The following is a 141999-nucleotide window of genomic DNA, read 5'->3' on the forward strand; positions in this document are numbered from 1 at the left end:
AAGCTGCACAGCAGTGCTAGTGGAAGCTGTTTCTACACCGAAGAGTGTAGCATTCAGGCTGCCACACTTTATACCATGAACAAAGGTCAAAACCAAATCACTTTAGAGAATAGTTTTTTTCAGGTTACCTTCCCAACTTTACATCCACTGACACACACAGCAAGAGGGTTTGAACAGCAAACCTGTTCTTCTCAGTCCTTGTTGTGCCTTGTTACTTTGGGTGCTTCAATCCAGCCATGGCAGCCAGGGCCACAAACAACAATGCCAATGTCTTTCTTTAATTGTTTCATGTGCCAGCATTCTCACCAAGATGACAACACCAAACAATATTCTCTCTGTCTGTCACCACAAAACCAGATCAAGCCAAGTTCCCAATTCTCTCAGCTTAGTTGACAACGCTATTTAGCGTCATCCAAGTTGTCATCCACAAGACTGCACTGTTACTTGGTTACAGTGTTACACCTAAACTTCAAAGTCTAACAGAACCAAGTGATGGGCACAGTGTGAAACCCAACTACTGGTTCTTTTAAAGACTTGGAAGAAAAAGTAAGGCAATACTGAATATCTTCTGCACTTGAACGTAGGGTTCCTCATCTTTATTAACTTTGAGTAAGCTGAATTACTGTACTAAAGCCCCACCTCATTCAGCAAGTTAAAATTAGTAGTTTAGACTGAGCTCCAAAGTATTAATTTTAGACTGTTTAGTTAATAGTCATAAACGGTGCCAGCCAAGATACAATTTGGTCAAAGATTGTTTTGTACTTTTGTCTATGCCTTTACATATTATTCTGTCTTGCAAATGATGAACGATTTGTAGTGCCAAGGTGTTAACATTCTGTGTCGTGTGAACAGTACATCCTCTAGCCAAAATAATGATGCCTGCTGTTGGAATAAAACATGGAAGAAGTCGATGATGACAAAAATGCGCAAAAATCTGTTGTGTGTGATAAAACAGGCCCAATCACTGATTCACTTTTGAATAACTTCATTTCCTGATTTTCCTACCACCTCCCCGCATGCCTTTAGAACTCATTGTGAGGTGACCCTTAACATTTAGCATGTAAGTGCTCTTGACCGCACAACAAACCCTCTGATTTTTGCATTAATGTGTAGCAGCAGGTCACTGTAGTGTTTATCTTGGTTTAAGTCTGTACCTTTGTGTCATGAACCTGTTTGACCTTTGGAGCAGTATGTTTAGATGATAAAACGGTGCATTTTCTTCCTTTACTGTTGTTCCTTCTTTGATTTTTGTTATTAACCTGGTGCTGAATAAACAAGTTTAAAAGGTGCTACCTCTGTGGACGGCAGAGTCCACTTTTTGGCTTTCTGAGAGCATGGCCTACGGGGTTGACTGAGAGAGCCTGCACCCCATAAACTCGCAATCTCAAAATGCTCGAGAGCTAGCACCTCAAACCACACAGTTTACAGCAGAACTCAACTCTCTATGGTGCCATTTTGATTTTCCGACCTGCACAAAAAGCAACAGTTGCTCTTCTGTTCACAAGTTTATTATAGTTGTTTTAACATACAGTATGTTTTTGGTTTACTACGATTCTTTCTGCACTAGGACTTACTTTAATTTCTTAGAGAGAATGAAACTGGCAGATGAAAAAATGCATCTTTTTTAGCAAACGCACAGGAGGACAAATGTACTTCTGCTACTGGAATTTGGGTAAAATGATATATAGAACGTGATTGCTGTATTGTAAATTCCTGTCATCTATATGTCCTTAATCTGTGTGTATCTATTTTGTTGTTATTGTAGAATTGGCTGTAATCTTTTGTTCAAAATGGATTTCATATTCCAATGAAGCGATTATGGTTGTCATATTAATTGCCGCTGATTTTTGAAATTGTTATCAAAGGTGTTGGGAAATATTGCTTTGTTTATATACAATCAATTTCTAGATTTTGTTAGCCTGTTGGTGTATTCACAAATCTATCAGGATACTCCCTAGGTTATATGATTTATCCCGGATATACAGAAAGTTGGCACAATGTCAGTGAGCAAATCCGCTACAGTGTGTAGCATCTTTACGAAAGTGTACTCATACAACCTATGTTGCGACTGAGAACATATAAGGAATGATTTCTTTGGTGTTGTTAAATATAAAATGTAGTTAATTGTTTCATGGAATCCCCGTTCTTTAAAAAAGCTAAACTGATGTCCAGTATTGTACCTACACCCTATTTTTGGGAACAATATGAATATTATTAATAACATATGGTGCTAAAGTTCTTTTTGTATGTTTTGGTTTTTAGATGAAAAGAGAAATATTATGCTGAAAATGTAATGTTAAGCCTTACTGTAGATTCATATATCAGACTGTTCATCCCAGAAGAGAAAAATAAATATAGTATTTGAAAGTGCAATATATCAGTACTCTATTCACATGCACTTCTCACATCTATTTTGCGGAGTTGTGTTAGAAATTATTGTATATGCTCACCACACTGGTATACTAATAAGGCAGATGTAATGTTTCTCTAAGTTAAAACAACAAAAAGGAAAATCAAGAGAGACATCTATTAAGTTATTAGATATTTCAATTGTAAATACCCATGTAGTTGGGTACCACTAATTATTAAAGGATTGCTTTTTCATTATACAAAATAAATATATTTTAAATTTTAATGTTGCCACATGGCATAGTGTACACTTTGATTAGCTTGCAGCCATTCCATGGTCAGTAAGTATCTGGAGGATGTGTGTGAGGTTATCCTTTAATGGACAGATTATACAAGTACATTATGTTTCACTTAAAAATATACTTTACATAATGGGGTTACATCTCCTAAGAACTACATAATTACTTTACAGTACTTAAAGCCAAATAAAGTCCACAGACCTCGCCACAAGATGAACAAACATTCAAATTCTAATTTGAACTCAACGTTAAATTGAGTGCTAAACTACATGACATTAAATTTAGCAGGCATGAAGAAATCACAGGTGACATAAAGTATTACCTCAAACAACTAGCAAAAACAGTACAATTACCTTTATATGCAGATTTAGGAAAATATTAAAAGTAAATACCAGTTTTTCTTTGTTGGCACTTGTAGCCAACCTTGTGAGTGACTGGTCTCTTTTCTACTCTCATATCTTTTCGCTGTTTCTGTCTCTCACCACTTGTCTCATCTGCCTCTCTCTGTGCTGTTTGGATGGTCTGTTTGTGTTCTTGTCATGGCGATGTGAAACAAGGATAGTAAAACAGTAACTGTAGACAGTAAGCGGTGATGTTGGTGTTATGGACGCACACTCCACGAAAAAATGGGAAACATGTGCATTTTAAAGGCATCATTGTTCACTAGTATTCTCAAACTATAAGTCAAACATATTTTAGGGAAATAATTAAATATTGCTAATACATGAATTATAACTCTGCCCCATCCTCTTTAGTGAAGCCCCATATCTCACTTTTTGTTCATCATTTACTGTTTTTGTTTTAGAAAAAGCAAAGCAAAGCACAAGTGCACTGGAAAAGCGCAAACATAATTAGTATATGTTTGAGGCTCACAGTCACCTATGCAGACGCAATTATTGTCTTTATTTATTGTATTATTATGAGGTCTAAAATAATGTTCTATAAATTGTATTATAGAATAATCTATTCTATTTTATAATCTAGTAAACAACATGAATAGCTGTCGAAATTACACTACTTCAGGCTGCCTTCCCCACTCATGTGGCAGTAGCACTATTTTATTACACTGTAGCAGCTGTTTTGGTTTGAGCAAAGCAAAGCATGCTGGACCACAGTTCAACGCCCAAAATGGCGGCACGGTTGAAAAGTTTTGCCTGTTATCTCCGACTTTGTCTTCTTTACAGAGTGTTACTTTGGTTGTTTTAGCTGCACTGAAGCACACTATTTTTACACTGGTCACACGCCGCCTTTTTCCTAAATGTTGCGGGGTAAAGCAAACATCAGCATGGCGTTTACCTATCAGTTAAAAACCGGGCATCACTTTACCAATGCTTGGCTATGCTAAGCTAGGCTAGCAAGCTTATTACTGTTAGATGTGTTCTAATTAGTTAAAAGCGCCGGTAGGTTAGCTATACCTTGTCTCACTTGGATCTCCATGCCAAACTGAATATGAAGAAGTGGACCTATACATAGACATGGAGGATGATGTGAAAAAAGTGAAAAAGGTAAGTTGGGCAATTAACACTTAACGCTAGCTACTTCAAGTTGAAATTGCTAGCAAGCTGTTGCGCTAGCTTAGTCAGACTGAGCTAGCCCAGATGTTAGCTTAGTTTAGCTAAACGAAAAGTAGCATTACCATTTGGAGTCAGTTAAGATTACCCGACCGGGGGTCATGATCAAAACACTCACAACATACATACTGACATATGTGAAAACCAGCGTTAAGCAATATTGCTATTTTCCGCAATTTACTGACAAATGAACATAAACTAAAGTTATGTATCACGCAACAGATTGACCAAGTGTGAGATGTCTTTAGTTAGCATCAAATTTAAAGCGACGATTAAGCAAGTTGGCTAACTGTCTAGGTAGTGACTCAGTTCAGGATTACCATGTTCTTCCGGATGTCTATTTTTATGGATTTATGATGTTGACGCTACAGTTGTGGTAACGTTATGGTAAAGTGCATTATCGGGGATGTGTTATCCCTTTGCTTTTTTTGTACCAGTGACGCTATTCTTGTAGAGGTAATAAAAGTACAACCAGGTTTCCTAGCTTTGTTGTGTGCGGGTGATGGTCATGGGAGACCGGCTGTCAAAGGCAGATGTTATCAGCCTTAATCATGCTAAAGAAATTCAGCATTTCTAGGTTGAGTCAACCATCCACCCCCTCTCACACATACAATACATACACATACTGCTTAATGATCCCATTAGATATAAAGACAGGGTTTTATATTCCAACACGTAGCTGACATTGGAGACACGACTTTTCTTTCTACTTAGAACAGTGGGAGATTTCCCCTCTTTTTGTCTTCTTGGCACGGGAGGAAACTGAAAGACAGGACCCACCACATCAAGGCAGGACATGACAGGCTCACAGTCAGTACAGCATAACGAGGGAATCTGAGGGAAGGGAATTTTGTAAGGAAATGGAAAAGCTTAGTGTTATGGCAAGGAAATGTTTTTTTCCAGCAAATGTTTATCCAAATTGTGCACTTAGCTTGATAAGACCTGCTGTATCGGAGTATTTTATCCCTAATCATAGGTTGCTTAGTTGTAGCAGAGAATAAAATATATACTGTTAAGGTGAAATTTTAGGTCAAAAGTCTATTTAATTGTAACGTTAAATAATATCAATTCACAGCTTTAAAAAACTGATGGCCTATTTTTACTTGTTAGAATCATAAGTAAAAGGACTTGTTTACTTAAGCTTAAGGAACTGTGTCACCCAACCATACAGTTCTTGTCTGCGCCACTTGATGGGGATAGTGCACAGCATTTGGCCAGGTTGTAAATTAACACCAGTCAGCAATAGGGTTTAACATAGGGACTCTGCGGCATGTCAGCCCCATACACAGCCACCTTTGATGCACTGTGTGCTATGACATCTGTGGATCATGGCCAGGATCAGATTATTTCTCATGCTCACTACTAACTGATCAGTCTCGCTTTACCCTGCAGAACATCAAAATAACACACAGGTTCATAATGTTCAGCTCCCTGTATTTGGGCATCATAATAGTGGTACTTTGCTAAATAACTAATATGAATTTATTTACTCTTCTACTTGTCAGGGGTACTTTAGAGTGACCTGAAATTTAGACAAAGACGAAGAAATTACGGAATTTTCCAAGCAAATTATCAAGTAACATAGCACAGTGAAGGCTCTCTTCAGTGTGGACTACATTGTATTGGCTTGCTTTCAGCCTAAATGAAGTAGTAATTTCTTACAAACAATTAAGAATGAGGAGCAACTGCATGTAATTGAAGTGCTGAAGCTTACAGAGCTCTGAAAAGGAAGCAGAATTAATAGCATTTCACTTTAGGAGATTCTTTACCAAAAAAATGTCTATTTAAAGCTTAGGGGGACAATTGTGCTTCACGAAAATTCATTGCCTACAAACTTAATTGTAGCTCATCAATGAACATTATTTGAATATGAATTATTTGCTGGAATGCCTTGCTTGTAGTATACCAGTCAGAATATGGTTAGACCATGACAGTATGTGTGAAAAGAGAGACAGTGTGCATTTTCCTTGCCTAAACATGTTGGGACTTCTTTTGCCCTGGCCATCAAAACACCAATAATCTAATATACACAATGAAATTTGTCTGTAAACAGACTTTCTTTTAAAAAAAGGTACCCACTTAGACCATTCACTGGCTCAGCTGTAATACTTATCTCACATTTCACAAAAACAACACATAAAATGTTAATGCCTTTAAGAGCTACATAGTGTTAAATAATTCAGTAATAACACAGTGTTTGTTTCAAATTGTGAGTGCGGTGTAAGGGTCACACATTAACAGAATACATTGAATAAGGAAATATACTTATCAGCCACAGTATTAACACAGATGGTCTTAACAATGTCATGAAATGCAAGGGTGAGGGTGGTCACTCTTGGCAGTATGTGGCTACACAGCTCCCTATGCAGTAAAATGTGATATACTGTTTGCAGATGTGGTAAAACTACATAAACTCAGTACTCAAGTATTGGCCCCAAACCTCTCCACTACAAGAACTACTTCAAATCTTTTACTCAAGCATAAGCGTTAATCACTTTATCTACATTTTACTTGGAGCACAAAAGTAAAAGTACTCCAATAAGAAAACGATATATACTGATTATGGTATTTTTTTAAATTATGGTGGTTAACCCATAATGATACACCAGAATTTCTTATATCATAATATTTCTATTTAAAAAAAAAAACGTATATTTTATATTAAAACCGCTAGTTGTTAATGGTTTGGCTGATTGGTTTAAGTCCTCAAGAGCTGCACCAGATTGTTTGCACTGTTCTGCCAAGATGACACCTGTGGTTAGCGTGATGGATACATGGCCTGTATATATGCAGATTAGCAGTATAACGTTATGTGAGCAATGGAAGGAAGCAATATAAAAATAAAACAAACTCAATAAAAAATTAAAGGTAAATGTGATTATAACACACTGTTCAGTGTGCATTTAACTGACAAGCAGCTTTTAGAACAACATGAGAAATCTTTTGCCAGTTTGCTAGTTTCAGTATTCAAAGCATGTATACATGTGTCATCACAGGAAGTTGTGGTTGATTCTCTTCCTGTTCTTGTGCTTGAGTAGAGAGACTGAGATACTTCCCTTCCTTTGCTGGGGGTCACACCCCTCATAAACACACGCAGGTTGTGTTTGATCCTGTGTGTCTCTCACCAGTTGGCAGCTGTCACTGTGTGCAGTGTAAGTGATAGTTGGCTAGATTGGACAAGGCGTTTACTCTTGAATCGGCAACTCTTGTAGGTTTGGGTTCATGGAGAACGAGGTAGGCTTGTTAAATTGTTAGAATTTGTTTGTAGTCTATTTATTGTCTATTGACTTGGATAGTTTATCAAAATCTTTGTAAAGTGCACTGACATTTTTTACTTTTATTTTATGATCAATATCCAAGCAAAAAGTAAATATCTTTGAAAGTAAAAATGAATTGTTGACATTTATGACATGAGTTGCATCTGCTCTATGATGTTTTCATGATAATGTTGATAATTTCTATGTTAGGTGATTTCCCCAAGTTTTATGCTGAGTTGTACCTGCAAACCCCTCTATTGTTGCAAAATGCAGAGTTTCATTTGAACATACTGGTATTGACATTTGAGCAGTTTGTATTGGGTAACGCAGCTTTACATTTACGTAGTCAAAAGTTTTTTCACTGTCTTTTAGAAAGCGGCATAACGAAAAATAGCAGATTGATTCTGTTAGATTAATATACAGACAAAAATCATCAAACTTCTCCATGCTCTCTTTGTCTTTATTCACTAGCCTGGCATTGTTTCTCCGTTCAAGCGAGTCTTCCTTAAAGGAGAGAAGGGGAGGGACAAGAAGGCCCAGGAGAAGGCCACGGAGCGCAGAGCGCTGCACACCTTCTCACTCTCTCAGCCTGACCACCGCATTGACCCTGACATCCTGCTTAATGATTACATTGAGAAGGAAGTCAAAGTAAGTCTGACTAGCAGAAATCTAAAGTCCATCCTCTATCATTAAAATGTTGAAACAGGGCACGGAAATGTGATTATTTTAGGCACACTTGCAACCATTATTAAAAACAGTCCAACTTGCAAATATGTCCCCTATTTAATTTTGTTTAAATCATCGTATTTCACATAAAACACTAGGAGGGAGGGAGAACGGGATGAAGGGAGCATGTCCAGTGAGTTACCAGTTAGATTGACAGATGTGAAGATTTTTCTGGTGCAACCTCTGCATTTACTCCTGGGTATGAACAAGGGTGGGGCTCAGATACTTCTTGCACATGGTGGACAGGAAGTAGAGAGGTGGAAGAGGGGTCAGGTAAAGTGAAATATTTTACTCAACAGAGGTTCGAGCCTCGCTGTTCCTGACCACATGTCAAAGCGTCTCGCAAAACACTGAACCCCCAACAGCTCATTCCCATCCCCAGTTATGCAGTGCTGGTCCCAAGCCTGGTAGAAATTGGGGAGGGTTGCATCAGGAAGGTTAACCTGGCATAAAAACTGGGCCTAGTCAACACATGAACAAATGATTCGCTGTGGCGACCCCGAACTCTCAGAAGTTAAGAAAGACAACTTCTGTGCATTTTATTGTACGCTTGATAAAAGTAAAGAGTAAAAAGCCAATAGGAGTAAGTTCTGATGACACTTGTTAAACTATCATAAATTTGCAGAAAGCAATATTTTCAACTCTTATCGAATAGTATGTGTTAACCATAGAAAGCTAGTCAGCTTATCACAAATAGTTGCAATGAACAATATGATGTACAAATTGTTTATGTAACTGTATAATTATTTTGAGGCTGTTGTGAGTAGCCAATTATTCAAATAAAAAGAATAAAGGGATCTTTTGTTCTCTAAAATATTACATTACCCTGTATTTTTTATTTGTTTTTAATTGTTTGTTTGTTTTGCCTAAATAACAATTTTTGTGAATCTCTTAGATAAAATATATGCATTTTCTTTCCTGTCTAGTATTTGGGGCAGCTGACATCAGTTCCTGGATACTTGAATCCATCTAGCAGGACAGAGGTCTTACAACTCATTGACAGTGCAAGGGTAAGTGTCTGAGTTAGAGGATTTTGTTATTTTATTTAATTAGATGATTTGTATATTTAATATACCTGACATTTATGTAAATGGAGACCTAATCCTTATGTGTTTTTATTGCCAGCAATAACTATTTTTATTTATGCATTTGTGTTTCTCAGAAGTCCCATCAGTTGGCAGGCCAGCTGACATCAGAACAGGATGCAGTAGTAAGCTTGTCGGCATACAACATAAAGCTTGTGTGGCGTGATGGGGAAGACATTATCCTCAGAGTTCCCATCCATGATATTGCTGCTGTGTCATACATCAGGGATGACTCGTTACACCTCGTGGTGATTAAAACAGGTAAATCAAAATAACGGAGTTTCGTGCAACAGTTATAAGATTACAGAAACATAATACATGCCGGTGCTGCATACAGTGAGTTATCTCTGTTTTGACCAAATTATTCATTGGGGTATAAGGTTAAATTCAGTCAACTCAAATGGTGAATACATTCACATTCACATTCCCAGTTTTGGGAAGTCTGAATTAACTATGTAATTCTTGTGTTTCCAGCCCAGGACTCAGGAGGGTCTCCCTGTCCCAGCTCATGTCCTGATCTCAACAAATCTCAGACACTCAGCTCTTTATCAGAGAGCGGAGCTGTGCTTGTAGAAGTCTGCTGTCTGCTTGTGCTGGCTGTTGATAATAAGGTATCGTTGTGTATTTCAGCATGTTTACAACATGCATGTTTGGACCAGCTCCATGAAATTCAGAGTTACTGCTGTTTGTTAAACTATATATTGAGATGAATGATTAGAAAGCCTAGTTTAAATAAACATATGGCAAATACAATATGGTTGATGTTATTCACTTTTTAAATTTATTGTTATCAACAAAGACTAGAAAATTATAATTAGACCCAAAATAAAAAAAAAATCTGACAGATTGAATCGAATTCTGGCAATATAAACTTATAATAATATAAACAGTAAAAATATGTAAAATGTCTTTTTTGCTTAAGTACACTGCTAATTGCTTTTTTGTTTCTTTTAGGCAGCAGCAGAGGAGCTGTGTCTTTTGCTCAGCCAGGTCTTTCAGATCGTTTACACAGAATCAACAATTGATTTCTTGGACAGAGCCATTTTTGATGGGGCAACTACACCTACAAGACACCTTTCTTTGTGTAGTGGTAAGGAAGAAACCTTAAACTTTTATCAAGTTTAAAGATTGGCAAAACAGTTTTGAGCAAGAATTTGATGAAATATATTAATTTAACAAAGTTTAAATAAGTATGAAGTTTTAAATATGTCATTTGTAAATTTTGCAGATGACTCTTCAAGCAAAGTGGATGTCAAGGAGGCCTTTGATGTGGAAGCCACCACATTGTAAGCATGCAGCTTTCAATTCCTTCCTTCACGACGGGTTCCCATTTTGTGGGAAGTTATTGAAGAAGATTTTGACACATTTAAAAAAGCTATTTACATTTGCTTGTTTTTACAAGGAATGCATTCTTTCCTCAGTCCTTTCCAGGCGGCAGAAGAAAACTCTCCAACAGCTTCCACCCCAGCATCACCTCAGATGACCAGTGCAAGTGAAGGAGAGCTCAGCACCACTGCTGCAGAGCTGCTGCAGGACTACATGACCACAGTATATGTCCCCTTCTCTTTCTTTACACTTTATTTTCGAGCTGTAATGATTCTTGTTTTGATTAAGCTTTTCTCTCCTTCTTCCTCCTTTTAATTCAGCTGCGGACTAAACTGTCATCACAGGAGATCCAGCAGTTTGCTACCCTGCTGCATGAATACCGCAATGGTGCCTCTATCCATGAGTTCTGCATAAACTTGCGACAGCTCTATGGGGACAGCAGGAAGTTCCTCCTTCTGGGTACAACTTCACTCCTTTCCACCCAAGTTGCTGATCTTGTTTAGCTCAATCTCCATCTCATCAAGGTCATTTGGGCGTAATGAAATTTTAGAAAAAGGAAAAAAAAATCTAATCGCTAATTGTGACACACTTGCGATTCATTTAACCTCACACTCACATGGAGAGTACTGCTCGTCAAACAAGCACTGCTGTATGGAATTTGATAAATTTGATAATACGTCAGCTAGGCTACTTGTTAAGTAGCTTACAAAATATGCATATGCAGCATGTCAATATTATAGACTGGTTTGGTCGTTGAATCATGCAGTGTAATATTACTTTTGTGTGATTCTTTCCCTCCTTCAGCTATCCCTTAAACTCCCCCTTTTTATGTGGTGCCGATTCAGAACAAAAATGATCTCATAGCGTTTTAAATAGGAAAACACTTGACAGATTTACAGAGAAAACCCAACATATTTCTCTTTTTTAAAAAAACACCAAGGTGAGATTGGAGAGGAAAAAGAAACGATAGTTTTGACAGATCCAGGTACAGGAACTATGGTGAACTCTGGGTGCTAATAAGACAAGTAACGACAGCACTTTTTCCTTGCCCCTGCAGGCCTACGTCCTTTCATACCAGAGAAGGACAGTCAGCACTTTGAGAACTTTCTTGAGACCATTGGTGTCAAGGATGGCCGAGGAATCATAACAGACAGCTTCGGCCGCTATCGGCGTACGGCCAGCTCTGCCTCCGATTCCACCACCAATGGCAATGGAGCAGCAGGAGGGAGTGGTGACAGCGTGGCCTCAGATGAGGGCCAGGAGGCCTCTGAGGGAGATGAATGGGACCGTATGATCACTGATATAAGTAATGACATTGAAGCACTTGGCTGCAGTATGGACCAAGAGGGTGTGACACCCTGACATGAAGAATAAAGGAAGGTATTTTTGCAGGAGCTGAGGACATGAACTGACAGCCATCCTTTCAAAAGAACAGTAGGCATGAACTGAATGGATCAGATGAAGGAGGTTCTTAGCACTGACCTAGGATTTGGTTAATTGTATTTTCCTCTAATTTTCAAGAGGATGTCCCATAGTCCCTGCACCCCCAAGAAAAACCTCAGTTTATTTTCACAAAAACATGAAGTCAACATATGCACTTATTGGTTGGCTATTTTTGCATTTCAGTGGTAATCATAGCTTCTGATATATTTTTAATGGTTTTGATTTTTATACTCATTTATTGGCAGTATCTGCCACCGCTGTCGGCAATGTAGCAAAAATTCCCCGTCATTGAGAAAATGCCAATGCCCTCAATGACACTGGAGCATCCATCAGATGACTGTATATATTTTAGAAGGTTAAGTCTGAGGTTGTACTTGTTTGCGTGTCTTTACTACTATAGGTCAGTCGGCTTCATCAGCCAGCAGGTTTCCCTCATTTATTTCACACTTATGTGTTTGCTGTGAGAATGTAACATTTTTCTAGTAATATTTGTGTACCACTTTGTTTTAAGACTATCATTTGTTATCAGTGTTTACTCATTTATATATTTTTGTGTTATTCATACTGACCAAGAAATGCTGTAAAAACAAAAGTTCTCATCTCAGTTGGAGAAACTGAGTGGGGGGGACTGTATTTGACAAAGCCAGTTACTTGATGGCTGATGTAAAATTATGGTATTTGTTCTACTCATGCAGGTCATTATGTTACATGACATTACATTTATCTGTCACTGTGCCTTCACACTGCAGTACTGCTGTCAACTGTTTGTCAGCACGGACAAGAAATGATGTAACTACAGTTGTTGAGCAAATAATGGTTATTAAATAACAGCTTCTTTACATCGTTTGATTTTGTGTTGTAAAATTACAAGCTTGCAATTTCTAATGAAAATTCATTATTATATGTTAATCCTGTCTGCTGCATTGTCAGCCATTTGATGTAACACAAGCCTCATTTATCTGATTTTCATATTTTTTTCATATAATTTTAGTTTCATCAAAGCACTTATGCTGGATGTTGTGGAATAGCTTCAAAGTTAGGGATTAATTATGTAAATCTGAAGGATGGGAAATTTGCAGGATAACTGGAGCTGAGCATATTCCTGTCTGCGAATCCACTCACCGGGCTTTTGAAGTATTTCTTCACATATATACTTAAATTAATGCATTTCAAAGTACTGAACAAGTAAAGTTTGTCTATTGTCTGGATTTTCTTATGTTTGTTGCAGGGTTAGAGCAGAGCTATAGTAGTGCATGTCCAGACTGGAACACTACACCTGGGCTCAGAAAGCCATGTTGGCTTGAGACATTGTCTGGCTCATACAAAAGAATGAGGTAATCAAGACGCCTGTGATCTCACTGAGCAAAGCTTCTTTCTCATCACACTATTCACTCTTGCACTTGTTGCTTCATTGTTTTGCCACAAAAGGAGGCTGAATGATTGTTTCTGACATGTTCTCTGTGCAATTCAACTGTGTAATCTTACCTTAGTGGGAGATGAGTCGTAATTGGCCACCTTTAAATTCTCATCCTAATCCAGTGTTAGAACAGAATGACTCACAAAGATCTGTTAAATCATTATGTTCCGCATCAAAGAGCATAATTATTAAAAAAGCTTAGTGGGTTTAATTAGGTCATTAAAATATTCCATGCTGTTTTATAACAAGTTTGCTAATTATCTTTAAAACGATGACTGGAGCCCCTGCAGTGTCTGTAGGGAATACAAGTTATTAAGAAGAATGAAGTAGGTGGGTTTTTTTACTTTGATTGAAAAGATTGTACATGTTACATTGTACATTGTACATGTTAACTTTAAAGCAAACAAATGCTTTGGTGTTATGACCTGTAATTTCAGTGTCATGGTTCATACCACTTCCATGAAGAATTCCTTGCCAGAGCAAGCAGCTGATTTAAGCAAAAAAAGTTGTAAAACACAGCTCTAGGCTTTCTAACAAACACAAAGACTGTAACTAGTTTGGTACGTAACTAGACATATGTAGCAGTTAAAGTACGATATATTTCCTTCAGGCGGTAGTGCTGACTAAAATACAATTAAAGAATAGTGAGTATTGGAAATAAAATTGTCAATTGGCCAGAAACATGATTTTAAAATCAATAATGGACCTGGGGTGGGATTTCTGTATCGGCCCTGGTATTTCCAAGTCCCAATATGCCAATGTTTGCTAAGAGTTTTTCCATATTGATTTTAAATGTGAACGTGTCAGTTGCGTTTACCTCTTGGATCTGTTTCCAGTTCAACACAAATTGAAATAACATATGGCTTAGAATATGGAAAAACAAGTAGTGTTAAGCTGTGATTTGCCACATTTTACACACAGCACACAGCTCTTTCCAAAATGAAAGCAAATCTTCAAGCAACAATCTTTTGCTAAATTAATATCCCAGATTAAAAGCAATGGTTTTGAACCAACATTATAAATCTATTTTTTGAGAATCAACACAGTGAAAATCAATATTTTAGCACTCTTGGGGTTTAATTGTGTGGTCACGATTAAAGCTTATGTTCCTGTAATGTACTACGCTTCTCCAACAAAAGCAGTGTGATTCCGCTTTTATTCCCACTCCATTAAAACTAAGAGTATAATTGCTTGTTAAGAGTTTTCCAGTAAATAAACTGGTCATACAAAGTTTCAGCTTTGCAAAGGGTCACAAATACAGGAATAGGAAATTATTCCCTGTAGGTCAGCTTACAAAAAAGGGGTAAAATGGCAAATAGCTTATTAATGTAGTACAGAAACTTAAATCAGTGCATTGTGTTCTTCTCTAAGATGTGGTGTTCTGCTCTTTAACTGTCTCGTCTTACACTAAATCTGCTGAGATTGGATGTACTCTCACACTCCTACACAAAGTCTGGGATTCTCACCAGCCTCACCTGAAGGGTTCACTTTGGTGAGGTTTGTGTCAATCATCTATGCGTATTTTCTCAGCTCAGTCATGGTGAGAAATGTCTCTCTGTGCTGTCACATCTGCTCTAATCCTGGAAGAGAGGAGCAGCTGTCCAGAAAAATCGCTCTTAGTAAAGAAAAGGCAGTTAGCTGAATCTCCCTATAAGATACAGAAAAATCTATCCAGAGGCAAGTTCTCACACAACCATAATTTTCCTTAAACATGTGTAGACATGTCCAAATCAGCCTTTTAAAATTCTGAACTAATTCTGATCTAATTTTAGCATCAGACTGTTGGCACTGATTCAGTATCTGGTCTTCATGCCTCTGCAGCAGAGATGGTGCCTGATTTTATGCCTGTCAACTTATTTGTTATGCAAATTAGATGATTTAGCCATGGAAATAATATAATGGCCATCTCCAGGGACAGCTGTTGAGTAGAACTGGAATTTAACCCTTAAGAGATCCTAGGGACATTTTTGTGCCATTCAGTTATTTATTTGTTTGGTTTTTTTTTTCAAGCCATTGTGGCCATGTTAAGTGACTAAGGCTCAAATTTGCCAGACGATGTTCTTTTTCTTTTAAAGTTCAGAATTGTCACGTCAGTTCCTTAAGATAGCCTAAAATGCTTTCCCATTGGAAATGCCATACCATGTCCCATAGTTATCTTAACTTAAACTAGTGCACTCCTTTATGTTAAAATGTCATTTAAGGCAACTGGCCTTCCATTAAAACTTCTTATTTTTGTCCACCAGATGTCGCTACTTTTACCTATTCAAAGCTTCAAGACAAATGCCCTATGTGTGTGCCCAAATTCACAAGTAATTTCTCTTAGTACGACACACTTCGTTTTGATTTTTTTTTTTTTTATTGGGGTGTTATCCAAACATAATGGCTTTAAACTGTTAAAAACCCCAAAATGTAATTAATATTTGATATGTATATATCAGGCTGAAGTGGTTGTAAAAGATTGAGTCGTTTTACAGTTTTACAGCAGTTTTTGGAAAAATGAAATTTTTTGTCATTAGGATCAGATGTTTGAGTTTTTAAAGGACCTCTTGAAGGTTAAACAACCACAAAGCAGTATCTTTTTTTCCTCTTTAATACAGTTGTTTAAAAAGTGGCTTCAGCTGCTTCAATTGTACAAAGTATTTACCTTATTATAACATTTTAAATATCATCTAAAACATCATAGAAAAGAGCGCAAAGAAACCACCTTGATCTCCAGCAGTGTGTTGGAAAATGCCCCCTGTTCAATCAACAGGACTTGTGGCTTTCAGAGAAGATGCCTGTATAAAGCTGCAGCTCATGCATGAAGATTCTCAAGCTCAGTAAAGTCTTTCATGACATGTAAGTTCGGGTTCTCCAGATGGTCCAGTATGGAGACATGTTTATGTCTCCACACTGGACCAGACTGTTCTTGTGCAGTGTGCACAGATAAGCTATTTGTAGAACAAAAGCATTGGAGCAAAAGTTTGAAGGAATGGGACATGGAAAGACTGAATGTCATTTTCCAAAGCTTAAAGGAAAATGTAAACCTTTTTGAAAATATGCTTATTGTTTGAGAGTACTTTATTGACAAGATTGATGTGATTCTTGTGTTTCTCCTTAAAGTTAAATATGAAGCTACAGCCAATTGGATTATGCCAATTAAGCAACCTTTGGGTTTAGAGATGAAGCATCTTTGAGAACTACAGACAAGTTCAGTTTCCAGTTAGCAACCACAGGTGGTTATGTTCCATTTGATGTTAATAGAACACATCTCGCACAAACAATGAACAAGGCAATATTGGAGGCGTTCTATTCAAAGATTTTCTTAAAAGCACTTGAAAGATTGTATGTAAGTCCCCTAGCATTGCTAGGTCAGTGTACCCTATCTAAGCTTTTTCATGTGCTTCTCTTCGCAGATGCTTCAGTGAACTGCTTAATACACAGTGGATGATAAAACTCCCTACTTACCCTGTGACTGACTGACAGGTCTTTGGAAAAATGAGAGGCCACTGAGATTTTGTTGAAATAACTAAGACGTGAGAAAAAAACACAACTAAACTGTTCATTGAGTTTTTATTTCCAGTACGTGTTATGAAAACAAACTTGTGAACGAACCAGTTTTAGGGTATGTGCCATACAATTATGGGCTTAGTAACATAAGATCAAGTAGACATAGTTGTTTTCTTGCCAGGTGGCATTGTGCCTCACTGCTCAGGGGACAGAGCAAACTAGGGGGGAAAGTATTGTGTTAGAGCAAACAGTGGTTTCCTTTGCATTAAAGCAGTACTGTAGTTCACTCAAATTTCAAATATGATTTCTTAAAAGTATATCCAGTTACAACTGCCAAGACAACAAAAAGGGTCACTACGAGTCACATAACATCAGTGAGTACACAGAGATCTAAATTAAGTGAGTTATAATTCAGTGTTTATAACTGAAACATAACAGTGTTTTTGTTTCAAACAGGCAGTGTCATCTCAAATGACTTTAGCTCAACTATTTAAAAAAAAAAAAAAGAAGGAAAACTTTGCCATACAACCTTATTAAGGTGCCAATTCCGCAGTGAACCGCTAAATTTATACTTAATCAAATGTGCATTGTACAATTTGTAGGAGTCACAAAAAAATTTAGCCTATCATTCAGGACATAAACAAATTACTGTACGTAGTATTAAAATTCTTAGATGCTCATCTGCTTAACCTATAGATAGAAACCACAAGTCAAATAGAAATGTGGACAGGACAGTTTTTTAACAAGGAGGTTGTTGTATTTAGCTGCCATGTATAGTTTAAGGGCATAAATGCTGTATAGAGTTTGCAAAAAATGAATTGAATTGAAGATGAATTAATGTTGTTTTCATAATTTTTTGTTCATCATCATATTTAATGCATGTCCAGTTAATGTTCATAAATGTTCCTACATTGTCAGAAATAACAAATGGTGAAGGAAGGTAGACGTAGAAAGTTATACTGTATTAAAATAATAGAAATCATATCAGTGCAAAAGTTTGCATCCCCCCTTACAAAACATTTTCTGCAGTCTGGTTAGTACAAGCTGAATGTGCAATAAATATTATGTTGATAAAAAAAACATTAGTTTTACTCTTTAAGTATGGGGATGCAAAGTGTCCTAAAAGTGCCCTTACTGAATAATATTACCCAAATGTCTTTTTAATTTTAGGGTGTGTGAGAAATTGAATCAAATAAAAGGAAACACTAATTGATTTATGTGTGCAAACCCTCTTTTTTGTGGTTTTGATTGCAGGGATTGTACTATCCCAGCTATCTCAACTATGTGGCCAAGCACTAAATGCACAAAGGATTTTACCACTATCTAAACCATAGCCATGGATGGCATGTTGCACTGAAGCAAAGATAATATTAGACAAGCTGCTTTGTTGTCAGGCCTCCCTGCCTTAAGTAAAGCTGCAGCAACTAGCAGAGTGAGAAACGTCGGGAGTTAATGTTCATCTTTGTGACGCCGATAAGTCTCAGTGGGGCAGAGAGGCCGAGGCCCGGGGTCACTGGGCATTCACACAGGAGGTCAGACAGTTCGTCTCGCTCTTCGAGGCCAAAAGTAGCGTCATTAAGCATCCTGCGATGCAGGTGGCAAGTCTGTTCGATCTTCAGTTTATTGATGTCGCTCCGGAGCCGCATGAGCTGCCTCGCCAGCTGCTGGTCCTGCAAGCGCATGTCTGTCTGTGAAAGAGCAAAGAAAGATACAACAACTCTAAGCACTCCCACAAAAAAATTCTGCTATTCTTTTGGTTACTTAAATTTATCTTCATGTCATACGCTTCCCTGAGACGGTTTAGTAGTCAGTCAAACATAAATCTGGATGTTTGATATACGCCACATTCGTGCAAATGTCTATATAAAGATCAGCATCATCTCTCTTTTTCACTGTACTTGTGCAAAATGTTTGTGACCACACACCATGTGAGTCTGCCTCTGTCTGTGCCTCTCTGTGTGCTTAGCCCCAGCTTCTGAACTGTGGGTGAATGTGGAGAGTAATGAAACAGACAATGATTCCACATGCAGAAACTGTGTAAGATAAGTTTGATGCTTCTGCCTGAGACCCAATCAGTCTCACTTACTAATTTGAATACGCTTCTGCTGGATAGTAATTGGAAATTGTGTGTTTTGTTAAACTGTAATTAGTGAAGAGGCAGGCAGTTATCGCACTTTTCCCTCTGTCCTTTAACTGCAAAATAATTAAGGTCTTCCCTGTAGTCTACTTCTTCATATTAACAAATATTATTTGAATCTCAAGTTTCCAACAATATTTTGTGCAATAGATAACAAACCTAATTGGTGGGAAATTTGTGAAAAAGCGAGTTTCTCACCAGTTCTCTCCTGAGCCAACTAAGAGCTTCATCGATGTTCCCAAACTCTTTCAGTTCACCTGATGGCAACTTGCACTGAATAGCATCAACATCCACCACAGTGTCTTTGGGTGTGACTTGTTTCCCTTCTGCGTCTGCTTGGATTGGGCTGTTTCTGCTTCCTGGGTCTCTAGAGGGTTCCACCTCCAACCTGGCTTTCCATTCCAGGTAAGAGGGTCTCCTAGTCTCCAGTCTTAATTTCTCTGCCAAGGCTTTCAAGTTCATGAGGTGATCATCTGTGGGCAAATCCACACTTTCCCCACATTTTACTTCCTCTGGGACAGCAATTCTTTCCAAATGGATTTTGGGATGTGATGATTTATCCATCATAAATCTGCTAAATGCAAAGGGCTCTGCTAAGTTATTGAAAAGTAAATCTTCTCTTCATTGGTGGTCTCTTTTTATTTTTTACAAGTGACCATAGGAGTCACTTTCTGTTCTTCCTGAATCCACCTGCTTTAACATTTGTCAGTCTTCTTCATTGGAGCCCTGGTGGCAGAACTGCAGAGAGGAGAAGAAGCCAGTTATGAAAAACTCAATATTTGCTGACATCGCCACTGAGAACTATGCCCAGATGACAAGACAAAGTTGATGTGACAACTGACAGAAAGGCTACACCTCAAAGCGTGGCTTGATGAGCTCTGTTGTATAACAGGATAGATTATATTGAGTGCAGTGCAATGAAAGAATGACCTCATTGTGTGATTTCATGTATGATTTAGACATTTGGAGCATTCACATAAAGGCTCTGCACACCGAGGGAACAGACCTCCAGGATTTCACATTTAACAGGAACAAATTGTTTCCATAGCAACAGCACAGGCACTATAAATGACTCTGCAACTTCTGCACCTCCTATCCTCAGGACATATTGCCAGAAACAACCTGGCTTGGAACACAAAGCTACACCTGTAGCTGATGGTACAGTAAGGTCTTTCTGAAGGTGGGCCAGGGTCATAGTCATAAACCAAATAATTTTATTTTATTTTGACCTGATGATGATGCAAAATGACCAACAGTTTGTCCTCCTTAACAAGGATATTAATGTCTACACAAGAATCTGTCCATTGCTAAAATTGCTAAATACCACAAATGTCAACTTAAGGGTGCTTAAGGATGCTAACATGGCAATGAGGTTTTATAAGACTATAGTTTGTCTAAGATAATGCTATACTCATGTAGCTGCCATTTAATTTACACCACCGACTACTTAAATATGTGTAATATGTTATTCTTCTGACCATTTTTAAAACACCGGAGTGAGTCTGGAGGCCCTCAGAAAAGTAAAATCCAGGAAATAAAAGTTTAAATCTTCGATGCAGCCAACAGTGGCAGTAAAAGCAGACTCTGCAGTGTCCTCTTACAAAGACTTCAAGCACTCAATAAGTGGTTAGTGCTCAGTTATTCCATAATGGGCACAGCAGACCAGCAGTGAAGTCACTGCCCTTGTATCTAATGATAGGCCTGGCTTTTTTTCCAAGGTAAAATAGACCTCTGACTGTGCAGAGTAGCTGACTTATGAATGCTTGGGAATGGATCCCCTCTTTATTCTCCATGGGAATCAGTGTGTCTCTAGATACCACACTGTTGCAGAAGACCAATCAAGGCAAAAAATATATGTAATATACGTATTTAAAAGTTTGTAACGACAACGTACAGTATGTATAGTGGAAAGAGGTTTAGAAGGAAAATGTGTGTAAGTAAATATTATAGAACCAGCTTTAGTTACAATGTACAAGAAAATACAATTATTAAAATTATAACAGCAAAAACCCCAAACCCGCTTCTTGTTAGTTGCTTGATAATTAAAGAGGCAGTTTTGGTGAATCCAGGCGCCTTCGAATAGACTAGCAAGAAATCTTTCTGCAAGTGAAGCCACAATTTACTTTCTGAATATCAAATGTAGGGGGCCAAATATAACACTTAAACTTGTGGGGGGAAACAGAGTTTATCCACATTATTCAAATGTCCTAACTAGCGTCCAAAATCACAAAGCATAACCCAATTATCAATTATCTGGTTTCAAGCCTGCAGAATTTGACTGTTCAGCACAGTGTCGATGTTGCCACACCAATAAAATTTCTTTGGTGGTGCGAGACCTTGACATGCCAAAACCTCATCTGGTTAAGGAGCTTGGGAAGACTGGCTCTACTATTTGGAAAATGCAAGCATGTCTACATAACAAACATGACCGCAGCAGAGTATCTAATCAGGCTTTTAGTCTATATCTCTGCAATCTTTAACATAACTTGCCTCTGAATCATCCCTATTCATGTGTTGAAGTTTATGTAAGTATATATTTATTTTTACAACAAGAGCACTGTCCATAGAAACCATTAGGAGAATCAAAAGCTAGCCATAGGTCAAGATACACAAGAAGTTGCGATGACAACAAAAGCTAATAAAACCTGGGTAAAAATGTCACACAACCAGCCTAGACTGACCACAAATTGGACATCGGTAGCAACAGGCATTTTCTGAGGGGTTTCTATTTAGAACTATCGGTACATTTAAATAGAAGCAATATTTATAGTCGCTGTAATACGAGGTTTAATCTATTTTCACATATGGTAGTTGGAACAGTTGAAGTCAGTTATTTATAATTATAAAACTTATTGGCCAATATTCTGTACTTGATAAGTAAATAAGTAGAAATTTCCAGAACAGGCAACAGTAGTTTGCAGAACAGTACTGGTCCATAAACAAGACATTATCAAAGTCCTAATTATTCTGAAGGCTTTTATTGTTCAAACACACCTGCTCATCAGATTTTTTTTTTCTTTTTTGAACATACTCTAGGTCAAAGTTCGTTCTGAAAGATATAGACTTCAATATTTGCCCATCAAACATAATTACCCCCCAAACAAATCATTAGGTTTCTTAAGTTAATAGTTATATTAATATTCTCCAAAGACTTATGATATTAATGATACAACTGATTTTATAGTGGTAGCCTATAGCCCATAAAGGGGGGATGGCAGAATATGAAGTTATGTTAAAGTTGTATATCGTTGATGTGGTGCTTTCGTTTCTCTCACTATAGGCGATTAGTTGTCAGTTGTTCTTTTTCATTTCGTTGGTCAGAAAACCTGCAATAATAAAATAATAATAAAAATAAAGCTTACATTTATTTCACTTAACTTTATTAATGTTGTATCTACATACGGCCCAACATTTGGCAAGTGACACATGAAACTACAATACGCTAAATTAAACACCGTGTGTGAGGCGAGTCCCTACCGGCAGCATCTGAAATACAGTACAAAACAAACTGCGTACGGCTCGTTTACCTCGTAAGAATTGTCCAGCAGAGGTCCGCTCTGTTCTCTGCCACCCAGAATCCAAGCAGACACGTCAGTGACAGCATCTCTCTAAGACAACTCTGTCCCTCTCTTTCTCACTCACTGATACCGTCCGATTTACTGCTCCTAGGTCCACTTGTTTCCGAGCTAAGAGCTACCGGAGGAGGGGCGGGGAGCCTGCGTCAGGCTCTGGTTGCTTGGAGACATCCCAGGAATCCCTATCAGACTTCCCGCCATATGAATAGTGCTGCAAGTGCGCCACAGTACGACAAGCAAGGCAACAGCTTCAGTACTACTGTAGTAACATTTATTTTGATTCAACAAATGACGACAAATAAACCCCTTTAACATCCAACTGACAAAATACAAAATATTATAAATGCGTCGACCACAAACTGTTCCATGTTATACATTTCCTTTACAAACATGACTATTATATATTCTTAAAAGAATAATTACAAAACGTTTTTCAAAACCTAGTCAATAATTAGATATCTGTAAGAATACACAAAATATTACTTTTACAGCTTACTGATTCAGTGGGACAAGAGGTGCTATAAGAATATATGCTGAGGTTTACTAATACAAATATAGATAAAACCGCATTTTCTCAACACACTACAGCTGAAACACAACAGGTAGCTTTCCTGCAGCCACAGGTGATTTATGTACTGATTGTCTCCTACAGAGTGCTGCTTATTATAGAACATGACAATCTACTTATGTGGTCAATAGCATTTTCCTACTACCACTAAATAAGAAGCAGTGCAATGTTGGTCGTTTAAACATGCGTTCCTTATTTTTAAAGTTGTGAAATAAACGGTTTGCCAAAAATTTAGCAAAGGGTCCACATGTAAAATGATTGTCATTATCAATAAGAGGTTCATTCTTGTGACAAGGACTCCAAAGGGTAACTTCTTAAAAATGAGAAATTTGCATCTGTTAGACAAATGTTCTCGGAGTCGGGATCCCACTGTGGATTGTTTCTGACTCTACTGCTCAAAGAAAGTGCAACTGATATTCTGTCACAAAATCTGGAACGCTTCAAATATGTTTTAACAGTGCAAATAACATTAAAACAAATATAAAATTTCTATTTTGCAACATTGTGCTAACCATCTGTGTCCAGCTATCTAAACACACTCACCTGAATTCTTGAAAACCAAATTAAATTATACATTTTCTATATAATAAAATGTAAATAACACAGGTTAAATTGTTTTTTTCATTTTTGAAGTCATATAGTGTTTTAGATAATATGCAAAGCTTTTTCTCTACTTCTTTGTTTCTGTTGATAATGTATCACTTTTACTAGGAAATCTATGGTGCTCAAACTTGAACTTAATCTCTCTAAATTTTAAATCACCTATGTCTGACATACATGCTGGACTGCTGTGAGACTGACTACCTCTGTCATAAAGCCAATTCCTCTATGTCGTCATCAAATGACGGGATGGCTCGGACAGCCGGTCTGCTATCTGCCACATGTAAGGTATTTAAAGAGGATGTTGGAGGAGTGGAGGACCCCGACTTAAAGCTGAACAGTCCATCCCTTCCTGAACGTATTCCATTTGTAATTGGAGGACTATTAAGTGTCTCCATTTTATTGGAGACGTTCACACTTTCACCAGCAGGCATTGCCAGGGCACCAAATAGCTGCTGCATGAGGCTGGACTTTCTGTCCTTTCCTCCTCCCTTTTCAGCATCCATTTCCTGCTCCATCTCCAGTCCTCTGAGACTTAAGGCACCCATTGTTTCTACTGCAGAGTCCCTATACTCTTTAAGAGGAGTTGGAGGGAAACCAGAAGTGCCTAATGAAGATGAATGTCCAAAAGAGGGTGCATAGTTTCCAAATGCTAAGTCATCACTGGTGATGTGGTTGCGTAGTGCTCTCCTGCCTATTCCAGTTGTAACAGCTCCACCTTCTATTCCTGGTCTTCTCCTTCCACCTTCCCCGCTTCCAGCTCCAGTACGACAACTTGTAGATCCCTCTGGTTCAGTCAGGCTAAAAACTGAAGCATTATGTTTCCTTAGCTCAGAAGGTCGTGGAGAGGTACCTTTATTGGACTCAGAAAGACTTGACTCAGCATACATAAAGTCCTGGGCTCCCTGGTTCTGACGGTCTATTTCAAGCATCTTAGCCAGCAGCTGTTCTTTTTTGCGCCACGCTTCTTCTGCTAGGTGCTGATTGGCCAAAGCTGCCTGATTCCATCTCTCCACTTCCTCCTGGACGTGACCATGCTTCTTCATGATTTCTTCCTCCTTCTGGTTTGATAGCGAACTTGTCTTTTTCTTGTTTTCTTCCCCCATTTCTTTCTCCCAACCTACAGTATTGATGCAGTGAGTTTACAGTGGCTTAAGGTAAAAGTTACTTCTCTTGCAATTTAATAATGTAGGCAACAAGTATGTGTAGGTATGTTCTTGTCTTACCATCTCTTAATCTCTTTGCCTTGTCTTCAAGCACATTCAGCTCATGGTAGAGTTGCTGCTTCTCTTCTTTTTCTTGTTTTTGTTCTTTGGAGGACTCCCTCTCTCTGCCTCGTTCTTTTATCTTCTGCTGTTCCCAGCTTTGATGCCTGTCTTCTGTTTCTGTCCGTCTGTCCACTCTGCCAAGTTTCTGTCGACAGACATTTTTGAGAAACAGGTACATAAAGTGACACACTGTGCATCAAGCTAGAAGATGAACTATGGATAGTGGGAAATGTGAAGGGAAGACACTTTACTCTGAGCGACAAATATTCATCAGGTGGCTGGTCATTGTACTCAGGGGCATCAGTGATGGCAGGAGGAGGTGTGGGAAAATCCAGACTCGACATCCTGTCTTCAGTCTGCACGGCTTTATTGCTGTTCCTGCTGGGGGCTACATATGAAACAAAAACCGTATATTAGATATTATCAAATTAACTTCACATTTTCACAGCTATCCCTTGATACAAATAACTAATATTTAGGAGCATTTTTTTTTGCACACAGCATTTCCTTGACTCAATGCACATTTTAATATGCACAAACATGCACAACTTGCCAAGCTTGGCCTTTATTACTCTTCTTCCACATCTTCCATAACCATAGGAACAAAAACTATTATTATGTTTTGTAATGGACACACACAGATAGTGGCATAAATGATCGTCAGCAACCAACAGTTTGATCTCACCTTTGCAATCTGCATATCCATCAGTATTTTTTCTTAGTGAACTTTTCACCATGCGGTTAGCATAAATGTTTTTGGCATCTAGTTCTCTCTCCTTCTCCTGATAAGAAGTAAAATTTGAAAAATAAAATTTTTATGCATCCTCATAATAAAGACAGTTTGTTTCAGTGGCTAACTAACCCTGAGTTTAATGGTCAGTCGTTCCAGCTCTTCCTGCAGAGTCCGGATCTCATCCCGGGCGCTGACATTTTTTTTCCTTTCTGCAACCAGCTGCCGCTGGTAGCTGATGTTGCTTAGCTCCAAACTACGTCCCAGCTCCTTCAAATGCACACATTAGCAAATCCAATTTAGAAATAATAAAAAAAATGTGAGATTCTTACAGTCCATGCTTGTCACTCCTATGTTTGACATACATGGATACTGTCATACATCCATACTGAGTCAGAGATAATTCTCTGGATACCCCCTTAAAGCAGTACAATGCAACCATCTCTAAATTGTTAACATTAACTCGTTAATTTATTCTCTTCAAATACAAAAATGCTGACAGGAAATTACGTTGACATTTTTGTTTTTATAGAAAGAGAAACACAAAAAAACTGTCTACATTTCTTTTTTTTCTACAACAAAACCAGATTCTGGTTAATTTTGACCCCCTAGAAGAATTTAGAGCAATTTAGAAATTTAGTTGCCATTTCAAATTTTCTGGGCATTAAGAGAGTTATATCTCTGACTTGAATGTATGTAAAACACGATAAGCAGAAGCTGGGGCTAAGTTTCTTAGACCTTTACCGTTGTTAAATATGCTTCAAGGACAAAAATAGCAAAGACTTGCAAAGCTCAGCATTGTTTTAAAAAGAAAAAAAAGATTTGACTGCACCTTTATTTTGCGCTCTGTCTCTTGGACCCGTGTCTTCTCTTCCTCCAGCCTGCGGCTTAGCTCATCCCTGGTTCCTAGTTCTCGCTGGTCAACCAGCTTCTTCAGTCGGGCAATGGTTGCCTGGCTCTTCTGCAGCTGCTCCTCGCTGTCTTTCAGACGCCGCTCAGCTGCCCGCTCCCGCTCCTGGGAGCGTCTATGCCTTTCGCGCAACACGTGCATCTCATTGGCGTGACGTGATAGCAGCTGAGAAATCTCACTTTCAGTGTCATCATAGCGCTGGAGGGCTTTTTCCTGACGCACCTGAAGCTGCAGTGGTAAAAAATTAGACGTTCAATTTTAGGATACCAGGCTTTAAGATAAAAAAATGTCATTACTAATTTTCAACGCCACGTGAGTTTATATTATACAACCGATTAAAGTCTAGTTATAATTAGTCATACTCATCCCATATATGTAACCGAACCTTAACTCGAGGGTCTGACCTACCTGCCTGAGAATTCGGTTCTCCTTTTGCAGTTCATCAATGCGCTGCTGCAGCTCAGAGAGAGCATTACGAAGTTCACTAATCTTAAGCAGACGGGCCGAAAGCATCCGCTTAGTTACCAAGTCCAGGTCTTTAGGCAGACTGGACTCTTTGTTTTGTGACTGCACTCCCCTGCGATGTTGGGTTAACCGTGGACCACCTGGACGCTGTGGGCGCACAGGTCGGTGCCCGACACCACCTACAAGAGAAGAACGTACGCATAATTTAAAAATAATTTAAAGGTTATCACAATAAAAACTTGTTTTTCCAGGGCTATGATGAAACATGGAAATAAGTACATCCCCGAAGAATTATTGGACTCAATTTAAAGAAGCTAGGAAAAACTACTGCCAGACAAAACTGTCCAAAATACAAATAAGCATTTAGTGGAAAACTTTTAGCCTATTCGGTTTTCCAAGCCTGCTTATAAAACTGTTTTACTCCTAAAAACACGGTCCTCCTGTGGACGTCGCCATGTTAAAACCTGCCTTACACCGCCATCTCCTGGACACTAAATTAAATTTAACCAGGAATAATTACATGTCAATCATCTCTTTACTTCCTTGCTTTACATACCTGTCTTATAGATGGGGCTGCTCGAAACTCTCTTTGCCTGCACCCTTCTTTGAGGAGTAGGGTATGGAGTCTGGGACTGTGAATATGGTGAGACTGAGCGCTCTGGAGACTCGTTCTCATAGTCCTCTGAGTAAAAAGATCCACTGCTTCTGTCTTCCTCTTTGTCCGACATACAGTCCCGATCAGGATTGGAATTCCAGGTTCTGGTTTTTGATCTATTCTGAACACAGCTGGCTTTTTCCCCTTCATCGTTGTTCTCGTCTTGAAAGTTATGCTTGTGTTTTTTGAAGGATAATGTTTGTGAATCCTTCTTTGTATTCTGCAGGGTTTGAGGACTTAGATCATCCGGGTTAACTTCATACAGTTTAGAGGCAATTTCAGACTCCATGTTGTCACTTTAAGAAGACATGCTGTGTTAAATTGAAACCCAAAAAGCAGTAAAGAAACATTACACTTATAGGTTTTACTAGGCTTACTTGTATAGAATGTACGACCGTACCTGATTTAACAATTCCCCTGGTAAACCTCAGATTTGGTACGATGCTAATCTAAAACTCTTAGCCCATTGGATTTTTGTATTGTGTATCTTGGTCAGTAAGTGACAATACATGAGGTGGAGTTTTCCATTAGGCTGAATAATCTACATTATCAAAAATCACACCACTGCTCCTTCATACAAAATATTAGCCCCCCCTCGTCTGCCTTGGTGACAAACAGATGATTGTTTCTGAATGGAACAAGATGCCCATGTACACACACATTCAACGTGTAGAGAGGTGTAATATTTTTAATGTATATTTGTAGGTGGCCAGCATTTCTATCTGCCACAATATTACAACAGTTCTTTTCTCTACTGTAACTTTAAGGCTTGTTTCTTTGTGCGTGTTCTGGAAGGGATCAAAAACTCTTTAACAATTTGAAGAATAAACACATTATTCAAAGCTGAGAGATAAGCAGGCTCCTTAATATTTATGTTAATGGTATGTAAAAGTCATGCATTTCATTAATCCTCAGATTAATAGAATGACTTATTGGCAAGTAGCTATGGCAACATCGGTATACACAGTCACATCACCATGAATGGACAAGACCATTATCAGTTCTTTGGCATTATTATCTTTATGAACCAATGACGTCGAATTAAATCTAACTAGCTGAACTAAGTTTTTTTTACTCACCACAGTCATCTTTCCTACTCACATGTCGACCTCACCCCATTTTCTGTCTCATCATAATCGGCATCTGATTGTCTCCAGGCTGCTAACGATGATTTCGACAAGAAAACCTATGATATCGAATCTCTAATGAAATCACATGTATAAACATCATATTCATGTTGTCAAGGGATTGGATTAAAGTGGGACCACCCACTAAATAAAATCAACAAACCCCTGTACCTAAAGCCAGCCACACAACCCAGTGGCCCATCAAATCATGTGCAACACTATCAAACGGGTTCGTATGAGAGTAAAAGTAAAAAAAAAAAAGACGGAGCGATATTGATAACGGCAGACATGAGTCTAACGTTGTAGGTTCTTCTAGAAAGGTAACGGTTTAATGGTGACAACCACCTAGCTTAGTGTAACCTAGTTAGCTTATTCCCACTAGATGCTAGTGTGGCAACAACAGGTAGGAGCTTGGAGTCTCATGAAATTAACCCCTCCGTTTCCAAGTTTACTTTGAAAGGCGTAAGGAGTTCAGTTAACTTTGTAACAGGAGCGTCTTCTAATTTTGCTCGACCTGGACTGGCTAATATTAGCTACATAGCTTCAACTATTAGCGAGCTGGCACGAACTTCAAGCCAGCTACTGTAACCTACCTACCGTCAGATTTAAGAAGGCATGGTCATCAGCCCGTTTTAGAAACGAGCCACATCGACTATGACGTTTAAACACGTCGCTGTGTAGTTATTCACAGCAAAACGGCAGCACGAAATAATCCTGCTGGTTAGTCACAGAGATCCCGTTTTTTCTGTCCTCGCCTTGAGATTTACTCCAGCTCACCCGCTGACACCGCACCATGGCAACTGTAAGCACTGCCTGCAATAGCAACATTTCGCCAGAGTGGCGCTGTCCCGTCCGTAAGTAATGGGACGGCAACGTTAAGTCATTCCTTTCTTTTTTCCTGTCTTTGTTTTTTTCGGGGGGTAATGTTTAGATAAGTTAAGGTCTGGTTGATGCAGCTAGTCATTTGTTCAGTTGGCAGCATGTTTTAGCCCCTAATATGTTTTACAATAAAGATTTCAATAGTTTATTAGGTGTGTAAGTAGAATGTCTATCTTTCCACCACACACCAGATTCTAAGAATAAATAATATAAAATACTGATTTATTTGTACACATTTATTTGTACAACATAAACACTAAAATGTAATTGCTAATAACTGAAACCAAACAAACTACCAATAGGCTACCAATAAACACACAATAGGAATGCGATTTACCAATTACCATAATAAAGGAAAATATATGGAATAACGTACCACATATATGTTGTTTGCCCATCTGACAGTTAAGCATATTCTTATCAGAACACTTGTTATAGTCACAGCTGCCGATATGGTTTCTCACTCATATTGAAATGTACTGACGTATTTAAGATTCTATCTATCACTGCTTACTGTTATTTGTTTATTTATTTTTTATTATTAGCCTATAGTTTTTAATTTCCAGCAGGAAGCTAATAATAATGGGAGTGTAAACAAACAAGCCATGACCATGACCTCCACCAAATATCCTCTCTTTCTTCAGAATGTGCCAGAGTGGAACGCTCCAAATCTCCCTATTAAATATTATCCCCTCAACAACCTGGAACTAGCTTGGGAGGTTACCTGCGTCAAGTAGCCGGACATTACCCCTAACAAATCATATGCAGGATGTGTTCCTTTCAAGTAAAACAAGGTTGGGGCAAATTTTTCTATCCAAATGAAATGAAATTTTTCCTAAATTAAGCCGTCAATTAAAATATTTCTACTTATTAGGCTAGAAGAACTAATGTCTATGGTTAAGACACATAGTGAAAACCAAAGGCTATTTGGCCTAAATCTAAAAAATTTGATTCATACCTACATAAACCCACAGTATACGTACCATAATTTGGGTTTTGTTCTTTATTGTGAAGGATTTGAGCGGAAGTTTGCTGTATTATTTGCTGCGTCTTCGCAGCGAGGACGGCGACGGCAAACGCGCACGCTGTTTTATAAACATGGCTCACTTTAAACATGGGAGACGCTCATATTCTCTTATATAAAACCCAGTCTGCGTCCTAAAATCTTTCGTCGTCATTTGGAAACGGGACTCGCTGCCACCACACAGTTTGTTGTCGACTGTCTGATTAATGTGGGATTAAAATGGTCATCAAGGTTTACATCGCCTCCTCAACTGGCTCTGTCGCGGTGAGTTGCAAATCACTCAAATGTAAAAAAAAAAATTGTAAAAGATGCAAGCATATGAAAAACAGCGTTTGAATCTTTATTCTTACATTGTAGTCATGTAGTTTTACTCATACTACTTTAGACTGCTCATGAGCAGTGAAAGAAATCGACATCATTCAGGCTGGGGAGGCTGCTCAGTAACTAAGATACACATTTTAATAGGTGGATGTCTCCTGTTGTCTGTACAACGTACGCATTAAATACTGAATTTACAGTAGTTGCAACCCCACCTGGGCTTGTAAAATCTGAATTAATATCCCATTCTTGTAAAGCTTCTCCTTCTCATAGGCAAAACTTAATATATATTGGGTGTTCAAACCAGCCAGAAGTGGCCCATTGTGTTATAGCAACTGCGGTCTCAAAAATTACAATAGAACCGCGGTTTGAGTGATTGGCACATTAAAAAAATAAAAATAAAAGGAACATTATATATGATTCCCAAACAGTAGATCTTTAAAGTTGATTTTAAACAGAGATTAAAGAAAGCCCAGATGCATAGTTCCAGGTTTAACGTCTCAACTTTCAGAGACATTGTTTCATTGTCATAGAACTTTATTCTCACATGTTTTAAACACCGGCTTCTGGAATAACCTATGTACCTCAACCTTTTTGGAGACATTCCTTCCTATTTGTTCAACCAATCCGGGAGCAGGTTTTACAGTTGGCAGCAGGAACCCACAGCTGCGTTTATACATAGGACTGATTTATGTCCATTTTTCTTGTGCAAAGCTAAAACACCTAAACGACTAATCATTAACAGAAAGTTAGTTAGAAAGTTGACAATCTAATTAATAAGCCAAGTTATGTGGTGTTTCTAACAGTTTAATGCTGTTAACTGTTGGTCAGCCTGAAATGACATTCGGGCTCTGGGTAATTGGGATTTGGATTTGTGAATTTTTTCTGACGTTCATAGATTTAACAAATAAATCGGTAGCCCATAATGATAAAAAATAAAAATCATTGTAAGTTGGTAGCCCTCGTCTTGTTGTGCGTCTTAGGAAACAACAGGGAACATGCCATAGAGCGGCCCAGCTGATACTGAGTTTAAGCAGAAAACCATCAAACAGCACTCTTCCCTAAATGCTTAAACTCTTAGGTAACGGAACCAATGAGTAATATATTTATTTTGTCATGCTCTGGTAGAAGGAGGCTGCACAATCTTTGAGTGCTTACATGGGAGTTATTTTTAACCCCATGACACATACATTTATAACACACAGACTCGGTTTCACACACACGAAGCACAGTTGTCCACAGTTGAAGACGTTCACCATTTAGGTCTGTTATGTGAGTGCGGAGCTCATGTGAATGTTATTTACTCTGAATGCTTTAGAAGATATTTACGAGTAATTGAATAAAGTGGGGAGGTGAGGCGGGATGTGTCAGCTGATTTGAAGTGTGTTTAAACCTTTCGGCTTATCCCGTGAGTTCAGGGTCGCCGCAGCGTATCATTCTGCGCATGTTGATTTGGTACAGTTTTTACGCCGGATGTCCTTCCTGACGCAACCGTCCCATATTCCTACGGGGCACTGGGCAGCTGGGGAAGGGGATTTGGCTGTTGGGGGTTTAGTTTCTTCAGTGCCGCCCCCGTAAACCTTACTACATTAACATTACATTTTCCTGCATTTATCAAAAATCTCTCAAACAATGGATGCTCACAGTGTATGAGCAACGCATCCATCCCCTGACCCGCAAACACACTGACCTCTACTGGGGGGGCTTTTTAATTATTTAGAACAATGGTGTCTGCTTTTCAGCTGAGAGGTGGGTTGAGTCATTTACTGTATAATGAATTGTTCACCAGCAATGCAACATACAGTATAGACTAGAAACTAACAGTGTTTTAACCTTTGACCAGAACAAATTGGTTTTTATCTTCTTGTGAGCTTCAAGGGTTTTTATGGAGCTGTTGCATTGCCAAGCACAGAGGTTCACTGTTATGAAGACACAACAGGATTATACAGACTTCTTGGGTGTTTGTGTTTATAACAGACAGCCCTTCTCATTGTTAAAGATAAAACAATAGCCTCTGTGTTGCCCTCAGCATCCCTTTTTAATTTTGAAGTTTTGTCTTTTCCAATAAAGACAAACAATAGCATTTAGCCTCCTTTTTATATTTGTTCACACTATGTAATCGGTCTTTTGTGATGCTAATAAATGTTAAAGAAAAGATATTGGAGGAATTTGAGTTACCATAGAAGGTTTAGCATTTATTTTCTCAATGGATGATGTGAAGTTGAAAGAATTCATTAGTTTACAAAGTAAATCTTAACCCAAGTAAGAACAATGTATGACTCATTAAAACTTTAAACTGCATTTATTAATAAATTACATATGAACCCAATAAGCTACAATCTCTTCCAAGATCTACTAAATGTTGATGGTGTGTTGATGGCATACTGTAAGAAAATGATGTCATCTTTCTGACTTCAAATCTAATCTTCTGCTAACAATTGATTTTGCCAATACCAACAGCCATGGTGCTCTTGTGGGGGTGTTTTATGTGTTTGTGGGGGGTGGGGATTTGAATAAGAGCCAAAACCTCCTCTGGTTTGATAGGTGTCAGCTTACTATCGTTTACCCAACTCCCTGGCAAAGAGCTGTTTATAGAGATGGGGGTATCCATACACATATAGTGGTCAGTAACTTGCACTTTCTTCAAACACATACATAGTGATGTAATAGCTCTGCAATTCCACAATTTGGGTCATACAAGTGTCTGGGTTTTATTAAATCCATCTGGAATATCGAAGACAAGAACACTATAGAACATGGTCCTTAAGTGTGCTTTGCCTTTGATACAATTGCCAACCCTATGCTCCACTTGATAACCGAATGTCCCACACTGGTGACTTGGAGGTCTAACTTGAATGGCACTGTGCTATTTATTGGTGTCATAATATAATATAATATAATATAATATAATATAATATAATATAAAAATATCATCCTTTCTTTGTCTGCTTTATCCCACTTTTTTTTAATTACCTATTTTATTCTTTTTTTGTCCACTTAAAGGTAAAAAAGCATCAGCAGGAAGTGGTTGGTTTCCTGGAGGCCAATCGAATCAGCTTTCAGGAAATAGACATCACCATGCTGGAGGAACAGAGGTTCTGGATGTACCGTAACATCCCCAGAGGCAAGCTGCCAGAGAAAGGCAACCCACTGCCTCCACAGATATTCAATGAGGATCACTACTGTGGGGTATGATGATGATTTTATTATAATTTGCATCATTCCTTTAGTCGTCCCTGCACACTTTGATACAGAGTTGTTTCTTGTATATCTCATTTTCAAAGGTTTGGAGGTTTTGAGAGAATTAGACTTTTCTTGTTTCACACTTAAATGCATTTTATTTACTCGCTATATCTTTATGAGCAATTATATCATTTCTTATCAAAGTTAGAACAAGGTTGAGCTTACTATGCTAGGGAATGAGTTTGATCAGTAAGAGCTTGCAATTTTATGTCCCCCACTTCTCTAATCCCGTTGTAATCCGGTTTCGTGGATGGGGCAGATTATTTGCTCTCCCTGTCGTTGCTCTCACTGGCATGGGTAATCCAACATTCCTCTCCAATACTTTGTCCATTGAGTTATATTAAAAGCAGCAGTGGAAGGAGAGTTTGTCAAGGATGTTTACAATCATCTTCCAAACTTTTACAGATTATGTAACATCCTCTTTTTTATTTTTTTTGTCCTTCCCTTTAGGACTATGAAGACTTCTTCCAGTCAAAAGAGAACAACACTGTTTTTTCATTCCTTGGGCTGAGTGCCCACTCTTCAGTAAAAGTAAGTCAGTGCATGCACACACACACACACACACACACACACACACACACACACACTGTGCTTTTTCAGTTTACCCAGTGTCCTTTGCTATCATCCTAACCCTGCAGCATCTCTTAGTGCTAGATCAGCAAGAAGTATCATAAACATTTGATTTATCTGTTGTCTGTATTTTATGCTCATCAGCATTTTTGCTGAGAATAAATGTTCATGCATGTAGATTCTATTGACCTGACCTACAGTGGTGGTTTTGAGTTGATCTAAAGAGCCAAATCCATTCATCACTAAAGAGAATTGATTTGATTTTCCTCCAGTTGCATCCTTTTCCTGTCTATAATCTGTGTTGTATGGATAACTTAGTTAGATGAGATCTAATTGTGTGTAAACAACAGGATATTAAAGCTGAAGTCAGTCTGAAAACGAGTTTCATCTTTACACACACACATACATATAATACGTATAACTCTAGAAATAATTTAAAAGTTTGACAAAGTTTGATTTAATGAAGTGCAGATGATGTAAATTAATAGATGAAAAGACAAACTATTCTTTTTTTCTCCAATCTCTCCAGGATTCTTAGTCATAGATCAAACTGCTGGTGTGCACCTTCCAGGAAACCCCAAATTATGTCGACAAAAACTGCTACCATCACCTTCTTTTCCCATGATCCTCCTGATATGACGCCAGCATTTTGCCGGATATCATCTGTATGACCTCTCCTGACTTTCCACCAACATTCCACTATCACTTAAAGTGTCCGATTCTCAAGAGGCCACAGTTTCTTTATCACAGAAAAGAGGGATCAACTTTATAATGGATGCATTTGTATTTTCTTTTCATATTTAACACTGTGACAGACAAAGCTGTTTCTAAATGCAGTAGCATGCAGTCAATACTCTGCAAACTAGAGGAAAATGTAGCAGCTTTTACACAAGTACACTAATTTGTTTGGGTAAATCTACAATGCAATGGACGGGGAACACACTATCAGTTGTAACACAACAACTGAACTGAATACACGCCTATATTGTGTGTATGTAACTGTCTCAGTCTGCAACTGTTAATGAAGGGTGTGTTAAGTTAATGGGTGTAGAGAGGCAGCACTTAATGCAACCTGAAACAACCTGATGTTAAGCCATTATGTCTGGGTGTGTGTACTATCTGTGAGTGTGCATGAGAGGGAATAAGGATGCTTTCCCGGAGATGACCAAAATGCTATTCTAAAACACATTAGGGATAAATATTGAACCTAATACCAGTAGCAGCATCAATATTTAGTTTGTCATCACTGTCATAAAAAACATGCATTGTTCTTTGTATTATTTCTCTGCCCAACTACTAGAATTTAAGTATGATTGTGTTATTAAAAAGTTGTCTTTAAATCTCATGAAAGTAGCCAAATTAAACAAAAACTGTTGTTTGTCAAACTTCATTCATTCCTAATGAAGCTGTTAATCTTTACATTTGGGTTTTTCTTTTAATTATAAAAGGTTAAATGTTTTCCTGAACTAACCCAGCACTGTAGCTTTTAGGAGTCATTACTCAAAGGCATATAGCACATTTATAAGCATTGTTTTTAATGAGTACTCACAGTAGCAAGATGATGTGGACACTGCTCAGGTTTATTATAATAAAGGAACGTGCAATGGCGTATTTCATCAGTCTGTTTTAGTTGACTAATAATCACATTTTAGCAAGGTCTTTTCATTTGTTTGCAACCTGAACATTATCTCAAGCTTTATCTTTTAGACAAAGCTTGACTACAATCCCTGGCACGTGAGTTAAGAGAAAACACTACAGATTATTATAATCCAAGTCTTATTTGACAAAAGAAAATTAAGAGGTAAGAAATTGTTATTTTTGAGTTGCAAATCCCCAACATCTGCACTGGCGGGTTGTTATTCAGGATTTCCTGCTGTACCTTCCCTTTTCTCACTCTGTCCAAATGTCTTAGGAAATGGTTGCTGAAATGTGAATGTGTTGTTTCGCACAGTAGGGAATGAAAATCAATTTGTGCATTAAGTAACTCTGATCCTTTTAATCTGTGATCTATGTTGTGTCTTGTGAACAACAACGTGGTGCCATCTTGTGAAACCATATAATATTTAAACCTGCTGCAGATCAAACACAGCATATGACAATGCCACCGTGACACTGACAACGTACTTGTTTTTCTTGTGTCCTCATTGGATGTGAGTGTACATAATGCTACACCTCTCTGCCTGTAACTCTGTTGTGTTTAATTGTGGTCTTATGTTTGTAATAGACTTCATAGAATTATACCTGTTTACACATTATTGTATGTGTGTTATGCACAATGAAGCACATTACAATTAAGTTAATATTTTAAGTTGATTTGTCTCATTCTATTTCATGTGCATGTATATTATTGTTCTAATGATACTCTTCTGAAAGCTATACATTCTGAATGACAAAAACAGCTTTGGAAAGTTTTCAAGCAGAGCATTCTTTCCAGGCCACTAGATTATATTAATCTTTGTTTTTCATAAGGCACAAACCACAAACAGTGTTTTAGCGGAAATGTGGTTTGATGTTACGTTCTGACTTAATGTTTATTTATCTAAGGTCACACTGTTACATTTGGCACAAACTTTTACTGCCACAGGCCAATGTGACTGTAAGTTATTGAAACTTGGCCAAAAAGGATGTTGTTCCAGCAATCCCTTTTGTTAACAAGGCAGTCCCAGTCGTTTCTGGGTTTTTAAAAAGTTCCCGTTTCTGCTGTAGCAAAGGTAAAGTTCACCTCTTATGTAGTTGCCTTTTAATAATAAAGTCTTACATATGGTCATAAACTAGGCACCTTTGATCTAGTATTTATTTGCCCCATATGAGTCGTAAAGTCATTTCCCACCATGATGCATAACTTTGAACCTTTAATGATTTACCCAGACATCAATATGTGCTTAACCTGCTGTCCTCTCCAAACCTCACTAGCCTATGCTTTTGTCATTAATCGAGAATATTGATGGACAACGAAGCCTTAGCTCACTTAGACTTTCCAACGTAGGAACATTACTGCTCTGTTACAACACCAAGTCAAAACAACTAATTGATGATACACTAACCAGGCCCAGCATGCTAAAAGTACAGACACAGCAGCCGTGTCACATGAAAGACATTGCAACATTTCTTAGTGGGGAAAGCACAGGTGTTAAAAAAACAAAAATGTGGGATTCAATTTAGCAACTTTAGTTTCAGTTCCTAGTATCATTCAACCTGACTCGATGTCTCACTGTCAGCTCATTGGGACATAATGTTTTAAGTTACCCTTACTCTAACGTATTGCTTTGGGAGAGGTCAAATTAAATTACACTAAATCTAAATTCCCATCAGTAAGCATCATGACTCTTTAGCGGGGGTGGCCAACTTGAGTGGAGCAGCCTTGCTTGTTTTTTTATCTATCACTGCACAGCCCTTATATTCTAGCATCTAATTGAATGGACACACCTGATCCAGCTATTTAGTTATGGGTACAAGCAGGGCTGGGGTCTCAACGCCCACCTCTGCTTTATAGAATCATCTGTACAAAATCTTCTTTGAGACTTTTTCTTGTGCCGCTCTAAGACATTAGGTCTTTACTGGATGTGCATGCAGTATGAGGACAAACAATGCAGATGTATCAGTCGTTCATAAATTGTGTGCATTCTAGTGTGAATGAGGAAAAAAAAAAATAATGAAATGTTTGCTATAATGTAACATTAGTAGAAAGGGGAACTTGAAATGCAGTGATTTTGTAAAGTGGAAACGTGCAAATTAGAGGCAAATTTAGGAAATCAAATATGTGCAAACAGATGGTCAAACAAGGTAATTCAAGATGCTGAATAGACAGTTCGGCTCTAGGCAACATCAAGCCACATCCTTCATGCATTATGATAGTGTGTCGCAAGAAAATCAAAGGAACTAGAAAAGGAACTGAATAACTGCGAAACATACATTTTGACAAGAGTTGCAAGAGTTTTGCAACAAGGCCTGTGCATCATCTCCAATCCCCGTATTAAATTAGATGTGGGACAAGAACTGGTTCCATCCATTTATGAAAGAACAAACCTCAGTGGAATGGGATCTGTTGGCTCAGACTGAATATTCTACTAATGTAAAAACCAAAAAAACTGCACCATTTTAATCTGTCAGGTAAGAAATAACATGCTTTTTCAGTGCTCTGGGGTTCATATCCCAACGGTTGGTACAATCAACATGACAGTATGTTTCTTATCCACAACGAGCAGGGATTTTGGCTTAAAGAGTGTTGTTTATTTCTGCTATTTCATTCTACCTCGCTGGAATTTCACAGATGGGGTAAGAGGGTTATGTTCAAACTCAACAGAAAAGCACTGCTGTGAATAATAAGTGAAGCTGGGAAGGGAACTTTCAGTGGGGTTTAGAGTCGGCAGTAAAGTTCACCTCTTGAAATGTGTTCATGTCCGTAGCGCTGTGATCTACATTTTACTTAAAGTTCTCTGAAGCCATTTTTTAAAACCACTTCCAAAAATCACAGTTTTTATCCCAAACGTCTAATTATGCTTTGATGAAAAGTGTGTGCTCTCCTGTTGAATAAAAGTGTGTGGGTTTTTTTTAGGTAATAATGTAGACATTGTGCAAAACAAAATCTCATTCTCTGTCTTTAATGATTGATGAAAATGTCAATATGCGCCCAGTTTGTAGTCCAAGTCCAGGCAGTCCCCTTTTTCATAACAAATAATGAATCTGTACACCGGACTTCTAACTTTTCAGATGTGATCTTATTTTTGATTTGTTAGTTAATTTTAATAGCTGTGGAGATATTTGGGATTTGGAAGGTAAGATGGCTACACATTTTGGTAAACAACTGGTTAGTTTCCAAACCGTTAACAGGTTTTTCTTGCTCTGCTAAAGACTGATGAGGCTCTGCAGTGAAATGGTAAATCATGTTGTAATGAAGAGTAAAAATGCTTTGATTTTATTTTCACTGCCCCTTGACAGCATTTGACCTACTCTGAAGACCCAACATGATGCTCCTCTCTGCCAAAAAACTACATTTTGTTCTTTATTTGTCACTAGGTGAGTTTCTGTTTAGGAAGACATTTTGATTTCTTCAGTTTTATCAAAATAGTTTGGTTGCATACAAAAAAGTCAAAAACCAAGAGAAGAGTATATTTTTAAATATAATGTTTTAAATTTGAATTTTTATTCTATGATCAGTATGACAAAGCTAATGTTGGAGATTTTTTTAATATGTATATTTCTGCTGTAGGTCTGCTGAGTCTATCACTGCTTACAGGTCAGTTTTCAGTTCCACATCCTGATCTGCTAAAAAATTTTATTGAATTCATGGTGATGTAGCCTACAGCTTTTGGGCTTCTATTTTTCATTTCCAGAATGTGAGAAAGTTAGACTGGTCAATGGTCCTTCCCGCTGCTCTGGTAGAGTGGAGATCTTCTATAGAGACGGCTGGGGCACTGTGTGTGATGATCGTTGGGACCTTGCCAATGCTGACGTGGTGTGTCGGGAGTTAAACTGTGGGGTAGCTCTCGAGGCCAAGAAAAGTGCTTTTTTTGGGCAGGGAAAGGATCAGATCTGGTTGGATGATGTGAGGTGTTCTGGTAATGAGGCTTCAATCCTCAAGTGTGAACACAGACCACTTGGGGAAAATAACTGTGGCCACGGTGAAGATGCCGGAGTTGTCTGTTTAGGTAAAACTCGCTTATCTCAATTATTTTTAATGCAAAAACAAACCTCAGATGAACAACAACATAACTTTTTTTTACTGTGCCGTTACGTAATAAATAAAAATGGGGGCAATACTAAGTACCCCATGATTAACTGGCTTGTAGATCCTGATTTGGCAGCAATAAGTATATATTCCCTGTTTGACTTCATCAGTTTCTCACTTTGTTGTGGAGGAATTTGACCCGTTCTTCTTCAACACCATTGATTTCTTTTATTTAAGCTTTTAGGGCTTTTGCCTATGCACAGCTCTCTGAAGCTCTCTGAATACTCTGGTAATCGACTCAATGACTGCAAGATTCCTAGGTCCAAACAATGTGTGTGTGTTTGGCTTCATTTTTATTAAATAAATAATGGCAAAGTGAAAAAAAGTTATATACATGTTGTTTGTCTAAGGTTGAATTTGCCTAATACTAAGACCCACTATGTCTCTATGATCAGATGGTTATTATTATGTTTTTGCAGAATATGAATTGAGCAATACAGCTGTGGACAAATCAGCTAACACAGCATTTGTATTAGTAACTGGTCACTTCATTAGAATGTATTGTAATACAGCTGTGGACAAAATCAGCTAACACAGCATTTGTATTAGTAACTGGTCACTTCATTGGAATGTATTGTCAGTTTATAAATAAAGGTTAGGCTTTCTAGAGTGCTGTGCAGTTGTAGCAAAAGCCCATTAGCCAGTTCAGCACATGACTATCTGCTGCAAACGCAAAGGGCATTAGTTAGAGATCGTTAATGACCTGATTTGGATCAGGTCTCTAAGCCCTCATCTTGTCACATGCTTTTACATCACCTTTGTTCTTCTTGGTAACAAAAATAACATAACAGGACAGGAGTGCTAATGAAAGTGTTGGTATTTTTTTTTATCATAAGAAGGGGGATCCATAAAAGTTGTAATGTTTGGGATTTAAGAAAAAAAAATGAACCTGAACCCTACACTTCCCATTATGCTACTTATTCATGCCTTTAATAAGCTGTCATGTCCGGTATAGTAGGGGCATCTCCTGGCTTCTGAATATACTGCGTTGTGCATGTGCATATATCCATTTATTATATGGAGCTTTATTATCATCCGCTGGTCTGCCTGTTGCCAGGCTTTAGGTTAAGCTAAGCATAGTGGATCTTGCTTCTAGTCTGACAGTTTGCAAACTGCTGTATCTGTTTGCAGAACATGTGAGGGTAGTCAATGGAAGCAATCGCTGTAATGGCAGAGTGGAAGTCTTCTACAATGGCCGCTGGAAACATGCATGTAGCAGTGACTGGGATAAAGAAGAATCTGATGTGTTGTGCAAAGAGATTAACTGTGGTGGTCCTTCCATTCAAAGTGAAGCCCCGTATTTTGGAGTGTCAGAACACCCCCTTGCAGTGAAAACCCACTGTTCCGGAAATGAGAGCTCACTTTTACAGTGCACATTTCAAGATTTCAATGAAAGCTGTGCCGATGCTACTGTCATCTGTACAAGTAAGTGATCCGTGTGTTCAGGCTACTACATTGTCTCAAAAGACTAAATTCTAATTGGTTACTTTAAAAAAAGCATGCAAGTAAATTAGAATAGGAAAAGTATCTTGTACTTACTAATGCGTATTAAATGTAGAATTTAGTTTACACAAATAAAAGAAACAGTTTACAGTGGTTGAAAAAATTACTTCAGGTGTACTCAGTATGGAGTACTCAATTACTATTTCAAACAACAAAATGTACAGTGCAAAATGTACTTTAAACTGTAAGGCATGAATGTGAAATAGAATGTTACTTGCAGCAGTGCACTTTAACACAATTTAATCCTCTCTCCATAAATCCCCCATCTTCAAATGCCAGCAGAGGACACGTCAAGGGCAGAATAAGGTGGATGGTCTTCTTGGCTTTTGAGAATTTGCACCAGGGTGCTTTGACCCGATTAAAACGTGCCCACATTACCCTGTTAATACTTGCTTACAAATTTTCCAGGCAGACTAAGCCCCATTTTGTGAATTGCTGGTTTAATTGTCTCATTTATTGCTACTGTACTCAAAAACAATAAGTAGACGGCTTTGTTTGCACTGCAATTAACTCTAACTTGATGAAAACTAGTTAGAAGTTAACAAAATAATGTAAGTTAGGACAGATGTAGGATTTTACAGTAAATGCACATGGGTAGAATAACTGCTGTTTTTGAATAGCATCTGAATTATCATGCTCTTGATTTTTTTTTTCAACCTGACAGACAGTCAAGCAATCCGTCTAATAAATGGGACTAATCGGTGCTCTGGTCGAGTGGAGCTTTTCCATAATGGACAATGGGGAACAATTTGTGATGACAGATGGGGCATGCAGGAAGCAGCTGTTGCATGCCGACAAATGAACTGTGGAAATGCTCTTGCAGTCAAGTACAAGGCCTTCTTCGGCCGAGGCCAGGATCAGGTTTGGTTGGATGATGTTGAATGTATTGGTAGTGAGAAGACCTTTGCTGACTGCCCACACAGAGGTTTTGGAGAACATGACTGTGACCACAATGAAGATGCTGGTGTTGTGTGTTCAGGTAACACATGCCCTACTGTGTTTCTTCTTCAAAAAAATGTCACATTTGGTGAAGAACCTGAACGTTATTAGTTTGGACAAAGTAAAGACAACTCTCTAAATTTAGATGGCAGAATAATAACAAAGGATGACCCTGAAGATATAGAACTACCACTCTAACCTGTTTTAACTGTTTCCAGAGTCTGTGAGATTGGTCAATGGGACTGACCAATGCTCTGGCAGAGTGGAGGTCTTCCATGATGGCCAATGGAGGAAAATGTGCACAAATAACTGGGGTCCTAACGAGGCCACAGTAGTGTGTAAGGAGCTTTTCTGTGGAGCTCCAAAAAAACAAAAAGAAAGCATCTATTATGGCGAAAGTAATCTGAGAGGCTTTACAGGTAGATGTGTTGGCAATGTGAGTTCGATCAGCCAGTGCACACTTGAAGAACATACTGGAACGTGTCAGGGTGTTTCTCTCTCATGTGCAGGTAAGATAAAAGAGGGATAAAGGGTGTACTGAAGTACTGTTTAGCTAGAAGGCACTAAATTAAAGGTTGAAGGGTCATTCGAAATATTAACTACTGGGACACCTGGGAAGCCTGTCGTTTTTATAATTACTTTATTGTAGTGTTTTTATCAACAGGTTCAGAACATTTCCTAGCACTATTTGCACTATTTTGCATTTTAATACTGGAAGAATCCGGCGCCAAGCCAACTGGTTTTACTAAAGGTTTAAACCTCCTAAAATCTCCTCACAAAAATATAGGGTTTACGTTACCATAGCACATTAAATTTATGCTTTCAAAACAGAGTAAATACTTGCTACTGGGAGCTAGATATGTTTGGTTTGGACCTTTCATAAGATTTCCGGTAGAAGAGAAAAAGAAAGATCTAATAAGGATCAGCTTATTTTTTTATGATTTCTTTAATAAAGTTATTTACACAGAACACACAACAACCCATATAAACCATTATTTGAGTTTAGGTTTTAAAAATATTAAACATTGTGGACCTTTCCTCAGGCTTTTCACCAATGAGGCTTGTCAATGGCTCTGACCGGTGCTCTGGTAGAGTGGAGATTCTGCATGATGGCCAGTGGGGAACGGTATGTGATGATGAGTGGGACATAAGAGATGCTCAGGTGGTGTGCAGAGTCCTGGACTGTGGCACAGCACTGACAGCCAAATCTGGTGGTTTCTTTGGTCAAGGCCATGGAGACATCTGGATGGATGATGTTAACTGTGTTGGTAATGAGACATCCCTTGAGCACTGCCAGCATCCTTCGTTTGGAGAAAATAACTGTGGCCATGGCGAAGATGCTGGTGTGATTTGTTCAGGTATCATCTCTGCTTGCTTCTATTTGTTAGCATTTTACACAATGGCATTGATGCTCAAATTTATCTGCCCCCCTAGTGCCTCAGATTACTATTTACCTAATTATATAACAGAAACTGACATACTGTTTGCGTTAACCAGATATCTCTTTCTATTTTGCTTCCTAGCTACCCTTAGACTGATTAATGGGACTGACCAGTGCTCGGGCAGGTTGGAGGTCTACCATAATGAACACTGGCTGCCAGCATATAAAGTCAACTGGGAAATGACTGAAGCAACAGTGGTGTGTAGAGAGATGAACTGTGGAGATCCTGTGACTGTCACAAGCTCTTTTGGTCAAAGTGGTGATCTGAGAGGGTATTCGATCAAGTGCAGTGGTACAGAGAACTCAATCGCACAGTGCACACTGAAAGAACATGTGAGGAGCAGAAATGATAATATTGAAGATGCAACGGTGGTATGCTCAGGTACAACTTGATGTTGACTCTTGAATTGACCTTATTGAGTAAAGGAATATACAGATATGTATTGACTCCACAGCTATTTTACATGCTTTTAAAAAGAGATAAAACCTTTTTATTGACTGCATCTACTGCATTAGTCTATGAACATAGAGTGAAGCGAAGCCCAGATTTAAGACCTTTTGTCCCTTCAGAACATGTAGCATTTCGGTTCAGTTTTAGTCATTGAAGCAAAGGACACTGTCTTTCATATGGTAAAAGATGATGTGCAGAAATGACCGGGCAGGCAAAAGTGGTGACTATTCACTGTCATCCCTGTATACATGTCGTTCAAAGCAGTTAACATAGCCACAGAATAATGTAGGGTGCCTATGTCACTAAGGAAACTACAGTGAGCTGGATATTTTGTTAAGTGCCAGTTTTCATCGATATTGTTGTAATCAAACTGCAGGAATGACATCACGAGTATCATAAATGTTTTCCCCTGAAGAATATTAATGTATGAAGGCAAAATCATAATGCTAACATTTCTTATTTTACTTATTACAAATTTAAAAAAATACAAAGGTGCACCTCATGATACACACCCCAATCCGACTACTTGCATTTCCAGGTAACGTAAAATTGGCTGATGGGTCCAATCGTTGTTCTGGAAGAGTTGAGTTTTACGACCAAGGCCGGTGGGGAACTGTGTGTGGTGAATCCTGGGATATGAATGATGCTAAGGTGGTGTGCAAACAGCTCAACTGTGGGAAGGCTCATAAGATTACCACCTTGACTGAGTACGGGCACGGCTCAGGACACATCTGGATTGATCAAATTGAATGTATTGGGATGGAATCTACTCTGATTCAATGCCCACAAAGACCATTTAGAGACAGAACTTGCAACACCACCACAGTTGCTGGTGTTGTCTGCACAGGTAAGGGAAAGCATTTACAAAAACTGAGCAGATATGTCTCATGTGTTTTATTCATATTATTCACATTTTTTTTATTATTCACAGACATGGATGAAGTTTTACCTCAAATAAATATAATATATATAATGAAATGGACGAATAACTGGATTATAATAATATTTTAAACTATGATGCGTACCCTGTAATTAGCATCACACAGTGTATTCATGTATTCTACTTAAATCGGAGAGAAATATTCACTTTGCTTTTTGGTATATTGTGTGAGCAACAGGAGGGAGTTGTCTTAGGACACCAGAAAAAAAAATAAAGGCAACCATGTCAATGGTAACAACTTAAATAAAATACTATTAAGAAATGTAAGGTCCTGTGACAACTGGAGCAACTTGCTCAAGAAGAGTGGGCCAACGTACCTGCTGGCAGGTGCAGATGTCTCGTTGAGAGCTACAGAAGTTGCCTGTTATTAGCAATATATTAGGTCAGGAGTATGGCCATTTAAAGTTCAGTATTATTTAAACTATTCTGTTTAATAGTTTATGTTGGTTTTTATTTATCATGTTTTAGATTTTCTTCCTCTACTACTTTTGTCAATTTCAAGGTATTCCCACAATTTTCTCCACACCTCATTTTTTATGTTGTTTTACAAAATCAAATTTTGTGGCTTTTCTCCAATCAGTGCTGTGAGTGTCCCTATTAACTTCATAGCTAAATTCATAATCACTCAACATTAGAAAAAATTAATGTGGAAAGATTACATCGTCTTAAGCTGCCTGTTAAAGATGTATAATAGAACAGTAAAGCATGACAATTCTACATTCAGTACAGTATTACTTAAATATTGTCAAAGATGATCACAAATCCAGGTGATTTTCTTAATTAATTTTAATCTTTTTGACTATTACAGTTCTATTCTATTCTATAATCACCTTAGTTTATTTGATTTCACAGGAAGTTTGGAGGCACGGCTGGTTAATGGTAAGGACGAGTGCTCCGGCAGAGTAGAGGTCCAACATGGTGAGATGTGGAGAACAGTGTGCGATACAGACTGGACGTTGTCTAAAGCTCAGTCGGTGTGTGAGCTGCTGGAGTGTGGGCAGGCTGTAAATGCTCTCGTCAATGCCTCTTTTGGCCAAGGCAGTGGGTCAGGAGTGGCAGCTACAGATTTGTGTTTCAAAAACATGACAACTCTTCAGCAATGCTCAATTAAAGGTTTCAGCCCAGGAACATGTGGACATGAACACGATGCTGGCATCACCTGTGCAGGTAAGGCCTTTTTGATTATGCGCTTGAAATTCTAGCATGCTGTTAAATGCTGACAATTAACATGGTTTCATGAGTATTTGCTTAATAACTGTATTCTGTTCAACCAAGTGCTAAATTAAAGGAATTCAAGGAGTTCAATAGTTAGAAAGTAAATTGCTTTGTCACCCAGAGTTGGAAGATCGATGCCACTATAACATCTGCATTGTAAATATGCAAATTGGAGCCAGCAGCTGGTTACCTCAGCTTAGCATAAACCCTGACAAAAGGCAAAAAAAGTTGCACTAAATGAATCATAAATCAGATACAAAGATTTTTATGTGTTGGTGGGTATATTATATAGGGGGCTAAACCAGCTGTTTCTCTGTTCACAGACTCAGTCATAATGTGAAACTAGGCTAATGCCTAAGAGGTACTACACTTACAGTAGTAGGCTCATTAAAAAACATTTAAAAGCAAAAATGTTTGAACTGCTGCCAGACTGTTCAATGCTTCTGGGTCCCTGGAGGCTTTGACAGCATCTCTCTACATTAAAGGCACAATGTGAAACTTCCATTCATGGTAGCATGAGGATTAAAAATCAAACCACTCTGCTTCAACCAGTCCATTTTTTCTCTTCTCTGCTATGCTCTTCTATGGTCTGCTATGCTCTGCACAACCCTTTGGGTATTAGTTATTATCAAAGTTATGATAATCGAATTGCTAATTAAGCATATTGTTTAAATTGTGTATTGGTTAAAAAGGTAAGCCTTGCTCAATCAGAGGGAATATCTCTTTGACCATGTGAACATTGACATTCTGTTTTAAAATGCATGTGTGTAAATGTAATTTATGTATAATAATACACAAATGCAATAAGTTAAAAAATAAGTTTACACATTTTTTCAGAATTGTGTTTAAATGTAGGTCTCGAGAAGTGATCTTTGCATTTGTGCTCATTTAATTTCTTCTTTCCAATGCAGCACATATTCGCCTGGTCGGCGGCTCAGGTGAATGCTCTGGTAGAGTGGAGGTTTTATATAAAAGCCAATGGGGAACTGTGTGTGACGATGACTGGGGGATGAGCAATGGTGATGTGGTATGTAGACAACTTGGCTGTGGCCATGCAGTATCTGCTCCCACAAGTGCCCACTTTGGTAGAGGCACTGGTCCTATATGGCTGGATAATGTGGATTGTAGCGGTCAGGAGACTGCCCTTTCACAGTGTACACATCCTGGCTTTGGAATAAATAACTGTGGCCATTCTGAAGATGCTGGTGTTATCTGTTTAGGTAAGAGGGGATTTGGTTCCTTATCTCCTAACTGGAGACAATTAATCGGTGATCGCTGTTATGATGCAATAAACCAATTACAATTATTTTTTCTATTTCAGGTGCTCTGCAGAAACCCCAAATCTCTCTCAGTCCAGGTCCAGAGGTAAACTGGGGCGAGAAAGTTGAAATCACCTGCACTATAGTAACAGAGCACTCAGGTGGAACATTTGTCCTGAAAAGGACGCAAGATTCATTTAAAATGGAAAGATTCTCTGAGCATGAAGCTGCAACCTTTGGCTTTACTGCACAGTTTGACCACAAGGGGTCATACTTCTGTGAATATCAGAAGAAATTGGCCAATCAAATCATATATTATCCTCAGGGAAATGTTGCTGAGCTTTCTGTCACAGGTCAATAAATTTATCCTTCGTCTTGAACATAATTAAACTTTGGACCTCAGAAGATGTCAAACTGTTCTCATGTTCTAAATTAATTTGTCAAAATCTGTCTTTAATTCTACAGTGAAATTGGAGAAGCCCAGGATCTCCCTGACATCTCCTCATGCAATGGTGATCTACAGCCCTGATAGAATTTCAGTCAACCAAGGCAATGGCTTCTCCATCAGTTGCTCTACCTATTCCACATATGCTGGAGGCGTTTTCTATCTGAAAATGTCTAGCACAAACACCTCTGAAGTGCAGTCAGCATTCGGCCACATGCTCTATGTGGCAAACTTTGACATCCCTGCAGTAGAGTATAAACACCAAGGAGACTATACCTGTGTCTACGGTGTTAACGTCTCCTCTAGGTCCTTCTGTTCCGTTCCCTCCAATTCACTCAAAGTCACCGTAGTTGGTAAAACCTAAAGAATGAACTTTTACATTTGTTTGCAAATTGATTATAACTAGTGTTCTTCTTTGTTAACTCTACTACATGACCTTTTCATCCCTACAGCGACCTCATCCTCCTCAGCTGTCACAGGAGTTGTGGTTGGTCTAGTTGTGCTGGTACTCGTACTGGCCATAGGCTACTTTGTCTGGAGAAGGAGATTGCGGGGGGCAGGTATGTGGCAGATGGGTAAACCTTTTGTTACCAACTTACTGCCGAAGACACAATTGCTATGTCACAGTATATGTTCAGATATTTTAAATTTGCACCGATAAATATTATATTTTGATATTAATGATGTCATAAATTAAAGGCAAAACATAGGGGCAAGGCAAGTTAAAGTTTGAAAGAGTTTATTAACTACACTTTAAAGAGCTGGCTTAAAAAAAAGTGTAGTCAAGACAAAGCAGTTAAAAATAGTGATGTTACTGATTGAACTCAATGAATCTCCAGGCGAGAGTAGGGAGCACAAGACACAGGAACTGCAGGCAGGAAAGCATGAGTGGGTCAAAGTGTGAAACCATGTTCTGAAGGCAGAGAAAGCAGCAAAACAAAAGGAAAGACCAAGAGAAAGATTATGAAAAAAAAGAAAAAACTAGAATGACTAATGTGGAAATTGTAGCTTGTGGTGACAAATTCCTTTTTAACCTTTACTGAACTCTGCTGCTTCACTTTTAAGAGTAACCAGTTTTGCTGTTTTGATTCATTATTACAGTTGCATAAAAGCTCCTAGAAAACATTATCTGCCTAATAGAAAACAGCAGATGGTTAGTAACTAGTACTAGACTAATCCTAAGGTTAGACGGGTAAACATAGTGAGGTATTTAGCAGGTAAAGAACAGGAACTTCTGAAATACACATGTATAAATTAGAATAAACAACAAATGAATGCAAATCTCACTTTGAAGTGTTTGCTGAAACCTAACAACTTAAACACCTCATGAGACGTACTACTCACTGTACTGTACTGTACTGGATGTACTGTACTTACAGCTTATTGTGCTGCCCCCAAGTGACCACAAGGAAATAAATACAGGTTTAAAATGTAACCTACTGAGAATGTGAAGTTATGTCACACCATGTTAACTTTTGCTAAATGGGGGCATCAGCTTGTGAGTCATGCGTTCAGCCTGCTTAGACGGTTACAACAGCCTACTCGCATATCTTTTGTTTTGTTTGACCAGAAAGTAGTTTGAATTGTTCATATATGGCACTCCTCTACTGACCTACTATGGCAGCAGCACTGGCCTACAGTGTCGATGGTATTGAGAATTATGACACCAGGTCAAAACACAAAATCCAAACTTACCAAGACAGGGGGGATTCACACAACATGGAGCACAAAAGGAAAAACTTAACATGGTCTGACATCTACTTTGTAATTCATGTTGTCATGGTTATGTTACATTCACTTTCCAGGTACCATGGTTAAGTTTACTAACAGATTTGGAGGAGCAATCAAACATGCAGATGCAGAAGAAAGAACCAATGGAGCATTTGATGGAAGGTAGGAGAAACCTTAATGTTACTTGCGGGCAAAATATATTTTGTTGTATATATTTTTATAAGACATGTATAATCAATTTTAATTGTCCGCCTCTGAACTCCCACAGGGACCGGAAGACCCAATCGAATCAGTATGCTGAACGTTCCACTCCAGGAAACAAGAGTGCAGATGCTGTTCTTGATAACTCTGTTGAGAGAATCCCTGAAGATCTAGCTGGGAGAGTGTGTTATGAGCTCGAACCACTTGTTTTCTCGTGAAAGCAAAATTAGTCAAAGAATTACCTTTGTCATGTGGTTTCATTAAATTTTAATAGTTATTCTGCACCGGGCTGAAAAGCTGTGCTTAATTGCTTTCTCTGTTTGTGCAGGTAGATTTTTGTTGCATCTGTGACCAAATCCAACACTGATGTCATACTGTACTGACACCCCATTGAGTACACTCTTATTTTAAACTAGCAAAGTGGGAAGTTAAACTGATGGAGACCAGCAAAATCTTTGTTGAAATGTTCAGCTGGTGTTAAGTTTGGATCTGTGTTAAATGTGTTTTTACAAATCTTTCTAAGCAACGTAATTAAAACGTAAATAAAAATTTTTTTCTTTTTATATTTCCTCAGATAGATGCTCTTTTTTATTTTAAAATATTTAGAAAATTAACTTTGTGGAAATTCAAAATGCAATTTAAAATAACATATGCAGTATAATGCTGCATGCTTTTTCTTGTTAAAACTTGACTAAATTGCTTAGCGCGTTGCTATTTGACAGATGTTAAAGCAATAAATTTGTATTTCTTTTCCTTGTTTGGGCCATTGATTCAGTGTGTGTACTCAATGATTTCACTTCATTAAAGTGTATGCGTAAGCTTGATTGACACACCATACATAAGGTAATATATAGCATTCAATTACAGCAATGGTCCCTTAATTCTTTAGATGATGTGGTCTTAGATTGTTTTAATTTGTATTGAGACACTCCACTTGATTGTGTGTGATGTGAATAGTGGTCACTGGTAAAAAAAAACGTTTTGGGTCTTTCACTGACAAAAACAACGTACAAAATTACAGATTGCAAGAAGGTACAGTCATCATCATGTGAGATGCACATATTTGATGACATTGTAGCTAATTGTAACAATTTTTGACTTTGGGCATTTGAAATACCCAGCAGCATTAAATATGTAGACTGATCACAGGGGGTTCAACAAGAATGGCCCCACAGTTACTGTAGGTTAAATGCCACAATTGATTTTTATCAAAACCACAAACTTCAGAATAAGTTTAAAAAAGGAAGAAAAGGAGGAGACAGTCACTCCTCCTGGAGGGCTGGGAGTATCTTAATTACATGAAACAAAACCATGGAACCCCCAGTTCACCGACCACATCCGCAGATGATCATTGCAGTGAGCAGCAGCCAGTCTGCAAACAGACTCAGACACACGCTTGCTTCACATTTGTTGACCAATCAGTTTGGTGGTTCTCTCATTTGCCACTGCTCTGCTTGTGTCACCATGAGTCCTAGCGTCTCCCTGCCATAAATAGTTTATTGCACAGTTTTTGTCTCTTTAATCCTATAAAATGTATTCTACTATATATGATTCAAGATTCAAGTGTTTATTGTCCTATGCACAGACAGAAAGCACGTTTCCCTGCACAATGGAATTCTTACTTTGCCGTCCACAACATACAGTAAAGTAAATAAAAATTGAAAAAAAAAAGGTTATATGTTCTTAATCTATATATATTCTTAATCTGCAAATGAACTGCACTTATTTGTAAGCTGTAAGAGCTATTTTGACACCAGACATTTGACTTATATTAGAAAACAAAGGTGTTGCTAATAACAATAATGGAAGTTCTATTTAAGTCTCCCCGTAAGCCATGAAAATGTTGCATGCAATATAATTGTTTACATGTCTTAATTTTCTTATGTGACATGTGAAAAGGCCTTCAGTGAGAGAGGCTTCGATAGATTAGAAAAACATACAAGTAATTAATGGTGTTTCACTTCTAGCAGTAGTCTGCGATTGTTAGTGCTTTCGCAGTTATTGCAGACAAGTTACAACTGGCAGTAAGATAGGTGGGTGTGCCCATGTGTCCAAACCTGCTCACCTAGTCTGCTGTCACAGCAAACCAGCACCACATACCTGTATTTAGTATACTGAAACATTGCTGTGTCCACCTCTCCTGGAACCTCTCTCTGTCTTTCTCTTTAGATTAAGGTATTAGTGTTGTTAAAACAGCGGACATGTCACTTACAGTATATTTTACCAGCGTGAGCAGTTCACTGAAGGTACAGTATGCAGTTTTATTTGTTTGTTGTAATTTAATTGTAGACACACTGGAGATGCCATGAAATATGCTGAATTCAGTGCGTCATGTTATTTCAGTGGTACATTTCCTTTCTGTAGATAACATGTGAGGTTCTGTAATGCTCTGTATGGCAAATTTCAATGCAAGATGGATCTTATTTTGAAAGTGTAAATCAAGGGGCTGTGTAGGTATGTAATATTTACTGAAACACTGTCCCCTACAGATTAAGAAAGATCAGGAGGACATCATGTCTATCCTGAAGTCTAAGAAAATTGCTTTCAAAGCTGTGGACATTTCTCAGAATCCTCAGGACAGGGATTTAATGAGGAAGATAGCAGGCAACCCAGCAGCACTGCCACCTCAAATATGCAAAGGGGATGTCTACTGCGGAGTAAGTCATGTATAGTATTCTTTAAAAAGTAATGATAAGATGGCTTGAACATGTAACTTTTCAAAATGAATGGTAAGTATGATTGTAAATCATTTACACTCTGATAGTCTAGGGCGTAGACACAGGAATTAAACAAATATTTACAGTAGTCTATATCAGGCTTACGCACACATACACACATCAGAAAAACATGCATTGTGTTCAGCTATAGTCTGACTTTTTTACCCACCATACGGTACCGTATGTCAACACACACCCAGATTGCTCTTAGGGTTTTGCCATTTGAGCATCCACATTTTGTTGCGACACAAAAGTTGCTCTGCCTTGTCTAATTTTTCTTGTATTTATCCCTAGATTAAATTGAATCTGTAAATTATTAGTACTAGTTAATTCGTTTTAGTTAAAGCTACAGTGTGCAACTCAAGCTATTACTATAACATGTAACTTGAAGTCAGTCCTCTCTGCCCAGTCCTGCCTCTTCCTGCTCTGACACAGCTCTACTTCCCTCATTGTGCTTAACTACACTCTGCACAGCCCCTCAGGTTTAGAAAATCGGTAAATTCATAAACGCTCTTACGTATTATCAACCCACTCAGCACACTGTAGCTTTACTAAAATAAAGTGTGTGTTTTCCTCTTGTATTTATTTTTACCTTTGAAGCTTTAAGATTTTTATTTTTCTCCCTTTGATTTCTACATCACAGAATTTGTTAACTGAAATTACCTTATATTTTGCTCACCCCAGTTCCACTCAACCCCCTTTGCTTTTTTTTCAGGATGCCACTGAATTTAGGGAGGCAATTGAGTTGGAAACATTAGAGGCATTTCTCAAACTGTAAAAGTGTAAAAGAAGAGGAGACTGGCTGTCGAACATGGAACTACAATGCTATGATGCCTGCGATATCCATATATCTGCTTAAACAATTTTTATATAGGAAGATAATAATATTGCATGTTAATTTTGTTTGATTTTACGATGACAGATGAAACAATGGAAAGCCCAAGGAAGTGTAAATTTGGCCTATAGTCCAATGAGAATATTTTTCCGGCATTCATATCAGGAAAAGGCATTTGAGAAATGCTTGTGTAACTGTACACATATGAACAATTTTTGGAAAAATAAAGTTTTGTTAGAAAATCTTTTGAATACGCTCCTGTTATTGATTGATTGATTGATTGATTGAAAACCCTTTTTAAAGTTGTATCAACCAGTAGGGGCAGCTGTTGTAATCACACCTTGTAACACAAAGAGACAATGACTTTAATGAGTGGAAGTTTAACAGGGAAGTTCATAAAGTCATCAGATCAGAACCTCTGCTCAACAGATATTTTACACACAATAACATTCATGGTCTAGCTATAGTTTCTGTGCACTCAGGGAAATAATGACAGAGGAAGTAAAGGGACAGTGGGAACAAACTGTTAAACATAAATGTACTTCCAGTAACATTGCAGAACCATCCATAATCAAAACCTGAACCCAGTATTAACAAATTACCCAGTATTAACAAATTACTCCTTACTTGTAAATAATTTTAAATTGAGTGTTTAGATTCTCAGGTTAGAGTTGGTTACAGTCTAAACTGCAGGCTACATTGATATATGAAAGAACTAGGTTCATACAGAGACTTATTCATTTAGCTCTTGTAATCTACATTTTCTTGTTCTATTGTGAAAACAGACAAACTCAATTACCATTTAATTAATGTGTGCACAAAACTACAGCAACGTGTTGCTGCCTCATAATAAGGAGATACGGAGCACAAATATAAAATCCACATGGTGGCAGCAATACGTCGCCGTACAGAACAGGCAACATTTGTATAAATATAAAATATTACTGTCTTTTAATGTCTAATAGTTCTATTAACTTATTTGCTAATACATTTCTTAAGGAACAAAATTATTTTTTTCTGATATCAAATGGAAAGGTCTATATCCAGGAAACACGCAAACATTTTACCAATAAACTGTTGATAGCTGAAAGTGTTACAGGCAACACATCGGACTCCACTGGGGCCTGGTACTATTAAAGCAATGTCGCAGGCCTATGACGTCCTCTTTACCCGCTGCCCAAGACGAGGATAGGGTGCGTTTGTACAACTACTGGCACAATCCACTTAATTAATAAAACATCTTAAAGTATAAATTGGTTAAACTGAGATATTTGTGATGGATAATGATCGTACTTTCATATATGTCTTTTATTGCAGCTTTACAAGTCCCCCATCCATCGCAATTCTACAATGGCCGAGGAAGGGTGAGCATGTCGCCAATTTATAATTAGTATAACGTAAACCAGATATTCAAAGTGCAAAAAAACAGTGACTTTGTGTTGAGGTGACAGTGGTGTAGTGTGAAGGTTAATACGTGTTGCCATTCGTTTTAGCTTGCTTACGTTAAACTTGGTCTTCCATGAGCTAGCTCGCTAGCATAGCCGAAATTGATGCCCAGAATGTCTGCATTTACAGTTATATACCTGAAAAGCGTTTTCAGTACCGGATATTTGATTAACACAGCTATGAAATATCGACTTATTAAATTTTGCCCAGCACTGAAAAATGGTCTCAAATACTCTGTAAATGTATGGATGGGTTAAGAGCTAAGACAGTTCTTAACACCAAAGTAAAACTGAGTACCGGTCTTTTAAATGTACATTAGATTTAAAGAACACACTAATTCAAAACTGTTTATCTGGCTATGCATATATGCAAGTACATCATAATACTGAATTTCATAACGTTATACATCACATTAGCGGGGAACACCAAAAATACAGCCTGCTAATGATTGAAAAAACATTTGTAGGTGAACTGGGGAACTCTTGTCATGGGAAACACAGTCACTAATTTAAACTGGATTGATTTGTAAACCACAAGGTGATGAAAATTACTTCTTAGATGTGTAACAAGTAAAATGGGTTGTGGGATTAAAAGTTCACATGAGCTTTCTGGTGCCTAAATGATGAATTTACAATCTTTTGTCGGATACCCCTTCACTCAATCATGAGTGAGACACCGCTTCTGATACCCTGGAAGCTCAGCTGAAATGCACTAGTGTTTCTTGCCCACTTGGCTAAATATTAAGATTCTTTTATCATTTGACCATTTTTAACAGCATCGCTGCCGGAGGTGTGATGGATGTCAACACTGCTCTCCCCGAAGTGCTCAAGACCGCACTTATCCATGATGGCCTTGCCCGTGGTATCCGTGAGGCTGCTAAGGCTTTGGACAAGTATGTTTGTTTATTTATATGTAGACACGTGTTAGATATGAGATGTGCCATTTAGTTCTTAAGCTTGTGATTACTTTCTTCCTGTGAGTTAACCTGTGGCCTCTTTTAGGCGCCAGGCTCATCTCTGTGTTCTCGCAGCCAACTGCGATGAGCCCATGTATGTCAAGCTGGTGGAGGCCCTCTGCGCTGAGCATCAGATCAACCTGATCAAGGTAATGAGGATGCTGAAAAACACGCCATAAATTGAAAGTGACATGTCACATACTGCTGTATCAGTGATGATAATATGGCTCCCTCTACTGAAAACCGTGAGGAGATTGCCACTGTTACCCATTTTCTGTCTGAGATACAGCCTTGATAAACCACATAACTGAAACACCACCTGCAATTGGTGTACACATTTTGTATACATTTCTCCAGCAAGTCAATAAACTGCATTTTACAGAAAATATACAGACAAATGTACAATTTTAAGGGAAGCATCACAGTGGGACAAGTAGAAACGTCCAATTATTCTTGTTTGATTTGATACTCAAACTGAATGTTTTAGTGCGTTTTAGTATTTGTTAGTGTACATTAATTACACTATTAGGGGTTATTAACAATATTGAAATAACACTAATCAGATTAGGTCATCTTTTAAAACATCACATGTATAGTTTGCAACATTTTCACTCCGTCTCACTGTAAACATAACTTTAATTATAGGTTGATGACAACAAGAAACTTGGTGAATGGGTTGGTCTGTGCAAGATTGACCGTGAGGGAAAACCCCGCAAGGTAGTGGGCTGCAGCTGTGTTGTTGTCAAGGTAAGTGCTGCTCTCTTACAAGGTTATTACTGCTTAGAATGTGGCAAACACCAAATCAGGGAATTTGACCAAATTGCCAAAAGTTAGTGAGTCCATCTCTTTCCTATCACAGTATAATGGCAGATTTATGTACAAAACTGGTTGCTCTTAAGTTATGACTTGGGACTAGATCTGCCAGTCAAGTGCAGTTGCTGTGCATTGTGCCATGCAGCTGTTGTTAAATCCTGGCTAAATGACAGCCAGAGTACGAGCCCCTTCATCTATCTGTGGTGTATGGGGTCCCTATAAAAATGGCTACAGACGGTTACATGATCGCAACTTTACAATGAATGCTGTGATTTATAGGTCAGCTTGTGAGTAACCTCGTTAACTTTGTTGTGTAGCTAATGTCTGCTCCAGTTCCCTTAACTGTGCATTTGTATAGTAAAACAAAACTTATTTTAATACCTTAGTCGTGAATAAAATTTTAAATTTTAGTCGGTGAGAATATGTACAAGCATTAGCTACATTTTGTATCTGATGTTTTTATCATATGTAGTTGATACTGGCACATGGGTATGAAACTGCCTATGAAAAAGGAAGAGTTAATAAGAAAATGGTAACAGTTTTGCAAATGTGTAATGGATGTGAGCCAGGATTATAACTTTTTATTTATTTTTTGCATGTACAATTGAGGCCTCTGTGAATTTGTCACCTAGCTAACATATTAACTTTGGTAATATGTTATAAATTAAACATCTTAAACATATTTGCAGTAGTGGCTGATTTGGGGGGTTGTGGCAGGGTGAGGAATTAGCATATTTAGTCTTGAGTTTTTTAAGTGTTTCTGCCAAAGACGTTCAGTGTAAATTGTACAAATATTGATTCTTAGTAAATTGGTAAAACAGTAAATTGGTCTAAGCAGCAAAACCGAGTGGTCTACAGGTGCAGAAGAATGACAGAAAAAAGGGCCTAAAGCCTAATAAACGCCTCTGTAGCCTACTGTATTCTGAGCTTCTTTGGCACAAACATGTCTTGGGATTGATCAGTCATTCACCTTTTTAGTTTGTGGCTGCAGGTTGTGACAAAAAGCAGACTGTTCTTCTCAACCTACTTAATTTCATAGTAGTCGAGCTATGTTGTCTCAAATGTCTTCCATAGGCTGTTGGATGTAATATTAGGCCAGAAATATAAACTGCACTCAGTGGATCTACGCTAAAGCAATACCCTACACTTTACACCTAAAATACATTGCTAGTAAAAACCTGGTTGAACAATTTATAACATGCAAGGCATTGTACTCGTGTTTGTACACATGATCAGAATGCTACCTTTGCCTAAGGCAAGAAAAACACTGACAGCACTGTAATTTTGAGGCTGATGTAGTAAGTTGTAAATGGAGTTGAATGTAGTTTGTCACCCACAACACTGTAAACATTTCTTTAAAATCAGATTTTTGCTTTACAAGAATTAACATTACACCAATCTCTTTTTCTACAGGACTATGGCAAGGAGTCTCAAGCCAAGGATGTCATTGAAGAATACTTCAAAGCCAAGAAATGAGTTAATAACAATAAAAAGAAGGAATAAAGCTGTTGCCTGTCTATTTGCATAAACTAAAGTGTTTTCACATGAAACTGTTTACAAAACTTAAATTAAGAATTAAAAATTATGCTCATGACCTAAATAATAAAGTTAACAAGTGCAAAGGTGTCGCTTAGGTAGTTTAAACTCGGTGCAGAGGTCAATTATGTCTGATTTTAACCTATTAGGTCTTCAAACTTATTCAGGGGTTTACCTTACAAAGACAAGATGTTTAGGTAATTTGAATAAGTTCTACATCTACATATAGAGGGTTCTAAAAAAAGACATTAAAACCCATTATGGTATAACATAAGCTGCACATCTTCAATTTCTTGGGGGGGGGGGGGGGGGGGGAATTTTATTCCAGAGGAAAAACGACCACAAAACATTTTTTTTTTTTTCTTCCAATAGCATCCACCACTGCCCATAACTTTATTATCAATTTACATTTGTACCACCGACTGTGGCGTAACGGTAAGGAAGAAAACACTTAAAGCTGTTATGCCCACACACAATGCTGCATGTATTAAAGCCCTCATTGAGAATAGTTCATCCCAAGTGACCCACAACGTAACTTGGGTGCTGCAGAACAAACTAAACACTGAAGAGTTGCCCAAAGAAATGTCCTCCTGAGGCAATGGACGTCTTCAAACTGCAGCGTCTCTGTTTGCTACGGCATCATGGACAGTGGTTTTCAGAGGTCTGTTCCTCAGCATCAGGACCGTAGGGGGTTAGATTGGCTGGGCAGGCAATGGGTAGTTGAAGCATCTGGTTATCCCACTGTCCTCTTACTTAACCCCCACTGACTTGTTTGTTTCTTAAGACCATTCAAAGTTTGTAAATCCAGACAAACGGTGGGGGGGAAAAAAGAAAATCACAAAAACAGTTGCAGTGTATTGTTTGTTCTTAAATAATTATACAAAAGAAGGGGGTTGACGATGTCCATGATATCCTTGCATGAGTCTATATTGCTATAATAGTTACAGGTATTCAAACTCCAGTGCTTGGTGTAATGCCAGCAGGTCAGAGTGACTTGATATCCTCCAGAAAGGCATGTTGTGCTGTAGAGTGGGGACACATGTCATTAAACCCAGTAGAACAGTCGATATGATTGACGTGCACCACCAGCTATCACCTACCATGTCATGCAAGCTACACTACAGTAGCTTGTAGCTGCTTACTTTGCAAAAGCACTGCAAACAAAATCCATGCAATCCCAAGGTTTAAAGGAAGAGCTCAGCATGTTGGGAAATATGCTTATCTTATTTCATTCTGAATCGTTGTCACCATTATGCCGTACAACAGAAAGCCACAGTCAGAAGGTATTTTAGCTTAGCATAAAGTTTTGACACAGCTTGCTTAGGTCTCAAAAAGTAAAATCCACCTCCACAGGCTGATTACTATTTGCTGCTAAAACTAGGTGTATGTGCTGGTAAAATTTCCTTGGTTCCCTGGCGAGGCCACAACAAATTGCACCCTTTTGTTTCTAAACTTGGGGGGGAGTTTTAATAAATATTTTAATAATGAATTGATAGTTGGATTTTGTTGTCTGACAAGAGCCTGGCTTAGTTGTTTCCTTGTCTTTATGCTTTTCCCAAAATGTCGAACGATTCCTTTAACTGTCCCAGCACCCAGTGAATTAAACCCAAAGCTGGAGAAGAGGTAGGACTGATATTCATATTTTAGGAAATACATCCTATTGGTACAGAGTTTTAGTTTAATATATCACTACTTAATTTGTTTTGTTGGTATATAATACCAACATAATATAACTACTTTTCTCCGACACACACAGACCCGACACACACTGCTGGATATCGACCAGTATGATGTCTATTAAATGAGATTGTTTAAAGCTTCACTGCACATTTGGGCAGCCATTGATTCTTGGCGTCATGTGATCCAAATGAATCATTTTTAAAATCGAGCCCCAGTGCAAATGGTACAGTGTTAACAAAGCTTCAATCTCACATTTCCACAATAGTTGCAATCAAAAGTATCCTGCCATAGTGTCAAAAACAAAAACACAGCAGAAAAAAAGTGAACAACCAACACTAAATAGCTACAGCAAAGAAAGGCAGGCTTCGTCCAATCAGAGCTCACACAGTGAGGAGTAGGCAGGATCATGGTGAAGTTGTGGGTCGATTACCTTTTTGGCCGCCTGCTCCTCTTCCACACCATCCCCAATTACAACATACACTACTTTCCTGCCAAACCTTTGCATTATGCGTTCAAAGCAACTCTCTTTTCCTGCAAAAACAAATAAACAAGGGGAGGAAAGAGGGTCACAAGGTCAGAGGGGTCAAAGTTCAGAAGTCGTTTGTTTACCTGGCTGGCCGCATGCTCTTCATCCTTCCCATCGCCAATCACAACATATGTAATGTTAGTGCCAAAGCGGGAGACTATACGCTCAAAACAGCTCTCTTTGCCTGGAGACAAACAAATGGCTTTCACAGATTTTTTAAAACTTTTTTTTTTTTTAATGGATACAACAAAGGATGAGGTGGAGCTGTGTGCACCAGTGATGAGGTGAAGGAGAGGAGACGGAAAAAGAGTCTTCACACACATACACAGACACACGCACGTAAAACTTAATTTTGTCATAACTGATTGATCACTGATTAACGCTGACACCTACATGGTGAATCATGAGAGCTCCTGCAGTTCAGATAAATAAAATCAATCTGGTTGCCACAACAACTTGTTAGAGCAAAGGTGTTGTGAGTGATAACAGACTCTACTTTCCATAAGAACTGTTGGCCTGTAGAAATATACATGGTGTTAAATGCATTAAAAGTAATTCTATAAGCGATGTAAAGTCTCCAGGAGTTTGAATGTAGGTCTCAAAATCTGGTGATTGTACTTTTTAAATACTTTGTATTTTAACGTCAGGTGGTTGTCATGGCTACCACATTGCCATGTCCACTTGAATTAAGGCACAGTGGAGTTGAATGTAGTGTAACATAAGCTCTCTCTCTCTCTCTCTCTCACACACACACACACACACACACACACACACACACACACACACACACACACACACACACACAGTTGGCTTGAGTTTTCTTTCCCTAATGTTTTGGCGCTCTATCCGCACTTATCCGAGCTGTTTTGTTTCCTGTGTTCAAAATGCATGGTTCAATATAATTTATTGTTGGCCACAGTTGCGATACTCTGGTGTATCTCACTGAGGTTTGGGTTATTAGAGTTCATTCAGAGTGTGTGGGCATCTGGGCCTGGGGGATCCCACAGTTTCCAGTGTTGTTTAAGACCAGATTATGTGAACTGAGGACAGATTTAACATCATTTATACAAGTGTGAAAGAATGAGGTTGTTTTCTAAAATGTTTGACTCAGTCCAAATATTTGGACCAACTTATTTTCCCATAGACATTATTTCATTATTTTGTGTCATTAGTTTAATTTGTCCTCTACGGTTAAAATGTCACATTTTAAAATAAATAATCACACTTTTTTCACTAGGAAATTTGTCCTGGTAAACTTGTTTTACAAGGTCCTATATGAACAAGGAAACATTTCATTAAGCCAAGAAAGTTTAAAGTTAGCACTTTGTAAATTTCTCTGTCATATTTTGAATTGATATGTCTGAATAAGTTTTAAATTTCATATAGAACTTAAGAGATAAATCATCCCCCAAAATACCACTCTGAGTATCCATCCAAAAGTAACACTTAAAAAGTTGTGAATGAGGACAACAATTTATGAAGAATAATTTGTATTTGCCCAGGGTTCTGCTGGATTTCTTCCTTTCTCATACACATACAGTATATCCACACACACATATGCACATACACACACACACGCACACACTTCACATTCACATACACAAAAAACAGTAGAAAATAAAGCTTACTGTAACTACAACATTCCAAATCAAACATTCAGTAAGGGAATTTGAGTCCAAGAGAAATACGTTCAGTATCCTAACAAATAATAGGAGATCAGTAGCATATGGAGTGGATGAAAAAAATATTAAAACAACGGATAACTAATGAAAAATACTTGACTTTTGAACTGTTATAAATACCATAAGTCAATTACTATTTAATAACTACCATTGCACAACATATTATAGTACTTCTATCAATATTGGATTCTAAGTTTTAACATTTATGGAATGTGTGTGTGTGGTTGTGCGTACATACTAAGTGTTTGTGCCTTACCTATTTTTGTTGCACTGTAAATGTTCTCAATAGGGAAAACAGATCCCAGACTGTACAGGAGAACTTTAGCCAGAGCTGGTATGAGCTGCGTTGTGGTCACCAACACATTTACGCAGTTACTCCTGTGGGATAGAGACAAAAAGAGAGAACAGACTGTATCATCACCTATTGTCCTCTGATGCCAAATATGGATTAGTTCCCACACTAAATCATAAAAGTAATGAGACATCAGATTAAGAGAGCAACAGTTTCTGTGTCTTATAGAATAGATCCAACATAAAGTGACACCTGGAGCTGATAATAGACAAGGACTTGAGGGCGTGGGTGAGCCAAGAGTCAGTCAGAGCCTCCACCTCTGCTCTGAGCTGCAGCCAGGCGTCCCTCTTAGCAGGACCCAGCAGACCTAAATCATAGCATGAATTTACTTAATATTAGCAACAAAGATCACACATTAGGACAAAACGCAGGACAGATTAGGACATTTTCAACAAATCAGATGGCATAAGTGCAGTCTAGTCGATCTAGTTGTGGGATGTGGGACTGTAACGGACTAATACATTTTGACTTGGGTATCTCAACACCTGTGATGTGATGTGAAGACTAAATGACATGACCTTTTGTCCCTGGCGTCAGTAAACTAGCATCTGATTGGCTTACCCCCCACATTGTTTTTGTACGTGCTATACAACTCTTTGACCCGTCTGTAGCGGAAGGCCAGTTTCCTCATCCAGTCGACCCCACCACGGACACCTGTAGCCAGGCAAAGGTTGGCGCTGGTTGCAGCTGCATGGAAGCCATCGGTTGCAAAACTGTAAGTACTGTCAATAATAATGATATGTTTTATTTTAAAAATCCCAACGTGTAGAAAACCTTTTTTTAATTAGCGTTATTTAATACAATAAACATAACTGTCAATATATATTTGTAAGAATACAAACCAGTATTATATTTAAAATGCACCAAATCACAAAAACGTATTGAATACTGAAAATACTGATTGAAATACAAGAAATGAACATTATAGCTGTTACACAGCACAAGACTGTGAAATGTAAAATTCTCACCTCAAGTCCTGGCCATTGTCGTCTGATGACACGTCATCAATATGTACCTGATCACACTCCTGTATGCACACAAACAGATGCAAATGAGGTGAGTTCTTACAGCAACATGCATAAGAACTATAAAGTCAGAGAAATTATGTTATGCATAAGTCTATAAACAACTGTAACCAAACAATATGTACTAAACAGTATTAGTACTTACAGTACTGTCAGTGGTGTGTTACAGCACTAGAGGGCACTATTAACATTTCACTGAATGACAGTGTAGTTTAAAGAAAATGAAATGCTTCATGTGCAAAATGTGAAGAGTTTGCAGTAAAAACTCCTAACTTTTCAACGTGTTCTTGAAAACAGTTTTAATTGTGTGTATGTGTGTTTTAGAGTGTTACTCTGATTGTGTCTAACCTCCAAGTCATTGAAGAATAAGTGCGTGTCAGCCAAGTTGAAGATCATTTCTTCCATCCTTAGACCGAGTGTCACCGCCATAGGAGGGTCCTAACACAAGACAAACATAACAAAATCAATACATCACCATGACGACCACTTATTGTTAACTCTTTTTATCATCCTGAGGTATGTATTTCTTCAGTCCCAAAACCATGTACAGTTTATACACACCTATGACTTTATCCTAATTCACAACCATGTCCCCCACCCACACTTGTATATTTGGTATGTTCCAGTCATCATGGCAGATGCTGACAGACAGGTTGCACTTGTTCTGTCCCATCAGCATTCCTCATGCTTGGTAGGGGGTTATGTTTGTTGGGGGGGGGTCTTCATATGTGTGTGCTGTAGACTGTTGGTACCCTCAAGGGAGTGCATGCGGTATGTGAATGGTTTGTGTGGATATGTGTGAGTGTTTGGGAGAATGCAGACCGCCCTGCCAGCCCCAGGGCTCAGCTGCAAAAACCATCATCTGTGATAGGTCAGCGAGGGTCGACAGCTTGCCGTGCGATTCGCTGACGCCGTCAGACGACCAGAATAGAAAGAAACTAACAGGAAGGAGAGTGAAAGTGAGTGAGCGAGGCACACAGACGGAGATGAGAGATGGTCGGCATTCCTGAGAGCAGGAAAGTGCGATAAAACTGACAATAAATGTTCCATAAAGGTGAAAGATGTGAAGTGTGTGAGCTTCTCCAGAAGTTAACAGCTGCTATATGTGACAAGAGCAATTTTGACTGTGGCTCTTTTCTTGCATTTCTGTCATTCACCGAAACAAGAGGCACTTAGTTTTGTCTTTTAGGTTTATCTCTTAGGTTGGCTGCCAGCCTAAGAAGATTTACTGTGTGAGCATCCACATTTGTCAAAACACTTGCAGCTGAAATCTGTTTAGTCCCATTGAGCAGTTGAATTTGACTGTGGTTTGGGCTCCAGAAAGGCTGAGTTGGCTTTTTTTTTCTTCAGTATTTAGCCAGACAAGTTCACTCAGCGAAAGAGAACTGCAAATATTACTTTGGACCTGGCAACGATTGACTGAACCAAATCCCCACTCCTCCTCCACTGTTATCATTTCATCTCTGGAAACTCAATGCTTCATAATGCTGTGAACATTATCCCTGATTACAATAACTCCTGTGGTGAGTGTGACAGGTGTGTGTCTGTGTGAAACATATGCCTATATGTATATTCATGCAGAGCAAACCCTCATCAATATATCGCCACAGCCGTAAGAGAGAGATACTTGGGTCTTGCGGTTGCTATGTCAACAGCAAAAACACTATTTTGGGCGAGGTGTGAATGGACACAGCTGCCACCGTATTCCTTGAGGGCAGCAGCCGCAAATGACGGGGGGAAAAAAACTCTTCTGATATTTTCAGACTAAATATAAGCATATCTCTTGTACTAGACACTAGATATGGGTCCATGAGTAGAGATAAACTGTTGAGATCATCTCATTCATTATTTGCTGGCATATAAGGAGAGATGTGCAAATTTCTCTGCCAGTTTTTTTTCATCATCCTTTAATATTCAGGTTTGACAATGCAAATCGAGCTAACTTAACCACTAGGCCACATTGTGTTTCTCAGTATTCTACTCATATGGAGGTCCTTTCTTGCACCCATTAAATCCTAATTGATAAACATCAAATTCAACAAGTGCAGAACAACTAAGAAATACTTGAGTACCCACAAATGCTTTTTGTTAAATGCCTGGGCCCCTATGGGTTGATGCAAGTCTGGCTGCAAACGCTGTGCATGTGTGCCGTGCCAGCTTTTGTTCGACTGCCAAAAAAGATGTCAGAATGGACTCTGGATGCAAAGCTCGTACAGGCAGGCTGGTGGCAACTCCGGTGCCCCAGGAAGCGACATCATCCAATAAAAACGTGTACCTTTGGCCACATCCCATTATCCCAGATCAAAGCAAGGATCTATTAAAATAAAGGGAACTATAAACAGTGCAGCTGTTATTTGAGAACGTGAGACCACCAATAAGTTCAGAGTACAGTTAGGAATAAACACCAGTCAAGCTAAGAAACTAGCATATTAAGTTATGATTAGGTTAATGTAAGCCGTGACAACTATTAATTGCTTTTAAATGTATTCCTAATATTTAGTACATTTAAACCTCATTATTTCATATGCACATGCTCATCATTACAAATGGACCATAACATTCCTAAAGTTGATGTAATATTACTAATATACAGAGCGAAATAGAGCGTATTTGAATTGTGAATTTGAAATAAAAGTATCATTTAAAAATAAAAACACATCCTGGGTCAGAGATGTGGGTCATTTTTCAGTTAACCTCTAAGGGATTATTAACCACTAACAATAAACCCTAGAGATTTGTTAAATCCCAAAAATGTAATAATGGGTGGAACATTTTTTACAGCCAGCAATAGTGTTTCTGTCAGAATACATACAGTCCCAACAATGTACATATACCTAAACTAATCACAGTGTAAGGATTGTGTGTGTGTGTAGCCTGTGATGGAAAGCGTGAGTCAAAAAAGTCCGTAGGGCACTTAAAGCAGTAATACCTATTGTTACTAGCTAGCAGAATGAAGGGGAACCAAATGAGTCCTTCAGCACGTTCATCAACTCCTCTTTTCTCTGATTGGAATTTCAGCAGCTGGACAGTCAGATTAGACTGTTTAAAGACGTTTCAGTGTGTAAATTAAACATTCCCAGTGGAAATTATGTCTTGGTCTCCTCTAGGTGCCAGTCGTTAACAGGATGATAACGATGACGCATCACCTCTCCAAGCTTCAATAGTGGCTTCTCAGGACTTGAAAAGTGAACTTTGAAAGAAAAGTGTGAAGGGTTCATCACCAAATAAAATCCAGACTGGTGTTTTCTAAACTGTTACCTTGGATTCCACTTTTTGGCTAATTGAAAAAGATGGATAGACTGGGGGTAGAGGGTAGATGTGTAACCCTGAATTCTATAAAAAAATCCTATACAACTACACTCAAATACATTTATGTAGGGAATGGGATCGCAATCACATAATGTTTTCCTTTAACATAACACAGATATGCGGGCAGGTTGTATAAATGGTAAGACAAAAATGTAAAGTGAAACTAAAATGTTCCCAGACAATTAGTTGCTTCCCTGACAAAATTTTATTTCAACAACAGTATTTCCACTTTGTTATTAAGGCTGTGTTTAGGCTTGGTTTAAAAGGAATGTCGCAATAATAACCCAATCTTCTTAAAACTTACCCTTAACATACGCCCTTTCTTGCCTTAACTTAATCACATACTGGACTGTGAAGGCAAAGTTGAATTTGCGATGTGAAAATAGTGCACATTACACAACTGCAATCCACCCCACTAGCTTTAAAAATGTTGAATCATTCAAAATACTAATATACAAATTAAGTCCCTGCAAAAACACAATTGTGTTTGCAGTTTTGTTGCAAAGAATGTAAATTTTAGGAGACGGGATTGCAATTTCACAATAACGCCAGAGAGACAACGAAGGCACACTGATGATCTTACCTTGCCATATTTCTGTGCGTAGGAGCCTGTCAGCAGAGAATGGAAGACTATGATTGTCTCATCCAGATCCCACACAAAAACCCTCTGGAGAGTAAAAAAGTGACATTGGAAGATGCTTTTTTTCCAGAAATTATATGTCCATATGTGTCTGTACTGTACATGCACAAATTGACAGTGACAATGAGAGGGCTCCTGCTGTCTGTCAGTCTGTCCTCTGTTGTATTTTAAGAGCAGTGAGCAGAAAGGATGAAGAGCAAAAGGGAGTGAAAGAATAATTCAAGTAAGCAGTATGTGCTCTGTCAGTGGGTGTTTCTTGGTCCCTTACCTCCAGGTCACTATCAGGAGGAGGGGAAGGGTTGTTCTTGCGTCCCCTGCCCCGGGACTTTGAACTGCCACTCCGGCAGGCTCGGTCTTCCAACTCCTTGATAGGCGTGGAGGGGCTCTGCACTGTGTCAAAGTCCCCTGAGAGAGTATGTAAAGAGAGACAGGACATTTAAATCATTTAAAAATGTACAAATGATCAAACATCTGTCACAGATTTCTCAAGTTATCATTAACAACGGTACAACATAATCACTGCATTATAGCAAAAATAATGATGTGGTTTGAGCTGATCCCACAGTTGTGCTGGACTTTTATCCACATCAGGAAATGCAGTAACTCTTTGTACAGTCATATGCCATCTTGTCAGGTTTAATAAATTAAGTTAGTTGACATTTGTCAACTTAAAGTCTACCAAGAAACCTAAAGAATAGTACTACTGGTATTCTGACTGATTCATGATAACATGCACATGTAAACTTTTACCAGTGAAGAGGAAGGGTGCAACTATGCAATAATTTAGAAAGGTTAGGTAATCTGATGCATCCTGCAAAGATACTGTGCGTACAAAATTCTGCAGGAGTGTTCACAAGTGCAAACACATTCTTTCACACAGACACACACACACCTTCCTCGTGCCATATGCTCTCACTGCTGTGTGGTAACTAGAACCAGACTTTAAGCTTCAGCTCTCATATTGTTATGTCTCAATCACGGAAAGAGGGAGCAGGAGACAGAGGGATGGGGGTGGAGGAGGACACAGAGAATGTGGGGGACCAAGGAAGCAAAAAAGAAAGTGAAAAAAGGACACAGGAAAAGTGAGAAAGGCAGCAAGAGAGAAAGTGCTGGTGACAGGAAGAATGATAAGCTCCTTTAATCAGGCTCCCCGAATTACAGCCAAGATAAACCATAGAAAAATATGAAAACTGAACATGAAGTCATATTCCTGTGCATATGGGTGAAATTTTGTGCTCTTATTTTTAATTTTCTCCTCTTTTTCTGACTTGTCCACAAAACTGCAATAATTAATGTAACTTCAGTCCAATCAAAGTCTCAAAGGCAAATGTAAACACATGCCAATTCTCCAATTAGTGAGTGCAATGCCAGGTAACTATGGCTCCAGTCTGAAGTTACTTCCTGTGCTTCATCATGGTTGAAAGAGGGTTCTGAACTCAGTTACTCAAACTGCAGGAGTTTTCTACTGGAAACAAGATTATGGAACCACAATCAAGGAGTGGTGAAAGATCTGACATTTGTTTGCATATTTATGAAGTTTGAACCGTAGTGGAGAGTCGGCAATTTAACTGTTTTACTGCAAGTGGTGCATTTTTTATTTTTTTTAATGCAGACCTGGGTGAAGTTCAGCAGCCTGTCCCGTCATGGCGGGGGTGGGATCTTGCAGTTGGTAGGCTGCCGTGGAGCCCGTGCCATCCACGCTGTTGGAGGCCATATAAGTCCCATAACCGGAGGTGGAATAATACTGGGCATACTGGGTTTGGCCAAACGTTGTGTATGAGGGATACTCCTAGAGAGAATAACATGAATTATGAACACGCAAAGGGCAGCGACAAAAGGAAAGAAAAAAAGAGGAAAATTGAGATGTTTCACTTTTTCAGTTCAGACTGACTTTTGAAGATAGATTTTACTAGTGTTCCCTCTCATGTCTCTAATCTTTGATTCCCTCTATTCTGTATTTTATATCTCAAACAATTAAATCCTTGTGTTGCAGCTTTTTACTGACCCAGTAAAGACTGGCACTTTTATGAGTCAGATCTCTAAACCTGTCACTATGTCCATCTCTACAAGTCCTTATAAAGTGGAGCACACTATGTGAATGCACACACGCATGCACAGCTGGTGTGTAGTCAGAAAAGTGTGTGTGCATGCATCCATATTCACACATAATTTATATACACAGCCGTCTTTTTTTCTCTTAAAGTTTTTTAAGCCATGTTTTTTTCTCATGCACACGCACACACACAATATTCCCTTTAATCCACCCACATGGGCCAAACTTTGACATTCTTCCTGTAAACAGCCACATCTATCATAGTGTGACATTAAAAACCACCTTTAAGCATTTTACTACCACATATATTCATCATATAGACATAGAGAAATATTCAGAACAAAACACTTTCAGAAAGACTAATTGTCTGTTTCTTTTCTATGTTCCACTCCCTTTTTTCACATTATAATTAGATTGTATTTCTGGAAGCAGCTCTGAATCAAGGAATCTGTATGGTAGCATAACTGTAAAATCATTATTTAATCTCAAATAGTATCACAACTGTACTCTAAAGAAATCCATATCTTTTGTCTGAGGTGAAATATTAAGGAAAAATTCACTTGACCACTCATAGAGCCCAAAAGTAGCCTGGTTGACCTACTCTAGCAAGAACCCCTTTAGGAAATAAGATTTCTTATCGGCCTTGGGAAAGTGAAAACTATAGTTTTAGGCTGACGGAAAAAGACAAGTACACACATTTACACAGACACACATACCTGCTGTGTGGCAGTGTAGTTGGCGGGGTTTGATACTGAGTTGTTGGTTGTGTAAAGGCCTGAGGAAGAAGTGAAACTGGAACCTTGAAAGGAAAGAACGAGAGGAGTAAGAGACACCAGAGGGATGAAAAAGTGGAGACAGTAAAGTTTAACCCACTCAAATCTAACTTGCAAAAGTAAGTTTGTTTTTAGGAGTAAAAGTACTGAAAATATTTATATTATATATTCAAATTTTCAGCATTTTCAGCTTTTGTGACAAGTGAAGCTACTGGTTTGCCTACTGACCTGGCATCTGATACGGTGAGTATGCCGTCTGTCCAGGCTGGGGTGTGGTAAAGCCGGGGCTGTAGCTGAGGCCTGTCTGCAGAGGAGACTGACTCTGGGCCAGGCCACTCTCTGTCTTGATGCCAGGGAGCATCACACCGAGGTCTAGAGTCAAGACACGCACTGATTACATACAGTAAGATGTGAATAACATACAGCAGCTGCACCTGCAAAGGGTTTTGCCAAAACCTGGTAAGTAAACACAATCACAGTATATTGTGGACTATTGCTGTTAATTAATTATATTTACCTATACTTTATTTGTATCCTATTCATATGAGCTAATTTCTCAGTAAGTAAAGAAAAAAGTAACTAAGCTTTCCTTCTAAAAGTGTAATTAAATTCAGCTACTGTGGGTCACCATGTGTGTTTGTTGATACCATAAGTGGAAAGCCCGTAGGTCTGTCCTGCCTGGGAGTAAGCGCTGTAGACAGTTGACTGCTGCATGCTGCTGAACTGGGGTTGACCAGCATATGTCGGCATAGAAGGGGCTGCCGGTGTGGAGAGGATGTGAGGGTACGGCCTAGGAAATGAGAGGAAAAAGATACAACAGGTCAATGAGTAAATGGACAACATTTGAATTTAGCAGACAACAAAAAAAGGAGGCATGCTGATAAATATTCTTGGAAAGCAGTGGCTATTTAGTAAAAAAGAACAAACCAGGCTTACTTTGATGGGTAGAGGGGAGGGGAGTACTGGTGGGCTGAACGAGGGCTGTATCCGCTGCTGGTGATTACTAAAAAAAGCACAATAATCAAAAACAACAAGGCAAAAACAGGTTACGGATGGTGTCAACTCAAATCTTCTGTTTTCTTTCACATTTAACCAAACCATTCCTGAAGAGCACAATTCAAGGCCTCCAGCTTGTTTGAGCTGAGATGCCGTTCCAGTAAACATAATTTGAAGCATTTTCCAATGGAGAGGAGCCAAGTTCTCCCCCCTTTAGAGAGAACTGTAGTCCATGAAACCTTACAGTGGGCCTCATAGTAAAACACAATGTCTGTTTGTGGTCATTGATATGTCAGAGCTTAATGGTGACAAACACCCTGCTGCCTCTAAACCCTCAGTGAGCATTTACTTAATGGTTTTTCTGTATCGCAGTGCATTGTATAGTGTGTATGTGTGTGTGTTTTGCAATGTGGAGTATGAGGTTGTGTGCGAGTCCCCAAAAAAGACAAGTGTTAAAAAAAAAAAAAAAAAAAAAAAAAAAAGAAGTCTCCCGTGGTCTCATACCTCTGCCAGCCTTTGATGATGCAATCCAAGGACAGGCAATACTTCATGGGATTAAAGCTTTCAGCAGGTCTACCACTGAGCTGAAATGGATGATGGTGTTTGTGTGTGTGTGTTTCAGAAAAAGACAGTGATATAGAGCTGACCAGTACAGAGATGTAAATTTGTGCTAGATGAGAAAGTTCTTCACGAGTGCAGTTGTGTGCGTTACCTGAGCCTGCGTATGTGTCCAGTGCTGTGTCGCCTGTCGTAGTGACTGTATCGCTGTTGTTCATGGGCTCTGTTTTCACTTAAGGAAGAGGGAAGGGATCAGTGTTAGAGGAGGCCAATCAGGAAGTACAATCACACACACAAAGAAAACATTATTGAGTGAAGAGCAAAAAAAAAAAAGAAGAAGAAGAAGAAAACAGTACAGTATCATGCAGTTTCAATATGTGAGAAAATGTTGTGTGCAGGGTTCCCACTAAAACTGAATAAAATGCCACGTTTCTGAATGGTTTTCCATATTCAAGTCAAAGCACCACCATGACCTTAATGTTTTATTCCATCTTGGTTTTTAATATCATTTTTTATCTCTGGAAAAATATAATAACCATTAAATATAATGATTAATGACTAAATAACATTAGCATGCCAGGTGACACTCTGGCACAATCCCGATATTTGGTTACTTTTTTAGCAAATTAAATTCCTATAAATGAGTTGAATGGAGCAAATATGTAGTGTAACAACGCCATAATAAATTCTGTTTGGGATCCAAAGAGCAGAGCACACTGCACAGCAAATAAAAATCACAGCAATTCCAGCACAAATAACATCAGATGTACAGCCAGCTGAAAGTATAATCCAGTTGGTTTTGCCTTTAAAATAATAGTGCTTGTTTTGGCCTTGGATTCACACACATGCACCTCTGTACCATAGTCCTTGGAGCCTGGAGCAGGGGACGGGCTGCTGCAGCCCAACAGCCAATCAGCCGTATTTAGCACAGTCATGTTTTCACCTAAAGGGGGTGTAAGGCGGGAAGGTGGTGAGAATATGAGGCACTGAGAACCAAACACCAATCTCAGGTATATAGGACACTGATTATTTCTAAAGCAGATTGCATTGTGTTTTTAAATATTGGGTTGATATTTCTTCATATTCCTTAACCAAAACATTTTAAAGTAGTAAGTTAACACATTGCCTACATGTGACTGCTAGACTACAGAAAGTCACCACAAAGGACACCACTGTAAATCCTCTGTATAACAAACTCAGGCACTGAGGGTTTTTGTTTGAGATGAAAGCTGTTATTTAGGCACTGGTCAGCAATTTTGTTGCCCTGGGACAGAGCCTCATTAGCCATACCCATTATTTCCAATCTTTATGGTAGATTAAACTGACCCGCTATTGCTTTTAGTTACAAGTTTAAACAAGCAATAAAAATAAGGTGTTTTGACCATTTGGAGGCAGTGGAAACAATAAATAAATACGACATGGCAAAGTTGACATGAAGTCAGCAGACACAGAGCAACATTAGTATTTCTTTGAAGTTGTGTTTTTTTCTTTGCACTGCATTAATTCCTTATGGAAATGTGGCTCACAAGGTTATTGCTAATTATTTATTTCTGTCAGCTGTTTTTTTTTTTTTTTTTTTTGCTAAAAATAACCACTTAATGCATGGAAACAACAACGGGAATTCTGTACGCTGAAAAACTAAAACAGTGCTAAATAACGCTCAATGTACAGTAACTTCCTGTAACTCTAAAACCACTTTAACACACAAGTGGTTTAATGTGTAAATATAAAAAACAAAAGACTTAATAGGACAGACATGAAAGGCATAATGTCTATGTGAATTGTGTTTTCAAAAATGTTGACCTGTTCCTTTTAAATAACAGCAAATCTTATAGGTCAGTTAAGTTTGATCATAATTATGTTGCCCACTTTGCTAAAAGTAATACAGTCTAACACAACAAATACAACAAAAAAATGAACATAATCACCTTCTTCTAACTCAGTGTATACTCACATAATCACAACCACTTTACCATCCAACACAGTTTTCCTTGCTTGTGAACTAATCATCAGCAACCATCTGAAAACTACATTTAATTACAGACAAGAATGTTGTGTGCGCTGATGATGTACAGGTAATGGAGGCATCACTGAAAATGTACTTCTAACTTAAATATAAATGAGTTAGTAATGTAGAAAATAATTGTATCTATTTTTTTAATTTATTATTCTTAAGTGTGAACTATTAAACTAAATAGCGTACAAGGAGGATATTTGGGCTTTTAGCTGTTTATTACTGCCATAACCCTTTTCCTTTCCGACTATTTGTTTTTTTTTTAACTTGTAAATATTCATTTCTGGCACTGAAGATGAGCACAATAAACTTCCTCCTGCACCATCTCTGTGCTCCCTTTTTAAGAGGGTGGAAACTGAACCCTGTCACACAGGATAACTTCATTAATCCTCTCAGGGAGCAATTCAAGCCATCAGACAAGCCCTAATAAAGAAAAATGAGTTGCTATGGAGATAGCCTGTGGGTCCGAGCACTGGCTGATGTCAGGTGAGGGGAATGTTGGGTATGTAGTTTGTTTTGGCTGTTAGCGTGTAGCACTGGGTCTATCTGCTTAAACCATTAACTGTGAGCTCATCAAAAATGATTTAATGTGCGCTAATATGGTCTGAATGAGCCTTTAAGTCCACTCTAAATACTTCTATTTCTGTGAGTGTTTGTTGACACATCAAGTGGACAAAAGTGCAGCATCTCACATTTTCCATTACATTACTATTAAAAGTTGTTTCCATTGCCTGTTAAATTAGCAATCAATTAAACAATCACCCTCCATGAAAGCACTTCTATCCAGTGGTATTTTGCCAAATTGGCCTGTCAAAGACTATCGCAGTGGACAGAACGAGAGAGGGCGAGATAAAGGGTGACAGAAGAAGAAAACGAGGAGAAAAGAGAAATACAGTTGGACAGAGGGTAAATTGAACGAAAAGAAAAGAGAGGACAGGGTCCGCTGGTGTTGACATCTAAGCGAGCGGCGATGCTTTAATTCTCTTGTAGAGGAAATAGTTTCCAGTGGGATTTTGGGCTTGCACTCAAACATACACACTCAAGCATACACACATTTTGACAAGCGGTTAGCGGAGGAGAGCAGAAGTGCTTCACCGTGTGTTTACACACATTCTCCAGTGGTTTACTCAAGTCCTCATGCCAGCATGGTTGTGTATGTGTGCGTTTGCATGTGCGTGACTCCTTTCGTCTCCATAAATTCTTCAAAAAGTACTTATCTCTGCATGCTGAAAATCTTTCTGACTGATGATTTCATTACCTTATATTGGACTCAAATGATTTTGCCCGGAGCAACTTCTATTTTTTGCATTCAGCCTTTGTTGACGCAACAAATGTCATAAGAAACTGACTGAAAATTGAAAGAACTGAAGGAACAAATGTTCAGTAGTTAACATGCCCACATTTTAAAAACCTCCTAATTTAGTTTAAGAAATTAGACCTTAATTTGCAGCATGATGTAATAATGTTTAGTCAGAAATGTGTGTCCAATAAGGAGGACAGTGACTCTGCTGTCCTCACTTCACCGACACCACTCACTCATTTAACTGGTTGTGATTTCAGATGCAAACACACATTGATAGACCACAACACTTAAAGGAAAAGTTTAGAACATTTTGGAAAAACAAGCGCATTTGCTTTCTTGCCAAGAGTTAGATGAGAAGAGATACTGCTCTCATGTCTGTTGGGTAAATAGGAAACTACAGCCAGCAACTGGTTAACTTAGTTAAACATAAAGACTGGAAACACAGAGAAACAGCCCAGCATGTCCAATGATTACTAAATAAGCCTACAAGGCTCTAAAGCTCACTAATTACCATGTCATATCTCGTTAGTTTAATCTGTAAAAACAAAACACTAAAAAACAACAGGTTTTTATATGTTAAGTTGTGGTTGTATTGGCGGTTATGTGCCAGACTATTTCATAGCGCAGTCTCTGCTAGTTCCCGGCCAGGAAACAGTCTTGCACATAACCTCCTCTAAAACCACAACTCATTTTTACACATAGGTTTGTTGCTTTTGCCATTTCCAGTTATCGTGCTAAGCTATGTGATTGCCGGCTAGGGCTCCTTGTACAGAGCACTATAAACCTTTTGAAGAATCTTTTGATAGGACAGTAAATTCTTTTAAGGGCAATGCGTGCAATCTTCTTCAGTGGTTTGAGGAGCAAATTTGAAAAGTGAAACACTCTTTTCGATCACAGACACAACTGCCCATTCATTACTCCAGCTCCCAACACTTTCTCCCATCTCACCTCCTGTTCCATTGGTGGTGATAGAGGGGCTGCCAAGGTTGTTCTTGTCCAGCTTGGAGCCCGTTGAATCTCCACCTCCCACACGGTTATGAGGACTGGCTAGGTCCTGCATTTCCATAGACCTACATGTTGGTGGAGGAGGAAGGGGGAGAAAATTAGATGAGCTGCGATTTTTTAATGGATATCAGATCAACAGCAACATGCTATCACAGCTGGGAATGTCCCACCTCTATAATTTAAATAAGGATCTCAGTGAACGTGTTCACTGAATACACACACACACTCACACACACACACACGCACATGCAAACACACACAAACAAACGCACTCGCACATTCATAAACATCAGGCTTCTCTGTACCAGTTAGCTTACATGAGCATGTGTTCAGAGGTGGTAGACATTGTCTGCGGGCCTGCTGGCTCTTTTATAGAGGGGGAGAGTACATGTGTGCGTGTGCCTGCACACACACACTTTCTGGGCCCCAGTACAAACCCACAGCCTGCCAGCATGCTTTAGTTTTACAATGTGTTCCACATGCATGACTGGGATGAAGCAGCACACAAGGTGGTAATGGTAAAGTGACAGAGTGTGTGTGTGTGTGTGCGTGTATTTGTGTGTGTGTTTGAGAGAGTGTGTGGATCATTGCGGAATTGTGATCATTGTGTGGAAGTAAACAGTCATGAACATAATTGAGGCACATATTTATAGTGGAGTATATATATATATATATATATATATATATATATATATATATATATATATATATATATATATATATATATATATATATATATATATATATATATATATATATTTGTGTGTGTGTGTGTTTGTGTGTGTGCATGTTTTTTATTTTAATTTCTGTTAGGTGTTACCATGGCACCACTACTCTGCCAAGAATCCATAACTCCCAGTGACAGATGCAATTGTCCTGCACACGTACTGTGAAAAAAGCTTATTGCTAATGACTCCTCATCGCTGCACCCATAGAGCCACATTTTGACATTTCCTTTGGTGGAAAACATAGTTTATTGTTGAGTCACTGTGTATTGATTGTGCCTCATATGAATGTGTCTTCACATGTGTGTGTGATCCCTTATTCATGCTTCCCACAGGATGGTCACACTCTTGCTCTTGTCTGAGACATCAAAGTGAGAAATTACAGACATGGAGGCAGAATAAAACAAATGTGGGCTGCCACTCTACACTGTGTGGACATATGTGATATTGTACATCTGTGTAGCGGTCTGGAAGCAGGCCATCATAGTGCGATGGGCAGATAGCATCGCCACACATGACTGCAACCCACAGTGAGACTGACAGGTATAAACATAGAGCTGTCAGCAGATGAGAAAGACACAGCCAAAGAGTGAGAGTAAAAGAGAAAACATACAAAAGATAAAGAAATAATTTCAACTTTTTTCTATTTTACAATGTAGCTAAACATTCATATTGTCTCCTCTATGTTTTCAACTGGAAACACTGAGGCTAAAATATCTCTGCTACATACTGTGTGTTAATAAAAGTTAAGAACTTTCCCAGATTACTTTCACTCGCTCTTGTGTTTCAACACTCTTCATTCATCCTTTTCTTTTGTGTCTCAGCAGCAGGAAATGATTGTCTGTTCTCCATGTAGTTTTTTTTCCCTTCTTTTTTTTCTCTGTTTTACTCCTCTTGAGGGGCGATGGCAAGAATTGGTGTTTCATAAACTCAATTCTGGTTTTCACATTGTGTCAGGTCACTAAAAAAAAAAGCTCAAAGATGCAATGGTGTATTATGTAAAATAACTAGTTTGGGGCTTATGATTATTTTCATTATATGTTAATCCTCTTTTATGTTTTTCAATTATTCAATTAATGTCTTGCTGTGAAAAGAAATTGTCAAAAAAGGGGAAAAAAATGAAAAAAAGCTTTGCCCCATGATTGAAAATAGATTTGCTTAAAAAAACTGTTTGATTACTATTTATCAAAATCCCTGGGAATATTTTTTTCTATTAATAGACTAGATGATCTAAATGTTTTAATAAAGCAGTCATTGATAGGATACACGCTACATCTTCATGTCCTTTGATAGGTGTGCATGTTATCTTTTGTGTGTGTGTGTGTGTGCGTGCGTGCGTGTGTGTGTGTGTAGGGAAGGGGGGGTTCTTGGGAGAGTGTTGATGACCTCATCATAGTTTGCAACTGCAGTGAAACCTCACCTCTCTGCACCATGACTAGAGAACTAGGACACACACACACACACACACACACATACACAGACACATACACATATAGATCGTTCTGAAAAACTAAATTTCATAAGTCATATTATGCAAACAGTCACATGTGAACGTACCTGGTGTCTGAAGGGTCTGGAACATGAGATTCACTGTGTGATTTCTTCACCTACAGAGAAACCAGAAGAGAGAAAATTTAACTGAAAACAAACAAAAAAACCACACACATTAAATTACATGCATAGAGTTCAGAGGAACCAGTGTGTTTATAATTCAGACAAATTGTAATAGTAACAAATAGCCCTGAATAACAGCAAAATCAATTCCCGCTCAACACCTCAATCTGAACTTCAATTACCTTAGAGTAAACACAAATTGCAACTTGTTTTGGCATTTTTAAAGGCTGCTAAAATGCAGGCAGAATAATAAATAGAGACCAGTTCTCAGAAGTGCTAACTGGACTCTAAGTGACAGTCATAAACTTTCCCTTTTTCATCCGTGGCCCTGCCTCATCCTAAGCTCAAGCTCTTTCCTCAACCCTTAAAAAGTTGAAGGGTCAAAACAGGGTCATGTTAGGTCACAGAGCTCACACTTCACCCTTAAATGGGTCAGTGTAGACACTAAATCAAGCTGTGACTTTGGGTGGTAACCGAGACATTTGGTCATGTCAATCAGTGTGCGCTGGAACCTTTACTTCATAGCTGATGTAAAAAAAAGAAATAACTAAAAGAATACGCACTTCAGTGTCTTTTCACAGTGGCGTATGCGCAGACCAGAGGTTCTCTATTAAAATTCCTCTCTCTTATTTGGAACAGGAACTAATTAGAACAGTAAATGCAGGGCGGAGCGAGGGCCAATGTGTACCAGCTGCCCTATAATCACTGTGTCAACACACTGTCGAGGTGTAGGGCACGCGCAGGGTGCCAAATCCACACAACTGCACATGGAAATGCACATTCAAACACACACGGTCCAATTCACCCAGGCAGCATATATTAAAGTCATTTGCACATTATCGCAATCACAGGTAAGTATACAGAGAATGTGCTTGGTCAAGCAAATACTGAACTCCAGGTACACGGAAACTGGGACATTTTTTTGTTTGTGTAAAGAGTCCGTTCCCGTGTTATGGTTCTGATTAGATGACCCTGCTGAGAGCGAATAAGAAGCAGCACTTAGCTGTTTAAGACAGAGTTCAAAGGTTAGTCGGTGCCCTCGTATGGATCACTTTACACACACTCAGACACACACACACACACACACGCCACTTTTATGTCATGTTTCATGCTTTACTGAAATTTAACAAGGCTGTCAGTCACGACATCAACAGCATGGCCGTGAGAAACTGCAATCCACATGAAACGCACATGCAGTGCTACACAGAAACAGGGGTGCAGACGGCCCGCATGTGCATGCATGCAAACACACACACACACACACATACACACACACACACTCTAGAGCCTGGAGGTTTCTGTCTCAACAAGATCTGTGAAAACACAAGCACACTCAGGCTTTGATCCTGAAAAGCTTTTATCATTGTGCTTTATCCACTATACACTTTCTCTCTCTCTCTCACCTCTTTTAGTTTCGTCTATTAGAAATGTGTGTTGACTTCCTATATAAAACAAATCCACATACTCATTTTATTCGTTCCCCCCAATTAAGAATTTATTTTTAAAATAAAATAATTCATTTTTCTACTTCTTAGAGGTTTCTTTAGTTGCCACTTTTGAAATTTCTAAGTAAGACCTTTGACAAAGTCTTGTGAAAAGCACAGTGCAATAAAATGACAAATAATGTAATGTAGTGCTCACGAAGCCCTGCATTTAGATAATCAGCTTCCTTTTTTGTTATCATGCAGTAAAACTTACCCAACTGTATCAGTAGCAATGAAATAAAGGGTTCCTAAGAGCAATCTTAGGTGGCCACAATGCCTGAAGGACCCATTGGTGTCACCTGAGCTATTTAAATAGATGACCTTTGACCTGGTTGGCTGGGTGACCTGTTTGGAACACAGCCTGCCTGGTCCTGGGACTCCCTGAGGGATAACTAGGTATCCTAGGTAATTAGTACTAATAAAAAATATTTATTTAAAGGATTTACACAGTGCTCCATTTGTGTTGTTACATACTAATTATATTTGTCTTTTATTGGATGTAATAACAACACGAGACCTAATTTGGCAACTGTAGGTGTAAGTCAGAAATAAGCAGAAGCAGTCTTTGTTCTGGTCCTGGTTGTGTTTTCTTCTTTTACTGCTTTTAACGTGCTTGAGAATCTAAAATCTGACATAAAAGGTGCAATAATGATGTTCCTGTTATTGTTCTGGGATAACTGTGAAAAACCCAACGAAGGACAAGAAAAGTAGAAGAGAGGGAGAGAGAAAAAAGAACAGTGCTACGTGTTTCTGGTAATAACCCAACCCATCTGCAATGGGACATCCGATACCATGCATAGAGTTGCACACACACGTTCACACAGGAATATACACAGATATGTACGTAGAGGCTTTGAAAAAATCTGTTATACATAACAAAACATAAATAAATAAAAATCATAAAATGATCTATTTTCTATAAATACAGCAATTGCAGTTTAGAAAATGTCAATCAATTCAAATATTGCATTGGATTGTGACAAATTGCAATTTTTAAGCTATTTTACTTATTTGTGAAAAAAAAACAGCAACAGATATAAATAAATAGGAATAAGGCAGAATATCTAAAAATGTCATAATGAAACTACCAGAAAGAAAATGTGTGCAGATAAATATAAAGTTCAAGAAAAGAAAAAAAATATTCTTTGATTTAAAATAGAACTTTTAAAATATAGTGATAGCGTAAATCAATTTTAGCAGATTTAAATGCTGTTACCATAACCTGCTAACTTTATTTTTAAAGCTGCTCTAAATATGCTAATTGATACAAGTATTAAAATAAAGCAAATTATCATTTTCACCTTTATTTATATACAGTAACATGTATTACAAATAAAACAGTGTACTGCATAAAGTAATAATACGCAAAACACATTTACACATTTGAATAATTTAAATAAATTAAAGTATAACATGACTTGAAACGTTAAACATGACCACTGAGTTAAAGATCCGTTCTTACCTCAGAGTGTAATCAGGTCAGATATTAGTCCTGTACTTCCACAAAGCATTACAGAGCGGTATGATCCACCAGGTTCCCCTCATACACAGGCTCACTGAGCTCACCATACACACTCACACACAAATACACGTCAGCTCGTCTCTCTCTACCTGCCTCTCACTTTGTACTCCAGGTGTCACGCTTCTCTTGCTTTTGCTCTAGAGACAAAAAAGCATGATGATCTTTCTCTTTCTCTTTCAGCCTCTCTCTTTCATTCTGAGCAAACATGTAAAGGCTAGAAAGAGGAGACACTACAAATGAACTAAACTTTTCTACCCCTCTCTCTCTCTCTCTCTCTCTCTCTCTGTGTGTGTGTTTGTCTGTAAAGTCAATCCATGCACAGCTCCTGTCTTCCTCGACTCCAGTAATGGGGAACATTTCATTTCACTCGTCCTGTTACCCACCTCCTCTGCCTCCTCCCCCTCTTTTTCTCTTCTCCTTCTGTTCCTCCTCCTCTCTCTGTTGGCTGTCACCCACTGTAGACTCACTCAAGCTTACATTTAAACCCAAAGAACTTTTTAAGTGTAGAGAGACAAAGGTTTTTATGTGGGACCTTTTTCTAATAGACACAGATAAACAGTGCAACTTCCCCATGTAAGACAATGTAATGAATTTGCTAAATTTAACTCAAACAAGTTGAGGGTCCCAAAATCAAAATCATCCAAGTGTAAGACTCAAATTCTGCTGATGGCAAATCTGGCGTGACTACTTGCACAATGCTGAAACAGTAAATGAAGATGTGGTGAGGGAGTACAGTAATGTCAGGGTCATGCTGTGTGGTAGAAAGCACAGGCCAGACTATAAACTCCACACCGTGCAACTTACCCAACACACAAACACAACCTTCTCCAGCTCATCTGCTCACCCATACCACACAGAGATTTACATGTACACCTGATAACATGAACACACACACACGCACACACACACACACACACACACACACACACACACACACACACTCCATTCTGTGTTTATTGGAACCAAATAAGCTGCGTGCTTGTGTTAAATGTGAAGGGCCACACGCGCACACACACACACACACACACTTGCCCATGTGCCTCGGTCTGAAGATGGCATGATATAAAGGTTGGGCAGACACCAAACATATGAACACATCACACATCCAGGCAAGTCACCTAAATTACAAAAAGTAATTTGTTTTGTTTAATTCAGAATTTGACACTGGTAGATAGATAGAGAGATATATAGTGATATAATGATGCCTTATGCTGGGACTGCTGCACACAATTTGTTTTCTTTGTCCTATATCATCTCTATCTTTTTTACAGTTTTACCAATTCTAAAAGTTTGCATACTTATAAAAACACAGTCTGTACAAATACACTTAATAATGGAATGTGCTAATACATGATTAATTATTATATATAAATATGCATAGTTTTGTAGGTGGATACTTATTAATTATGTGAGATGGCTGAAGTGGCCCTTTTAAATAACACGTAAACTAGCATGGATGTTAATGTACATGTACAAGTAAACAGAAAGCAACTGAGAAGGATTATAAATGTATATAAGCATATAGAGATGAATTGTTAACAGGGTGGACAACTGTGCACCGATCACCTTTGGCTTGGTCACCACGGTAACAGCATGCGGCCCTGTCCCTCCAGCTCCAATGAACACCTTGATGGATAGGCTGTCAGTGAACCTGGTGCGTACATCAGATGAACGTGTGTTATATATGCATACCCACATACGCTTGTGTATGTGTGCTGGACGTTTTCAGAGTGTACGTAGAGGACTAGCTGTCAGAACAGATTAAAGGTGTTGCAGAAGTGCTTGACAACTCAAGCGCTTTATTATTAGCCAGGCAGGACCCGATCAGGAAGGGGTTGTCCAAAAACATCCCCGGTGAAATATTTTCACAGCAAGTGGAGATGGGAGCAGGGGAGACGTCCCAAAACAACACGCCTGATAAAGTACACACACGCACACACTAAAAAAGAAACAGAAAAAACCTGAGAGAAATAACAAGCAGTAGCATGGTATGGGCACATCAGAGCAGTGACCTGAAGAAGAGGGTGTTATATTAGAGCTAAATAACAGGACCCTGCTTTGGTTTTTGTTGACTTTAGTGTGGTTTAAAAGTGTCTGATATACTGTAGGTCCTTGCTCCCTTTTTTCCTCCAGTGGAACAACAGCAGTTTATTTTCCTGTCTGCAGACAGAAGCATAGCAGAGAGAAGGAGACAGACCCTGTCCTCTTTATCTCAGTCTTCATGCTGTTATATTTGGAAGTGAGAGTATTTATATTTATTTTATTGTTTTAAATGCATTTTTAAGACTTCACATTTATGCTTTTAAATCAAGCACTAAAATAATAGACAATAATTTAATACTTGGACACAGGGGCTAATATTCTGATCAGTAATTGTAGTGATCAATGAGCAGATGGATAAACATAAATTAGCTTAACCCAAAAACACAAACATGAAAAACAAAGCTATCCTGACAAAAAAAAACTCTATACCATTATCTTTAAAGAATAATAATTACATAATTGGTACAAAAAGTGTAAAAACAAGACGTGGTTATACCCGACTACCTATTTTTCCATATCCATGTTAGAGATAACCCAGCACACACTCACACACACACCTGTGCAACGTGATCATCCAGCCATTCCTGTCTCTGAAATCGGCTGGTGTGTGTAGACCACAAAACACACTCATGAAGGATGTTAGTCACCACACAGACACAACCATCATCTCCATCAATCCTCTGCATTCCCTCTCTCGTTCTGACGCGCGCTCGGACGCGGACACACACACACACACACACACACACACACACACACACCCACACACACACACACACACACACACACACACACACACACACACCCGTTTACCTGTCCCCTGCTCCAAGCTCTCTCTCTCCATTTGTATGAGTGGTTATCGGTGCGGTAACTCTATCCCCTTCCTTTCATGTAAAATACATTGTGCCGAGCCTCCTCCCTCCCTCTCTTCCTCCTCCACTCCTACTACACACCCCAGTTCCCCCAGCCTGGGGAGGTGTAAAACTATCCCTCTCTTTATGCCTCCAAAAATGCCCCTTTTTTCAGGTGTAGTAGGAAGCTATAAAAGAGAAAAAAAGAGAAGTGAGAGAGTGAAAGGGAAGAACAGGGCGAGTCTGTGAAGCAGGGGGAGAAGTGGAGGTGTTTGGTTGAAAAGGTAGTCTCCAAAAACATCTATGGCTAGGTGTATTTCTCTGCCGATGCTTACATGATATTGCCAAGAGCTGACTGGTGTTTCTCAAAAGTATATTCACACACAGTTTCTGCAGCAAAAGTATCACATGTCTTTAAAGCTTTGTCTTTGGTTTGCCCAGGGAGAAGAAAAATAGACCAAAATAGAGCTAAAACTAGACCTTGACCTTTATGTTAAATCCCCAAGACAGTACAAACAGCTTGAGAAATGAGAGAACTACATGTAGCATGCAGTGGTGCTTGACAGGATTAGTAATTATTGTAGAAAATAATCCAATCTTAAAGGGCAACTTCATCAATTTTCAACTTGATCCCCGTGGCTTTAGTTTAGGGTGTAAATATACAATATTATTTTCAAACTTCTCTCTGACTTCCCTACACTAAAATATCTCTCGTCTTCTGGCTGAAAAATGCCTCCGGATGACATCACTTAGAGGAACCTTCAGTTCAGATTAGCAATGGGGAAGCAAGTTGAAAATCGGTGAAGATGTCCTCTAAATATTTATGTGTGGTAAAAGTATATGAGCAACTGCTGTGACTTTGTTTTGTATCAATAACTTCAACTTAGGCCTTTTTTTAGTCCAGTCCACCTTACAGAACAGCTGTACCCGGATGTTCATGGATGTTGCTTAGCTTCCTTGCATGAACCCATAACTTTGACTCCATTTTTCTTGAATGACTTAGGTGTTTAGAGTCATTCTTGCCTTTTTTCCAGTTGCTTGTACAATGTAGAATTCATAACTCCACCAATGATGCTCTGAAGGCATCTAGCAGGCCCAAATCCCGATGCTGCCACCACCATGTTTCAAAGATGGAATAAGGTCTTTATATTCTGAAATAAAATACAATGCTACCAAGGGAAACCTTGGTGTCAGTCCCGAGCCTGGACAGAAATGGGATGGTTGCGGCAGGCAAGGCAAAGTGCGGAACACGTTTCACTGTGGCCCCTGAAGGGACAAGCTGAAAGCCGTCCATCTTTTGCTTTAAAAAAAAAACTGACAGGCAGCATTCAGGAATTCTCCTGATTTGTCGGAAGCGGCCACATGTGAGAATGTCAGTGTCCAAGTGAGATGCTTCCAACTTTATCTGGACTTTTTCCTGCAAATCTCCTAGTACAATGTCCGTATTATGTCCAGGATAATATAATCTGTCCTGAATTGTTGGGACGATTAAAAGTGTACGAATGGGCGTGCTGATGACCTTTCAGTCACTCGAATGCATTGTAGTTGAGTGTGGAGTTTCACACGTGACGATGTTTCTCGTTCACACGATCTTACGCTCTGTGTTACATGTGTGAAACGCCATTTACAAAAGTCATAACATTTAATTTAATTTACTTTCATAAAATGAAGTGCTACATCCCGGAGTCCTGGAGTTTGCTGATTTATGTTATAAGACATTGAATTATTCCTCTTGGTTTTAGAGTCACATTTGTGACAGTGATTATTTTTATTTAATTAACTCCACGTGCACACGTTTGGGGAAGAAGAGCGATGAAAAGTGACTAAGGCTGTCTATTCTACTCACTGTGCTGGTGGTCTTCATATCTGCCATTTACAATGAATTGGCTCCTCATTGTCTCACAGAGTGAGGGGATCACAGACATGATTTAAAGCAGCTTTACTCAGTAGAGACAAATGAAAAGTCACTGATGGATGTGTGTGTGTGTGGGTTCTGCGCAGTTAATTGTGAAGCGTTTGGCCTCCACTGCCCCTGCTCAGCTAATCTGATGAGAGTGATTAAAAAAACAACTGGGAGAAACCTAAACCAGTTCATGGCTGACCAAACACCCGACACACACACACACACACACACACACGCCACCACTCTACTCAGTTGCACAGAAATACACTTAAGAACACAAAGCTCAACATGAAACATCTAAAAGGTTTATTGTTTGCAGAAATTAAGTGAATGCACAACTGCAGTGCTTAAAGAAATAGATAAATCATAAACCTTTCTATAACATTTATGTGTAGCATTTAATAACATAATGATTTATCAATTAACTGAAAGTCAGCTGTCTTAAATAATGGATCACAATGACTCAATGTAAGAGTCACTTCATGACTCTCAGCTTTATGCTGCATGATGATAAATCACAAATCACCAAGCCATAATGCAATGTGTCCTGACAGGAGTCAATCTTGGACAGATAAAATTTTTTCCATGCTGTCCTGTGTCCATCACAACATGGAAACCACCAGGTGGTGGTAATGTTGTGGCCAATTGTGTAGAGATATGTCCTAACTGAAACTATAAATGTTTTTTTAACAATGGCTATGAAACTCAGGAATTCACCTTCAAAATCTAAGAAAAAGTAGAGATCATATACATAGTATATATAAGTACTTCAAACTGAATTCTGGTCAGGACAAGACAGAGTGTTAGAAACCCAGCTGCTACTTTTCAACCACATTTAGCCTAATTTAAACACACAGTTGAGTGTCTATGTTATCAGGGGCTCCAGCAAAAAAAATGAGAAAAGCAAAAGTAAAATAAATTTTATCTAACAGCTGTAAATGATTATTCACTGCTGTATTCTAGAAATTATACAACAACATTCAACTAACCTAAAAATAATAAATGTTATTGTATATTATAATTATTAAATTATTGAAGTGCAATGACATAATTTCTAATAAATGAACAAACTAAAATGAAGCACATTGTATTGTAGTTGGCACTAATGTAAAAAAAGTTAATTGAGGTAGAATGTAGGCTCTCACATCAGTTCGCATCTACAATCGTGAATGCAGTCATGTCTAAAGCACTTGCATGGACTTTGTGTTTTGTGGCAATGATCAGCTTGTTGAAATAAAGAATAGACTGAGTGGATCAGAACAGTCAGAGCATTTCTCTGCTGGTGTAGGACTAGCAGAAACACAATACCATCCCCCTGCAACCCTCCACTCCCACCCTTCCTCTTCCCCAACCTAACCACAGCTACCGAACCCCCCGTTCTTCCCCCATACCACAGCCTTTCCCCTCTGAATTCACCAATCCACCCCCTTGAGTAACTCCACATCCCATCCTGAAACAAAATCAATAAGTTGTGTGTGTGTGTCAGAGAGAAATTAAACGAAAAGCAAAAAACATTTGTGTGTCAATAGCCAGAACCTAAGAGAGTCAGAGTGTCTGTGGTGGTCATAACTAAAGAGTGTGTGTGTGCATGTGTGCGTGTTTGTGAGCCTTTGTGTGTAAATGCATGTCTGTGGCAGCAGCAGCAGCAGCATCAATAATTAAAGCTAATCTCATTAGGCCTCAGATCCCTTTCAGACGCTTTTAATTAAATGATGAATGGCCTCCCAGCTGCCTGTTAAATAATGCTGTTCATGACATCACTGTGTGTGTGTGTGTGTGTCTGTGTGTGTGTGAGAGAGAGAGAGAGAGAGAGAGAGACAGTGGTACAGCATAAGGTAGATATCCTTAAAAAAGCATTCCCAAGACAGATAGGTATGCTGTCTCACTCACACACACGCCATCTGCTCAGATTCAATATGCAGCTGATTATTAGAAGTTACTGCTGCCTGCTGCCCTATGCACCGAGAAATGGGAACAGGAGTTGAATGTTTCAAAAGTCACAAGCTGTTCCTTCATACCGGGCCTTGCAACACTTCATATCATCTTCCTAATAAAATCACTCGCAATACCATATGTCTGTAAAGAAGGAAGACAGATTGAGAAGAGACTGAGAATGTATGTGTGAAAAAAATATGAGGGAAGGGCAGAGAGTGCAAACAGGGATAGTGACGAGCTCAGGGATGTGAGAAAGATAAAGGCCGAACTGGAGAATGAGAGCGACAGGTAAAGCAGAGGGCAGGTAAAGGTGCCAAAGCACCTTGAGCTCCAGACAGCTCTGGCTCTGAGAACACCCATAATCCCTTCTGTTTCTCACCCCCCTCCTCTCTCTCTATCCCTCCTTTGTCCCCTGCCCACCTCCCCCCCTGCTTTCGGGCTGGCTCTGTATCGGATTGCTGACTTCACAATAGGCTCTGAATCATCACACTAGCCAGAGAGACACAGGGAGAGACGAAGGGGCGCTTAGGCCCAGGGAGGAAGAGATTGTGGGACAGGAACACAGAAAAGCACCAAGGACAGGGAATGAAACATTTTTTTCTGGACATTATTGAAAGACTTCTTCAGTTCAGATCTTAGGAAGACTTTTGGATGAGAGGTGAAATGTCTTCAAGAATTTCGAGAAAGTCCAGTTGTCACCGAACGAACACCTTTGGCATAATTACGGCCGGCATGATGGAGAATCTACATCCTCAGGGAATCTTAAATTCATGAATAAATACAGAAACACATTTCTGAGTAGAAATGTATATCCAGAGGAGATTTCAAACAAAAGCATTTTCTGTATGGTTTCCAATCCTCCAACTCTGCTGCTTTCTGCTTTTGTTGTTAAAGAAATGTTTTTAAACTTTTGACAAAGCAAGTAATCTGAAAATGTCACTTTGGGCCATTTTTACATTTGTAGGATACTTTAGTTTGCAACAAGGTAGTACATGCACACAGTTAAATACAAATGTTGACATCCCCTTCCAATGAAATCATGCACCGCCATTGATTCATGGTTGTGCACATACATGCAGCGCCTTAGCAATGTACACATCCTTATACAATGACAATAAAGTATCTATCTATCTATCTATCTATCTAGAAAAGCAAAGAATGAAATATAAATAAAATTATATCAGTGCATTTTAAGCATTACAGGATACAAGTCCCAATTGTGGAGACCATTATCCAGAAATGCAAGAAACATGTAGACACTAACACTGCTCCATGAAGTGCAAGATCAAGAAAAGTGACTGAAAGAGGGACTACGAAACATAGCTCAATAGCTATGTTAGAATCCAAAACTAACAAAGCCCTTCGAGGCAACTGCAACAAAAGTCAGCTTCTCCACAGTCAAGCATAGTCTGCATAAGTCTTGATTGTTGGGAGAAAAGCACATAGAAAACCCTTTAGTTACTTCTAAACACAAGGCAGGATGCTTGGAGCATGCTAAGGAGCATGTGAACAAACCAAATGAGTTTTAGAACCAGGTTATGTGATCTGACCTAAGTTTAAATATTTGACCCTAATTTGAACAAACATGGAAAAAGATTCCATCTGAAAGAATACAATCGCTGCTCAGGAGGCATCCAAAGAGGGTGGCCGAGGTCATAAAGGCAAAGAACATTTTACGATTTTAATTATCAATTTCTCTAATTGAGAGTTTTTTTACTTCTGATAAAGAAGGACCATTTGCACAAGCTAAATGTGCATTAAATACTACATTGATGACAAAAACAAAGCTTTGTTTTAAACTTTTTGCCCTTTCAATTAAATGGAATGTAAAGTTTTGCACTTAACTGTATCAAAACAATCTATAGTCAAAAGCAATTAATTGTGAAAATAATCATCTGTTGCTGTCTGGAGAATTAAGTCAGTATATAGAGAGACAGGTTACAGCCCATCTGGCCTCCGTGACCCCTCTGGCACCTCAGTGAGTTCTTGCTGCCGAGAGTGAGAAATCCAGCCTTCCAGAAGAGCAGGAGAAGAAGTTATCGCGACAGGAAGGGCAACCTGGTTCCCCCGTAGCAAACGCATAATTATTGCAAAACGAGGAAATATACTCAGTTTTGACAGCCAATGGCAGATCAGCGTTTCACCACAAAACCGTGCCAAACAAAAGGTGGGCTGTGCTACAAAGGAGTCTATTTATGGAAGGTATTGGGATCATAGAATCAAATGTTTCCCTACTTTATCAGGAACTTCTGTTCATGTAATGTAATTTTGCAAGAGTATGAATTTGATATTCTTTTAAATTTAGTTTCTTTAAGAATCAATTTCATCATGGTAAAATGCTCAGTGCACAGAAGTGTAACATCTGGCAATAATGTAATTTTCCTTGAAAACTACTAAGTAATCAATAAAGAGAAAAATCTTGGCATGAAATTTTGTGCCCTGATCATGGCCACAATACGAGACGGACTTCACTCAGATGACCTCAGACGTCCCACACCACAAAAAGCATATGTGTATAACAGACAAAAGAACACCTACACACACACTTACTCTTGCATAGACACACATAGCAGACGCACATATCATGTGGTTTCCTGTCTGGTGCGTTCCTCTAGAAAGCCCACGCTGGTTGCTCTGGGTTTCTAGATGGATTCTCCAGTCTGTTTAGGGGGTTTGTCAGACTGTGATTGGCTCACAAGGCTGTCTGCGACCCGCTGACCTGACACCTAGCTGACTTTCCCTCGCTACCTAGAATCTCATTCATCCTGTTATATGTGAATTATAGATTATCTGAGCAAAGGTGTGAGCTTCGCAGGTTTTGGTGAAAGGACAAACTCCTGTGAGCTCAAATAAAAGTAATGTCAAAGAGCCTATAAAAGTTATTCCCATTTTCACATAAAAGTGGAATGGTTTAGTTTTTACTCGTTCGGATCTCACCGTGTACCATAAATCCAGCATATTTATTAAAAAAGAGAAAAAAAAATCACTTTGCTGGCGAATCTAATTGCTCCTGTCTGCTGACAGTATGCCTTCTATGTCTGCCAAGTGCCAAGCATTAAAACTCAGGGGGTCGTAGGGATGGTGCACATCTCTTCCGTGTGATGTCATTTCGTGTATGATGTAGTGGGGTCAGTGTGGACTGATACTTGTGCTTCTTGGAAGATTTAGGATCATTGCACGTCAAAAATGCTTTTAAAATCCTTCACATTTTGCTTCTTTTTATAACTTGTTTGCTTCTCTGTCTTCATACCGTCCTTTGCTATATTTATCAAGCTGTTCAATCAAATGTAATTCGTATTATTTTCATAAAATATGTCCAAAGTATTTTGTCCCCTCTGAACAGCTCAGACAGAGGTGACTAGATGTCTGAACTGCAGACTCTCTCAGCAACACTCAGCTGTCAACTGAACATAAATCCTACAAGAATCACTGTACGCTAAGCTGAAATTGAAGTGCACCTCTGTGCCACAATTAGGATGCCAGCCTACTAGAGAGATGCCAGGGGGGGTAGCTGTTACACTCCACACTCCTGTGATCTGTCCACATGCCTTGTCGCCGGGCAGATTTTGAAACGACTCCCCATGATGTGCAATCTTGGCAATTGGGGCTGGGCTGTGCTCGTATTTAGCTACTGCTGCTGCATGTAAGTTTGTGTGAATGTGTCTGTATGGGATTGTAGGGGTGAAAGAGGGGTGCAACCTGACCCCTTTCCTCCTCTAACTTGGTCTCTCACTCACTCTGTCTTTCTTAACCACACACACACACACACACACAACCACACACACACACAAACACACAAACTGGGACAGCTGCCATACTCGGGGCCTCTCCCAGCGCACCAGAGGAAAGGCTACAGCTAAGAGAACCTTTTCGCCTTCTTATTCATCCTTTTGCCTCCTCCTCCATCTCTCTCTGTTTTTTCTTCTTGTGGCCATACTTTTAAATCCTGTAAGGTTCCCTGGGGTCAGCATACACCCTTGCTCGTCTCATCTCTTACTTCAACCCTCTGCTGGAAGAGGAACTGTGTGTGGAGTTTGTTTGTGTGTACTCTGGGACTCAAATGGGTCTTTTTTACTGCATAAGGAGTTATACGCACTGATACTTAAGTTTTAACTAAATAACTAACATGTGATCCAAACTTAAGCATTGTCACATCATTCACATAATTAACTTTTCTTCCAAGATTAACAAGTGTGTAACAACAGGTGGAGTATGAGACTTTAACAAGCTAAAAGTAGCATTATAGGGCGAACCACTGCTGGCCCTGCCTCAGGGTTCTTCCAACACTCCCTGAGGACCCCAGACGGCAGGCTGGCCTTCGGCAGGCAGGCGGCCAGAGGGGACGCCTGACCATAACCCAGATGACGCATGATGGATTTGGTGGGAAAAGGGTGGAGGAAGAGAGGGATGGGGGGGGGGAGCTTTAAAGGGTAGGGTGGAGGAGTGGGGGGTTTCAGGTATCAACCGACAACTCCCCGAAACTTTGTGTGTGAGGTCTGCGCTGTTTTCTTAGTCACTCGGGAAACACCTATTTCAGTGAAGCTGTGCGTGGACACAATTAGCCACTTTCAGTTTATATATTTAAACAAGAAGAACACACTCCAAGGAAATTATTTACAACTCCTGAATACGTTCAGAAAATAAAACCTTCATTTTCAATTAGAGCTACATTGAATATGAGGATCAGTTTTGATCAAACTGTGAATAAGTATTCGGCTAAAACAACAAACAGAGCAGGAAGACATCTACTGTGCACAATTCTGATATGTATATGATATGAAAGTCACCTTAGGATTTGTTTAGGCTTAATGGGCAAAGCGGAGAAAAATAGCTGCCAACTATTTCACTTTGTTTTTAACTAAATGTCAAATATTCATTGTCTCTCCTCATTTGTGATCATTGTATGCTTTTCTTCATCTTTTGTGCTACTAAATGAAATGTCTTTTTATTTTGGACCATTAGTGAGATGGACAAACAAAGTAATAAACAAAGCATTTGGATATGTAAACTTGGCCTTTGGGGAAGTGTGCTTGGCCCAATTTTCTGACAAGAAATGAACCAAACAATCAGAATTAGGAATCAAGTTAATCATCAAATTTTTAAAATGAACATTAGCTGCAGCCCTACTGTATCCACCCTGTTAACACCGACACTTAACTGACTACATTTTCTCATACACAGTGTCGCACAGCCCTACATTACGCTACGCATAATGCAACAGAGTAATTAATGCAACAGTACTGCAAAGTTCACTTCTTTAAAACTTTTTAAAAACCAGATCATTTCATGAAAGCCAAATTAATTGCAGGGCTTTTGTGTTTGGCTGTACTCATGTTAGATGTAAGTGTAGATTATATACTGTAGACCCAGCATTTCCTCGCATCAATGACACCACCTACAGACTTAAAAACAAAACATTTTATTTACCAAGTACCAGCTAGACCAAAAATGTCCAGAAGTTTCAAATCTCAGCTCTTTACAGCTCTGCGGTGTACGATTATAATCTCTGCCCTTGCTATGAGGTCTCATTTCCAACCTGAACAATTAATCAATGTCTTTGAGCCGCAGCTCAAATTCACATTATAAATTATATCACTGCCCTATTTAAAGCAGGTGAAGTAATTGTGGAATATGGACATCAATAGTTGATATTTGGACGTCAGCAGAACAAAATGGATGCGTCTTTCTGTCTGTTTCTTTCTTCTTTATCTTTTTTCCTTTCTTTTTTCTGTGTGTTTGTGTTGCGTACATTTACTTTACAGTATGTGTGAGTGACAGTACTCCGCTGGGGTCAGCCCGTAATCTAAACCAGGGCGAGTCTGACAGAGCAACACAAAAAGTGGGAGAAAAACAACATACTTCGTGTGCTCTGTCCCACTTTGTGCTATTATTACTGTCGAGGCTGGCAGGTCAGAGGGAGAGGGAGAACCAAGCTTGATGGAGGAGGAGGAGGAGATGAAATTACACCTGTTCTGGTGGCTGACTAACGACTTTGAAATGCGAGTGGACCTTGCTCGCCACCAAAATCATTTTCCCAACAATACAGCCTGATCTTTAAACAAGCAGAACTGGGACGCTATGCTGACGTGACACAGAGATGGCCTGCTGTGCTGAGACACTAACAAACCCTCAGGCTGTGTGTGTGTGTGTATGTGTGAGTGCCTGTGTGATTGAAAATACATGGCATAAAAACAAAAATATAATCCCCTTTTTTAAAATGTAGCTTATCACTACTTTAAATGGAGTACAGATTCACTTCACTTGCATGCACCCCTATGCTCACAAATGCAGCCCACACTTCTGTGCACACATGCGTGGCTCCTAAATTAATGCCTATGTCCAAGTCTCACTGACTGACTGCAGCCATATGGTTACTGTACACTCACTCAACCACATCTGCCGGGTTAGTGTGCGTGCACACACACACACACTCCTCTGCACCCATACCTTTGACTTGTGTGGTCGATACAAGGTATACCCCACAACCCACCCACCCACCCACACACGCTCACATGCATACAGTAGCCTTTAACTCACCATCTGTTCGCTGAGGTCCTGTGAGGCCTCCATCACGTCTTGGGTTGTGAGCCACCACACACTTGAACCAAAAATTAAAAAATAAATTGTGGGTCAGTGGCTACAAAATGAGAAAGGCCCCTTTTTATGTACCTGTGACCAAGTTTAATGGCAAATGATCATCTGTGCCAACTGTCTGGCAGAGACATTTGTAAAAAAAACATTTCAAACACCTGGTTGAGCTTTTGATTGCAAAATTGAATCACTTAAATTCACATTATGAATTAAACCACACACCATACTTTATACATTTTTTTTATATATATATCTATGTGCATCTGTCGGTTAGACCTTCTGGTGATGTGTTTATGTGTGAGCAACAGGAGACTAAAGGAGGGAAGCAGCAACGTTAACTTCAGCATATCATCTTCAGCCGAGGGTGAAGTGGAGAGATAATTGCAGAAGTAAATATCAACAATGAAAATAGAGAAGTGTAAATGATACGGCTGCTTGGCTGGCTCTGGACCACAGACACAGTGACTGGCTAGCGCATGAAGACAGTGAGTGACCCTATTAATACTAGACAGGAGACAGGTTGGCGCAGGAGTCTGGAGGCCAAGGTGATTGTCTACAACTTAAGTGAGATAAGATGCTGCCATCAGAAAATAAGAGTAAGACACTGTTCTCATCTATCTTTTTTTTCTACTGTGATGCAGAAGGTAATGCTACAACAAAAGTCCAGCTGAAAACAATGGACAACAGACCAGTACAAAATGTCTTCACTCTATGGTATATTGTGCAAAAGCCGTCAGAAAGGTTTGACAGCTGAACAAAAGAGCAGGCTGCAAAGACACGCACTCACATGCAAACACAAAAGTCCTTCCCTGTCATTAGATCTGTGGTTCCCACCAAATGTGGTAAGGAGTGCCACTGAACCATTAACAGCTAAATCTTCCCCATGAACAAAAAAAATTACTTTCAATTTTTATGCACTTGTTCTATTTCACTTCAGCTTGAGGACATTTATCTGCCTCTGTACTTTGAGCCAATATCAAAAATAGAGTGCAGTTGCTGTCCTGTCTGTACAGTGTAATCGTGTATATATATATTGTTTATGTGTACCTATATGTGCGAGTATGTGAGTATCTGGTCAGTTTACAATTGAACAAAGGTTTATCAGTATTTTAAATTCCCGATTAAGAGAAAAGATATCCTATACATGTCTTACTAACAACTGTAGACAGTAAAATGGGGCAATATAATACAGTAATAATGACAATTATTTTTTACAGTTACTCAATGTGTGTGTGTGTGTGTGTTTTGGGTGCCGGGGGAGGATGGGTTGCTGCTGCTGCACTGTGGAGTTTTCTGGCTTGATCCTTTAAACTAACTGGCATCCTTTTAATTTTTCATAGCGTTCAGCTCCTCCTGGCCTGAAACCGAAGACAATAATGTGTCTCTCAGGTGAATTGATTTTCTGCCCAGGCCTCCCTTACCTCCTCACTCCCTCACCCCTCCTTTCTTTCTCTTCCTCGCTCTCCCTCTCTCACCTTTGTGGAGGGCAGAATCAGCCTTCTACTGAATTTGGCATTTCACTCTTCCCTTCACAATTTATTCTTATCGAGGGATGTAGAGGATGGACGTTAATACTAATTAATAAGGGATCAACAAAAAAGTAATAATTAAATTAATACGTTTTCTCATCAATTAATAAGCCATACGTTTTGCTGACTATACAATAGGTGCTTCTTACATTTTGATAAATGCGAAGGAACTGCTGTTTGCGCACCTCCCGTGTTACGTTGTATCCCACTGCATGTCCACCTTGCATGGCTCTAAAACAGTCCAGCAGTTACGTTACACTGCACAGGGAATCAATAATACCAGCCATTTCCTTCAGCGTCCCCGAAGAGAGAATTATGTTTCCCACTCAGGCTATTGACAGCGACATAAGAAACACATACGGGGCGGCGGAGGGTTGGAAAGTGGACTAACCAGCGACACTGCGGTAATATCACGCAATAAAAGCAGAAGAAACGAAGAGTATTGAATGAACCACAAACTGCTGCTGGCTGGAGAGGTTGTAGTGAAAAGTCACAAATTCAATTCAACTCAAACCTCATGACCGCGCAATGGTTTTGGATGTATAGATGGCATCTATACCCCCCTTCTCTATACAACTCTGGCTTTAACCGGGCCACATGTAGCTTTTTTCATGAGGCCTACTGAGGAGGACACACATCACCTTTATTAGTGGAAATTGTCGTGTGCGCCATATCAAAAATGCGTATATATTCAGCGGCGATTAAAAAGGGGAAAGAAATAAAAGACCAATTTAAGCGTGTGTAGGTTAACCCACAATGACCCACAATGATTAATTAAAATTTGATAAAATGTCTAATGTTTTGCTCAACTTTTCGATTCTGGGCATTTCTGTTTTTAATCTGATTTCTGTTTTTAATCATTTTTTTAATGTTTAGTCCATGTTATATTAGTTAAAAAAACTGTCTCAGGTAAAACTGATCATTCTTCAAGATAACTGTTTTATTTACGAAAATTACAAATTATGATGTAAGCGTAGAATGACATCATTTAACAGATCACCTAAAATCAGATTATAATGGATTTTATTCTAAATGGATAGTTAATAAATTCAACATGCCAGAACAGCAATTTATTTTCAATATCTGTGTGTAGGACTTTATCATTTTTCACAAATCTCCACACACTAAATCCTACCCATCTCTTGCGCATTAGTGCGCGTTGGTTAAGTATGAGTCCTTAATGTGAAATCTAATCTGTGTGGATTACGGCGCAGTAGGCCCTATCAGATTTTGAGTCAGCGCGTAACTTGTCATGCTGTTAGGGACAGGCCAATAGCCAGGAGCAATTCAAGCCCCGAGAGCCACGCCGTAGTATAAGATTCCCATTTCCTACATATCAAATATAAACACAAACTCCACGTGGGATGAGAGCAAAGATGTGGTGGAAAACCGTGGAACCACGGAGGGATGGAGGCAGAGCACTGAGGGGAAATACATTCTCCATGTGTCCACTGATGAAATCTGAATGAAAACATTGAAATAAAAATAAAAAACACTGTCCTGCACTTTCAGATCATCATATGACCAATTACTGATTTTAAATTTAACCAGACACTTTTTTCCGATTGAAAAAAACTTCAGTTTTAACCGAATCCGGCTTAAATAAATTCGGGTAGATTTACTATTGATTTCAATCTGTGAACTAAAAGTAAAATCTTTACATGAAAATCAGTAGGTAAATAAAACCATTTAAGCAGGTGGAACCTGTCGAGGTCCCGGGGTTGAGTTGAAGTTTGGATGCTAAACATCGACACCGAACTAATAACCTGTTTCTAAACCAGCAATGCACGCAAACAATTGTATAATGTTGTCCTTATTGTCATTGTAAATTGTATATTTTGCTGTTTGGTAAATTATTCATACATTTGACATGTTTGAAATTTGGGACAAGTTTTGATAAATACCGGTTTTAAAAAAAAAAAATCCTAAAATGAATCAGACTGAACCGTGATCTGAGAAACCAGTCACCTAAAATGTCACTGACAAGCTGTTTGCCAGAGTAAACCCACACATCTAAAACTGTCTAAAAACAGAAAAATGAAAGGTGAAACTACCTGTGTTAGAACGGGAAACCAGCTCCTTGATTTTCTCTCACTTGCTGGAAACTCTCATAATCAGATGCAGCGTGGTCGTCGCACAGCTCTCCCTGCTGTTTGCAGCCTGTCACTGACTGGATCAAAACACTTCAGCCACTGCTGGCCATTACCAACAAGAGTCCAAAAACACAAGCGCGATGACTTACCCGGACTCGAACAAACTAATTTGCAAACTCAAGCGCGCGTCCGGGATTCCGTGTCGGTGGCCAGACCGCTCATTCGTGCGGGAAAAACCATTATTTTCAGTCCGCGTCCAAGTTTAAGCACCAGGCTGTTCAGAAGCATTAGACTCAACTTCATTATTGGAGACCCTGCCGCTGCGCATGCGTCCAGCTGCCATGCGGGCACTAGTGGGCAAGTGTCCAAAAGAGTAATGGGGTTCAGGGGGGGGGGGGCGAAATGAGATTCTTATTAATAGTTCTGCCCAAGTGACGTGCTCGTGGTTTTATTTGTTCCATCAGAGCAAAAACCACACGCATATATTTATAATTATTTAACAGCTGAATTACTATCTATCTTCTGTCAATTTTTCGAAACAATCTTAATGCTGTTAAAAGTCTTCTTTCTCCAGAATGTAGTTGTTTTACTAATTAGTCGTATCTTTTGTTTTTGGTTATGTAATTCAATTTTGCTTTTGTAGTTGTACTTTTCCTGAAATTTATTAATACAGGTAAATGTAGAGTCCCGTTCAAAAGTAAGCCATTTCTTTTTGCTGTGCACTGAAGAAAGTAGATCAAAAGATGGACATGAGATGAAAGTTCAGGATTTCAGATTTTATGTATATGTTAAACAACATCTTTGAATCAGATGATTACGATTTGAAGCGAATACAAGTATTGAAACAAATGGGCTATAAAGAAAAATATTACATTGAAAAAATTTAATCTAAATGTTTCATTTTTGTTGTGCTTTCCAGGCTTTTACTGCATCACCCCATAGACAGCTATATGATTTTAGTATTAATTTATCATTTTTAACAACAAAGACAGTCTTCAGAGGTAAAACCCAAAGCTTACACCAGGAGAGAACTACGTTTAAAGTTTACAGTTTAAAAATGTGGGTCATCTGATACAAAAGGCACTATGTTGTTTAAAAGTTGATATCTCACATTCATTTTTCCATGTTATTCCAATACTTTTGGTTGAGACCATATATGAGATAGAACTCAGAGTTATTAAAGAAAGTAACCATTGTGAGACATAAACCAAGAATAAGCAAAAGAAATAAATAATCTGGACAAGACCAGAAATGTCATTAAGGTTTGATCATGTTATATTTCTCTTGCTTTTAGATTAAATTTATTTATAAGGAAAGTTCTCTTTTATTCAATTTGTGATGGCTGTAATCAAATTTACACAAACATTTATTTTTAACAAAAACAAGAACATACTTAGTTGATGCAGATTTTTTACGTTTTTCAGCGCTGCACTGTGGTGGATGAGTATATGATGAATATGCCACTTGAAAGTAATTGAAAAGTTTGAAACATAGCTGAAAAAACATAATGGCAAAAGATTTACATAGACAAATGTACTGTAACATTTAATAGCTATCCTGACTTACAGTATTAAGCTTTAATCAGTTATTAACAATCTACACTTCTTACTAGTTTTCATCAAGTTATTGCAGGGTGAACAAACACAGTTACTTATTGTATTTAAGTAAAGATAACAAAACAATCAAGTGCAGAAGCAACTAATTATGCAATGACGCTATTAAACCAGTGGTGGCAGTTTGACGAGTTTGGCTAAAAGGGGCTTAGTCTTAATAGGGTCATGTAGGTTAGTATTAATCCAAGCATCCTAGTGTAATTCATAAACCCATTGCAATTGACTATTGACCTTTTCTGCCCTTGGAGCATCTTCTGCTGGCATTTGCTAAGGATGGAGAGAAGGTTCAACTTTTCAAAAGGTCACTGCTTGAACTAAAAATATATTTCATGTTCATGTTCATGCGGTACAGGGTGAAGAACATTTTACGTAGGACAAGAATCATTTCCACCTGTGCACAGCAGAGAAAGGGAGAGAATCTATCGATTCCAAGAGCGTACCTTGGTTTGCATAGTTTTAAGAAATAAAACAACTACAACTCATACAGTTGAAAGAAATGTAATATGATTTCAATAATTGTGTTGAATACATTACACAGTACATTCAACATGAAATGATGTTGTCATCCATACTGAGTTTGGAATACACCTAAAATGAAGTTCTAAGTACTGTACAGTGTTTTCTTTTTTAAGTTGTGTAAACTAAAAAGAAATCCACTTGTTTTTGTTTTCTTGTTTTCTCAAGGGAAACCATTATTAACTCATTTACAGTGTGGAGGGAAAACATGACAGGACAGACTGAAAAATGAAGAACAACTATGCAAAGATTCGCTGCAAAAACAAGCCTGATGTACAAACATTAAATACCAAACATAATCATAAACATAGAGACTTGAATAAAACTACACAGATAGCACTGCTCCACAGTGACCCCAAGAATATGCCAGATTTTGCAGTGAAGTGTAGTTTATTTGAAAAATTTTGTGTTTGTTATGGGGTGTGGATTCTGTGACAGTTCAGGTCCCACTGGCCTCTGACCAGTGCTCTTTTACCCTGCTGCTGCTGATTTGAGATGAAGATGTCAGCAGCCCCTCTGACTGATCTGATCCCCGATTGTTGGTTTAGAGATTCTGCTGACATTTACATGCACACACACACACACACACACACACACACACACACACACACACACACACACACACACACACACACACACACACACACACACACACACACACACACACACACACACACACACACAGACTCTACCTCTGAGCACAAACCCATTTGACATTCTTCTCCCTGCTTTCTCTTTCTCATGCACACAAATGCAGTATTTGTTTATGCAATTCAAAAAGATTTCTTAGTAATTTACATAGAATGAAACGAGCCAGAGTTTCCCTGGCATAAAATCAAATACCAAACACAAACACAAAAAAGACATATTTTTGTGGTATTGGCTGACACATCAGTTCCAGAGAGAAAGAAATTTGTTGAGTGTTGGAGTCTATCCCGGCAGTTGTTGGCAGAAGACGCGGATGTAACATTGGATTTACCACTTCCTACTATCTTGTCAGAAGAAAATTAGTTGAGGTTGAGCCAAATGAAATGTTAAAGTACATAGAATGTCAGATGTAAGAGAACACACAAACACACACATACAATTTAATGCAAATAAATCAAAAAGAAAAGTGGCAAAACTAACAGTAACTTGATTTTGCCATTAATCTACTGGATTTTTTCAAAGGGTTGAAAAAACTAAACAACAAGTAAAAGTTGTGTGACTCAAACAGGAGAACTAGCATCCAACAGTAATGTTAGCTTGGTCTCGTTAGGCAACATAATGGCGAGCTGATCTCCCAGTCATTAACATATTATCTGGTTATGTATTATCCGGTTATATATTATCTAAAGACATGTTATAATAAAGGATGTCCCGATACCAGATACCAGTATAAGGTCTCAGGTCTCAGGTATGATACTGCATTAACGTCCACAAGTAGACAGAAATGGAGAAATGTCTGAGGTTTACAGCTGAATCCAAATGCAAGCTCTGCTCTGCTAAAATCTTAAGCTCCAGTTACTGACAGTCATATTCATGTTTATCAAGATTATTTGAACATGGTTAATATTAGCAACTGAAATTAGTGACACCCAAGGAAGAAAGTAACTAGAACTGGAAGTTTCTTTGTTTTACAAAGTTATTGTACCTCGATATTCCTCTGTAAACTCTACAGTTCATGTTTTCCATGGCTCTCCATCTAGGACTTCACCCCCAATCTGTGCTTTGTTTGTCTTTTTTTCTTTTTTTGTATTTTTATTAGTGAAAGTTTCTTCATTTATAAAACCACGGTCTCCACCATATTTGTCTGGCAGACGTGTTTTAACTCTGTAGTGGATTGATGAGGATTTAACTTTCCATCAAGTCAAACAAAAAGCCAAACAGCATAGAACTACTCAGTTCTGTGCTGTGCTCAGTATCATCAAGTTGTCAGATGTCAGTATATGTAGTCAGTCTGGGAAAAAGTGGTAGTTGGACATCCCTAGTTATAATTAACAAAATGTGTCGCCAGCAAGTCTTTTCACCTACTGTCAATGAGTTTCCGTGGATGCCATAAAATCCCACCCCCTCGTTAAACATGACCCTGGCAACAACGAAGAATTGCTAATGAGGCAATAAGTACACGATTACTTAGGAACGTTTTCTTGCCTTTCTGTGCAGACAGCAAGCGTTAAAAATAAACATATTCATTTTTGTGTTTTGTGCCATTTTTATCAGTTCTCTCTCATGAGCAGTTGTAATTTTTTACTTGCTGATGTAGCATCTGTTTGTTATTAGTCCTGTTAGACTCCGTGAACACGAATAGGGCCTAACCTGCTGTGCCTTCCCTTCCTTTTCCCACTCCAGTAGCGAACTCAGGCCTGATCCCTGCTGCTTGGTGATTGACACATTCTAGCAGAATAAATTAAAACTTCAAGCTGCGACAGAGCCCGAAATAGCAGGAAGCTGTTGCTGACTATGGTCTCTAGTGCCACATGTCAGCGAGCTTAAAAAACTTGGCAGAACATTCTGCACAAAGGAAGCATGTGCAGGTGTTTGTGTGTTTTCATGTGTGAAGGAAAGGTCTGTGTGTATGTAAGTTCACTGCCACTGATGTTCTGTATGCTGATGTTCACCTGCACCTGTAAAGTGACAACTTCATTTTTAAACTAATCCAATGTGTTACTTTTCACTAAATCTTCTGCAAACAATTTCCCCCTGTGGTTAATTAAACTGAAACCACTTTGGAATTTGAAGGCAGTGGCAAATGGATCTATTTTTTTGGCCAGCTGTTCTCAGGATGGTGACGCTGGGCAGGGGGGCAGCTAAGCCTCAAGATGTTTAGTGGCGTAGGACTGCAGGTCCCACTGCCAAGTCACAGAGCTCCTGGTTCTTGCCAAGCTGGAGGTGGGTGGGAGAAAATACCATTTAGCTGGCTGGTATTTATAGATATGTGAGGAACTTGTGCTCAGGCCGGGCCGAGGTGCTGACGACGTAAAACGAGAGGACGCTTCCAGAAGTCAAGTGTCAGAGCACACAGATAAAAATACCCGGTGAAAGATGGGCCTGGTCATTAGTGGCGCGGTCTGGCATGTGACATGGCAGCATTTCAGAGGAGATTTATGATTATTACTACAGCTAACCTATACCTCTCCCTTTCCTTCCCCCAGCCTCCATCCAGAATTGGTTTGCCAATTGGAATGGCACATGGGGTTTATTTCAGGGGCTGAGTGCAAAGAAAAAAAACTCTGTTGGCATTTAGACTTTGGCAAAGTGCCACAGGTGGATTTTTAGTTAAATATATATTAATAAAAATAAAGAAATAATACATTTTGGTAACTAAGTTGGTGGTGCATGATGATCTCATCATAAAGTTGCTGAATCATTAAGTAGGTGTAAAGAATTATGCACAAAACTTTATTTAGATGAAGACACTGATAGAACAAGAGGGAATAATGAGCTCATTGCATGGCTGAGGTGTCGCCTAATTACTGGAGCGAGCCGCCACAGGCAGGAACAAAAGAAACACTTAACACATCGTAAATTCCTGTAATGTCCTGCAGAGAAGCAGTCGCTCTGGTTACACTTACAACTTTTTTATTTTTTTGCTAACTCTTCATTAGTGTCCAGTGACAAAAAGAGACACAGTGCACTGGGAAAAAAAGTGAACAATGTTTGTTTGGGTGTGGCCTCCTGGAATCACTGCAATCAAATTTTCTCTTATCCCCTTATTGTTCAGAGAATGAAAATGCTTAGAAAATAGCATGGGGCATCAGATTAGCAGACGGTGGTTTTAGTCTCAGGTGTCTAAGATCTTCATGTGGCAGGAAAAGCTGTTTCTATTTCAAAATAAGATGGTTCACTTTTAGAGGTTTGACATATGCTTTTACAACATGATTGCTGGCATTAACGTACAACTCTTTCCAGACATAATTGGAGCTATTTATCATCTAAAAATGTGACTAATGTTTTCTTCCCTTTATTTGAAACAGTGCACACTGGATATCAAGTCCAGATTTTAACTTGCATATTGTTTCTTCTGCTTCACGGGCAGGAAAGTAAATACAGCATTTTTCTCTGAGTGTCGGCAGAGAAGTGCTATAACGTCTCACAGAATTCTTTCCAAGTTTTTTGTCCCTCAAGGCAAATGATGGAGCATGCTTCTTACTCAGTGAGATTGTGATCAAGTGTGTGTGAGAGCAGTTGAGCGAAATGATGGAAAGACCAAGAGAGAGTGTGTGATTTAGTCCTACTTTGCAAGTCCTAAGAGATTTCTCACTTGTGTGAAAACATGACAGAGAGTGTGTGTTCCACATAGAAATGTATGCGCGTACTGCACGTGTGTATTTTTCTTTGTGTGTGTGCTGGCTTAAAATTAGTCCACCATCGTCTGTGCTCTCGTTTGGTCCCAGCCTTTGACCAGTATTTCTTCCACTTCCCTCCACCTAATGGTGGCTCAGGGCGGTTTTGCTGCAGCACCCTGGGGAGGCTACTGTGGCCAGATCCAGAACACTTGGCTTTATGTAGATTTAATGTTTTACGGTTATGGACATAATATAGTATAGGAACAGTCTCCCAAGAATCCACCCCCACACCAGTACCCCACCTCTACACCAGCATGAAAAGTAAGTGGCAAATACATACATGTAACTTGTGTGAAGGAAGGAAAACACAGGGTTATGTCACTGACGTCACAATGCTCGGTACTTGCTCTCTGACAAACAGCCGATTAATATTCAGTTTGATAACTTTTACTAAATACTGAGGGTGGTGGTTTTTACACACTAACAAACCAAAAAGCACTGCCAAAGAACATAACGAAACTCTCTCTAGGGGCACATATTCCTTTAGAGATACATGTGAGAGAAATAGCTTTCTATCATTCATTGAGATGTAATTTAATTGGATCAATTTAAAATCTGAAGAACATTTTGGCAGTATTGTATGGACACTGAAAAAGTGAGTGTTTTAAAAGTACAGGACAAATCAGTTTTTCTTCCCGTCTTTTTTTCCGCATGACCAAAAAGACAGAGAGCAGCGAGACAGTAAAGTGGAACCACGTTAGTTGGCCACATTGTGGTGTGAGCTGTCATGTTAAAACATTTAGTCTTTGATAGCTTTTGCTGCAGTGGTCAAGGGGCAAATCACTTGTGATTTTCACTGCTGGGAATCTCATGTATGTAGCTCGTGCATATGTGTGCAAGTGAAAGAGAATGAGGACTGTGCTAGAGGACTGCAAAGAAAGACACTGGTTTAATATGTTAAAACATGAGCGAACCTTTATAGTGGGCATACAAAAACAATGGGCACTAAGGCTTTAGATGGTCTGTAGCTCAGTGGGTAAGGCAGTCATCCACAGACCACAGGATCAGTGGTTCGACCCTGGTCCCAGCTATATGTCAAAGTGTCTGACTCCCAGCTGTGCAGTGCAGGTCTAAGCCTGTTAGAAATTGGGGAGGGTTGCGTCAGGAAGGGCACCTGGTGTTTAAACTGCCAAATCATCATCTGGACAATGATCTGCTGTGGTGATCTGGAGCTCACAGGATAAGCTGAAAGGAAAAAAACAGTCTATGCCATTTGGTTAGTAGTTATAAGTCTATGTTATATAGTGTGCATCTAACACTGTAGCCATCCTTTTATTCAACATTCATATTTAGATGTAGACGATGAATGTAGATTTTCTCTCTTTTTTTTTTTTGAAGTTGTGCCTGTACCATGAGAGAGTGGGTCGGGTGGATCAGTGGCAGAGCATTGGGCTTTGATAAATAAGACCACAGGTTTTAATCCCACCGCACTTGGTGCTGGTCCGAACATGTTCCGCTGTGGCGAGTCCTAAACGGACAAGCCGAAAGCCATTGATCTTTTTTTCCCTGTATCATGAGAGCGCACGTTTTGATGATTAAAGTCCCCACTGTGGGAGTTTTTGTCTTAAATAGAAGCTCTCTCTTAGTCATATATCTAGAGTTCCAGGGTCAGGCACAGTTAGTGATCACACTGATGTGTACCGTGCCCGAATCCAAGTGAACTGTGCCCACGCCCAATGCTTCAAACAGCCCAGGGAACAGATTGCTTAGTGTGAGTAATCCCTAAGCTGTCAGCTTGTTTACAACATGTTGGACCGACCATTTGAGATCATTGTTACCATAATAAATACAATATTTGTCTTTAATTCAACGACAGGCCAGAAAAATAAACATTTTACGACAAAAATCATAGTTTTCACTCAAGAATTGTTATAAAATCTGAAACAAAGAGTTACACTTAAAACCAGTCTAAGCTTTTATTGTTTTTCTTAGTTTTGTACTCCACCTTCTGTTTTTGGTTCTTGGATATACATTAATGCTTTATTTTCTAAGAGTGTGTTTTTATTTGCTCATTGTGAAGCAGCTGAAAAAATAAAGAACCCAAGCAAATCAGTAGATGATGATGATGTCTTTCCTCATTTGTTTGCTCGACCAGATGAGTGTGTTGCTGTTCACTGCACAGTGCAGAACTTCAGAGAGGGAGAGAAACACGGAAAAGCAAAAGCTCCTCCCATTTTGAAAGAAAACAGGAAGCAGTTACCAGAAGCTAACACAGACAGCAGATTGTGGTGATGTATTTCTAAACAAACATAAGTCAATCTAGTCAATCTAAGTAGAACATTTCCTTTTGTAACTGTACATTTTACAGTAGTAGTTTGTTTGACACCACTTGGAACCAAAATACTGAATGTGAGCACTGTCAAGAGTCAATCTGTGAAAGTAAAAGTAAGTAGTGAGAGACGAGCAGGAAGAGCCCACAGGAGAAATCAGCAGAATGGCTGCTAATATATCACAGTCTGAAGTGGATTGCACATGCCCCGTGTGCTGTGATATATTTACGGATCCTGTTGTCTTGCTGTGTGGTCACAGCTTCTGTAAATGCTGTCTTCAGGAGTGGTGGAGACAGAGTGGAATCCATAACTGTCCAATGTGTAAGGAAATTTTTCCAATGGCTCAGCCTCCACGCAATCTGGCACTGAGGAACCTGTCAGACAACCTGAGACGAGAAAGGACTCAGAGAGCAACGTCAGGAACTAAGGATTTTTGCATTCAGCACAGTGAGAAACTTAAACTCTTCTGTCAGAATGATCAACAGCTCATCTGCGTGATTTGCAGGGATGCACAAAAGCATAAGAAACACAACTGTGTCCCCATCAATGAAGCAGCTGAAGACCACAGGGTGAGCATGAATTTTCAATAAATAAACTGGCGTTTTCATCATTCAGAAAAAAAACTTCACTTGACCATATTAGGAAAACGTGTTTGCACTGGTAATAATGCTGCACCTTTATTTACAGACCACAATCAAAGTTCATCTGATGCATTTAAAAAGTACACTGGGAATCTACAAATCACAAAAAGCCAAGTGTGATAAAATGGCCAGTCATATCAAGGTAAGTGACAGACTTATTTACCACTGAGACAGCCACCAACATGCGCCACATTTGTTTATTTTTCTTCTCAGATCCAGGCTCAGCAGACAGAGAACACTATAAAGAAGGAGTTTCAAAAGCTTTACCAGTTCCTGAGAGCAGAAGAGGTTGCAAGGATAGATGCAGTGAGGAAGGAGGAAAAAGTCAAGAGTGAGGCAATGAACATCAGGATCGTTAATTTGAGTGCAGAGATCTCCTCACTTACAGACAAAATCCAAACCATAGAGGGGGAGATGAAAGCTGAAGATTTTTCATTCATGCTGGTAACTAGTGATTACCTAGGTTAATATTAATATTATAGTGTAAGCTTGTAATAATTTGGATGCATTGAGTATTGATCATTTCTTCTTTTTATTTGACAGAACGTCAAATCCACTATGGAGCGGTAAGTAATTTAGGTCCTTACCAACAAAGTTGAAGAGCAAGGCGTTGTCCTGACCCACTGGGGGCAGCTTAGGGTTCAGTATCTGGCTCATGGTCACATATAAACAGGAGGAACCAGGGATCAAACCGCCAACCCCTCTACCTCCTGAGCCACATTATAGAGGCCCCTAAATGTAATGAGTCTGAAAACTCTTTTCTAAATTTTATGTTAAGAATTTTGTCACTGACGCTTTCTTAGAAATAAAATGGTAGAAATACAAAAATTGTTGTAGTTACATTTGCCTTCATCAAAATCCGCAATATATTTGCGTGCATGCAAATTTTGTTTTTTCCAGTATCTTAATGGTTTGTTTCCCATGAAACCCTTGCTTATGATCATAGAGTTGTATGCAAAAGTATCAGGTGTCAAACTCAGGGGAACTTTTTTAATATTTTTTAAAAAAAGTGCAAAGAACTAAATATAAAATCCTATAATAAATCCTTTCGGCTTGTCCCGTGAGTTCAAGGTTGCCACAGCGGCGTAAAAAGCTGTGCCAAATCAACATGTGGACAAAATCCTATAAAACCAACAAATAGCCATTATAATTTGTCTTTATTCAACATGTGTTTAATATGATAAAAGGAGCATAACTGGATGACATTTGCTGATTTGGACCAAATAAAAATCCTTCAAATGCCATTGTATTAAGAAACACTGATTTACTTATTTTGTGGCTACTACATATTATTTTAGATCCAAGTTCAACCTGTCAGAGCCACATACTCCATTAGGAGCTCTGTTGGATGAGGCTAAACACCTTGGAAACTTACTGTTTGCAGTCTGGAACAAGATGAAGAACCTAATTAAATACAGTAAGCAGTGCAATGTTGTTTCAGCCTTGTCATATTGGGACACATTTCAGTTTTTTAAATAAAAATAAATCCTATAAATGTTTTCCGTATTTGTTTTACATTTCTATGAAGCTCCTCTAACTCTGGACCCCAACACCGGCTACGTGAACCTGACTGAATCGGAATGCTTGACCTGTGTAACTAATACCGTCAAGATTAAGCCACTTCCTTGTAATCCTGAGAGGATGGCAAATTCAGAAATTCTTGCCTCTGAAAGCTTTAGCTCTGGAAAACACAGCTGGGATGTGGAAGTTAGCGGTTACTGGGCTGTTGGTGTTGCTGAGCAAAGAACGAAGCAAATTTATAAAAGGGTGTGGGCCATGTACATGTGTGCTTGTACTGATATTTTGCGTGAACTTACTCCAAAGGACTATGTGAAAGTCATATCTGAGGATTCATTTCCCCAAAAAATCAGAGTCCAGCTAGATTATGACAAAGGAATTTTATCGTTTTTTGACCTTGATAGGAAAAAAACTATACACACCATAAAGTACAGTTTCAGAGAACCAGTCTTTCCATATTTTCGTGAAGACTCAAAAATCCTTCCATTTGACGTATCAGTGAAAATAAGACAACCCACATAAACATCCTGCATTAATGCAAAAGTAAAAAAAACAATATAAAACTTTGAAACGATAATGCATTTAAAAAATAGTAAATTTACTGCACTGTCTGTAAACAGAAGTGTATAAAGTTAGCTCTGGATTTGCATGAGCTTTGAAAAGTGTGAAAGACCTACACTGCTAACACCAGTTTATGCCACTCTTCCAGACTGATTCTTTCAAGTACTGTCATATCTTACTTGGACCTACTTTCAGCTTTCTGCAAAGATGTTCTGGGGTTTTATGTCTGGGCTTTGGCTCGGCTACCCACAAACCATCAGAAACATGTCCTGAGGCCCCACTGCAGTGTTGTTTTGACTGTGTACTTCAGGTCATTGTTATGCTGAAGATGAACCCTCCTCACAGTTATTAGGACCCCTGTGTGCTTGCTGCATTATCCTCTCAATTCTGACCAGTTTCCCCATTCCTGTTGTGCTCCTCCGTGGTGGTAGTGGTATTAGCCAGGTTATGACTGGTGCATTGTGACATCGTGCCTAAAGTTCTCCCCAAACCATTTGTCTCCGAGAATCATTTTCCCAGTGTTCTCAAAGTGTTACTGCAAAGTGACAGCCAGCTCTTGGTGGAGTCAAGGGGGTTTCAAACCGTTTTCCTTATTGAGGACACCGTGCTCCTGGGCACAATCAAAGCTTTAGAAATGATTTTATACCCATTTGTCCAGATGTGTGCTTCATGCCAAAAGTATTATTGCCAGCATATAGTACCTAGGACTTACCTCGTGCCTATGTTCATTTAGTGCAGTTTGCCACAGGTGGGGTCCAATCCAGTTCTATACTTATTTCAAGAAAAACTAGGCAAACTGGATGCACATGACCACAGTTTAGAGCCTTAGCAAAGTGTGAAAAGGGGAGACTTAAGTTTTTATTATGTTTTTAGATTTTTATTTTGTTTAATATGAAAATAGATATTTTTCACATTGTCATAGATTATTGTGTTTAGATTGATTGTCAAAATCTCCAGTATATTCCATTTTAAAATACAATGCTGTATAAATTACAAATAATTATTGTGTGTATAAATTTCTGAAATGGCTGTTTAAATTCATTCATTCAATATTAAGTGCATACTCTACTTAAGTAGAGTTAAAATCAATGCAGGTGTCAAAGTCAATGCAGGCTGATGGACAGGATTTGACCTTCCGTCGTTGGACAGAAGGCTAAACTTCACTCAAAACCTATTAGACTGGGATATGTCTGCACTGCTACCTGTGCTGTGTGAGTCTGTGTCACAGGAGGCATTAGCAGCAAAGTTATGGAGTACATCTCATTCAAAATGTATCTCAAAAAAATGTAATGCTGTTGTGTTAAGTAATTAAGGCAACTGTCTCTATAGACTGATTGATTGTTTCATGCTGTACAAAGTCTTTGAGAGAAAATTGGGATTGTCTTGATTTACACATGAAAAAAAACAAACACTTTTTTTCCTCGATGCCCCACTATGACTGACTTGTCTACCTGCGTGGAAACATAGCTCACGAGTGAATCATTGTGAGATAATAATGTCTCTAGTGTGCTGCCATGTCTCCCTTTGTGTGTTCACCACTGACACACATGAGTCTGAATCCCCACACTGATACTGAATCGCAGTGGTATTACAGCTGGAATGCCTGCTATGTTTTTACAACTAATGAAAGAATGAAGAAAAACAAACAGAGGGGCCAAATTAAGAGAGCAACAGGACTGAGAGAAGAAAACACAGAGGGAGAAAAGGAAATAGAAGCTGCATACAGGCATTACCCTTTCCATTTGTATCATTCTACATGTTTTACATAATGAGTGTTTCTGGGTCCAGCTTTCTCAGGGCTGATGAAGGTGGAACATCAGGAATTGACGGACACAACATCTGCTCCAATGTGATGTTAAGGGGATGTTCTTTCCACTGATTACGCATGATAAATGTCAAATTTCAAACAAGTTTATCTTTTGAGAAAGCTGGAAGAGAAAAAGTGTCTGATTCTGCCTTTCAGGTTTGACGTTTTAAACATTTGTACTTTGTCACTATCTTCATCCAAAATTATTCAAGATCGAGGAAGCAAGTGGAATTCAGCTGCTTGACATAAAGATGCCAATTTATAGCTTGTCAACTTTACAGGGTTTTACTAGTTAAGTTAAAATTGATCCTTGTGTGTTAGTAAGTGTGCTAAGTTGAATTCTACTGAGCGATGATCTGGCATATTTTATATTTTGGAATAAAGACCTTCTTGCTGTTTTATTTTTACTTTTCTCTCTACAAATAATCATTCTCCCTGTACAAACCATTGCTTTAGCTGAAAGGAATGACAGCAAACCAGCGTATCCAAGTCTTTCTCTATGTTAAAATCCCCTTTGAGTGATCAATCATTCGATGTTGACCAGAAAGCACCAAAGAGCCACTGAGCAGAATACGTCACATGTTATTTTACTGAAAGCCCCATTTTTGCACCAATCAGATGAAATAAACACATTAATCTAAAGACTTTCAAAGCACTGGGTGATGTTTTTGTAACTGCTTGGAAATTAGCTTTGTCCCATTACATTACAAAGCGAATCGATCACATTCAATGATTTTTATTTCATAAACTAAAGGGCATAGAAAAGCAATCTGTGTGTATATTAGGGACTTTATTTGGGTGTGCTGCCCATAAATCATCTGAGAGACAAAGAAGGAAAATGAATGAATCAGGATGGAGAGATCAAAGGCTGACTGACTGATAGCTGAGTGACAACATGGCTCTGAACCAAAGCCAAAACAGTAGGCAGACATATCAAGTGAGGAGACAAACAGAGAGAAAACAAGAGGGAAGGGGTAGATGTGCCAGTTGCCTGAAGCTTTGGGAGAGCACACATGTCCGTCTGGACTAACACCTATCCAGCTTGACTTGGCCTGGTTTCTTAGAATATGACTGTGTTTGTCTCTGTGTGTAATTGTGTGTCTAGTGGGACGTTATGCAAAAATGTGCATTTGTAGATGGTGGACTGGATGGAGGACACATAAATGATGCAAAAGTGGGGAAATCCAGCACAAAAAATGATGAGATTGCAATAAAAGTGAGTTTAACATGAGTGAGTCCATTCAGTGTGTCAGTGTATAAAAGAGTAAAGCATAGATACAAGAACACACACAAGAAAATGAACGTGTGCACTTTTATGTAGTTGTTTTTCCATCTGCTCCTTGTTTTCAAGTCCCCTTTTGGTCACTTTTTGCTCATGTCATTGTGGTCTGGACATTTTCAAGAAACGGCTCCAAGTACATGTGTCTTTCTCTCTCTCTCTCTCGAAGGGTTTATTGTTTTGTTTGGCATTTATATTTCTTTGGAGGCAATCATTGAAGAATTTGAGCAGCACGTGTCCTCAGCAATCATAATCATGAAATCCCTACTGGTCTGTCTCTCCCTAAAACACACCCCCACCCCCATCCTCACTAACGCACATGCACACACACACACACACACACAGGGCTGATTGCTACTTAGTCTGTTCTGTATAATGGTATGGATGCAGATTGAACGTGTCAGTCAGGACCTCACAGGAGGATACTAGGAGAAATGGTAAAGAAGGAGGAAGCAGGAAAGAGAGGAAGGAAAAGAAAATATGTTCTTTTGTAATGAATGAAAAACAGTGTTAAATGTGTATATTTAAAATGAGGTTAGATTTCAAAGTTTTCAAGGTTCACTGTTTGTAACGTGAAGCCCCGTTTCTCTCTGTTAAAGCTCCCTCTGCCTTTCACACAGACACATTTACAGTGGCCAGCCTAGACAGTCAAGTGCTGTGATAAAGTGCTGTTTGGTGTTCTGTCACTCTCAGAGCCTCCTGAGAGTGGATCAATAGTCCCTCAGAATCAAGTTACAGCTAATGTCTTCGTGTTTTTAACCAGGCAGTGTGAGTGTGTGTGTGTGTGTGCGCGCGTTTGCCCCTAGTGTGACCCAACTCATAACTATCATTAAATGTCAGTGAAGGCAGCAGGAAGAGCGGGACTCTGCAGATGAATCCCAAAGCCCTCACTCACAGCACCTCCTAAGGACATCTGGTGAAAACTGCGGCTTTGTGAGAGATGTGTCAGTGATGTGAAAAAACTTTGACCTTAAATGTGAACCCCTACTTTTTTCAACTGCAACGTGTAACTTCAATGGGAAGAAGGTCTTTACCTCATATAATCCCTTATTCCATCATCTGTCTCTGTGCAGCTACTATTTCTCAACTACAATTATGTTGATGACTCATACAGGATAGTTAACACATAAATAATATATGTTCTGAATCAACAGGTATACGTTAACTTGAATAGACACTCTAGATGGCAATCAGTGTGGATAGTGGTGTGCAGGATTTAAAACAGTCTGTATGCCAGTACGGATGTATTTGTGTTCAATTACAACCTGCCTTATTTTTCTATCCTCATTTCTATCTATGAAAATGCTTTATTGTCCAGGAAAGATGTGGTACTACAAGTAGGGCAAGTCAACAATGAAACACGACAGTGAAGTCTCTTAAAAAATTCATTTACATCATGGTGACATTTTTCTTCTAAGCACACTCCTGTACAGGTTTCACTGAAGTTGTAGGACTGGGGTTTGGGAGGTGGGGGCTGCTAAATAACCTAAAATCAAGGACCTTTTGATAAAAAATAATGTTATGTTGTGTGCTTTGAGTCAGCACTGATTTGTTTCCATATTGAATAAGGATCCCACTCTTTACTTTAGCTAAGTGAATCACGGTCCATTCACATCCTTAATGATGCTTTCATTTCTGTAAGAATTAGCACTGTTAGGTTTGATGAATGTTTACTATAAGATTCAGTTTTCTTATTATCTTACTTTTTGTGTTTTGTGTATTGCCTGACTTTAGAGTAGATAATTTAGTGAGTGCAATCGGATTATTAATTTTGGGAAGGACAAACAATACTGTATGAGACTGTAATTTACACTCAAATTAATTTTAAACAAAAAAATGTGAGAACGTGCAATACTGAATTCAAGAGCTTCGGTCTTTATAATAAGAGTGTTTCATCCCGTCCCACCCCTCCTTTCTCTCACCTCCGCCCCTCTTTATCCATTCCCTCATCTCTCCATCCCAATCAATCTCCCCCTCCCCCTCACTAATGCACTCTTTCATGTGCTCTCCTATTTCTCCCTCTCTCCCTGCCACCCTTGCTCCCTCACCCTGATGTCTCATGGCCCTTTTGTAGGCCCTCTACATTTTTGGGGGTAATGTGATCTCCCCCATTTTTCCCTGGGGTGGTCCACTTCTCTCATTCAAACAACAAGCTCAGGCTGAATGGAGCTGGCGATGAGAGGGGAGACAGAGAGAGGACAAGACTGGAAGAGAGGATGAAGACCCAGATGGATAATGGATATGTAAAACAAGCATTAAATCTCATCCTTGTTCATTTACCAACAGGAAGGATGGGCATGTACAATGCATCACATCAGGCAACCTGTGTGTGTGTCAATGTGTGTTTGTGTGTGTGTGTGTGTGTGCATGATGCGTGCGTCCATGCGTGCATGTGTGTGTATGTGTGTCTGTGTGTTAAAATTGTACCTGTGCCATCTGCTTGGCCACATCAAGCAGCTGCTACTGTTTTCAGCCTGTCAAGACTAACTCAATATTGCTACAAAGCTGTGCCTGTAATAAAATATGCATTTATTTAAGATCACACATTTCCAACATACATTGAAATGTTTATTTAACAGGTAAAAAATCATTTGCACATCCAGATGTGCAGCAATATCATTGTTTCGGTATATATCTGGCAACCTGTTGATTATTGACCAGAGCTCACTCTGCTGCCTCAGCTCTGTGTTCCACAGGTTTGTTAATTGGCAGGTAAAGCATGTGGCCAGTTTACAGTGACAGTTTTTCTTTCTTTTTTACAGAATACAGTTTCTTTGTGAAATGGGATTGGTGCGAGTGGTAAGAATAAATTTAAATTTAAATTCATACATGTTTAAACCAAACCAATGAGCTGAGGGATTAAACTGTTCCTCAGAGCTGAGGGGAACTTCAGTCATGCAGTAACTTTCTGTGGTTTTTGTCGCAGCACATACACTTATTTGGTTCATTGTGTGGCTTGAATGTAATTTTCCAAATCAACTTAAGTAGGTAATTTCTTAGGCCTATAGGCTGCCAAACAAACAAAAATCCCCCCTCTTTGTCTAGAAAACATGGTCAGACATTTTACGTGCTATGTTTGAATAATTATGGCTTAAAGCCCTTCAGAATATGATATTTTAGAGAAGGTCATATGGTGGCCAGTTGAGGATTCTCTGCCTGTGGGAGTGTCATCCATCCATCCATTATCTTTAACTTTACATCCTGTTCAAGGTTGGCCGGTGGATTTGAACTGGAGACCTTCTAGCTACGAGGTGGCAGTGCCGACCTCTCCACTGCCTCCTCTGGGGATTAGATTTTAAATTGGAGTTATGTATACTGTGTCTTTAAAACCCAAAAGCAACCACAATTGTTATCCAAGCAAAAACATCTTCAAACTTGAATTGGCTTTGACATTTATTATTGTCCTAATCCATCTGTACTTGTGTGCAGAACACAGTGTAGCAGGGAACTGTGTATCTTTGGTTTAGAATCAATGTTTTCATTGTTTCCTTCCTAATCACCATTTCACTCTATTATGCCCTAAACTTCATTTCACATATTTTTCTGCCTCAGGCTTGTTCCCTGAACCACAGTGTTTCCTTCTCATGGGACACACACACACACACACACACACACACACACACACACACACCTTAACATACCATTGCGGTGCTCCAGACAACCCTCCACAATGTGGATGCCCCAAGGGAGCTTGAGTAACTCAGTCCCCTCTATCTGCCAACTGCTGTGTCACAAAGGGGTTTGCATTACACACACAGACACACAGACACGCACACGCACACACACACACACATAAACACACATACACACATGCACACGCACAGATTAACTACATATCGAAGTGTCTTCCATTGCTGCCTCTAAATTGAAGCTCAGAATAAGAGAGAGAGGGTTTAGAGAAGGGGGGAAGTGTGAGCTAACAGAAAAAACTAAGGTCTAATTGCTACACACAACCCAAAACACATTAACTTTCCCACAATCCACACTTACAAAGTAATTTCAACAAACACAGTAATTTTGTCACCCTGAAAATATGACTTTTTCTTCACAAATGCACCCAAAAATCTGCGTTTAAGTGAAAATCGTTTATCCTCACTTGTCACCTCTGAGAGTGCAAATGTGTTTAACTAGGTGTATGTTTGTGTGTGTACTGTGTAGTTAGAACTTGTTATTATTGGCTGCAGGACTGAAGTACAGCTCCAGTTTGGCTATGGCCTAAAAACCTCAGACCTACACACACACTCACACACACACACACACACACACACACACACACACACACACACACACACACACACACACACACACACACACACACACACACACACACACAGTGGTTTGTTAAACTGTATGGAGGGAATGCTGTGGTCACAACTGGGAATGCGCTTTCAGCCAACCTGCCTCATCTCCATAATTTCCTCTCTCTAGAGCTGGAAAGTAACAAATTACATTTACTTTATTGTGTCTACCTCTACCCTTAAGGAAGAAATAAACTCACAGTATTGGGTTTATCATTTACAAATAAGCTGATTTAGCAAAGATCAAGTCATTTAACTAAAACATCATGAAAAACATTCATTTTAAATAGGATAAGCACCTGTTGATTTCCTATCTCTGGCCCTAAAATTAGTCAAGCCCCAATCAAAAAACATGCCAGAATACACAAAGAATAAACATAACCAGAATAAACATATTAAGAATGAAATTTGAGAGCTTAGAATTATTCATTTTGAGTTAAATGAGAAGGTTCACCTCTGTGCAGTAATTAAGATGTTACAGCCAGCAGATGGCTACCTTAGCCTGATGAGTAGAAACAGGGGTAAGCATCAGGTAGCCTGATTCTGTCCAAAGGTAACAAAACCCACCAATTTAGTTCATGTTTTTCGCCAGTTTAATTGCTGAGCTGTAAAAAATGATTGATGACCATTGCGTTTGTTTGTCCGAGCCCCTTCAGATGATACAGCACCTGCCGGCAGTAGAGTTATTATGTCAAGAGCAAAGGTCGGTGATGCTTTAAGTTACAGATTGCAACTTAGAGTCAGTTGATGGAACAATATGAAGTGCAACATAGTCTTTGTAAAGAGGAGGTACATTTACATCCCTCTCCTCTAATATGACCAACAGGAGCTCCTCTATCAGACCTTCACTGTCGTTGTTAGAACAGTGAACACTTAGTTAAATTTGTTGAATGGTCATTGATTAAATAAGTAACAATGACTACAGTGGATTCCTGTGTCAGACATTTTGTCACCGAGCTACCACTTTGACCCCATTAAAAAGCTGTTTGCCTGATAATAAAACATGACTGTGAATCAAAATAAGGCGATTGCAATAAGCTATGGGGGGATTTTTAGCCAGCTCGAGGCTCTGGCTTCAATATTACCAGAGAGTGGAAACGTGCACTTTCTAAAATGTCGGACTTTTCCTTCAGTTATTATCAGAGCTTAAGTTTGAACTCATATTGGTAAGAGTATAGTTTCTGTTAAGAGTACTTAGTAATATCTCTCCCCCCTCAATGAATGGATTACAGCATCATTGGGCAGAGCCAATAAAGGGGAGATTATAATGCAGAGTTACCACACACACACAGTAAGAAAACACACAGTGGCCTGCTGTTGCAATGTGTAGAATTCATATAGTCTCATGGTGTGAATTTTAATTCTGATTTGATTGGAATTAAAGTGGTTTTAAGCCAGAGTTAATGGATTTAGACTGCCTCTAATCCTGGTTTAATGAAGGCCATGGTGGGCCATTTGCCTAGTCATCCTGGACCTCAGCCAATCATAATTCAAGTGTTGAATTAATACACAACTTCATAGTAAGTGTGGGAGGTGTGTTTTTTTTTAATTATATCCGAAATGAATACATGGTTAAATAATGATGTCTGCAAATTTTTGAAGAAATATCTCAGGTAAACACATGCAGCATGTGTGTGTGCGTGTGTGTGTGTGTGCATTCTTCACCATGCTCATTTAAGTGTGTGCTTGCTTGCTCTCTATCCCTATGTAAGTGGAGCCAGCCCTCTCCTGTCAAAAATAAAAATCATTTGTCTGCTGCACGAGTGTGTCCATTAAAAATGCATGGTGGAGGGAGCTGAGGGCCGCTGGGAAAGAAAGCTGATACTCATCTCTCCGGAAGGGCATCAGAGTACCAAGGTGGACAAATGGCATCTAGAGAGAAAGAACGGGATGGAGAGGGAGGGCGAGGGTGAAAAGAATGGGTGAGTCGGTGGGTTTTTTCCCTGGGGCAGCTCACACTTAACTTGGGTTCTCTTGAGGGTCCCCTTTTGTCTTTTTCAATGTGGACCCTCACACCAAATCATAAATATATTTAAAGCCTATTAAACCATAGATGTATCACAGTGTAAAATAAAGCAGGGATACATGAGAAGATGCCAAACTGTGCTGCTTTATTTAGAATATTATCAGGACAAGAAAGCCTCTCATGAAACCAGCTCCAAAACCTCTCTAAGCTACATTAGGAAATAAATACAGTTTGACTGTGTCACTAATAAATACTTTTTTTTTCTCTGCAGTCTAACCTGACTTATCATTCTTCCCTGTTGTTAGCAAAGCATTTTCCTTCATCGTTACGAACAATTGTGATACTATCTAAGATTTTTCTTTCAATACAATGTGAAAGCTTTGAGTCACTTATAACAAGTTCACACAGTTTATTCAAAGGGGATCTGTACCGTTCACTTCTGTCTCTAACAGAGGAGGTTAAATAAAAGTTAATAATGTACTCCAAAAACTTTTTTACTCTTTATCTCTTCCTGCACCATCAGACAGCTTCTTTCCTATTAATTAGACCGTGGCGGCAAAACAAGTGCAATTACAACATACGTCTGCTTCACTACATGCTGGCATTACTTCACTGCCAAATATAAGAGGTTGGCTTTATGCACAAATTGACTGCAGAAGTGGAAAGTCCAACTAAAACACTGAGAAATGTGAGAAAAGCAAAATCCGAGTGGATGCGCTCTTTTTCCTGTTTAACCCTATTAGGATCAAACCAAAGAATCAAATATATACACATTTATTACTTAATTATTGCAGGAGGTGAGGCACGGTGTTTGAACGTGGGATGGTGCGTCAGTTGATGTTTTCTTATTATTGTAAAGGTTTTGAGCAAGTTCTCAATTGTGTTAGTACTGCACACAGCGGCGTCTTAGTTTTATGTGTTGTGTTTTAATTGATAGATCATTAAGGGTTTGAGTTGAATTCAGTTTCACATTTTGACAAATAAAGGCTCCAAATTTTGTCATCATTTGTTTTTTTCTCATATCCATAATTCTTTCTGGTCATGCTTCACTCCAGAGGAACCTCTCACTTCCTCTGTTATGGGACTCAGTGTTTTCTTTCCTTGGACTTATCCATCTGCTTCTTATAACACTGAGGTAGTCTGATCGGCTTTGCAGAAATCCCCTCTGAAAATCAGACATTTATTCACATACAACCAAAATAGTACTAAGAAAACTGTTTCGGCACTGTTTCAATATGGTCAAATCTGGACCCAATTAAAACAGGGACCCCCTAAATTTCCTTCACACCCAGCTTGAGGAAGACCCCAGATTAGAGGAATATTTTTCTTATTGCTGAATTTTCTTTTTGCGGAATTCCATGGGATAATAATTGGGCCCATGTGTGCTTGGTATTTCAAGGTGTGGATAAAAATGACACGTTGTTACAGTGGGATGGGCACGGTTTGGACAAATCTGTTTTTTTCTTCCTCCTTCTTCTGGGATTTTTACAACAATCTTTGGGAATGGAAATTAATAAAAAGGGAAGAAGATTGCTTTGTTTTAAAGTCATTTTCTGTCTTCCATGTGGGAAGAGGTGGAGGCTTAATTGAGACCAAATAAATAAAATCACCTGTAAGTGATTTCAGTTTATAACGCAAGACATTTTCACTTGCTCAAAGTTTTACACAAAGGCACTTACACACATACAGACTCCTTCTTCTGATAAGCACAAAAACAGGTGTTTGTATCATTCTCATAGCCAGTAAAATGCTGTACATATGCCTCCACAGAAACATAGTGGCACTGGCTTCTTGCCTAAATGCACACACACACACACACACACACACACACACACACACACACACATGCACTCACCAAGGATTAGTCATGGCGTCTCATAAACTCCATGACTCAACAGTGAGAGCTTGTGTTCTGCTCCCCTGTGCACTGACCCATCATCATCATGCTCCCTCTGACTTTGTGAGAGCTGTGCTCTAACGAATGAATAGCCACTTGTTAGATAAACCCAAGCTGCTGATTAGGTATCATAGTGTTTTACACAGTATTATTGTAAGTGGTAATAATAAGGAAAGCATCAGGACACTGTCTGACTCTCTGCTGTTCAGCTGACGGTTTTCTAGCTGTTAGTGGTCTGTGGAAAACTGCGGTTGTTGGACTTTGATTCTTCCTAATTATAATAGACCAGATCCTCTAAAAACAACATGTGGAGAATTCCTCTGCACACAAAGACACACACACTTACAAAGAGGCTCATCTATGTGCACACACAGAAATGCACACATAGTCTGCACACAGGTAATTGTGCCCACCTGGGAAAACATCATTTAGTCAGGCACCCCTTCCTTCTACTAACACTGCTCTTACAGCATGGGTACACGTGTTTGTGTCTGTGTGTGTGTGTGCACGCGTGTGGGTAGGGGTGACCTCCATTACCCTTTTCTTGCTCTTTGATCCCAAATTGCATTTGACTAGCAACACTCCCTAAGCCCTAAACCACCCAATTACAAAACTGTATTTTATAAGCGTAGCGGTTCAAGGTTGTGCTCCACTACATGGCCCAAAAAGCCAGTCATGCAGTGGTAAAGTCAACTATCTAACCGCAGTCCTGCTGATAAAATTGTTCGTTTAAAAGTCTTTTGTTGGTGCAGAACTTTTCTTGTGTGTCCCCCATAAATGAGTGTAGTCTCCAACTCCATACTGTACATATTATTGACATGAATTATTGTAACATAATCACCAAAGCACTGGCTTACAACTACCATGTTTAGATCAAATTTCTTTACACTCTGCTGTGCACTTCAGGCTACATAAATCTGTGTTCAACCAAGGTCTTCAAGAGACACAAACATTTCTCAGATGTGATGTTTAGGTTTCACTGTGAAATTTATTGTTTTTCACTTCATGTGCTGTATAAATGGTTCAGGAGGAGGATGGTGGTTAAAGGCAGCCAAGCAGAGTGGATATTAATTTGTTCTACTTTACCTAACAGCTATCTGTTGATTAAGTGTGTGTGTGTGTGTGTGTGTGTGTGTGTGTGTGTGTGTGTGTGTGTGTGTGTTTTCTTAGCTTTGATGTGACTATGAAGAGTGACTCTGATTCTATTGCTTTTCCACAAGTTTAAAAAGGGAGAGGTTTGAGTGTTTGAGTGGAATATCTACAGAAATCAACAAAATAGAATAGAATCATTACTAGTCAGATTAGAAAATTAAAGGAAGTATTACATTTTGTTTCCATTCTGTTTATGGAGAGTTTTGTGACAAAATTAATACCACTGTCATGTGCACAGTGCAGCCAGAGCCAGAGTCTGATTAGCTTAGGTTAACAAATGAGGGGAAACAGCAAGTCTAGCTCTGTTTAATGATAACAAAGTCCATCACCTCACATACTGATGTATAGACTTTTCCCTACTTCAAATCTTCAGAGTGAGTAAGTCAGGGTTTCAAAGAACTTCAAAGAGGGTAACTGTCTTTATGATGGACTTTTTAGAAAGTACATTAGTTCACCACCAAAAACAAAAAAGGTAATATTATTTAGACAGACAGCAGAAATAAAAGGCTCTATTCTTAATTTTTCTGAATGGACTCTTTAAGGCATGTTTGGAGGCAAACTCTCCTTTCTTTGTCGAAAATGTCAAATATGAAGGCATAAAGTTGGCTGTGCGTTTGTGTTCTACATTGCCATAAAGTCCAGGAGTCTCATGGCAGACACCTGCTGTGCTCGTTTTAATGATCACTAACCAATGCCAACAGTAACACACACACACACACACACACACACACACACACACACGCACGCATAGACAAGTGTGAGCATGCTAATAAACGTGGGTAGGTGATCTGGGCAGCCCCCTGCTATCTTTGGCACCCTCTCTGCTCTTGTGGTTGCAGTGCCAGGCTGCCCAGGCACCAATGCCACCTGATATGAAGAGACACCAGTACCAGCTGTTCCTCAACTTCAGTCATGTTATATCTGACAATTTTTCAAATGCATAATGAACATTTAGCTTTACATAATATAAAGTGGCACACTAACATCCTATTAATAAAAAACCTACTAGCAAGCACAAATTAAATGCTTCAGAAGCGTCCTCACTCGTCAAGTACCCCCACTCAGCTCCAGCTTGTCCACTTGCTGTGCTCCACTGAGATCCAGAACTTCATCATCATCTTACAATGTCCTTAAACTGTCCAAACTCCATTCAGTGACCCATTACTTCTCACTCCTCCCTTTACCCTTATTGCTCTTTATGACATTCACAACTTTTTCACATAGTGGATCCTCTGCTGCCATCTACAGTTTTACAAGCAATTAGAACAATGCTGGAAATATTTTTTAAAAAAGTTGTTGTTGTTGTCCTTTTGGCTTATCCTGTGAGTTTAGGGTCACCACAGCGTATCATTGTTCGCACGTTGATTTGGCAGTTTGAGTTTTTACGCCGGATGCCCTTCCTGACACAACCCGACCGGCACTGCACAGCTGGGGAGGGGAATGGGCTGTTACGGGTTCTGTGTCTTGCCCAGAGACACTTTGACACATTGTATTATATTTATAAAGACCGAATTTAGATACTTTTTAACAATTAGTGAAAATAATATAATTGGGTGAGGATGAGTTAAAACAGTTAGTGATGCTAGTTTGTGTCAGAAGCCATCGATTTTTCTGTTGTATTTCATACCTTAAACTAGACACTAGTATTAGACTGACATCTGCAAGTCAAAACACACCATTCTGTCATGAGAGCTGCAGCATGTGTTTTTAAAGACAGTTTAGCTGGAACACATTGATATAATAGGACATGGTTCATAGGCATATCTCAAGCTTATCTTAAGCTTGCAACATTTTTCCGATTGTGATCCTGAACAACATGCTGCCTCTAGTTCACGCTCTTGTGACTTGCCTATTAACCTTCTTAGATGGTTTCTTTTGAATACATTTCTTCCATATAATCAAGCAATGTAAGAGGAAATCAGAGATTCAGTGCAACGTCTGTACAATTCTTAACAAAGTCTGGTGACTCTTTGGGGAAGACGGAGCTCTTTTTAAGAACCACTAAGTCTAGATAAAAGACGCTCTGCCTCAATCAGTAAAATGCAGTTTATGCATTCAAATATCTCATTTATAATAGTATTTCAACTTTCCACATGATGAGACATATTGACCATTTTCTCTTTTGTTATTCAATTTGATTCAATTCAATTAAATTCAAATCACTTTATTTTTCCTGGTGAGGCAATTTAAAAGGTAGCTCATTTAAAAATCAGTCAACAGACACAAAATCAACCCACACAATAGAGTAGTTTATAAGGTGCTTCTGATAAAATGTGCATTAATTAACTGTATGATATTACCTGTAAATGTATAGTTAGTTTTGGGTGCTAGATATTTCATACATGACTTTTACTCTTCTTCTTGTATTGTTGTAAAGTATTGGTATGACCAGAATTACAGACAGAGGTATTTCTCTGAGTATCCTGTCCACTATCACCCTATTGCTTGCTCAAGGTGTATTTGTTTTTTATTTGTTTTTCTTTACAGTCCTGACCTCATCAGGTCAAGTTCCTTGAGACGGTGTTGTCGTGAATTGGTGCTCTATAAATAATACAGAATTCTACTGAATTAATACACGAGGATTTCTCACCATCAGTAATGAGGACCGAAGGACAATCTCCCCCAAACAACCCCACAAAAACATTCACCTTCCTCAGTGAAGCACCATCTGGGATTGCTCACATGACCTTGTATAACAATCTATTATGGCTTGCAAACATCTCTACTTATCTTTTTGCCACCTGTTACGTTTTTAATGAGAGCTGGCAAAAACACATGCTGCAGCTGTCATGGGTTCAATTAAGACCATGTTTTGGTTATAAAAAGGAGGTAACCAAGCCCATTCATCTCCAGTTTGACTTAAAGCAACATCGATGAACAACACAATGAGTTTACCTATGCTGTTTGTTCTGCTCTGCCTCTTGGTGCCATGGGGTTGTGTGGTTAGAGCAAATGAAGGAGGGGAAAGCCAACTGGTCAATTTCCTGGAGAACAAAATGCAAACTCTAGACCCCGATACCAGAGCTGACCAGTCAACTGAGCAGAAAAACACCACCCTAGACATTTGGATGGAGCTGAGGATGCTGAGGGACATGGTGGTGGAGCAAAAGGTGGAGATGAGGCACATGGAGGCCAGGTTAAAGGAGACAGAGATGCAGGCAGATGAGCAGAAGGTGGATCTCATCCTTACTAAAACCACCTTAGAAGAGCTGAAGAAAGATTCCACTGTCATCAAGGAGAGACTGAAAAACAGTGAGAAACAAGGAGAAGACCTGAAGAGGGAAAACACGGATCAGAAAGCACAAATTGAAATTCTCAGATCGAGGCTTGATGCCACTGAGAGGAAGATGGAAGAGTTGAAGGTTGATCTTAAAAACCAGGCTGTTAAACTTTTGTCCACCATGGCCAGAGTGGCAGCCAGTGAAAACGAGCTGCAACTCCTACAACCCAGGATAGATAACATGGAGGCTCAGAGCACAGTCCAAGAAGTTGAAGTGTCAGCTTTAAAAGAAAGGATGAACACCACTGAGAGCGCAGTGGATTTTCTAATGAAAGAGAACTCAAAGGTGGCATTTTATGCTGCATTGAAAGATTCAAAACATGTAGGACCTTACAATACTCCTACAGTCCTCAAGTTCAGCAAGATCTTCACCAATGTTGGTAAAGCCTACAGTCCAACCACTGGGTTCTTCACTGCACCAGTAAAAGGAGTGTGCTATTTTAGATTTACAGTATGTAGTAACACAGCAGACAACAAACTCATGGCAGTGCAACTGTTTCATAATGGTAAATCTATAATGTTCAATGTGCTTGGTAGTATTGAAGATCATTTTAACTACATTTCAAATGCTGTTATTCTAGAGCTGAACATCGGTGATGAGTTACACATGGTTCTCCCAGAAGATAAATTACTCTATGATGATAACAACAATCAGAGCACATTTAGTGGTTTCTTGCTTTTTGTTACGTGATTTCAAACAGTTGCAAACATCCAACCATGCTTAGTTGGATTCAGAACTTTGAACTATAACACCGGGCTTGTTTCATGTGTTCCTCATTTCTACTGTGTGCTGGGGAAAACTGCTTTCCTATGCATCTTATGAGCAACACAGAGCCAATTGTTCCTCTAAGATACTTTAAGTCTTTATAGCTCACGTCATCACTAAGACGTGTGACTGCTTTAATTGTTGCAGTGTGAGAAAGGAGTTGGGGTCTGCTGGTGCCACCTGCAGGTTGCTCAACATCTTCCATGATCATCATTTTCACGCAAATCTGTTGCATCATTCTTACTCTCCAAAATGTAAATCTACTACGTTGCTCTATCCTGTACACAGAGATGTTGTTTTCTGTCTGTCCTGTTGCTCTTTCTTTAAGTTTCTTTCACTTTTTTATGTTAAAGGGATTCTCTTTATCTTATTTGAAGGTCTAGGAAAACAGGAGTCATTGTTGTAGAGACTGTGAAGCCCAATGAAGTAAATTTATAATTGGTTTGAATGAGAGTGGCTTGGCTGAAATCAATTTATGTTTTCAGTTTTTATTTATTAATTTTATTCATTGCACTGCTTACCACAGCTGTTCATTGTAAGCCTCGATTTATTTGTCTTTGATTTTCTTTGTTGATGAATGTAGAATTTCTTTTGTCTTGGTGTTCTAGCATATTTTTCCTCTGGATGTGGTTATGTTTTTCTTTGGACCAGATAGCAGTGGTAACAAGGCAAAGCAAGTTCTCTCTGACATTAAAGACGCTGTTTGAATCTTGATTTTTATTTACATATCGTATTGTATCTGTAATTTATTTAGGTCTCTGTTGGGTTGTTAATCTCAAACATCTGTCTGGATTAAATAAAGATTCATTGACAACATGTGTTTAAAGTAGGGACTAACATTTGCAAACTTTTGCAGTTTAAAACTACATTTTAATGTAAAAATCCCAGTTGAGTACAGGAATGAGACTCAAACACACGTTCTCAAACACACTTTATATTTTGTCCACAAGATGGCAGTGTAGGCAAAGTGTACATGAATAAAAGTCGGAGCGGGGGCGGGAGGGGGCGGTGGTAGTGACTCAAGTTTTACTGCATAGGGCTTCATAAAATCGTCATTATCTAGTGTTTTATAGTCTCAAAATTTTCACTTGCATCAACTTCTCCACAAACAAACTTATCCAATATTTAAGGGCAGACTGATAGATTTTACTGATAGACATTTTACGCAGCATAAACTGTTGATTATAGGGTCATCGGCCCTGACAGATGGCCATGCCGATATGAAAAATACGTGACCTGAAGATACAGTGAGGGAAGATGAGAAGCATGATGGGATAAGCTGGACCACAATGTGATTTCTCATCCCCGCACCCCTCACCCCACCAGACCCCTTACCCTCTTCCAGTCTCTGGACTTTTTTCACATCACAGTTTGGCACATGTCCAATAAAACAATTAGCAACTATGGGAAACTCAGCCCTGGTCTCATGCAGACCCCTCCCTCCTTTTCCTATTTCTCTTCCTCGCTCGTTCTCTGCAGCTGGCCCCAGGAGAGAGGCGGCCAAGTTTATTTTCACCACGGTGGTCCCTTTGGGGTGGTGGCGAGGCCCCTGCCACGCCACCGCTGATGTATTAGGTGAGGGTCCTTCAGGAGATGTCGGTGCGACTCTTTTATCACTACACCACTCAGTCTTATTTTGTTACAGAAAAAGATACTTGGTACTGTTCTATTTACTTGGATAAATATAATGAGTAAGTGTAACTGCAGCCAGCCAATACAAGTCCTATGATGAATAAAGCAGGAGCCATGCTTAATTAATTAGCATAAAATAAATATCTCCATGACAACTGAAAAACCTGCATCTGTTGGTAGACCAGACGACAAGATGCCACTGAAAGCTAAACAAACAAACAAACAAACAAACAAACAAAACCGGTTGGACAGGTTATTTTGTAAAACTTTTTTTCAAGGTCTCACAATCAGTGTATGTATAGCTAAAATTAATATACATTAACATTAATATAATATAATAATAATAAACATTAATATTTGTCAGTAAATACAAAGATGCATTTCGGAAAGCATTTTTTGTGTGTGTTTTCTAGCCTAAATATTCAGAGACGTCCCTTTCAGAGAGCAGTATCTCAATGCTCAAGCAAAAGTCTTAAGTTTGAATGTTTCTAGATGGAATAGATTTAAATCAAAACCTTTTTTAGCAAAAATGAATAAATATTTCTCCCAACTCTGTCCTTGTAACTTTTATGGACAACAAATGTTGCTTTTCAACTTGAACAACTACTTAAATCCCATTTTGTCAAAGGATGTGCATGTGCAAACACTGGAAATATTCAAACATTTGCTGTGACTGTATGTGGTTTTAAAACCCGAATAGACATGTTTTATTAGAGCAGGACCTCTGAATGTAAAGTCAATTATAAGCTGGGGTAAGGGCCAAGACGGAGAGAGAGAGTGAGAGAGGCAGAATAGGGATGAAAAAGGGGAGTTCTGTGTAAAAACAAATGTTGATCTACCACGTTTAATCGTAAAGTAAAGGAGTGTCCTCCTTTACTTTCATCCCAATAAACCACAATGGGAGACAGAGAGAGTGAGAGAGAGAGAGAGAGAGAGAGGCCGTGTGTCAGAGTGCATAAATAACTGTCCACATGATGTAAACACAGCGGTCATAACCCGAGCGAATAAAAACAACGGCTCTGAGCGGGATTAAAACTCAGCGCGCAGGGTCTCAATTCTGAAATCGTTCGAATGTTCCCGCTTCTCGCTTGTGATTGGCTCAACCTAGTCAGGCAGTGCACACCTGCGAGGCGCCACAGGTAGACTTATTAGACCAAAGATGTAACTAAAACACATTTTGTTATAGAAATAAAATTATACCTATTTGGAGCTGTTGTGCACTTTAGACACAGTTTGCCGTAAATTTATCAGTGAAACTGATAAACTTAATTTGACTTCTTTAAAGCACTAACTCATATTTAGGGTCTCGAACCATCTTTGAAGTCAAAGGTTTGTTTATGTTACTACAACCACGTTCATCACTATCTTTTAGAAACAACACAGAGACTTATCTGCACTGACGCTTTGTCGGTGCTCAGGTTTTGCTTTTCTCAAGGAGTGGAGAGATAAGAGAGGTTATTAGTTCAAAGCATAGGCCCACACATGGAAATAAAAACAAAAAAGATTCAAAAACACATTTGGCACACAAGCTGCAAAAGTGATACAAATATACTTTATATAGTGCAATCTGTACAACAGTTTGAGATAGTGGACACTTTTCCTTCCATCATTATGCACTTGCCAAAGGCCTGCAGGAATAGAAATGCATCTGCAGAATATAAAAAAAAAAAGCAATGCACGCAGTTTATCTTTGAACCAGCAAAGACAACATTAAGTGACAGAATGCGTTTAAATAAAATTAAACTTTACGGGAACGAGGAAAGAGGCCTCCCATCGTTATTCCCACTCAAAGTCTGCAGAGATGAGACGTGTATTTCAGTCATAATGTTTTTTCTTTTTCTTTTTTTTTTCGACAAAGAACAGTTCCTTTAAAAACGCACCGCGGTCCATCAAGACGCCGTTGTTCCACATAACCTCGTTGTGTTCAACATCTCCTTCAAATCGTTCTCCGGCTTCCCTGCAACCATGAAAGGCCAAGTCTGTGGAGGAGAAAGCGATCAGTTAGGACAGGCAGCTTTATTATTATTAGTAGTAATAATTTCATCAACCAATCAACTGAAAGATGTGGTAAACGCAATGAATTCCAGGCAGCTTTGTTTTTGACAATCAAGATATATCACCAGATGACCAGAAGCATTTGATAACAATAACTTAATAATAATTAAGTTTTGCCTCAGCAGCCCCAACATTCTGACCAGTGTAATATTATTATAATTTTATACAATGTAAAATGTGTCTTATAATATATAATATAATATAATTATATTATATATTATATTATATTATATTATTTTCCCACATATACAGTAGCCGATCACGATATAATGTCCCAGATATTCAATTCCTCATATCCTCATTCCTCATAATTAATATGTTTCACGCAATCACGTGTGACTCCTTGTTACATTGCTCCCGACACATTCTCTTTAGATTATTTTGTAATCACAAAGAGACCTACAGTATAAACCTAGAACTGTAAACAGTGTGTGTTTTATCTTGCAAGTCTAAAGTGCAAGATAAAGTTTATTCGGCAGCAACGTTATTTTCCATCAACACGGGGAGAAAATTAATGCCCATTTATGCCCATTCTGTCTGTGCACCTGCTTGACCTGGGTATCACTGGAATAAGTAAGGCCTAGTGTCGCATCTGCAGGCCTAAAATCCGGAGAACATTTTATTATATTGCTATAAAAGTATTATATGTCATCGTGATTTTAACAAAAAAATTAAATATTGCTTGTATTCCAAAATGGTTGTATACTACATGGCTTAAATCTTAATGATTATGTTGCTCATTCAAAAAATATCATAAGCACACTTTCAGCTCCACCCAGCCAGTCTCACCAGGTTAACAGGATGGATATATCCGTTTTCATATTTGTCGTTCGCCAGAATCTGCCGGAGGTGCGCGATGTAGCTGGACGCCAGGCGCAGTGTGTCCAGTTTGGAGAGCTTGGTGTCCGGGGGTACCCAGGGTAAGGAGGTCTTCAGCCGAGAGAAAGCTTTGGACAGTACTCGCATCCTGGCTCTCTCTCGGGCATTAGCCGCATTCCTCTGCACCTGCTTGCCCTCCTGCTGCGCCACGCCCTTGGGTGCCGTCTTTCTAGACGCTGTCTTCCTTTTCTTACCCGGTGCGTCTCTCCGGTCGTCGTTTGCGCAAGTTCCCTCGCAGTTAGAGCTCTCTTCTGTGCTTTCGTTGGAGTCTTTACCGGATGAGCCAAACTTCAGGATGCCGTCCAGGAGCTCGTCGTCGACATCGCTGAGAGACCCGGTGGACATGGTGAACTGTCTCCTATTTGAGCGGGCTCAAAACATGAGAGCAGGAAGCTTAGGCTGGACAGGATGGGCAAACTCACGCGTTGGTGATGTGTTCACGAACAGAGCAGAGAGGAGCAGAGCTTTTTATCTCTTTTGCCACTGAGGGCGTTACCTCATGCTGGGAGGAGATCTCACTTGCTGGTTCCCAAAAGTTTTCCGGACTCCAGGGGATGCAGAAATCAGCAGAGGGTCCCTAGTAAATACAGAATACGTTTAAACACAATTTACAGTACAATTTATTAGATTAATAACAATGCGATATGGCCTGGTTTACTTAGGGTAATTCTTTTTTTCTGACCCATTTGGAATTTTTCCAAAAATCCCAACATGACTCTGAACTTTTGTTTGAGGGCGTTTGTAAATGACCAAAATGTTAAAAAAGGAAACCTTTCAGGTCCATTACAAAATAACAAAAAAAAAAACAACAAAAAAAATAAACAAAAACAAAAATAAAATGCAAAAAGCAAATGTTTTCTTCATCCCATTTAAGAATCTTCGGTTTGGTTGGTTTACAGATTCAAATTCAAGACAAATAACAATCAACCCAGAGCACACACAAACTGTTTTGTTAAACAGTAAAGTCTAAACCAAAATTGAAAATGATTTTAATATCATTGATTTAAAAGAAATCAAATGAATACTTCAATTCACAGATGTGATCAGCATTCTTCTCATAATAATAATAATGTACAAAATCCCAACATGCTGTTTTCTATTATGTGCTATGGGTCACATGGTTAAATTCAAAATTGTAATTGTAAAATATTACTTATGTTATTTTTACCATCCAATAAATCACAGTTCAACATACTAGATACGTACACATTGATACAAATAACTGAGCCTGTTCTGCTCACAGGACCCATGGAACTTTCAGCACATCTCACCAGTTAACAGGATAAAGTGCAAGGCCAGGGGGTGTCATGTCTCAAATGGCAAACTGGCGCCTTGGTCCCCTCTGATGTAATGGATACCCAGCACCCACAATCCCCTGTTTGGCCTTCCACATCATTCCACACCGATGCTCCATGGACCGGTCCACTCAGGGCCAATGCCAAACAACGACTCTCAGGAGGTTTCTGGGTCTGCTTCAAGGGGAAAATGTTGGGGTGCACTACAGAAACTCTGTTAATAGTTGTTCCTTGTTCATATAATTTAGTTGTGAAATTTGTATCATTTATTGTGAATGATTGAAATATTGGTGGCATGTTCGTACACATGCATGTTGCTGCAGAGCTTTCTTGCAGGGATGTGTGTGAGTCAGTGCATGCTTGAATACAATGTCTTCGCCTGCACAGTCGAAGCACATGCAAGGATAAGAGGTGTGTCTCTCGAGAGCTGACCTTTAACCCCTTTTCTTCCGCTGTGACAGTGCATCTAAACAGGCCCCCTCTACATTATCCTCACAGCACAATGAAATGCTACAGTTTTGGATAAGCTCTAATGCTTTAGTTTGTAACATTAAGTCAAAGTCTTCATGGACAAAAGACAGAAGAAGAAGAACATTATGAAAGGAAGATTTAGAGTTTATGAAAGGAAGCTCACTTGGCTGAGCTGAAAGAGAGAAAGATAGCTCTGTGCAGAGATGACAGAAAGTGAGAAGGAAAGCAAGAGATAGGTGAGGAGACGAAGGGAGAGGAAAGAGAGGAAGGAGGGGGCTACATCTCCTGGGTGGGCTGGAAATCAAAGCACTTAGTGGAAAAGTAATAATAGAGTCTGCTAGATTGATGGTCACCTCCGAGATACGTGGATCCACCAGAGACTAACAGAGAGAGTGAGGGAGAGGGAGATGAACTAAAATAGCTCATGAAAAAGTTCACACAGGCCTTTTTTTCTCTCCCCTGTGCGTCAATGAAAAACAGACCCTGATGTAACATCATCATAAATATTATTTCTACTTATAAAGGGATTAATACTCATGTGGTCTATACTAGAGAAGGCTAAGTTACATATTAAAAGATTTTCATAGCTACACAAAACCACTGTATTCGCTCTGCATTTTGTGTAACAGCCCTTCCTTGTTAATAATAAAAACACAAGTACCATAAGTGTTTAGGAAACCATTTCATCCTTTTTTCCCTCTCAGAGCCTCGATCACACAGAGTGACATAAGGCAACAGGTGGAGCGGGAGGAGTGAGAAAGATGGAGAAAGAAAAAAGAGGGGACCCTGGCAGTTATGGAGGGACATGCTGCTAATTAGCCGGTTTTGGGTCAAAGATCAGGCTGGTTGTGTGATGTCACCACGAAGGGACGGGTTCCAGATGTTGCTCACAAGGCCACCGAGGGGGACACCTGATGCCTCAGGTCATCATCATTTCTCACACACAAATGCACACAAACACCTTTGTAAAATGTTTAAAGTAACTGCATGTGTGCAGAAACAGAGAAAACACAGGATCAGTCACCTCACATGAAAAAAGTCATACTGTACTGTAATAACTATAGTAAATCTCTATACTTGTACTTTACGTACGTTTCTGAGTGATTTTAACAATTTAGTTTAAAATTCTGTCTGTTGTGAAGAGTCTTAATATGATGAAAAAAAACTAAAGTGTGAGCAAGTTTCAAAGGAATGCAATGGGAGCCACCTTTGCATTTACAGTGTCCAGTTCTCCTTGATATGTTCTTGAACGTTGTTAACAATAACAAAAGAAATGTCCAGCACAGTAAGCACCACTGTCGACAAGCTGGGTTAACTAGTGAAATTCACTGCAGTTAAAAGATTTTGCTGTCACTTTCCAAGTAAAGCAAAACAAAAAAAAAAACAAGTTCCGAGCGCAAAGTTAAATCTTGTAAAAGTAACGCTAATTTGACTTGGACTAACTCTTGTACGGACATTTGAAGATTTATAGCCTTTCTTTTTCTTACTTTACACATTTTTTTTAGTTTAATGTACCTGTCCTGCATCTGACATAAAGTCAGAGAACTTAGAGCTTGTTTATTTCCAGTCCTTTCTTCAAAGTACAAAAGAAGAAGAGTCTAGAAAGGGTTTTAAGTCTCTAACAATGCAGGCTGAGAAGTCTGGTTGTTTTGTTTCTCTAAATCTTAGTTCTTGCCCAATGAAGGCTCGGACAGGCTCCAGCACCCCCACGACCCTAAAAACAGGATAAGCAATTTGGATAATAAATAGATGGATGGATGGAAAACTTTCCATACAACTTTCTGTAACCTTATGAGTGTTTGCTGAAAAAGCCAAAGAAGATTCTGAACAATACATAGCAGCATGGACCAACTGACTAATGTGCGAGAAAGGGAGCAAAATATGAAGCAAAATACAGTTTTATTGACTAGAAAAACATTCCACATGTTCCATATTTTTGTAACTCAACAGATGAAATGAAAATGAAGCTGCTTGGTGGCTATAAAGGCCAATAGAATGAGAATCTGTAATCTTAGGACTGAGTCTTAGGGTGAGAAAAACATCATCCATCTATGTCTGAGCAATCCAGTTCCCTGTCCCTTATCACAGCCATACTCCCCCAACACTCACACACACACTCACATATGCACAAATAGCTTCTTGCCTCAGTTCAAGTACCTCGAAAAAAGAAATAAAAATCAAAGCAAAAAGAACTAAAAGAAAGGCTGCAGAAAGTGCATAGATGCACCAGGGAGTGAAGAGGTCATTAGTAAAGCATGGAGCAGACAAACTGGGCAATAAGAGAGAATTATGAACATGCGTATGGGAGTGGAAATATCATATTGTACTTCAAGAAGAATACAGTCCTTTGATTTTTAGTGACAGGAACATCCGGGGGGAGTCACACAGTGGTTTTCCACAATATAACTGATATTCTGTCACAGTGTAGGTTAATGACCTGGAAGTCTTGTCCTTACAGTATGAGGGGGTGTAGTGGTCTCTGGAATGTGTGCACACACGTATTTGCATAAGGGTGTGCATTTCTGTTAAATGGACAGAGTTTCCCAATGTGCATGTGACAGATAGATTTTACAGAACTTACATGTGCAGGAGTAATATCAGGGAACGGTGGAATCTGTGAAAAGCTGATGAAGTTCCTCTCTATAACGTCACTGACCAATCAGATTCTTTTCTCACTGGAAAAACTGACAAGAGAGGTTAGATCCACTTTCAAATTATGATTGATTCCTACTCTTATTCTATTTATGTCCATAAAAACTACAAGATTATAGCCTCATTTAGAGGTGCGTTGCCACCTGGCAAATGAAAGTCCATCATCTCTCTTATACTGTAGCTCTGTCGTAGTCTCCAATAACTTCTGGTGGTAAATATCTACAATGGATAACATTTTCATGTGTTGCTAGGTCCTTTTTTTGCCTGTGTACCATTTGGAGCGGGTGTACCAGAGCTTCCATGGGGATCGGAGCAAAAGTTTTAAAACCAACGATCCTAAAAGACTGCAGCAGGTGATAAATGGGTTTTGGCACAGAGATAATGTGGTAATAATCTGATAATTATTATTCTATCAGCAACTAATTAGAAATGGTCAGGGGGCCTGGTGGCTCAGTGGTAGACCAATGGGTGGGGATGCTGAAGGCCGCGGGTTCGAATCCCATACCACCAGGTGGGGCCCTGCCCAGCGTCACCATGCTGCCGGTCCCGAGCCGTATAAAATGGGAGGGTTGCAGCAGGAAGAGCATCCGGCGTGAAAACAAATGCCAAATAAATGTGCAGCCCCGGACAAGCCGAAAGCCGTTTATCCATTAGATATGGTTATGTCAATATGAATATGCTGATTACAGCAGCTTAAAATGACAAATCTAAAATAAACCACCGAAGATGAGAAGACAGAGACTTGCAGAAGACAAGGGAAATACTCACAGCATTTTGGACTGGAAGATCTAAAAGGCTCTGCCCAGAAAACATATACAGATACCACTGCCTACATTGTAGTGGCTTGAAGTTGAACTGGCTCTGAGCCCAAAGTGTTCTGTCGGAAATAAGCGAGACAAGATGCAGCTGCAGTTTGAGTGTTTGTCTGTGTGTCCGACTACAGTGTATGACACTTTTTAACCTCTGTAAACTTGTGGCTCTGTAATCAGATTCACAGAAGTGTGTGTGTCTGTGTGTGTGTGTAAGTGTGTGTGTGTGTGTGTGTGTGTGTGTGTGTGGCTTCACTTTGCAGCACTAGGCAGCAGGGTAGTTTGGGACAGTGGTGAGTTTCAGAGTCAGAGGTCTGGTCTCTGTCACTGTGATGAGGCTACAGTTTATAAACAGAGAGGGATGCTGCTCAGTTTTCTATCTCAGACAGTGGTACCATTTGGATGTGTGTGTGTGTGTGTGTGTGTGTGTGTGTGTGTTTAGGGGGTGGGGGGGGGGTGATCTTCTATCAGGTCAGAGCTCCCAGCACCCTACTAAATCCTTCTGCAGTGGCTGTTCATTCTCCACTCTTCTTCTTCTTCCCCCTTCCCTTTATCCAGATTTGCCCCCCACTCGTCCCCTTTGCTGTTGTTGGATATCTGGTCAATTCCGTCTAGCCAAAACAAATAGAGTCAAAACAGTTGCGAAAAAACAAGCTATGTAGCCAAGACGTAGCCACACACTTAATCCTGTTTAAACACTAAGGCCTGTATTTCAAAGTGGTTTTCAGTTCAAAGTCTACAGACTGATTTGGGTGATTATTGGCTTTTAAGAATCACGCAAATGTCACTAAAAACAATCTTTTGTTTTCATCAATTATTTTCACCTCTATTTATACAAGCTGGTCCCACTAAGTGTTTTTCCACTTTCACTATATTGGTTTCTTGTGTACACAGGGCATTTAAAGCATGTGTACAGCTAAAATGACTAAAAGATCGAAACCTAGGGAGGTTATCGCAGGAGCAGAAGAAGAAATTAACTTAACTTTGTATGAGAGAAAACGTAAAAATTTAAATTTAGAAGGTGGACAATGTTTAAATGTTCTGTATTTAGTTGTCATCAGCTTTAGCTCCTCGGTGTTACTACTGAATGTGAATGTGAAAATACTTTCTTTTAAATTTCCCTCCTCTTTGCCACAAACTGGGCTTTCACATTGCTAACAAAATGTGGCTGCATCAACATTACTCTACAAATATGTTCATGCACATACATAATTGAAATAATTATTAAAAAATCATGATGTAAATGTTAGTTATGCTTTTGAGCTGTTGTCATAGAATTTCAGTTTTCAACTAAACACATTTCTATAATTTAAATTTAATACTACAGTTTATGTCAAAATCTTGCAATGTTACAAATGTTGGGTTTTAACATACTCCACAGAGTATGCCACTTATAGAAACTACGTTTGGGATTCAAGATGTAACGTAACGATGCCGAGGTGAAGTATAATTTGTCTAAGATCATATCATTTTATACCATTGTACCTCTTTAATCTCTGCCGATCCTTCTAAATGAACGGCGATATAATGTCAGGATGATCCCTGCACACACCTAATTAATGCTGTAATCCTCAACAGTCATTCACATTATTCACACCTGATTAGTCAGGCTGTTGTTAACAGAGAGGGCGATGATGGAGAGGGGTGATAAACAGTGCTGGGCTCTTATTAGCCGGATCAGGTTCTGTGCTTTGATCAACTTCCTCCTCATTACTCAGGAAGAAAAGACAGGTGTGTTTGTGTCTGTCTGTGTGTTATTATATGTTGAACATTTTTGAAAGGTCCAGAGTTGTTACCAAAAGGACAAATCTGTTTATTGATTGTTGTACAGTATTTATTATCAACATTTTTACTCATTGCAGATGCTCGAAGTGCAGCATCTTTATTTTCCCTTTGCAGTTGAAATTATCTCACCACATCGTATCAGCAGTCCAGTTAGCTCATAGTCGCATACTTATAACACAACAGACCACTGGTACAGATTCTTTCACACACAGATGTCTATAACTTTTATTGTAGCCTAGGGTGAGAAGCCAGACAGAGTATTATCGGACCCCAGGAAAAGCGATAAGAGCAGTCCCCAAAGGCACCACACAATCAGACTAGTGTAACACACCCAATCTCCACCATGAATACGGTGTGTGTTTTACATTTATGTATTTCTTTGTGTGTATTTCTGTGGAGGGGGGTGTCAGCCTACTCTTGTCTGCATGAACAAATTCCAGGCACGAGCAAGATACACCCACATAACCTGCCAATATCTTTGGATAAACCATCCTAAGCTGCTGATAGCTGTGGATGTGTTGATTGCCCCAAATGCTTGAAAACCGCAGCTTTCATGAGCAAAGACATTACGCATATTGCCCCTCCTTCCTACAATCTCCCTGCAGATCCCACAGGGAACCATCTCCCCCATCAGGCCCAGGATAGAGGCTCCTCCTGGGCTACTCCACTGATACTCCCCCCTCTAGGAGTGGGTCTGATGCAAAGGGAGGGAAGCTGGACAAACATTGCACATTTGACTTATGTGTATACTTACTTACACACACCCTCAGACACTAACATACTGTACATACACAGAATGGCAGGCACAGAATATACAACACATCTCCTACGCTCATATAATATAAACCTGAGAAGTCATCGCTTTTATTTATGACAGAAAAATTTGGACTGGTTATGAGGAAAGAAAGACAAAGAAAGGAATGTGAAATTATGAAATAGAGTGAAGATGCTTGGCTGTTTAGGACTGTGATTTGGCATATCACTGAACTGATAGTGTGTGTGTTAGGGTAGCTGACCTTAGCAGCACCTTCTCACATCTCCTCTCAAACTAATGTGTGTTTGTGCAAGCGTGTGTATCAGTTCTCCCATGAGACACAGACATAATGCTACCGGGGGCTAACAGGAGATGACAAAGAAGTGAGATGTGAGTTCTGATAGAGACCCCTAAGATCCTCTGAACCCCAAGTCCCAAGGCAGGAAGCTGACAAGTGTGTGTGTATGGGCTCATTAGTGTGTGCAGATGTTTGTTTGTGTGTGCGACCCAAGCTCTGGTGCAGTTAACAGACTGTCCACTTAGTGGCAGAGGACAGACACAACAGCAGCATACCTTTATGGTTTAATTGCAAACAGATGTCTGCTATACCCTTACCCTTACCCTCTGCTACCTGTAGCATTTATTCACAGAGTTATCAGAATAAATGTTTAATGAAGGTGCATGTTTTGGGATATTTCTTTGATAAGTTTCTTGTGAACATTTCCCAGATAAACTGATGTTGCAAGTTGCCTAGTGCTAGTCTTTGAAGAGTTTCATTGGAATGATGTACATTTATTCAGAAAAGATGTCCTTAATAATTCCATATAACACTGACTCCTTAGTGGGATAAAATACATCCCATATTTCATGTTTTTGGAAAAATAAGGTTGTAAAGAGAAGAAATATATAATAAAGTAATCAAATATTTTGTTGTAAACCCATTAAAATCATGTGTAAGAGCATTCATTCATAAGTCTTTACAGTTCTGCAGAGTGCTCCATCATAAAAAGGCTAACACCTGCCTGAGGGATACTGTATCAGCTAAACGCAAGCAGTTCATGTTGAAAATGTGTGTTTGCACATATCCTTAGCTGGAAGTTATGTACAGCTCAGTACATCTAACAGTTTTAAATTTAGCATGAGATGGGCAAATAAAATAAAATCATGTTCATGTCATGGAAAATTATTTGTAATCATTGATTTTGAATACTGTCCATGAAAATCATAACCATGATCAGTTACCGTAGGGAAACCTAATAGGCCGGCACACACTTAATGACTGTAATGAATGTAATTCAGTCATCATGACTGGTAGGAACTAGTTGGTTCTATTCAGCACCAGTCCGGCCTTGTCTGCATTGACTGTCAGCATCAACTGCATCAACTCTGTCTGTGTATGAGTCAGACTTATCATCATTGTTGTTGTTGTCACAACCATCACAAAAACCATAACAATTATTTGTTTGTTGCTCTTTGTTACTATCGGTAACAAAAAAATTAGTAATTACACACTTGATTTTTGATTAAATTATTTTATTATTGTTGGCAAAATATAATTGCTAAACATTTCTTCCTAAGAACAAATGCGTTAACATCAACATCAAAATACTGTAAGTTGTATTGTAAAGGTTACATTAGCATAATAATGGTACTTTTTTATATCAAAATCTGTTTATTTCATTTAAACTTTCATTTTTTAAGACTCAAAAGGGCATAGGACACAATAATCTGATCCACTTTCCACGTAAAACCTTTGCTGTTCAAGTGTATGTGCAAGTTAATTTACCTAACCACGACATATGTATGAGCTCAGCCTGTCGGGACTTGTACGGACCCAAAAGTAACAGAGAGGGATGAATGATTTAGGTGAACTTTATTATTAACCGACCAGAAAGTGAAGAAGAACAAATGAGGGGAACTAGAGTGACAGGCTGGAAATAGGAAACACAATTTTTTGCATAAACCTAGGAACTAAATTAACCTATTAGACAGAACATGGGATTTCAAAGGAATAAACTAAAAATCACTCTGTCAGGCAGGGCAAAATGTGGACTCAGACCTAAATAGACATTTACTGATCACCAAGGAAACACACACCAGGGGAAAAACAAAATACAGTCAGGGCCAAAGCTAATAGGAACTAGAGTAGGACAACTAAGGAAGAATATTGAGGGAGGGGAGACAAAATACAAACCGTGAATAATAACAACAAAACAATAACCAAACCTCAGACCAAGAATCAGATCCACAGGAATAAGAGTCCAGAATTAAAAAACCATGAGACAGATAAACTCAAAGACGGGAGCAGCATGAATGACAAAGATGAAACAAAGACAATGATCTGACTCAGAACCAAGGGGAGAGCTGGGTTTAAAAAGTCAGGGGA

The 141999-nt window shown here is 39.0% G+C and overlaps 11 protein-coding genes and 2 non-coding genes across 28 annotated transcripts; 9 read left to right on the top strand and 4 right to left on the bottom strand.

The window, feature by feature from the left end:
• Window positions 1-3746: 3746 nt before the first annotated feature.
• On the top strand, window positions 3747-13233 carry ccm2 (CCM2 scaffold protein). 3 transcript variants are annotated; one of them, XM_067482566.1, is made up of 10 exons: window positions 3747-4153; window positions 7948-8124; window positions 9129-9212; window positions 9365-9548; window positions 9762-9898; window positions 10242-10377; window positions 10516-10573; window positions 10709-10835; window positions 10934-11072; window positions 11671-13233. In XM_067482566.1, exons 1-10 carry the CDS (start codon window positions 4124-4126, stop codon window positions 11973-11975), a joined length of 1377 nt encoding a protein of 458 aa, XP_067338667.1. In that variant the 5' UTR covers window positions 3747-4123; the 3' UTR covers window positions 11976-13233. The 3 variants fall into 3 exon arrangements, with proteins under 3 accessions (XP_067338667.1, XP_067338669.1, XP_067338668.1); XM_067482567.1 differs by lacking the exon at window positions 3747-4153 and adding an exon at window positions 7278-7453; XM_067482568.1 differs by lacking the exon at window positions 7948-8124.
• A 3497-nt stretch (window positions 13234-16730) lies between these two features.
• On the bottom strand, window positions 16731-22792 carry fam167ab (family with sequence similarity 167 member Ab). The gene is made up of 3 exons (XM_067482351.1): window positions 22627-22792; window positions 19298-19837; window positions 16731-18650 (listed from the first exon to the last, which is right to left on the bottom strand). Exons 2-3 carry the CDS (start codon window positions 19664-19666, stop codon window positions 18387-18389), a joined length of 633 nt encoding a protein of 210 aa, XP_067338452.1. The 5' UTR covers window positions 19667-19837; window positions 22627-22792; the 3' UTR covers window positions 16731-18386.
• A 136-nt stretch (window positions 22793-22928) lies between these two features.
• Window positions 22929-29797, bottom strand: lca5 (lebercilin LCA5). 5 transcript variants are annotated; one of them, XM_067482348.1, is made up of 10 exons: window positions 29595-29797; window positions 28950-29056; window positions 27772-28166; window positions 27159-27394; window positions 26673-26978; window positions 25973-26110; window positions 25796-25892; window positions 25362-25498; window positions 25069-25255; window positions 22929-24962 (listed from the first exon to the last, which is right to left on the bottom strand). In XM_067482348.1, exons 3-10 carry the CDS (start codon window positions 28157-28159, stop codon window positions 24052-24054), a joined length of 2400 nt encoding a protein of 799 aa, XP_067338449.1. In that variant the 5' UTR covers window positions 28160-28166; window positions 28950-29056; window positions 29595-29797; the 3' UTR covers window positions 22929-24051. The 5 variants fall into 5 exon arrangements, with proteins under 5 accessions (XP_067338449.1, XP_067338451.1, XP_067338450.1 ...); XM_067482350.1 differs by lacking the exon at window positions 28950-29056; XM_067482349.1 differs by lacking the exon at window positions 28950-29056 and having other exon boundaries at window positions 27772-28181.
• A 1115-nt stretch (window positions 29798-30912) lies between these two features.
• sh3bgrl2 (SH3 domain binding glutamate-rich protein like 2) lies at window positions 30913-37339 on the top strand. Its single transcript, XM_067482653.1, has 4 exons — window positions 30913-31164; window positions 34222-34407; window positions 34912-34992; window positions 35561-37339. The coding sequence occupies exons 1-4, from the start codon at window positions 31120-31122 to the stop codon at window positions 35567-35569; spliced, it is 321 nt and encodes a 106-aa protein (XP_067338754.1). The 5' UTR covers window positions 30913-31119; the 3' UTR covers window positions 35570-37339.
• A 1598-nt stretch (window positions 37340-38937) lies between these two features.
• On the top strand, window positions 38938-51641 carry LOC137102388 (scavenger receptor cysteine-rich type 1 protein M130-like). 3 transcript variants are annotated; one of them, XM_067481860.1, is made up of 17 exons: window positions 38938-39141; window positions 39970-40047; window positions 40241-40267; window positions 40365-40679; window positions 41891-42184; window positions 42927-43241; window positions 43420-43710; window positions 44245-44559; window positions 44725-45024; window positions 45632-45940; window positions 46886-47200; window positions 48160-48468; window positions 48570-48860; window positions 48973-49305; window positions 49405-49512; window positions 50758-50845; window positions 50952-51641. In XM_067481860.1, exons 2-17 carry the CDS (start codon window positions 39996-39998, stop codon window positions 51100-51102), a joined length of 3813 nt encoding a protein of 1270 aa, XP_067337961.1. In that variant the 5' UTR covers window positions 38938-39141; window positions 39970-39995; the 3' UTR covers window positions 51103-51641. The 3 variants fall into 3 exon arrangements, with proteins under 3 accessions (XP_067337961.1, XP_067337960.1, XP_067337962.1); XM_067481859.1 differs by lacking the exon at window positions 38938-39141 and adding an exon at window positions 39648-39806; XM_067481861.1 differs by lacking the exons at window positions 38938-39141; window positions 41891-42184 and adding an exon at window positions 39648-39806.
• A 1330-nt stretch (window positions 51642-52971) lies between these two features.
• zgc:153284 (uncharacterized protein LOC751696 homolog) lies at window positions 52972-54680 on the top strand. The gene is made up of 3 exons (XM_067481862.1): window positions 52972-53130; window positions 53374-53541; window positions 54317-54680. The coding sequence occupies exons 1-3, from the start codon at window positions 53086-53088 to the stop codon at window positions 54377-54379; spliced, it is 276 nt and encodes a 91-aa protein (XP_067337963.1). The 5' UTR covers window positions 52972-53085; the 3' UTR covers window positions 54380-54680.
• Window positions 54681-55516: 836 nt separating this feature from the next.
• rps12 (ribosomal protein S12) lies at window positions 55517-59154 on the top strand. Its single transcript, XM_067481948.1, has 6 exons — window positions 55517-55629; window positions 55754-55800; window positions 56658-56774; window positions 56884-56986; window positions 57483-57584; window positions 59064-59154. Exons 1-6 carry the CDS (start codon window positions 55591-55593, stop codon window positions 59124-59126), a joined length of 471 nt encoding a protein of 156 aa, XP_067338049.1. The 5' UTR covers window positions 55517-55590; the 3' UTR covers window positions 59127-59154.
• On the top strand, window positions 56496-56572 carry LOC137103113 (small nucleolar RNA SNORD101). The gene has a single exon (XR_010911374.1). It is a non-coding gene; the product is annotated as a small nucleolar RNA SNORD101 (small nucleolar RNA).
• Window positions 57043-57125, top strand: LOC137103106 (small nucleolar RNA SNORD100). The gene has a single exon (XR_010911367.1). It is a non-coding gene; the product is annotated as a small nucleolar RNA SNORD100 (small nucleolar RNA).
• Window positions 59155-60025: 871 nt separating the features above from the next.
• On the bottom strand, window positions 60026-99692 carry eya4 (EYA transcriptional coactivator and phosphatase 4). Of its 8 annotated transcripts, none has more exons than XM_067481940.1 (20): window positions 99351-99692; window positions 95714-95774; window positions 79385-79434; window positions 77046-77167; window positions 73640-73723; window positions 72935-73012; window positions 72163-72229; window positions 71874-72016; window positions 71455-71598; window positions 71170-71252; window positions 70015-70189; window positions 68669-68805; window positions 68344-68427; window positions 64800-64889; window positions 64395-64453; window positions 63988-64148; window positions 63619-63733; window positions 63331-63452; window positions 61251-61397; window positions 60026-60208 (listed from the first exon to the last, which is right to left on the bottom strand). In XM_067481940.1, the coding sequence occupies exons 2-20, from the start codon at window positions 95744-95746 to the stop codon at window positions 60171-60173; spliced, it is 1932 nt and encodes a 643-aa protein (XP_067338041.1). In that variant the 5' UTR covers window positions 95747-95774; window positions 99351-99692; the 3' UTR covers window positions 60026-60170. The 8 variants fall into 8 exon arrangements, with proteins under 8 accessions (XP_067338041.1, XP_067338043.1, XP_067338042.1 ...); XM_067481942.1 differs by lacking the exon at window positions 61251-61397 and adding an exon at window positions 61476-61576; XM_067481941.1 differs by having other exon boundaries at window positions 61297-61397; window positions 99351-99691.
• Window positions 99693-108009: 8317 nt separating this feature from the next.
• Window positions 108010-111951, top strand: LOC137102426 (zinc-binding protein A33-like). The gene is made up of 6 exons (XM_067481949.1): window positions 108010-108685; window positions 108804-108899; window positions 108971-109201; window positions 109301-109323; window positions 110056-110174; window positions 110286-111951. The coding sequence occupies exons 1-6, from the start codon at window positions 108281-108283 to the stop codon at window positions 110795-110797; spliced, it is 1386 nt and encodes a 461-aa protein (XP_067338050.1). The 5' UTR covers window positions 108010-108280; the 3' UTR covers window positions 110798-111951.
• Window positions 111952-126086: 14135 nt separating this feature from the next.
• Window positions 126087-128097, top strand: LOC137102949 (uncharacterized). The gene has a single exon (XM_067482893.1). The coding sequence runs from the start codon at window positions 126109-126111 to the stop codon at window positions 127204-127206; it is 1098 nt and encodes a 365-aa protein (XP_067338994.1). The 5' UTR covers window positions 126087-126108; the 3' UTR covers window positions 127207-128097.
• A 2346-nt stretch (window positions 128098-130443) lies between these two features.
• tcf21 (transcription factor 21) lies at window positions 130444-132304 on the bottom strand. Its single transcript, XM_067482894.1, has 2 exons — window positions 131758-132304; window positions 130444-130892 (listed from the first exon to the last, which is right to left on the bottom strand). The coding sequence occupies exons 1-2, from the start codon at window positions 132190-132192 to the stop codon at window positions 130803-130805; spliced, it is 525 nt and encodes a 174-aa protein (XP_067338995.1). The 5' UTR covers window positions 132193-132304; the 3' UTR covers window positions 130444-130802.
• Between the last annotated feature and the right edge of the window lie 9695 nt (window positions 132305-141999).

This window comes from Channa argus, chromosome 17 (genome assembly GCF_033026475.1).
Source record: "Channa argus isolate prfri chromosome 17, Channa argus male v1.0, whole genome shotgun sequence".
Classification (NCBI taxonomy): domain Eukaryota; kingdom Metazoa; phylum Chordata; class Actinopteri; order Anabantiformes; family Channidae; genus Channa; species Channa argus.

Excerpts from the sequence above, each read along its gene's own strand:
- tcf21 (XM_067482894.1), bottom strand. The coding sequence starts at position 132,192 with ATGTCCACCGGGTCTCTCAGCGATGTCGACGACGAGCTCCTGGACGGC. Across the intron at positions 130,893-131,757 it reads ATATCCATCCTGTTAACCTG|ACTTGGCCTTTCATGGTTGC; the intron begins GTGAGACTGGCT and ends TCTCCTCCACAG.
- lca5 (XM_067482350.1), bottom strand. The coding sequence starts at position 28,159 with ATGGAGTCTGAAATTGCCTCTAAACTGTATGAAGTTAACCCGGATGAT. Across the intron at positions 27,395-27,771 it reads CAGCCCCATCTATAAGACAG|GTGGTGTCGGGCACCGACCT; the intron begins GTATGTAAAGCA and ends CTTCTCTTGTAG. Across the intron at positions 24,963-25,068 it reads GGCAAAGAGATTAAGAGATG|GTTGGGAGAAAGAAATGGGG; the intron begins GTAAGACAAGAA and ends TCAATACTGTAG.
- rps12 (XM_067481948.1), top strand. The coding sequence starts at position 55,591 with ATGACGTCCTCTTTACCCGCTGCCCAAGACGAGGATAGG. Across the intron at positions 56,775-56,883 it reads GCTGCTAAGGCTTTGGACAA|GCGCCAGGCTCATCTCTGTG; the intron begins GTATGTTTGTTT and ends GGCCTCTTTTAG. Across the intron at positions 56,987-57,482 it reads ATCAGATCAACCTGATCAAG|GTTGATGACAACAAGAAACT; the intron begins GTAATGAGGATG and ends CTTTAATTATAG.
- zgc:153284 (XM_067481862.1), top strand. The coding sequence starts at position 53,086 with ATGTCACTTACAGTATATTTTACCAGCGTGAGCAGTTCACTGAAG. Across the intron at positions 53,131-53,373 it reads GCGTGAGCAGTTCACTGAAG|ATTAAGAAAGATCAGGAGGA; the intron begins GTACAGTATGCA and ends TGTCCCCTACAG. Across the intron at positions 53,542-54,316 it reads AAGGGGATGTCTACTGCGGA|GATGCCACTGAATTTAGGGA; the intron begins GTAAGTCATGTA and ends CTTTTTTTTCAG.
- sh3bgrl2 (XM_067482653.1), top strand. The coding sequence starts at position 31,120 with ATGGTCATCAAGGTTTACATCGCCTCCTCAACTGGCTCTGTCGCG. Across the intron at positions 31,165-34,221 it reads CCTCAACTGGCTCTGTCGCG|GTAAAAAAGCATCAGCAGGA; the intron begins GTGAGTTGCAAA and ends GTCCACTTAAAG. Across the intron at positions 34,408-34,911 it reads ATGAGGATCACTACTGTGGG|GACTATGAAGACTTCTTCCA; the intron begins GTATGATGATGA and ends CCTTCCCTTTAG.
- LOC137102388 (XM_067481860.1), top strand. The coding sequence starts at position 39,996 with ATGATGCTCCTCTCTGCCAAAAAACTACATTTTGTTCTTTATTTGTCA. Across the intron at positions 43,242-43,419 it reads TGCTGGTGTTGTGTGTTCAG|AGTCTGTGAGATTGGTCAAT; the intron begins GTAACACATGCC and ends AACTGTTTCCAG. Across the intron at positions 49,513-50,757 it reads AAGGAGATTGCGGGGGGCAG|GTACCATGGTTAAGTTTACT; the intron begins GTATGTGGCAGA and ends TTCACTTTCCAG.
- fam167ab (XM_067482351.1), bottom strand. The coding sequence starts at position 19,666 with ATGATGGATAAATCATCACATCCCAAAATCCATTTGGAAAGAATTGCT. Across the intron at positions 18,651-19,297 it reads GTTGGCTCAGGAGAGAACTG|ACAGACATGCGCTTGCAGGA; the intron begins GTGAGAAACTCG and ends GCTCTTTCACAG.
- LOC137102426 (XM_067481949.1), top strand. The coding sequence starts at position 108,281 with ATGGCTGCTAATATATCACAGTCTGAAGTGGATTGCACATGCCCCGTG. Across the intron at positions 109,324-110,055 it reads GTCAAATCCACTATGGAGCG|ATCCAAGTTCAACCTGTCAG; the intron begins GTAAGTAATTTA and ends ATATTATTTTAG. Across the intron at positions 110,175-110,285 it reads GAAGAACCTAATTAAATACA|CTCCTCTAACTCTGGACCCC; the intron begins GTAAGCAGTGCA and ends ATTTCTATGAAG.
- ccm2 (XM_067482566.1), top strand. The coding sequence starts at position 4,124 with ATGGAGGATGATGTGAAAAAAGTGAAAAAG. Across the intron at positions 10,574-10,708 it reads GATGTGGAAGCCACCACATT|TCCTTTCCAGGCGGCAGAAG; the intron begins GTAAGCATGCAG and ends TTCTTTCCTCAG. Across the intron at positions 11,073-11,670 it reads CAGGAAGTTCCTCCTTCTGG|GCCTACGTCCTTTCATACCA; the intron begins GTACAACTTCAC and ends TTGCCCCTGCAG.
- LOC137102949 (XM_067482893.1), top strand. The coding sequence starts at position 126,109 with ATGAACAACACAATGAGTTTACCTATGCTGTTTGTTCTGCTCTGCCTC.
- eya4 (XM_067481940.1), bottom strand. The coding sequence starts at position 95,746 with ATGGAGGCCTCACAGGACCTCAGCGAACAGATG. Across the intron at positions 64,454-64,799 it reads TATTCTTCAATGACTTGGAG|GAGTGTGATCAGGTACATAT; the intron begins GTTAGACACAAT and ends GTGTGCATACAG. Across the intron at positions 63,453-63,618 it reads TTGTCTATTATCAGCTCCAG|GAGTAACTGCGTAAATGTGT; the intron begins GTGTCACTTTAT and ends TCTATCCCACAG.